Source organism: Amyelois transitella, chromosome Z (genome assembly GCF_032362555.1).
Source record: "Amyelois transitella isolate CPQ chromosome Z, ilAmyTran1.1, whole genome shotgun sequence".
NCBI lineage: Eukaryota > Metazoa > Arthropoda > Insecta > Lepidoptera > Pyralidae > Amyelois > Amyelois transitella.
The window spans coordinates 72,701-216,879 of NC_083535.1; the positions used below are offsets into that span (position 1 = coordinate 72,701).

At 37.5% G+C, this 144,179-nt stretch overlaps 2 protein-coding genes across 2 annotated transcripts; one reads left to right on the top strand and one right to left on the bottom strand.

Annotated features, from left to right (window-relative positions):
- Nucleotides 1-5,511: 5,511 nt before the first annotated feature.
- On the bottom strand, nucleotides 5,512-78,185 carry LOC106130509 (epithelial discoidin domain-containing receptor 1-like). Its single transcript, XM_060953707.1, has 17 exons — nucleotides 77,912-78,185; nucleotides 59,535-59,646; nucleotides 57,303-57,534; nucleotides 56,834-56,981; nucleotides 56,488-56,676; nucleotides 55,966-56,099; nucleotides 55,566-55,773; nucleotides 47,936-48,248; nucleotides 47,010-47,113; nucleotides 39,194-39,288; nucleotides 20,812-20,979; nucleotides 8,298-8,416; nucleotides 8,016-8,174; nucleotides 7,545-7,637; nucleotides 7,297-7,438; nucleotides 7,107-7,211; nucleotides 5,512-5,712 (listed from the first exon to the last, which is right to left on the bottom strand). Exons 1-17 carry the CDS (start codon nucleotides 78,183-78,185, stop codon nucleotides 5,512-5,514), a joined length of 2,796 nt encoding a protein of 931 aa, XP_060809690.1.
- On the top strand, nucleotides 19,765-20,468 carry LOC132904000 (uncharacterized). Its single transcript, XM_060953887.1, has 2 exons — nucleotides 19,765-19,861; nucleotides 20,161-20,468. The coding sequence occupies exons 1-2, from the start codon at nucleotides 19,792-19,794 to the stop codon at nucleotides 20,457-20,459; spliced, it is 369 nt and encodes a 122-aa protein (XP_060809870.1). The 5' UTR covers nucleotides 19,765-19,791; the 3' UTR covers nucleotides 20,460-20,468.
- Nucleotides 78,186-144,179: the final 65,994 nt, after the last annotated feature.

Consider the following 144,179-nt stretch of genomic DNA (forward strand, 5'->3'; position numbering starts at 1 on the left):
TACAGAATTGATTTCATTTATAGAGTGATTAGTGACAAAATACAATTAGTGCACAAAGTGTGAACATGCTATCATTCGGTGCCTGAAGCTCTTTGATTTCAGAGTCCGATTATTATTAGACGAACATACTCTTAGGGTGGAAAAAGTACCTATGTAGGTCGAGAGCAGAAAGATAGCATATTAAAACTTCATGGAGAAAAGACAGGCCAACTCTTGCGATATGTTCGAAATAGGCAAACGTTCATTTTTAATTCGATGCGTACAGAATGTGGAACAGCGACACTGCATGAAAACATGTGGACAAATAATCCGCGAGTAAACATATTCCTTGTGACTTCTTAAAGGCCTCGTGAGCAACATTGTTGTCCTGATTAGTCGGTGGTTCGCCTTCCTGCTCAAACTACTGAATATTGTCGAAGCGTCGCGGCCGCGCGATGACGCCACGACCGACGGCCAGCATTGTATTGGTCCCACCACCTTGGGAGGTCACTTCGCGACAACTTTACAAGCTTAGCTAAATGATCCTTGAACGTGTAATTTAGGATGTTGTCGGTTCGTGACCTCCTAACATTCCGCCAGTCAAATAAGTAGGAAATACAGATACAGCGATTAGTAAACAATTTCAACATGAAAAATATCATTGACACGAAATTTAGACAAGTATGTGTATGATAAGGACAGTTTACGATGATATGATGGTATGATACGAGGTCGCGGCCGCGCCGGGCTCCGGCGGAGACGGCCACGACCGGACATAAGCCTACATTAACAATATCTAAAAACAGGAAACACCATTTCGAAAGAATTAAATATCGAATTGCGATATAAATTTAAAACGTGTACATGCGTACATATTATAATACAATATTCCATTAGGAGCATGATATCAGTAACACATACATGAATGATTAAATGAACATCAAACATTTAGTACAACATCTCGACACAGCCCCGCCTCGCGTCCGCCGGGCGGCGGGGCGGGCAGAGCCGCGCCGGCCCAGCAGGACGCGGGCACGACACATAATGATTATAAAAATGTTTACATTCGTTGTACAACCCACAATAATCAATATTAAATACATTTAAACTCTATAAAATGAAATACATTTTTGCAGGGACTTACTTAATGTTAAGAGTTCCTTAGCTTACCTGTTTTCTTTTAATTTAATTAACATTAAATGTTACACGAGGGTCAGATGAGAGCTAGAGGTGACTGAGAGGTGCCTCGTTTGGTTATTGTCGGCTCAGCATTACATTGCGGACACGGGCTAGACGACATCGATGCATGCAGTATAGTAATATTGTAAGTCGTTACATAACACTCACTTAAAGTACCTTCAGGGCAGTGACGGCGCCGGCCAGGTGGACTCTCAGCTCGATACCATGCTGCGTCACTGCTAGACTTCTTTTACATCAAATTATATTTAACCTTATAATAAGCGGTAGATGTATATGTGTATTTATAATTACCGATACTTATATGCATTACAATTATAATATGATCATTCGGGTGGCATAAATAATCTTAAATCCTGAACCTCTGTGCGTCAAATTGTAACTCGTCAGAAATGCCAAGCGCCGACTCGATATTGATACCACCCTCTGGACCGCCGCTGTACAGGGTAAACGTAGCGACCAATACAGCAACAGTAATTTTGAATTGCAGGACCTCTCGTCAAACTGCAACCTTATCTACAAAGTCCAATTGGGAGTCGATATCTCGCGGGCCTTGCCGCGCGCCGAGCGACGCTGCCACGGCGCAGGCTGCGACATATCAAGCTCGGGGCTATCACCGCATTCATCACTACGTTTAAAACACATAATCTCTACTATATTCACAACTAATTGTCTGTATTGCTTTCTACGAGAATATCACGTATTGATCGTCTTTAAAAACTATAAACTTATATAAGTAATCAATTATAATTAACACATAAGTACATATAAAGCGATGTTTACAAAATGCTGGGATTTCCTATCTCGGGGTCGGCGAAGTGACCCCTGGTGACCAGCGCACCTCGTCGTCGCGCCGCTAGCTCGGGACGTCATTATCTGACCTCAGCGCAGCGAGCACCCGCTTCATCGACACTCCGCGCCGAACCAGCCCGGTACTCCGGAGCTATCATTCCGTGAAGTGCAAATATTCAATACCGTGATCTAGTGATATCTTACGAACGTGCTGTTATCGATGAAACCGGGTAGTGTTGGGGTCATGGATCTAAATTTATCGTGACGATATTACATTGTAATTTTAATACATCAATGGTTATGGTATATGTATCCTTAAAACTATAGTATATAATGTGGGCACAAGGCTAGATCAGAGACTAAGAGTTACACGAGTAATTCGGCTTCAGTCAACCTTGCGTCGAGAAGGTCGCACTGCGGCCGTCAACGTTGGTCGGTGGCGATAAATCATCTCTCGATTAATTGGCCCTTCGAACCCTAACTAAAATAATATTCTCTCTCGTAAAATTCGCTCAGCCACATCGACACTGGCGGCGGCAGTGCGCCCGCAACCTTATGAACCAGATCGAAGAAAACAAGAAGCACAGGGGGCAAATACTGCCCTTAGGCCTCTCTCACCTCTCGAAGTATACAACCTTAACATTTAAAACAGGTTTAAAAAAATAGGAGTTAGATTTTGGATATACTATAGGCGCAGGGCCGGCCAGACACTGCTCTACTGATGACGGATCCTCATTTAATTAGTAGATGATCTGTGTGTCATTACATACTGGATGTGTGGAGACGTGTAGTTGAACAGGAGATGTTCAACAACAACTGATTTCGAAACAAAATCAAGTAAAACAAAAATAAGTACGTAATGTTATCTTCATGTCGTCTAATCGGCCAATAATAAAGAATTGTTGCAATCTACTAATTCAATGGTATTAGTGACCTCAACGTCATCAATGACCGACCAGCCCTCCGCCTAGGACGTCACTACTCGAATATACAACGAAAATATATTTCTAATTCATAAGCCATTTTGAATTAGCGTTGCAAACGAAATGGCCGCTTCGTGTAAATAGCTATGTAGGATTTCGCTCGTGTATCGGAGTAGTGACCTAAAGTAGGGGTTTGCCGTAACGGCAGTGATAGTGGAAGATCGTGGGAGCGCGGGAAGGGCGCCGGGATAGCGTGAAGGAGTTCGCGCACCGGACGTCGGCCGACCTCGCCGCGGCTCCGGCGAGCGAGCGTCGGCCGACGTCTCAGCTCCGAAGTAGCTCTCTGGAAGCCGACTCGTTCATGCGCTAACTTCCTAAATGTATGTACACAACCGCCCGACAGTACCGACTGTCGACCCCCCAGAGAGCTACTTCTACATACACATTGCAATCAATATCCAATTAATAAATTTGTCTAAATCTACCTACCTAATCAATTAGTGTCGCGAAAAGTTTATACCGCTCAAGTGTTGTTGCAGAGATATGCAGCGATATGACATGTTTTCCGATGGTTTTCATTGATTATCTCGCCATAAACTTTCCGCCTCACTCATTTAATGAGATCAATAGCACTATCGTTTCAATCTTATAACTAGTCTTACATTAGACGGTTTCCAGGCGCTCGCCGTCTTCCGCCGGCCGGACGCCGACTAGGACCGGAGCCGGCGAGCGCCCGTCCGTGGCTCCCTGGGAGCACTACATACACTAACCTAATTGAAATGTCTTAGCTTAATAATACCAATATTAATACTGTAAATCGAATGCAGTCTGATCGATTTGTCCGAAGTGCGACTTCGGGCAAGTTGAAAAAACAGTCGATGTTATTTTTATCCTACCCTAGCCTAGCGAGCGATGACAAGCTCGCGGCGGGCGTGCCCAGCGCGCTGGCAGCACGCCCCGCTACAGTTCGCAGTCCGCTACCCCCGGCACGATCCGCAACCAACGCCTGTTTATTTCTTCTTGCGGGATGGAAACATTCAAATAATAGGTGTTATCCAACTATTGATAATATCTTATTTTGAATTGATAAATAATGCGAAATTAATTAAAATCACTTAATATTCAACAAACTATGTATATAATTACCTATACTTACTTAATGACACAAACAAAATACAATGTGTTTTAAAAAAGAACCAATTATGTGAATACCAAATTATCAAAAGAAAATAAAAATAATTTAATTATATATTTAAATCAAATTAGGAAATAATTAAAAGATGATAAAGGAGTTTAGTTTCCACCGCGGCAAGAAGAGCCCGCCCCCGCCCCGCCCCGCCCCGCCACAGCACCCCTGTAGCACGGAATAGCTGTGGCCCCGAAGTTTAACTAAATATGAATTAGGCCGTAAATTTCATTCAAGTATACAAGCGAAAGAGTTAAAGAAAGTAATTTCATTAGAACACATCTTTTATTACTAGAAATTTTCAATATTTTAACGACACGCTTGTATAAGTTTAACTGATCAGTAATAACACCCATTACCGATCAGTGAATCCCATGCAAACGCTGAAGTCGCGGGCGTCGGGCGGACCGGGCGGCCGGGCAGCGGGCTGGAACAGCATCGGAATGAAGACGCGCCGAAGGTCCCTATCAGGGTCTAATTTTCCTAATTTATAAAAACATGAACAAGTGTAACCTGTATTTATATGGTATACACTTCTTCGCAAAATCTGCGGCCTTAATTGATGACTTATTTAGATATGTTCAATGCTCAATACTTACAATACCTAGCTAACACAACAAGAATTTTGAGTGTGCGAATAAGTTTCATATCAACTGAAGTACTCACAATCGAAAGGACGCTGAGATTGTCACAAAAGTAGTGGCATTCACCTCCCGGAATGTATCCCGCGGCCGGACATTGGTGTTCCAGCTATACCTACTGTCTAAACCGTAAAAGGTCGCTCAGGATACACCTGTCAGCACCAGGTATACCCTCTCTTCCTTTTTCGTATTTCCGAGCAAGCTCTTGTTTTTTGATAACTTACATCTAACATAATTTACACATTTTCAGCATTTGACCATCGTCTATACATCTACCTCAATCTCAAATCCTTTCAATAATTATGAGAAATCAGTAGGTATACCTACTTCTTAATTTTAAAAGTTTAATAAAAGCGAAATACTACTCGCGACAAATATAACATAGCTACAAAAATTTAACTTAAAGGGGAAGATGAATATTGTCATCAAAAACAGGGTCCTAAAAATAGGCGATACAAAGCAATGAGAGTAACACTAACTATATATACATAAGTATCAATATAGGTAGTTCCAGCGTTAAACAAGAGTAATCAGTCAGAGACGCCAAGAATTGTAAAGTTAGTGAAATTCAAAATGGTTGTGTTACAGTCCGTCACTTTTGGTCATTATTTGGTAATTTATTTCGATTCGCAACTGGTTATTTTCTTTCTGGCGAACTGAAAATGACAAAAGTAAAAGTTCATTCAGAACTGGTCAAATTGCTAAAGAGACGGACTGTGCGACCCCTGCAATAAGCTTATCACAACAAAGTGAAATATTCAGAATAAATGGTCTCGCTTCGGTGGCGGGCCGCCTAGTGCTTGGGCGGCTTGTAGCCCTGCGTCATGCGGTCGAGGAAGCGGTGCAGGTCGTGGAAGCGCGGGCGCTGCGCGGGCTCGCGGCGCCAGCACTCGTGCATGAGGTCGTACAGCTCGCGGCGGCAGCGCGGCGGCGGCGCGGCCGGCACGCGCGCGCCGCGCCCGCCGCAGCGCCACTCGCTGGCGTTCGCCACCACCTGCACACAAGTTCGTTATACATACATGTTCGCCCTTGTCCCTGAAGGATAGTGGCGGAGGAAGGAACTCGGAACTTGCAAAGATGACTGACTATACATCACGTTTTCATCTTTTACATGACAGGGAGCAAAGAGTCTTGGATGGCTCAATGTCGTTGGGGTTAAAATAACAAATTTTTAGCCCATCACCTAAATTTCACTTGATACAAACATAAATACATATGACGTCTACATCCTACACGTCTATATCCCTTGTGCCGTAGACAGAGCCAATAGTCTTGAAAAGAATGGCCATTTATTACCCGATCTTATATAAAACGTCGACCCTAGTAAAACAGGCATTAAACCGAATGAAAATCATAATTTTCTTCTTGATAATGCTAGATTTATTTGAGTTAAGAAGTGAGAGACTTTAGTGTGGACTTCACCCTATACTAGACCTACTTTTTACTACAGTTTAATTTGAAGAGAATGAGCGGCCGTGTCACCAAACAAACAAACATTCCATTTTTACAAGCGTTAATTTTGTTCCTCCCGCTGCGAGGTATGCGGCGACCGGGCAAGTAATCAAATTTAACAAATTGAACGTGACCCAATTGTCGGTGGTCGATGTGTTTGTGTCGGGAGACAGGTGACAACGCTCATATCATTAAAACTTCTCTCATAAATAAACATATTTTTGTACATGATCAATGAAAAATGCTTGATTATATTCATTATGATGTAACATACAATGAATAATAAAGCATTTTTCAAGCAAGCTGAAGCAAACTTATAAAAGTTTCTAGTAAGAAATAAAATAAATAAAATCTGAATAACAAATTCGATATGTAGTAAACTAATGCATCGGATAAGCTGAAGTTTGTCGAGATCCGATAGTTTACTGTGTGGTATCTGATTCCTTAGGCAAATCTAGTTTATAGTTGATACCGGGCGAACTTCAGCCGTAGCCGGCGGGCGCGATCCGTCTTATATCGGCATCACGTGATGCTCTCAACATTACTCGCGTGTTGCGGGAAATATCGCGAGGAAGCGCTGGCGATGTATGGAGTAGTAGCTGTTTCTCTACAGTGCTTTCGAAAATCACAAGGTAAAGTACTGTAAGGAAACGAAACTAGTGAGAAATGCGTTGGTTTTACAGGTTCTGCATAGTAAAAGTGAATACTATCGAATATTAGTTCAATTACAAGATAATTTGGCAAGGGTGATGTGTGACTGTTAGCTCTGTCCACTTGGTAGGCAGTAAAGACGTGAAATGTGTGTTTCACGTAAAAGTAAAACGAGTACCACCGCAAAAAGTAAATAAATAAGTAATCGCCGATTGTTGCCTTTGATAAGAATGTAACTTGACATTAACATGAGAGGCAGCTAAAAAAGAAGAGAATAAATCCTACCTGATCATCGTTCATCTCGTCGAACGGGCGCGCCATGCAGTAGGTGAGGATCTCCCACACCGTCACCCCGAACGACCACACGTCGCTGGCCGGGGAGTACATGCCCTGAAACAAAATGTACAGCATATGAAATAGAGTGAATAATTGTAGTTTATTTTAATATAAAGACATTTGTAATGTATGTAGTTACCAGCAGGAGACTCTCCCAGGCCATCCAGCGCAGCGGCATGCGGCTGCCGTCGGCGAGCACGTGGTAGTCGCCCGCGAACTCCTCGCAGAACATCGCGTAGTCCGACACCTTAACGTGCAAATTCTCGCTTACTGTGATGTTTCTGCAAAACAATCATCAACATTACTTCGCGATTCGAACTTATGCGAATTTCCAAAACCTGGAATCCTGTAACCGTTGTGCAACTTTGAGGGTGGGTGTGTAGTTACCTTGCGGCGAGGTCTCTGTGCACTAGCTCGAAGGACTCCAGATACTTCATGCCGGCGGCGATCTGGCAGCATATGTGAATCAAACTCGAATAACTGCAACAAACAAGCAGCGTGATCACCCTGTGCACGAGCCTGATTACACGAACCGAGTATGCTGCTGTCTAGCTAAAATCAAAGTTACATTACATTGTGCGCTTTTGGTAACGTTGGACGCATGAAGTAAACGTAATATGTGTATTATTTTGCCTTTTGATAAATAACTACAGGCGGTGAAAAAAAAAAAAACACTAAAGCTATGTATGGAAGTGGACACAGGGATCTGGAAAGGAATTAAATACATAATAGTAGCGCATTCAGATGATGATGACAAGCAGAGACTGCATCTTTCTACTTGCCACGATCTCTGCATACTTCTTTCTTTTAGGTATCCACATTCATAACTCTCTTACAAAAATATTCAATAAAAGTCACCTCAATTTCCTGTCCAGTTTCAATATCGACGGCAGTGTAAGGCTTTCTCCGCGATCGAGAGCAGCGCACGGGGGCTCCAGGAGACTCAGGCCGAGTACCCTGGCGAGCTGAGGGTGTTTCAGTCCGGCGCCCCACGTGGCTTCGCGGGCAAACGCCGCCCTGCACACACACCAATATTTATGAACACCTGCACGCTGCTCAAGAGTGGCAACCCGTCGAAGCTAGTTTTCCAGTAGGTGGAAAGACATTTAAAGATGATGTGACACAGGGAGAGGTACTCACTTGACATCGCTATGGCAGCCACGCCATAGGGTCTTCACAACAACAAGGCGGCGTTGTTCCCCGCTGGGCGACTCTTCGTCGCTCAGCTCTTCGATTCCTTCCGTCTCGCAAATCTGGAGCTAGAACCAAAGACAAGACGATCTGTTAGTCTTCTCTCATTTGAGAGTGCGGTTGAATAAAAACTTTTTTCCGTTCTAAACTTTGTTTTCAAATTTCTAATGCCACCACAACTATAAAGTGACACGCCGTTTTCACGGATGGCTGCTGAGACTACATCTTTTCACTTGCCACGATCTCTGCATACTTCCTTCCTTTCATCCACTTTCAACTCTCTTCATACAATAATTAAGTTTTGTGTGGAAGAGCAGGCAAGAGTGGTACTGGGTGTTAACTAAAATAAATCGGTATTAGTAATAATGTTGCAGAGCCTTACGTTATGACTGGATAAGAAAAATACAAAAACGAAAAGCAGAGGACGTGAACAGGCTAAAAAAAGGTAAGGAGTATATGAGTTAAAATCATTTTATAATCCTGCTACTGCTATATAGAGGTTGTGACCCAGACGGTACACCTTTCACATTGTTAAAAGTAATGAGGCATAACCGAAAGTATAAAATAAACTTTAACGCTCAGCGCGACTCTCAGACAACAAATTTTCTCATAAGTTTTAAAGTCTGATTTACTGACAAAAATCGTGTCATCGACCTTAACAAAAATGTTGGTTCCATTTGCTTGATAGTGCAGAACATAGACAGAGACCCTGCGCGCCGACCGAGCGACGAGTGAGGGATACTGTGCAGGGTTACAGGGTATTAGCTCGCGGGTTAAACGAAAAATTACCAATGCCTTTTTATTGTTCATCAAGCAAGAAGTTAAAGTACATATAGGAAAAATAAAGGTCAAGTTATGTGTATGAACATTTAGTAAGTCAGCAAACATAATTAATCATCATTTATAAATAGAGTCAACCTTAACTTACGAAACAAAAGAACACAAAATCAATCAAATGATGAAAGTTTTATTTATGTTGTTTTTTGACATGACAACTTGTTTAAGAGATTTATATTAGTGCCAATAGAAATCATCCGCCGATCTAACACGCGGCGCTCCACTTTGACTCTACTTGGTATAAATTTAATAACGAATGGTATACCATTACTACATATAAGTACTATCCTTTTTATCTGTTTAAAATATGGTAAAAAGGTTATGGTCAGAATTTACATTTTTATTCTGCGGCACGTGGGAACTTTCCAAGGGAATAGTTGCTAAGCACGTCATATAGACAGAGGCGGGGAATGGCCGGTAACTCGCGGAAGCCCACTTCGGCCCAGTTGTGAGCTCCCGCGGGCACGGCTCACCGCCGGGGTTGCTGCAAGCAGTGTGCCAGCCTTCTTTACTCTTTATACGACCACCACCTCCTTTTGTTCACTGGGAGTAACTGTCTGTACAATCTGTACTTTACTGTGTTTTGTACTAAGAAGACACAGTTTGTTTACTGTTTCTTCATTATTTTGAAATACTTAAAAGCTAATGACTAATGAAAGTGTTTGTATCACTTTGGTCGCTGACATATATTTCTAAGATCCATAGAAAAGTAAGCTATAACGCTTTTTGCAGTCGCCGAAAATATAATATAGGTGATTTACAGTATACCTACCTACCTGAACTTTTAGAATGAGGCTTCATTCTATCGTTCGTTCTTCTATCGATCGTATATCGATCAGCAGCCGAGGTAACACCCGGGGTAAACTAACAAACTAAGATTTACCCGCTTGCAGTACAAGTTGCCAACGTATATGAAAGGAGCTGCGAGTCGATACCTCTGCCGCAGTAATGGCAACCGCGTAAGGCCGCGTCGAGCTGTAAGCGCAGGTGCTCTAAACTAAAAACGCCCAAACAAATGTTATTTTTTCATCAACACCGAAATAACTTGGTCGTTAAGGTAGTCGCGCCCGAGGAATTATAAACGTTTCTCGAGATTTTCCTTAAATTAAGGAAGAAACTTTGCGGTTGTGAAAAAATGGCGGTTGTTTTCACTCGTTGTTAATTCTGGTAACTTGATCTCCGGGAAGTAATTATATTTCAGCGACGACCTGGGGCTTGTTTCTCCTATCGCCTGTATTTTAGAAAACCCAGATGAATTGCGCTCGATGCTCTGCCTATTAGTGAACCCTGTATGAAGTTCCAAATGTGCGTCTGATTTCAGATTTCAGGGCCTACTGCAGTAACGAGATCCATTAGGAGGGCGGCGCCGGCGCCGGCGCTGGCCCGCCGCCGCGGTTTTGTCGTTTCAGATTACATGTAATCGTTAATTAAGTATACCTATGTATAGCAGCCACCAAATTGGGGTTTTAAGTTGTGATATAAATTAGATCCATAACATTGATCACGGTAACCGGCTCGCATGGGGCCGTCACACACTATATGACAATATTAAAACTCTTTCCATTAAATTCAGCAAGTGTTGCTCCTTTCTATTGTAAAGACGGGAGATGTACCCGTGACGGGATTAGACAATGTATCACATGTTTGACTTTATGATTGATTTGTTAAAACGTGGACTCTACACTTTAGTATTATTTAAGAAAATACCAGGCGTTCTTCTGATTATAATTACTATAACATTCGATTTTATATTTTTGATGATTTCTACGGGCGCTCTCTATTTGTCCCCGTTGAATGCACACATTCATAGCTCTCAGTTATTTTATGTGATTGGAGTGATAGATGGACGGATTGCGTGCAATCGATAGATCGACCAATGTTATTTGAATTGTGTTGAAAATTATGACATACGTAAAGCCTTATTTAATAAATTAAAACTGATAAAATAAGAATTGCAAACATAAGTTAGGTATGGTAACAGAGGAGCGCGTCGCCGCGGTCATAATATTTACGCCTGTAACTCGGTTACCGCTTTATTGCGCACGGCGTCGCCGGCCGCCGTGTGGGCCGACACGGCGCGCTCCTGCGGGACCTAACTCAATTAATACGGAAAATTAAACTAGCTACGTTTTACATCAGGTTAAAAAAATCTTGTTTGGTTACATTTTAAGACAGTTTTTGTATTTGTTTGTGAATCTGCTGTAAGTATTCCGATCAAAAAATAGGCACCTGTTGGTGACATACAATACAAGTACGTATTATATAAAGATGTAAAAGATTTAGTTTTGCTTAAAGTGAATACTTAATATATAGGTATTCCAGTGGAAATTTTCGGAAAATGCCCATTGCGAATAACTATGACGTCATACATCTCCGTATCAAATATCAGCAAGATCCATTTAGTGTTTATGACTGTGCATTAATTATAATCGTCTGAGTCGTGTTTCGCTTTACATGAAGCTTAAGATAAGAGGCAAAGATGACTGACGTTCGCTGTGCGGTTAGCTCTCATGTCCAAGTTAATTACTTCAGTTCCGTCTGCTGTGTATTTCGGTAGGTCCGGCCCAGTACGTTGCCGGCCAGCAGCCTGTACTGGCGCGGCCCGATGCCGCACATTCCGCATTACTCGTATGTGGCCGGTAACATTTCAAATGACCGCTGCATGTTTGAGGCGGCGGTGGCTGCATTTTTAACGAATTACCCGGAGCCGGGGACGCGCATAAAGCGGGTTGGGGCATGAAACATAAATATATTTCGTTACCAATAAATTAGTAACTGTATCTCCATAAAATTCATTACATAGTTGGGGATTCTGAAGACCGGACAATGTGGAGAGAGAAATGAGAGCACCCCAGACACCGGAGCGGAGCGATGGAGGGTGCAACCGGGAACAAGCAAACAGGAGGGACAAAAATGAGCGAGAGTTAAAGGAGATTTTGTAGTGCGCAGTTACTACATGATACAGGGAATAAGAGAGCAGCTGTGCATAACTCATATCATCAGTGTAAGTTTCTTGTTTCATTCAATAAAATCATATCGCCGTTTTTAAAACCGAAACTGAATCAACGAGAGAAACTAGGTGGTCAAAAGCTGGGATAAAAGCCAATTTTCCACCTGAGCGGATCAAAGTTTATATTTCCAAACAATTTTGAATGAAATCGAATTAAGGCCGTCGTGCAGCGAGGGAAGGAAAGAGAGGGAAAGTAGCGTCATAAATATAATAAAAATATGAAAAATAAACGGCCACGGCTATTAAGGAGTGTCGGCGGGGAGAGGGGAAGGGAGTGGGGGGTGGGGGCAGATTGCATTTCCTTGCTCCGGCCAGTAATCAATTTTTACGAGCATTTTTGTGGACCGATGCCTTAGAGTAGCTATTTACATTCATTAGAGCGCTCATAAAGCATGTGCTGTCCTGAAGTTATGTTTGACTTTTTGTCAGTAGTTGTTTGTTGGTTGGTCATTTATTTAAAATTGTGACATAAAATTTGGTAATTTCTACATAAAAAATTTTGCTTGAATCGTAGCGTTTTTTTTCAACTCAGGTTTCCGTGATTTAGTATTCTTTACTTTTTTTTTAATTTATCATACGTTTCTAACAATAAAGTATAAGAAAATTTCGAAATAACGATATTTACCATTACAAGAAATTAAAATGAAATTCTGTCCAAAATCTATCTGAAAATGGCAACCACCGCTTGTACATTGCGCGCTCTGCCGAAGGTCTGTTCCTCTCACAGCTCGCTCCTGGGCGCGCGGGTGGGTGGAAACTTTACAATTTCCCTCATTATGATAATACTGTGGATGTGTGACGGGAATATAATCTAATATTCTTTCAATATATCGAAGAGGGTGAAAAGTGTATACTTTAGAATGACGTCCGCCGACCAAGAAACAAAGTAGCGTGTGTATTATTATACTTACAATTATTTTATTAGTTGCGTCTACATTAACTCACCTCTGTATTATTTACGAATCCAAACGTATATTTAGACATTATTTGAACTCTCAAAGCTACCTACCTAATTGCAGAGGTAATGATCCAGCAGTCATTATGTTATCGCCCAACGCATCACCTTAAGCCTAATGTAGCCTTAAACAGCGAGCACAGCTTACGCGCTGCGCCGGACGCCGCCCGGGCAACAGCTCGGCTGTCGCAGGAGCACGCCCTCCCTCGGCTCGGCTGCACGATTCAATCAAGCCGTATAATTGACGTCACCGGCTTATCATCGCTGATAACGAAGCCATTGATAGGCTCAACGGAGATGCGAATGTCAAATGGCAGATATTGATCTGACGATAGGAATGGGATTCATGCAGGTCGCCACTCATAATTGATTGCACATTGTTCAAAATGTGATATAAAGCATTCATTTCACATTTTGATTAATTTTTAACATGTCTTAACGCTAGATTACTTTAAAAATATCTAATTGTTATTTTACAAAATGAGATTCTCAGATAATGTCTAATATATGAAATAAAACAAATAAGTCTATTATTTCATATTTCACGCAAGAAATAATATTGATTATCGATTTTTGAATCAGAATATAAAAGAATAACAGCGAGATAATGAGTTGTTTGAACATCAAAAATGAAGTAGTTCGTAACATCCCATGTCTCGGCAAATGGATATCAAATTGAAGAATTTTCACAGGTAAATATTTTCTTTTGATTGGATCCACATCAATCGCGAGTATAAATTATTTTCGGGGTTCGACATGTTCGGCGGAAGCGGTTATCGTTGAAAAATATTTCCTTTTGCCTTTCATGTCGGACAATGAGCACCCGGAGCGGGCCGCACTGAGGAGTGACGTCACGGGAGTGCACGAAAGGGCAAGATTGTCAGGATTTGCAGCTCGGAATATTGACATCGAATTCCATTTCACGTCGAAATGTATATTTACGTGAATTCACAACACCCGGCGCTAGCTCACGTGAATGCGGACTTTGCTTTGTAGACAGGTGCAATGTTAAACAAATTTGTCTCGATAAAGTTTAAGAGTAAATATATTTTATTTGAAGAAATTCTTGCTTCTTGATTTTAAAATTATTTTATACTAACTATACCTTAGTATAACTTGAATGCAGGCCAGCCTAAAATATACACACTCTAATACTTATTCACGTTAGTCGCAATTTGCTAGCAGTTTAATATGTATATGTATGCGTATATATTTGTATTATTAATTTAATTTAACGAAGAATTAAAATGATTTCATAAAACGTACACAATACTGCGAATAATACCTACACAGACCGACTGTTGTGACATGCCATACAGTCTCACCCGCGCAAACACTCGAAAAGCGAACAGCAAGTCATAAATACATATATTAATATTTGTCTGTATGTACGCTCATGTCTCTTAGCAAATGAATAATCTAGCAGCCACGACAATCACTTTCATCTCAGTGCATTATACATTAAACCCGCGGCTCACTGCTGTAGTACAGCCTTTGTATCGCGCACATCAAAAATGTATGAATTATGCTCAAGTCAGTGAAGCGGCCTTTCATTCGTCTCCATTCTCCAGCCATTTGACATCTTGATACGCCACGCTTTTTTGTCCTTCATTTGTTCTGTACACGCGTTTTTGAATATTGAATTTGAATATTTCTAAACTTTTTAACAGTTACTGTTTAGATGATATACTTAACATTTTAAACTTCAGGTGAGTATTTTAGTTCATAAATAGTTCAGTCACACTGATTCCAACAATTTGAAGACACATCTTCAAATTGTTGGAATCAGTGTCAATTTTATGTAGGAAAGTGAGATTGATTTTCCATGCTCTCACGGCGATGATGCCGATATTTTTGCAAAGTGAAATATAGACTTGGAAATTGAGCTATTCTTTGAACACATGAAAAATACCATTGTCTGAGTTTCTGAATATCGATTTGAATAATAAGTATTCCGCGGATAAATACTGCGATGTCGTGATCAATAGCAGTAGCCGTTGGGTCCGCAATACCGACTGCTGTGACATGCCATAAAAATGGTTTGCATTTAAATGGCAGTCGTGAGAAAATGTAATATTTCACCGGCAGCGGAGGCGATAATTTCAGCTTTAATGTTCCTCAGGGTTGCCCAGCCGTAGTAGCAATAGGCTGGGTGCCGGTGGAAGGAATACTGTTGGAAAATCACTCTACAGTTATTCACTTCGTAAAATCGTAAGTATGTAACATGTATAATTTTTTAGGGCTTTAAGTCATTTAAAAATGTGAGTGAGTGAGTATGCCAGGGCAGGTCTGACGCAGCCACGGGAACTAATAGAGAATTATTATTAGAGTCGGTAAAGTGCCTGGTTTAATTGCGTGATGCGCGTGAAAGGCTCAGGTTCAAGTCCCACATGTACCAATGACTATTTTTGAAGTTATGTACATAAGTTTGAAGAATAACCGATGTTCTTACGGTGAGGGAAAACGCCATAAGGAAACCTGCACATTCATGCAACTGGATGTGTAACCATGCTCGATCCAATACGGGTCAGGTTTACGGTAAGATGGTAGTTGCTTCGTGTAAAAAGCTGACTCAACTAATCCTGGGTCCAAGGTCAAAGGCATATCCCAGGCTCCTCCCCAGAGTGGTGAGGATACAACTGGGACTAAAGGCATGAGGAAGAAGAAGAATCATTATAACCATGAACAAAAGCGTCTCGGATTTGTCCTGGTGGTGGTTCACGATACATCTACGTGTGTAACGTTGGCCTGATATCCGCACAAGAAGATGATCCGTTATCATACTGAATACAAATCCCCTTGATTGGGCGTTCCCGTTCGTTCCCGCCGTAATTACCAGTCACGGTGAATTCAAAATAAAGGAAATTAAATCGGCCGTTGGAAAATCGCTTTCATTAAATCAAGTGGAGTTTGCGCGCCGGCCGGGCCCGCTACTGTTGGCTGTTGCGTTTTTACTACTTTTGATTTACTGGAACTATTAAGTATAAGTGTATAGGCTAAACGATTTTAAAATATTTTCTTTAAGTTTCTTAGCGTGCCTTATTTTTTCCACCACACTTCCCGCAACTCGTTTCTAAGGTTCTCTTGCCTTTTTAAGTTCGCATTATACAAAGGTTATAATAATTAAACATTATAAATGTTATAATTCTAATGTTAATGTAAATTTAGAAGAAGGTAAAGATCTCAAATGTCCGCGGCCCCGCCCGCTAAAATGAAAACTCTCGTTAATTCCGATTCAAGCGGAAATCTCTTTTTATTTTGCACCGCCAGACAGCATTAGAATGCCACCACCAAATCTCTCAACTCGGTTTGGGCTGTGTGCGTCATCAATCATCATCGTCGATCGTCAGTCAATCAGTCAGCCGGTGTCCTTTTTTATATATTTAAATAACACTTGCTGCAGTAAAAATTTGTATACTAAGTTACAGTACAGAATATGTTGCCTAAATGATAACAGATGTTAACATAGAAATAGGCTATATTGCGGACCTCGACGTGCCGCCGGTCAATTAGCTGCGGCCGCGCGGGTTAGCACGCAACCCGGGCTGTCCGCGGGTACAGGCGCGCACTCATTCTGCTTGGTCGTCCTGATGGAAACACAGCCGCTGTGTGCTCGCCTGTACTGACCGCGCCATATTTACAGAGATGGAACTTGTTGTGAACCAGGTAGGAACAGAGAGAATCTCTCAAAATATTTGATAATTTCTGCCAAACTAGGAATCTCTTCTCTATTTGTGTTTCTCCTCTTTATCATCAGCAGAGTAGAGACTGGCCAAAGCAATAGTTTTGTGACCAAGAAGAAAACATACGAGAAGAATATTTTTGCCGACCACCCGCGTGAGGTCGTGCGCCCGGTAGTGAATGTGTCACACTTCAATAATAATAAATTCCATGGAAGCGTTGCCACGGACCGCTACTCAATTATTCGTTGGAATGATGTTTACAGAAGCACGATAAAAACATTAAAAGCAAACATTGGAAGTTCATTTCTGAATCAACATATTTCGTGAAAGAGAATTACAAATAAAGCCGGCAAATAAATGATGGAATGAATAAAAACGGGGAATATTGGTTTGCAGCGAGCTCGCGGAAATGTGCAGAGCCGTGCCTTTCGATGCCTAAACTAGATGGCCGCAAAACAATTTCAACTCATTTATATGATCATGCGTTTTTCTCTGGAGGGGTAGGCAGTGACTACATCGTTCAATCGCAATCCCGGCATACTTCTTCCGTTCCCGTTGCATTTAATTTTTATATGGTTGCAAGTTTAAATTCTACATACAGAAATACTTCTTTAACCTCTTTCTAGACAGAGCCAATACAGTTTTGCTAAATGATCCAATTAATTATGAAATAGAGACTATGAAAAGAATCCCGAGTTCTTCTCTCGTGATTGATTTTTACATTCTGCGTTTTACAACACACGATTCTCCGATCGTAAAATGCAATGTTTCGGGTTAAAAAACATAAGGTTTATTCCCAATGCTACTCGTACCAGATATTATGTTTCGTTTTCACCAAGTCGGAATACCAACGTAGCTCTAAAACATGAAGCATTTCCACATATTGGTTGCGACTGAAAAATACAAATCGAAGTATCCGGGAGCCAGATCAAAGGTAACGCCCGCTGCGGCGGCGGCGCGCTCCGCCTATCACCGATATCAGGATGCATTCCTATCACCCATTAGCTAAACTGTTAACTCTCACTGAAGTTGGTTTCTAGAAGAGGATTTCCCGAAATTCCCGCGGGAACAGTAATTATGATAATTTTCGTTTTATGCGAGCGCAGTCGCGAGCGTCCTCTACTTTAAGTGTAAAAATTCTAATCGTTTGATTGAATCTGTAGCGTAGCCTGCTACGGCGTAGAACACGCTACGGCGTAGCACACGCTACGACGTGGCTTCAAATTTTCTCATAGATTTCAACTGTCTGACAATAAGTAACAATAACACAATTTTGGGATATTGTATTATATTTCGTAAGGAGTAAACCCATAAATTCAGTACCGATTTTTATGAAATTCAGCTCAGAGATAGACTAGATCTTTAGACGTGAAATAGGTTAACTTTATTACTGGATAAACTCTTAATGGACAATAATTAACGATATTTTTGAATGCGACGTCTATACAATCGATACCTGTTGTGTTGAGCTCATTTGTAAATGAGCCGCAGCTGTTCCCGGGATTAGGAGGGAATCGTTCGGCAATTATCGCCGGGACAGCGCGTGATTTATCATCATCATTGGATACACTGTTTTTATTAAAGTCAGGCTCGGTTTCCCGATATCAAGATTTGTAAAGAAGCAACATAAATTTGCGATCTGGTTTTTATGAGTAAACATTAAATAATACTAAAAAAAAAATAAGTTGTTATGAACCAATACGATAAAATCTTATTTTTCCACAATGTCATAAAAAAAACTATTATCTGAATCTGCTTTATCAGAATACATTAAAGATATTAGACCGGGCTCTCTCGAGAGAAGGAGCATTCACGAAGACTAATACAGGCAGTCATACTTCCACCAAGGTTTGCATGCGTAAGAGCATCTCATGCGCGGACAGTGTGCCTCCAGGAGGTGGGGCGCCGCGAGCGACATAAGGCTTCTTCAGCTCGACCTCCCGTTTGACTGCGTGTTTGATTACAAGGTGGAAATAGGTGACCACTGGGTTGATATCAATTAGGGGGGTCTAGGAAAGACAATGAAGAAGCCTCTACTCTGCTGTAATAAAGACTGTCGACCACCGCCTCGCCTGTATGAACGGCTGGGCGGAGAGCAACCAGCGAGTGCGGCGTCACAAGCGCCACAAGGAGGGCGGTCCGCTCGCTGCATGAGATCAACTTATCGTCTACTTGCGTTTTTTCTCATATATACCTACATGACATCACGTCTATATCCCTTGCGGGGTAGACAGAGCCCAAATCTTAAAAATACTGAAAGGCCACGTTCAGCTGTTTGGTTACAGATTGACTCAAATTAGCAAATTGAGTCAAAACCACAGGATTGTTATAAATGGTTTAAAATTAACAAGGACAATGAAGAACGCTATGAAAGACATACTTTCACCCAGGTTTTGTATACATAAATGACATTTAATGAGTGGGACAGAGTGCAACACAGGAGTGCAAGCGAGCGTCACAAGCGGCGTAATGAAGGCGAGTCTCGCTTCATCACGCCGCATTGTCGCTCGCGTGCGTTTCAATACGGCTCGCTGAAAGAATACCTCACTAATTGACCAATTAACTGACGCGTGTTTACTGGAGATACGCACGGGGGTTAGCGGGATTTAAAGATTTTGGTTTAGACAATTAAGGGAGAGTAGTTTTCGGTTAGTAAACATGTTTCAGATAATTCAGTCAGATGCTACGCCCGCAAACTATACTAAATCTAGGAGTTTGCTGTTAAGATAAATGGATTGATGAAGGCTTTTTTCAACAATTCAAAATCCGTTTTTATTTCTGCAATTTGTATTAAAAAAACAAAGAAAATAAACCTTCGACGTAAAAAGAAGTCTACATGTCTAAACTTCCAGTGTCAAGCGAAAAATAAAGAAAATCTAACGTCGACATGGCACTGACAGCTTGATAACACTGAAACCACTATTCGATCCTCAAAACCAAAATTGAAAGTAAATTGAAATGGATAGTTTTGTGAAGAACATTAAAAGTAAGATTTCTGGCAACAACCTGGTCGACATGATGAAAGAAGGTATGCGTCTCATTGACTCCTGTGCTTAGTAGAAGTACTGTCCATTGTTATGACTGCTTAATTAAAGTGTTCCATCTCTCGCAGTCTTCTGTAAATTTTGTGGTTAGTGCCTAATAGTAAAGATGTACGATCAACCAAACAATGAGATGAGTTCTACTTGCATGTCTTCATTAAGTAAATTAGCCAGAGCATATTCAATTGTTTTTTTTTAGACATCAGGACTCGATGATGATATATTAACAAAACTGATAATTTTTTATATTGCTCATAAGGATTCATTGATTTCCATGATTCAACAGCCAACGTCATCGACGAAGACAAAATCAAGGAGCAGCAGGTCCGGAAGGCGCTCTCCAACATAGACCCCAACCACGAGCTGAGCATCGAGGACATGGCGAGCCGGCTCAACGACCTGCCCGCCGCCAGGTCCAAGACCAAGAGCAAGACGCAGGAGGCGGTGGACGTCGCCAAGTCCAGCCTCAGCGTGCTGCAGAAGTTCACGGGGAATAAAGACGAGAAGAAGGAACGCAAGGAAGAGGAGCCGCACCCCTACCTGAAGGAGGACAACATTTTCAACCTGTACGACGACTTCCACTAGTCCAAGGCGGCGCCATTGATTCGCATTGATAGACACAACTATTTGTAATCGATTTAGATAATATACAAGTTTTACATAAAAGTAGATACTATAGGATAGTTTGCGACAGCCAGCTCTGCTGTAATACAATTTTTATTGGCACAATATTTACTTTTATTATCCCTAAAGTTATTCTTACCTATGATTTTATAATTATAAGCGTCATAGATCTGACGTTTATACAGACATAAATCAATTTGCTGATCTCCCTAGCTGAAAATTAAGAAATCTTACCTAAATACAACAGCTGGATCACCTAATAAGAAGGATGGTCAATTGTTATATTGAACATGAATAGTTAGAATATACTCACAGTGCCGTGTGGGCCCTCGCCAAGGAAAGTGAGTGGTCGCATGCGCCCCCGCGGGAAGTCCAGCAGGGGCGCCACTCCGTTTGGGGGCTCGGCTTCGGGCAGCTTGATGGACGTGAACAGGCCGGGCGCGGGGCGCTCGCGGCGGCACGGACGCTCGTCAGGGTACGTCTGCAACAGGGGGAGGGCTGTAGGTTGGTTATCCTTAAAAGTGTAGTTGTTTGTCCGTCTTTCACGTTGATACCTCACAGAACGATCGCCTTGACATTTTGCATAACTATACAGAGGGACTTTTAATTCAACTGCCTAAATTTAACTGTTAAGTGTACTCATCTAAAGGACATTTAAAAACGTTGAAAGAAAAATATCGGTTCATATTTCAGAAAGTACGAAAAAAAAATAAAAGTATCAAAATCCACGATCCTAAATACGTAATATCACCCCGGCCGGCGGAAAAGCAACGCGTAAGATTCATAGGTCAACGACACAATGCATTCAGCTGAGCGATCTCGACAACTCTGTACTTTACTTGATCTTAACACTTTACTAGAAAAATAATTTATTTTTCAGACATTTGTTTACATGTTTAGTTTTAATTTCTTTTTGTAGTATTGGTCTTTAATAAAGCGTGTGACGTAGTTTTTGAGGGTTTTTAAAATGTGAAAATGATGACGTTTAATTTAAATAAAAATAGGCTCAAACAGCTCAGAAGCATGGGTATAGTATATGTTTAAAAGGATGCAGTTGTTTTAAATGTCACCGTGTATTATTATGGAGCAAGGAGAAGAACTTATGGTACTTATCACGTGGGCGAAAGCTAATTTCTTATATTTACAAGAATCGTACCGATAAACATGGTGTTGTTGATTAATAAAATGATTAGATCCACTACGAGAAATAAAACTTAAAGGTACCTAATTTTAAATGTAGTACGTACTTAAATGTAGTTTTACAACCAGTCAAGCATTGAATCACTTGAAAACAATCAGTGTGTTCGGAAAATTTGACATGGTAGTATAGTTGAAAACTTTTCCCATTAGAAACCGCATGTTGATAGTTTCTTTCGACAGCCATCTTATTCTGGAGACTATCGATCAGGTTTGCGATATTACAGCGGTAATAATGTCCGATAGCACATATTTTATATGAGCTGGTAAATAGCCAGGTCCCGGCTTAATTGCTATTCCCCTCCAAGATGGCTGCTCGTATAATTTATACTATGCGATGAATTATAGCGCGTATAGTGAGGTGTGGAGCCGTGTGTGCGCAGTAATTATGAGGGAATAAATCTTGAACATTATCTATATATTATAAGGGTCATAATAATTATCTTCAATCATTATTGGTTTTTAGAATAACGTTAAAATAGATAAGTCACTCTAACTGATAATAAGGAGAAACGGATCAAATATTTACACAAATTCATAATACTGTATCAGCGTACGATGATACAAGGTGCGCCCTCCAACAGATTGCTCATAAAACAACAACAGAACAAATTTCAGTTTACAATTGAAAGTGTCGCGCACAGAGCCGGTAAGCCCCGCGGCACAGAGCCGGTAAGCCCGCAAAGCCGCAGTAAAACATTAACATAACCCGGCCGCGAGGCGTCCTCTTCTAATGCCGTCCTATACTCATTTATCATTTCCCAAACGGGCGCATAATACCCCTAATGAGTAAAATCCAGGCATACCTTGGGCAATACCATTAATATTACAGCCCCCCTGGCCGGCGGTACAACTTCGAAGGTTGTTTGACCGTGAGAGGTCGCCTCTTACTTCACTATTCGAATTCAAAGTCGTATTTGTAGAATAGAATATAATCGTAAATGTTATAATCGCAGAACATTCATGACTATGAGTCTGGCCAAACAGAATTAATATTTTAAGGTTAACCTTCAATAGATTTTTTTTTCTATAAACTTTTAGTAAAGGTTAATAATTAAGATACCAAATTTCTGTTTATCATACGATACATAAATTACAAATGCGAGAGTTATAAAACCCCCAAGGGATTTAAACCCCAGTAAAAGCCGAGAATTATTAAAAGTGCTAATGTAAAAGCTAGGCAGTTACATCTGGCCAGGTTTTTCGATTTCCCCAGCTCCATAAATCATTATCACTCAGGCCCGGGCATTCGAAACAGCCATTTTTCAATCTTAATTGCCGGTTAACTTAACGTATAAATTATATTATGACTAAATAGAATAAGCTAGCGGGCATGCAAAGCAATCCATTATTTAATTCAGCTCCGGTGTGACACGGGTGGGAGTGGGGGGACGTGTGACATATTCCCGTCGCCCGCCGGAGGAGGGGGGGGGGGGGGAGCTTACAACCCGCACGACACTAGTGTAGCCGAGACACGTTGCCGTGTGTAATGGAGTCCCCGCGGGGCGGGAGGCCGCTAAAATGATGCACAAAACAATATAAAACGAAGTGTATTTTTTATAGTTGTATAAAAGTTTTATTGGCCCCAAAAACCATGCGCCTTTCTAGGAGACAGCGCTCGGATTTATTGTGGACGTAAACCGAATAGATCTGCGTTTGGTCTTTTTCGATCTTAAAAAAAGGTCTCGTTCGAATGAGTTCATCAAATTAAAAACTTCGAGTTCTCTGGAATTTAAAATTACAAAAGTGAGTTCTCTCGGTGGAAATCCTCATTATCTAAGTTGGTATTTGCCTCAAAGGGTCTCATTTAGTGCACTCTCATTTCGCCCCAACAATGATTACTAAAGTATTTCATTTGAGACGCCGGCGCGGGCGCGCTCACGAACAAAAGTAAACTTAATATTGTAGCCACACAGTATTTAGCTTACCTTACAAATTGTGTTCACACAATACAGAATATCTTGAAGATATATAATAAACTAGAGCATAAATTTCGTATATGTTTAAATGGTAAAGTACAAATTTTGGTCATTTGGCATTTGTCTAAGATCACCAGATGCCAGGAATGAGTATTCCTCGCTATAAAAGTTATTTTACTTTTTAGGCTTGGGCTTGAAATGAGATTCGACCCATGCAAACCTGGGTCAAAACATTAGTAAAATGTGGAGCTGCTTCTGCTAACTTATGCATGGGCAGTCACCAGGCAGGCAGGGCCATCATAAATAGGCGTCCGTGCGAAGTTCCCGAGAAATAGTTCATAACATAAAGTGTGCCCTTCCTGAATATTTTACAACAAGATGGAGGGCGATAGCAGAATGACGGCTTGATTAAACGGACCGTGTGCGATGATTGTGTTGATAGAACTGAAGAGATTTGGTAAAACTGATTAACGCAAACATTTTTAAAGGAAATTTGAAGCTTTTAAAAAGTTTAAGATAATGCATACACAAATTTATCAGCACTGAGATGACACCTACAACTAAAGTATTCTGAATAATGAGGCGACTACAGAAATTCTCATTATTCGGATTCCGGATCCCAGCAGGAACTACAAGAAGTAAATCACTCAACTCTTAAAAATTAAAACATGATCAAGAGTATTAATCTTTTCGGAGGATGTATTTTGTAAAATACGTCTTCAAATTTCCAAAGATTAAATAATCAGAATCTACAGTCGGACTTTTGACTTTGTGCGAAACCCAGATAATGCTAAGTACTTAAAGCAATCACTGACTATAAAATGTTAACTATGTGATAGTCATCGTATAGTATGTTAGCAAATGGTTCAATTTCGTAGCGAGACATAATGGGCCATTGCAGGTGTTTTCATAGGAACATCAACGTGTTACAATAATGAAGGCCTGGAATCCTCGCGCGCTGTACTAATTAGCTCAGGTGCTCGCAGCCTTGCTAACCACATGTTACAGCAGGGCACACTGGTCGACTGCTGGTTTCAGAAATTTGAGTAAATTATGACTATCACCGCCATGTTCTCGCTAGCGCAGTTCCTTGTTCCTGCTTCAACATTTTAAATAGAAGATTGAAATTAAGAATTCTCCAAAAATACGGTTTTACTGATTAAGTATTGCAATTCAGGGTAATAATAATACATTCTTACTTCATGTGGCTAACAAAAGAAAGAGAAAATTTACTAATCAATTTTTAAGTATAAGTTTTATTTTCAAGATTATTATAACTAGATAATAAGTTCTTATTACTTAGAAAAAATTGAACATTATTTTAGCCAAGAAAAAAGTCTTTGAAACTTTGAATCTGTATACTGACATGGAGGCTGAAAACCCTTCACACAGCCCTTAAGAGATGGATTTTTTAAATATAGTATGAAAAAGTAACATTAACTTTTTATACTTCGTACATTGAATATTAATAGGCATGAGGCCGACTAAATCGGATAATTTTCTAGATGGTAGAACAACATTTCAGTGTAAAATGGCGAGTGTACTGGTTGTTATTACTCGCCCAATGTATATTTTGAGCGTCGCAACTAAACGCCCGCGTCGGCTCGGGTTCATTACCAGCTGATTCTTGTATTTGTTTTACGAAACACTGTAGTTATTAATTTAGTGTTAAATCAACATGAAGTGGAATAACAACGCAGTGGGAGAGACTGATTGTAATTTATTCATAGGTCCCTACCTGGTTTATTGCATTCTTATGACAACTGAAAATCTGTATTATTCATTCTTCTTTCTTTTATTTAAATTAACAGTCCGCTGTTCCCACATAGTTAGATGATAGATAGGAGATAGAGATTTTTATCAAATTCTTAATGTCAATAAAACTGCTCCATAAATACCATGTTAGGTGTAAAGGTGAATCTATTCATAATGTTACTCAGATTTACGATGATTTCTTTTAAAACACGGGCTAGACCGAGACTCGACCGAATGATCAAAAGCGCCCTGCCTATCCCGCCGAACAAGGTCGGATCCCCTCAATTCTGGCCACGTCCCTCCCATCACTACAACTGAAAATATTTTAGTAACAAAAGATGGGCTTAACCCCGAGAGGGCAACACACGTCGCGTGGCGCCCTGTCGTTATAAAACACGGGCCGCAGTGTGGATTCACTTTGAGAAATGGAGACCGGCTTCGGAGCACCTGGGTCCAGGGTTAGAGTGGCTTTGTGGGCGGGGAACGCGAGACAAGAGGTTTGTGTTTTTTCTTGCTGTATAATAATATTTATATCACAATATTGTTTTGCGAATTTGTAAATAAATGTATGTAAATATGATTTTTATATATTAAAGGAAATATTTCTTTTAAAATAAGATTTCTTCCTAAGATTGGCTTTAGTCCCGGTTGCATCCTTACCTGTCTGGAGAGGAGCCCAGAGCTTTGACCATGGATTCTAGATTGGGTTCTTGGGTTCTTTTTTAAATAAGACTATATACTTATAAATTTCCAAAGACTTGCAGTCATAACGTCATTAAGAAAGCTGCAAACAGCCTGAAGCTATATCTGTATCCCTAGCCACGCAGCGGTTCCATCAGCGCGCCCCGCCGGCCGCTGCTCACAGCGCGGGCCCGCGCCGCGGCGTGCTCTCTACGTAGCTATTGTACCCTCTTTTTCCGCCAACGCCGAGTCACTTCCATTATATTTATAACTTGAACGCTTGAAAATGTTTGCTGCACTCGCTTCCCAAATTTACTTTTATTTTATTCCAAGAGAGCATCTCATATAAAAGATGTTTGTTTAAACTGAACACTTTGGAAAACTTGAAACGTACTCGAGTCGTTTCATAGTAACGATACGTTTCGTTGATATTAAGTTTAAGTTGGAACGCGTCTCGGAGCAGGATGATTGTATTCGTTAAAAAGTTGAGGCGTAGTGCCGGAGTGTCTCGTGAATACGCAGTTCTCAGAGAAATAATGAAGTAAACTCATAAACTAAAAAGTTGTCGTATTTGTCAAAGTTAGGCGTAAATAATACTCATATTCTTGTGTAACATTTAAGTTAGCTTTTCTAGATTTCGGAGAAAGGGAATAACTACGAATTTATCAAGTTTCGAGCAAATTTGAGACGTTTCCAAACTTTATAGTATTTGATTATTTCAGAGTTACAATAAAATTAAACTATCATAAAACAACGAAAAACGTGGATGATACTCGTAAATGAGAGTATATATCGTCTTACAGAAAAAATATAAGTTCTTCACACAATTCATTTGATGCAATTAAATGATGAGTTTGTTTAAATGATTGAAAAAAAATACCAAAGACAACAGACTGCGTTATTGCCTCGGTTAGGGACTAGGACGCTTCGTGCCGTTTTACGTTAGTGCCTCGGTTAGGAACTAGGACGCGTTATGGGTTAAAGCCTTTAACAAATATGCCCCTACATTTATCTCGAAATTCCATAAGAACATCGCGGGCGAAATCTATGATTGATAAATGTTCTAAACTATATTCGTTGTATTTTAATTTCAAAAGTTGCACTAAACCTAATGATAACCTTGACCACGCACGAGGCTGTGGTATCGTATGTACGGGCGTGGGCGTGTGTCGCGACGGCAGCGCCAAAGGTTTTTCTGCTAAATAAAATATTTTGTTTTTCGGGGCTTCCAAAGCGATCCTAAAACATCGGCTGCCGGATATTCGGATCAGGTTTTGCAAACATTTATAGTTTCCGCTCTGAATATCTTGCTTTTTCTACCGTAGTTATGGGTGATCGCACTTTTCGAGTGTATTTTTTTGAGTTACATTGCAGCAGATGGAAATTGATAGCAGTTTCGAGTAACCGTAGCTTGTGAAAGTTTATTCCGTAATTTTTTCACTAAAATTTATTGTTCGGTTACATATAGATTCTAAAAAATAAATTGATTATTTTTTTCTAAAATGATATAAATAAATATATATATATATATAACTATACGGACCTTTTCCTCCCAGAAATTTGGTCTTAAAATATTTATCCCATTTGTACGTTAAGAAAGAAAAGTAAGCCTGGTTAACATTAAAAAGGGACTATAGGCGGAAAACATACTTCAGCTGAAACTCGGGGCGGTAACATTGAAAAGACAAAAACAATGAGAAAAAAGTAATTAGTGATGTTTTGAAAGGTAAGTAAGTATCACAGGTAGCAGCGGCCATTAACCCGGCGCCGGCCGCGGAGGTGTCGCCTGCACACGGCCCTCTAATTTTGTTTGCCGCAGGTGCGCTTCCGAACTCCGCCGCGGGAGAGTGCGCTTCCGAACTCCGCCGCGGGAGAGTGCGCTTCCGAGCTCCGCCGCGGGAGAGTGCGCTTCCGAGCGAACGTGTTCCAGCCTCGCTAGTTTGTCGATCCACTTTGCCCGGCGTCCGATTTGTAATCAATTAAAAGCGTTTACACAACCGGCTACTTTAACACTTTCGTTAATCTTATTATCGCTTTTAGAACTTCGCACAGACTTTTTAATCGACGCTTCTGAATACCCAGGTATTCTAGATTAATAAATTATACTTATAATGTAAGTGCTCATTAAAAAAATAAGTAAATTGCAAAGCGAAAAATACCTCCTAAATGATTAAGTTCTTACATTGCAAACTCGAGTAGCGACCAATAAGATTATTACAGATCTAATATTACTGTAATTCTTCTTGGTTGATAATGTAATATTAGTTCCCCGGGAGAATTTATGACGTCGTGACGCATTGGCTAGTGAACCGAGCTACGTCATGATGACGTCACCTCCGTCGCGTGCTGTCGCATCGCGTACTGTCATGTCGTGACACGATTTTAAAATGGCATCACGACAAGAGCCTTTTTTTTCTCTTAACACCAGTCAAATTTTCTGAGAAAGTATGGTCTACTAGCTGTCGCGGCAAACATTGTTTTGCCGTATAAATAATTTTTAGTTAAAAAATGTTAAGGGTGGGCAACCCTTATCATTAAGGGGTATGAAAAATATATGTTGGCTGATTCTCAAACCTATTCAATAAATCGGTCAAGATCATTCTAAGCAACTTTTCGAAGAAATCTGAAGTGAAAAATGGGATGTAAACCCCATAAAAAATTTTGCGATCAACTCATGTCATTTTGTCCGGAAAAACAGAATAAAGATTTTTTTTCAGAAGTCTTTGGAAACTACATAAGTACTGAAGTTATCTTGAAAAAACGGGTTAAATAGACTAACTTTATAAAGAAACTAGAGAGCGCCCGCAGCTTCGCCCACGTAAAACACAAAATTTGTCATTACCTCCCATTCCCGCGGGAGTATTCAAAAATTCTTTTAAGCCAATTATAGCTCGATCTGTCTAGTATTTTGGTGTGTGCGTTGACACATCAGTCGGTCAATCAACAATCGGACTAAAACTTAGGTTTCTTTTTGAAAAGCAGTTCAGTTAGTATTGTCCCTGCTGCAAGAAGTTCATTTAATGAGGACACATAAAATTGGAGAATTTTATAACCAGTAGGGGATGGCCTGCTGTCAACACTTTACACTTAAAGTTTGCTCCTGTTCCTACAGAGTGAAGCCATGGAGTTAAATAGTTTTTAACATGATAATAATTCCGACGTCGGGTGTACCTGGCGTGCCTTCAACTGCGTGCCATTACATCTAACTTTTGTTTCGTCAACTTTACCTCGACGACGGCACTCCGCTCATTTTATAATTCGGTTAAAATATGTGAAATACTGCGAGCAGTCGCGGCGGCTGAGTTACAAATTGATCATTATCATGCATGTCTATTTTTACCCAACTTCGTTTGCAAAATGTGCATGTTAAATTCTTCTGCCGATTTCAATGAAAGGAGAATATTCTGTTTTTTTGTAGATAAAATTGTAAGGAAGTCGGATAAAAACAACAGTATTTTCCGCTGAAATAGAGAAGGAAAAACTGCTGTTACGCGATGTAACATAGCAGATTTATTGTCAATTAAGGTTAACTCTGGTGAAGACAGCTGTTTACTCTGTAAGTTTTACGTGATGAAGTGTACCTATAATGCGAATTTATACATGTTTTACTCTAAAATGAAAATTACATATGTACTGTTAATATTACAATTAAACGCCTACAGAGTTGCAAAATAATAACCAAAATAATAACCCACATTGACATTTTAAGCTGCAACTTAAAATAATAAAATGCAACTAGCTCTGCAAACTTCTCGACCAAAACTAAATTCCCGGCCGCCATTCTCGTCACGTACGTAATGATATATGAAATCCGATATTCATTAGCCGAGGCACGTGTCGTTTCCCGCGCTAAATTAACACAATCCGAATCAAATGGTAATATCGTTTTATTGTCGCCGAGCTCGCCTCCGCCCCGGGCCCGCCCCGCACCCCCCGACATGTGCACATTTTTTACATCTTTTTGAATCCGGCGAGGAGAATAGCGTAATATGTTTCGATTACCGTTGCTTTGGCTTCGTATGGATTGAAAAATGCGTCTCTGTTTTGACACAGAACATCGAAGGTTAAGAGGTTAGGTTGTTTTAGTTGCAGGAAAATAGAAGGTGAATTAAAATATTTTACAACATATAAGTTTATAAGTATCGAGAATAACCAGAACCGAACACTGTACCAATAAATGTGGTTATTTAAAAAAGTGAATATTTTAGCCTGTAAAGAAAATCATTGTGTCAGCTAGTTCTCAAAGAAAATGCTTCTAAACTTGAAATTTTTCATTTAGGCAATGAACTAGAAGCCTCGGACTATTTTAATCTCGATTGCATCATTAGGCCATTTAACTAAATGTGGTCTTTGAGACTGTTGGAAGGAATACATTTAATTTAAATTTGCGTGCAAAGTTTAATTAATAATAGACACACAAATACAGGTTGACATTTAATTCAACTGCATAAATTTAACTGTTAAGTGTACTCATCTAATGGATTTTTAAAAACGTTAAAAGAAAAATATCGGTTCATATTTCAGAAAGTAAGAAAAAAATTAAAAGTATCAAAATCCACGATCCTAAATACGTCATATCCCCCCGGCAGGTGGAAAAGCGACGCGTAAGATTCAGAGGTCAACGACACAATTCATTCAGCTGAGCGATCTCGACAACTCTGTACTTAACATGATCTTGATAGTTGATACTAGAAAAATAATTTATTTTTCAGACATTTATTTACATGTTTAGTTTTAATTTCTTTTTGTAGTATTGGTCTTTAATAAAGCGTGTGACGTAGTTTTTGAGGGTTTTTTAAATGTGAAAATGATGACGTTTAATTTAAATGAAAATAGGCTCAAACAGCTCAGAAGCATGGGTATAGTCTATGTTTAAAAGGATGCAGTTGTTTTAAATGTCACCCTGTATGTAGAACGTTTACACGTTCTCGTGTCAACATTTGTTTCTGTACTGTCGATGTTCCGCGCTGCCCCCCGTGCTCAGGTTCCTTTTTGGCGGAGTTATAAAGCAGTTATACCTGGCCGACGCGGGCTCCTGAAAAATGATTCGCTTTGGCATTTGAATTTGCTTGTGGATACTATTGATTTTATGCAGCTTTCCCTGATGTGCCGTGCCATACACATTTTAAGCTTTTCATAGTGTTCTTTCTCTTAACGTGGATTTCTATCGGTCGACTGGGGGCAAAATTACATTTTATGTTTGCTTGTAATTATTTATAACGTATGTACGATCTGTCTACATAATTTTTAAGTTCGTGGACCATCGAAATCTGTTAAGTAGTTTTTGAGATATTGCAACGCGAGGTCTGTTTTGAGGCAACCAAAGAATAACTCTGTTGACATCAAATTATACCTACGAGTATTTTAGTTTAATATAAATAATTTAATAGTCTCTAATTTGGCAGGTAACATGTTAATTAAGCAATCTGGCGGGTTTGATTTGCATGTAGTGGTCTGTATTGAATCAGAAGTCGAGAGCCACTCGGGGTGCGGGGGTGCTCAGAGCGGTGGTTGGAGCGGCCGCCGGCACTGACACACAAATAGACTGCTCATAGATACGTGTATTGTATATATTGTTTACCGCGGCACAAAGCTGATACTTCATTACTACATATATGTTTAATACATATTGTTTGTTGAGGTACAAAGCTGACCGATAGTTCATTAACACATATATGATGTATACGACTAGTTTATCGAGGTCGAGCAAACAAATATGTGGTAGATGGAACAGAAACCTCCCACAACGACCACTTCCCGGCAAGAGCAGATATCCTACATCGAGTATTACGTACATACATCATGGCGTGATTACTTTAATGGGGTAAACAGAGCCGAAATTCTTGAATTGTTTTGAGGTGTCAATCACAAAACTTTGGTCATAAAAGCATACGTATTTGTTGAAATTTTTTTGGAAATTAATTTAACGATTTAAATTTGGAATATGTCGATGAACATCTCGAACCAACCCACCAATGGCCACTTACATTATCTATTAAAGTAGCTAGTCAGTGGCGTGTTCCGTCTACCTGCCGCCTTTCGTGCGCCGGGATCATGTTATTGGTCTGAACTAATTGCCCCGGGCGAAATGCCCCGCTGATTATTATGTATATTAATTTGGAAGACGAAGGATCAAATCAAATATATTAGGCTGGTTGGCTAATAAATACAATTACAGCGGCAGCAGGTGGGTCGCCTAATTGTTGTTAGATTAGATATTTCATTAAACCGTCGGAACGTGTGGTATTTGATTGGTTCGTGCGAGAGGAAAACGTTATTTTCCTTTGTTTACTGCTCTGTTTACAGTCTCAATGATTGCTTGTAACATTAACCCAGGGATTTCGACGGAATAATGAGAAATCTGTCCTTAACAAATTGATGCCGTATGAAGAGCATTCCAGCATCAAAGTATTTGATTCCGGATAATTTAATCACTCACACAGGCAGGTAAATGTATGACTATAATCCGAAATCAAGTGGTCAGAGAGGCCGGATAGCAGTTGCTTCGCATTACCTGACTCCAGCACACCTGGATTGCGGCCGCGGGCCGGCGCTAGAGAACACAACGAGCGGCACACCTGAGGGCCGCCTGAAGCCAGATTCTAGATTGAGTGTCAAGATTTTACTTTTAACTAGGTCCACCTGTTAGCAATCAAATTTAAAGATGACTCAAAAAAGAGACGGCTGCGACAGAATAAACCTGTGAATAGAATTTAAACTTCACCCCTTTCAGCCGGCGAGTTAACCGTTCATCCACCGGCGCTCAAACATCACAAAAACTTATATGTGTATATTTTAATTTCCATATCGTTCATGATTCCAATCACGCGTCAAGCATGTGAATGTGTACAAAAATTGTTTCGCCAACAATTTCATAACAGAATTACTCCGCTTGGAATGCAACTCCGACATTCCGTAGGCTAAAACAACAAAGATACGTTCGCTCGAATATATTAAAATAATGCAACGTCTAAAAATGGAGACTATGTTGATTTTGGATATGATATCACTTAACGGCGGTCGCGGCAAATACGAGGGAATGGACCGAATGTTTGCTCACTATTCGGTTTTACAATATTTACTTTGGGGTTGCCGGAGAGTATTGATAGTTTTGTGGTACTTACTTAAAAATGCTATTGAAATAAAGCATGTGTCAAAGAGGAAATTTGTAATTGCGATGAATCTATGGAGACTTCAAATTATTTTAATATTATGTACTAATATTATAAAGAAAGTGAGTTTGATTGTTCACCTCTTCACAGTGAAACCACTGAATCGGTCTACATGAAATTATTATACATATAGTGTGGAACATCTGAGTGGTACTTATCATGCATCGTCATCATCACGGGTAAAAGCTAATTGATTATACTTAAGCAATAATACATTATTATTATTGAACTTATACCAATGAGCCACTGAGTAAGTGATTGACAAACCACGTAGCTACAGCTTTTCTTCAGAAAATTAAAGACTTGGTAGCAGGACAAAGTAGACTTGCCATTCATCTTTCTATTTGATCATCTCAAACCCGGGACCGCGCCAGCCAGCCACCGCCGCGCCACAGCCGCCGTCAAGGTAACATGTACAATGTAATTAAATCTCATTTCGGCTGAAATATGCGTCGATCACGCGATGCGGTTTGTGTTATCGGAGAAATTCCTTTGTTATTAAATTAAAACCCGACCGAGGTGGCAAGTTACGAGATTCGAACCCGGTAATTACGGGAATGTTTTCGGCGCTTGCTCGCGAAACAACCACGTGAAATTAATTAACAAATGGACCGGCCGCTCGGCAGTAAGCGACGTGCCAGCAGCCCGCTCAAGTTTCTCCGTATGCACGGTGAAGGTGGATTCGTAGGAATAATGAGGTGTTTTGATATCCACTGAGTGGAAATTCATTTCAGATGTTTTGTTAACAATTCACGTTTTATTTAAAATGTGTTAAAACATTTTCTATGGAGCACCTCAGTCAGGGCAAATCAAATTGAGAATTATTATTATTTTATTTTTTTACTTATAAACTCATACATTCTTTATAAATCTAGACTTAATTTTTCTTACAATGATTGAGGTTTTGTCTATTATAAGTCAGCTCTCACATACAAATCAGAAATTAGTCAAAGAATTATTAATTTGTGCCGCGTTTGTGAGCGTAAAGCTGAAGCTTATCTGAGCGGCCTGCCTGCGCGCTCCGAGACACTGCTCAAGGTCCTTTGTTGTTTTTGACATGGCCTTTGATGTACATTTAGAGCTACTATTGTATGCAACTACTAAGTATAATAATTGTAAACGGGCGGCTCACCCCGCCGACTGCGGACAAATCAGGAAGACTCGCTCGGGGAGGGGCATCAAAGACGATAATAAACAAACCTTCTGTTTATTCATGTTTACGTGTAATGATTTAAATTGTTCTGATGTTTTTCTAATTAATTATTAGAGTTTGCCCGAGGATAAGCTATTTTAGGATTTTCAATGAATAAAGTAGCTTTGTTTTATGCGATGTTTGATCGATCAAGTGAACTTAAACTTGAGGGCCCCGACACAGACTCTTGTTGCTCGTGGAGGGGGCCGTCGGGGTCATACTTATGTGTCAATTCCAAAGGTCAATCTATCTCTATGCCAACTTTCATGTAAATCGAATCGGTTCCGTATAGTTTGATGATTCGTTGTAAACAAAAATACAAACATATTTTTCTTAATTTTGGATATCTGCTTCAAGTAAAATATTCTGACAATGGAAACTAAGTTAATTAAAATACGATAAGAACCCAAATTTTCTTTATGAAATGTGTTTACCAGATATGCATTTGTTTAAAAGGACCCTTGTATAATAAGCCGGTTGCTAAAGTTAAAAAGACGATCACCGCTTGCCACCTTCTCGGGCGACACCCACTAAGGGAACGTAACATGTTTAATCAAACGAGATAGCGTTAACTCTATTAGGCCCTAAAATAGTCAATTAGCTGAAACCGAGATTACCGCCGCTTGCCGGCGACTAAAATAGAAAACCGTTTCCGACAAGAAGTTCTAGTTCATGCGACGATAGTAACTAAGTAGTTATTTTTTATGGTTAATTAAGAAAGAATGAAGCTATTGTATTGTTTTATACAAGTTTTCAAACAGAGAGGGTTTTGATAGGCACGTATTATACTTGATGTATAATACTATGACGTATGATGAGCAAATTACTCATTCCCGGATATTTCGCGGACGGGTAGGCAGAAGTTATTTGCCGCGATCATAAGATCTTACTATTTAGATAGATATTACTTAGATAGCACTTTTTAGTATATGATCGTAATATCAATCTGTTTTATTTCAATGCCTACTTTCAATTACGTTATCATAACAAAAATGCTAGAGCTATTTAAAAACGTCTTTAAAACTGGCTGGATTACAGTAATCAATTCAGATGTGAGTCCATTACACGCCGTACACCGAAATGTTGGTTCTAAATTAACCAATGGTGACTGATGCTCGAGAACAATAAGTTTGATCACATCTGTGCGCCGGGCAGTGCTCTGTGCAGATTAAGTCCTCAGGTAACTATTTGCGTGAGTGATGGCCGCCAACATCGGTCTAATTGAAGTGTATTCAGGCCTCAGGTCGGGACAGGACAGCGCCCGGGTTTGTGCGGCCACCTCAATGGGCACCTTTGTTTTGTGCACTTCCTTTGCTCCGACGTATGTTTTGCCAGTTCGGGGCAGGTGTGAGTTATATGCTTTACACGTGATAACACTTACTTATAAAGGGAAAAACACAAACGATTTATGAAAATGCTTAGAAATACTCGTACATAACCACTCAAACTAAGCATCAAATTCAAAAAGGTTAGAAGTGGCCACCTTTAATAAATATTATGAAAAAAAGAGAAATTGACGCTAGTAAATACAAACATACATTTAGTCACGTCTATTACCCTTGCGGGCTTAACAAATCTCAGTGATGGGAAACTTGGGAATATAAAGTTATAAATATAAACGGAACTAATAAGACAGATCGATCTAGCTCTAAACAAAATTCAAAACAATATGTGCAAAAGTCAAGTATTTTATATGCAGTATTATGAAGTATGGCATTACATGGTAGTATGGATTTTTTAAAGTAACTTTATATATTTGTCACAGTTTTTCTAATATGAAATTATTAAATATTTGATCTGAAGAATGTTTATTACGAAAAGAGACATTTGCGAACAAAAACTAGTAAAATTCCGGCCAGTACGAGACAGCTACAAGATCCAACGCAGTTAGTCACAGGTTTGAATCAACTATTCCGAAATTTGAATAGTTTTCACTCGAATTCAATTAATTTTCTCTCGTAAATGGATCTTGACTCAGACTTTAAGGTTAAATTGTTATACTATTAAATTTATTTGTAATTAGTAATACAGCTAGGTTGCTAAGGCCTGTGGTCGAGCCGTGGTATTAGAGTTTCTAATGTCATATATTATTAAAAAATCGCGACAGTAGCTTTGTTCAAGTAATCTCAATTTTTTATGTAAGCGTTCCTGTAGCAACAGGTAAAAAAGCTATTATATTTATTTGCGTAAAATAGCTATAATACTCGGAGTAATTGTTCGGTTTTATTTTCATTATAACTCTGAGCCGGAGAATTGATCGGCGTCGGCGGGACCGCAACACCAGCTTACGAGCGCGCCGAGTCATTTAAATATTCTGATAAAATTATGAATTTTAAACAGCTGTTCTAAAAGTTGAACGAATCAGGACATTCGCGTGTTTTGAACAATTTCGAATTTCTTCAAAATGTACACTGTAAAGTGAAGTTATTGTCGCAGTTTTTATGGCTGAAAAGAACTTTTTTGACCGCCAAACATAGTTTAGGACTAGTGATGTTAGACACTTACTTAGCGATACCTAATTTTTAATAAATATTTAAGGTATAAATAAACATCAAGACCAAAACCAATCAGAAAAAATCACACACATTTGCCAAAAACCCGATAGCTTTGTCAGATGATAACTCAGGGTCCGCTGGACACTGGGGCAGTATGTAAATGTACATGTTAATTTAAGATGTAAAAAGATTTGCTCAAGTTTTAAGCGGTTGGATTACCTCACATGAACCCTTGTCTAAAAGGTATGACTCATTTGTGCAGAAGATAATTTATTCTGAACATAATGAACCAAATTAGAGGTAGGTATTACGTATTCCTATTTACTTGGCGAACTGACTTTCAACGTTAGAGTTTCAGATCACAAATAACTCCATTAAGTTTCTGGCAATACTAATTGTAAAATATTTTTGTTTAATCCAATTAATCAAAAGCGGTTGATGGCTTTAAATGAAATGATACGAGCTGCGTATCACCAGACATCACAAGTTAATTATTGACGTTGTAATTAAATTCGCTCAAACTGTAATATTTGCTTGTTAATGCAAAAATAAGCTCGCGCCGCGTCCGTAATATTAATGCTCATTACGCTTATTACGCTCATTACTCAAAGTATTCAGCGCTCAGTTTTAATTATATTGAAAGCTTTATTAAGTTGTAAATACTGATAAATATGTAGAAAGCTTTCGGGTAACTCTTCTCTTGGTGCTACCAACATAAATACTGGTATTCGAGTACCGAGCATCACGTGACCAGCTGAGCATTGTATCTCTAAATATAAAACTCTTCGGTTACTGACTGATTCCATTATTATTATAAATGGTTGACTGCGAGCGGAGCCACGACAATTAAAGTCTTAAACATTAAAAGAAAAAATAAGTGTTCAAAAAATAAAACAACACGGCATTCGCATTCTCGTCCGAAGAATACAACACACCCATAGCCTGGTATTTTGTATCGAGACCGCTTTACTACACAAAGGAAGGACTATTAAAGTCGGTCAAATCACAGCGTGACCCAAATGGGATCGAATGTCATGACGTTACAGCTATTTGTGAATTCAATTACAGATAGAATAAGGGGGGCTGCACTCATTATGAATTAACGAACAATCGGCGGTTCCCGGCGCCCTCGGGAAATCAGCCGGCACAGGGACCCAGTATGCTCCACATTACATCACCACCTTCCCGTTACACCGCCTTGTTTATCGAGAACTATTGAGATAGTAGCCGTTGTCTGCAGCGACACGTGTAATTTATTTTTCATAAAACTACCATTATTATGATAAGGCTGACCAATATTCTTAAAATTGTTTGCCTTCAGAAGTGAACACTATTATTGTTAGACCTGCCTGTCGCTCACACCGGACACCTTCGTGTTAATTAATTGACGCTTATATTCTTGATCTCGACACTTTTATTGTTAGTTGTCAATACTATTTTTCGTGTAATTCTTGGTACTTTAATAGCATCACTTAAACAAGATCTCCCTCATTGTTACAAAGTTAAAGTGGCATCATCATCAGTGGCAAATCAAATGACTCAATCACTTTCCCATCGATGTTCATATTATAAAGTGTATGTTTAAAAATATATATTTTTTTATACGTCAAATTACCTAAAATGCGGCCTGTACCCTGTTCTCTAAGCACGCCAAACAAACATATCAAATTAGGCGAATGTTATAGAATCGCAGACAGACAGATCAGCTTACGAAAATTGCATCCTGATTACACTGGAAATTGCAAATTCAATTTCAACCGTTAATGAATATTTGGTGTGACGTATATCAGCAATCTAATTAATGTATAGGTAATTAAATAATGTATATATGTAAATGTAGTTTATTTTCGCATTTGCGTATGAACATAATCATTGTTGTCGAGGGAGATAGAAGAAATATGTAAGAAGCACCCCGTGCTACAGACGAAAACAAAATCGCGCTTGCGTTCTATATACATATATTCTATTGACAACCGAAATATTATTTATTATAATTCACGGCTCGTCAAATTGCCAAGACTAGTGATTTTATGTTGAATCCCAATCGTGTTTATTTATTTATTTTCCTCTCTGTTTCACTGACTACCTAAATTAATAGCACTTGTGAACAAGAATATTGTTTATCCCCGTCCTGTCTTACAGGTATGCATTGTGATGCGATTGAAGAAATATAACCCAGAGATGATTCTTGCTGCAGGACTCCGCAACCGTTATGAACATCCTAGGAATATATTTAAAATAGAAATGGCGCAGAATACTATTGGCTACAACAAAAGGTACTCACATGGTGAATGATGTCAGTGGCAGCGTAGAAGCTCTCGTGCGGGTCGGGTCGCTTCATCATGTAGGGCCGCGGGAACTCCGGGTCTTCGCATATTTCTGAGAACAAATCGTGAGGGTTACCACAAGAGTCAGAAAAGAAACCGCTAGAGTGGTGTTGGGTTTAAATAGATCAAGATGTGTGAAATCGTTATTCTACCCATTCCAATGAAAATTCCGAAAATAAATCCTCCTCCGCTGGTAAGTCCCGGTTGGGTCTGACGAGGAGACCGGGGTGAGTCTATGGCCACGATTTCGGATTGACTCAGACCAGTTTTTACACGAAGCGACTTCTGTCTGACCTCCGCGGTAATTTCAAGCCTAACGTCTTTTCGGTTCGTGGTTACACATTCAGCTGCCTTGTGCGCGGGAAGGACATCGGTACGCCATAAAACTAATGTACATAACTCGGCTCTTGTTACTGGCAGCTGGTCGCGGTAAGATTTAAAATTTCCTAAAATGATGTATTAAAATAATAATGTTAGTTTATGCCAAGTAATATAAAATCGGTTTTCTTAAGATCTCCGTTGAAGACTCGCCACTAAAGTTTATCGCCAATACGGAAATAAGATGACGCAAGTGAATAATTTAAGGCGCTGTAAACCAGAGTTAGTGTGTATTTGCGGGTTTATTGCGTGTAATGTGAGTGCGCTTACTTAGATAACAACAACATCGCCCGCCATTAATCTCATTTTGTGACCTATTTATTTTATACATTATCGTAGATACATATTTTTGATATGTACATTTTCAAAACCTAGTAAGCTTCACTTTTTAGAACATTACCGAAAAATATGAAACAGTTTCAATTATTTTGCTACAGAGTATTCAGTTCAGCCTGTCCCATATTGTCCTGTATTATATATGTCCTATTGAGACATAAGTATCTGTTGTTGAACATTTTCCTAGAATATGATTGGTTTAATATCACGTTAAATCAGCTTATCTAGTTTGGAAAGCTAAGTTATTAGTCTTAGATTTATTTCTAGCATGAGGAGCAAACTTTTCAGTAAGTTCGCTTCCGACATGAACTTTGAAAGCACACCGCAAACTCGTTCAGGTGAAATTATAGTTTTCTTTATTTTTCGCCGACAAAGTATCAGCGGAAGTTGAGCGACTAACGACTTCTGCATTTTGGAAAGTGTTTGATTTTTAAACAAACTTGCCGAGATAACTTTGATTTATATTACTGTGCAGTTTTCTGTTGCAGTTTACGGCTACTTGAAAAGGAAATTATTTGCAAGTAAAAATAAAAATTTGTTACTTTGAAGAAGTGTAGAAGATGAGTGAAAGCAAGTTGTCTAAGCATATGTACAAGGAGACTAAGAATGAAAACCGTGAAATAAGAATAAGAAGCGAAAGCAGCCCGCAGGAATCGTGGCAAGCGGGCGGTTACGGCATAGGTGAGGTTTCATGCATGACTGTACGACCCTACTACACACTGCTGAATTTAAGTATTAGAAGGATCGCTTTGAAAGAATATATTCGCAATGTGGAAATATGTTAATGTGGTCTCCAGGTTAGATCCAGTCAAGTCATCATTGAATATGATACTTGTACAGACTGATGATAGGGCATGATGAGAAACGAACTTCTCTGATTAGCCTGAGTCTTGGATGTTTATCTAAGTATTTTTGTATAATAAAGTATTGTTGGGTTGGTATCTCGTAATACAAGTCTGGAACCTACTTGGGCGCTAACACAATCTGTGTAATCTGTCCCTAATATTAAACAATCTGCCTGGCTCTTGCAACCAAAGTTAGGCTTCTCTACACTAAAAGGGGCATGTATTTTTATTAAACTTTACAAAGTAGTTTCATCTGTCGAGATAAGATCGCGGATGAAGTTTTATCTACAAAGCAGTATGACACAACGGCTGTTCAGAGCTAAAACTATTTACCTATTAGATGTCATACAGGCAAGCAATGTCATTTTACATCAAAGCATATTTCTAATAATGTCTGTATCAAGCCTTGCTTTGTAGCGCGCGGCGCTGCAGCCCAGGCACTGCTGCTGAAGTGGCTCTGACCTAAATATTAACTTATTTATTGCTATTGCTATTTTTCATCTCGCAAATTGAAAAATAATCGAACTGACGGCGAAGCTATTTTGTAATTGCGTTTTTCCCCAACTGCACCAGAAGTTATGTCGAGAAATTAATGTGCGGACATTTAGTTGGCATTTGGAAATTAAATATCTCGGTGTACCAAAACTTGGAACTAACGTTATTTTTAATTACTTAAAGAAAAAAACATAGTTTGTCAAATAACATGTTACTAAGTAAAATGATGTTTCACACTAAGTATACGTGCCGTGTGGTTCCCGGCATTTTGGAATAGGACTACCACATCTCGTTTCCATGGATGTCGTAAAAGGCGACTAACGGATAGGCTCGATTGGGATTGTTCTGTTAGGCGAAGTGCTGGTAACCATTTTTTTTTAATAATGCTTAAGAATAGTTTTAATTAAATGACTTAAGAGGTGGGTGTTGTTCCATCTTGATGTTTTTAAATAAAATGTACTCTTAGGTACTCATTTAGCACATATTCATTCTTATTATAAAAAAATGTAATTCCTTTTAATATCACTAACGGTGTTAAATACTTGTTGACTTCAACGCCGCATTTTCTTGTAGTGTCGTGGCGAAGGAATATAATGAAAAGAAAAACGCAATCACACTCGCTTGCACCTTGCCCGCACTCTGCGGAGTCCCGAATGTTCCCGAATGCTGTCGCTCCAGGCGCAGTTTTAATGTACACGCCGACGGAATGCGGGCTTTAATACTACTATGTGTTACTATGTTACTCCGCCGGCACTCTTAATGCTGATCCCTAACTTTGACACTTATTAACTTATGCATTATAAAGTGCACGTTTATAAGTGTAATGGACAGATGCAGTGTAAGGAACCCGCCGATGAAACTTAGGATCTTTTTGTTTAATTGGGAATTTAATTAAAAATTTATCAAGAAAATGGAAAAATATTATTATGTTTTAAGACCTATTGTGTACCAAAAACTTTGTATAGAAAGAGAGTTATTATTCCGTTCTCTCGAAAACCAGAAGTCAAGATTCTTATTTACCTCAACACAAATACCTACTTATTTCTCAAATTAAGCATAAACAAACCGCATACTAGACTTAAGAACATCCTGAAAAGGAATGTAAGATGGCGGGCCTTACGTCCGGCATTGTTCCGCCATGTTTATTATGATATTTATATATTTCCACGAGAGATGAGCAGCGCCGCAGATAACAGGGCGGAGCAGCACCGCACAATATCTACTTATCGGATCTTCCTTCGCTTTGTATTCGCCTTAAATCTGTTCGCTTTTGTTCATCTGGATATTTGATTTACTCGTTTAAATTTTATACTAAATATAAAAGCAAATATTTGGTGTTAATATTTAAAGTTATTCTTTATCTCGTTGAAACGTAAAATAGATTAAGGTTGACTAACTAATTAACAGATCTAAAACCATTATTAAAATACTTTAAAACAATTAAGGACACGGAAATATAAAAGATTTAAAGAAAGAGATAGAGAAAGATAAAATAAAGAAAATTAGATGATAATAAATAATAATTATAGAACTGAATCTGTACTTTCTGAATCTTTAAAAGTCAGTAGGCATCTTACTCAAGAAAAAAAAAAGAAACGAAAATACAACAAGCAAAAAAAAAAAAGAAAATTCCTGCGCCATCCACCGCACTAGAGTTCACAAATTACCTGCTCCTATAAAACCTGGGCAGCATTTTAAAGGCACGCTCATTAGGGGATCATTAGGCGGCTCCCGGGGAGAGCTGGCAGTGAGGACCCGCGCCCGGGGCGCTGCTAGTGTCATAGCATCGTTACAGCGATTCTTAGGTCTTTGAAAACGAGGCAGGACACGCAACCCGCGTGTAAACCTTATTTTAACTAACATATTACTGAGTATTTTTCTATTTGCCTTCTAATTGCAGATGCCAAAAGTAAATAATGTTGAAATAATATAAAATAACATAACATACAATTTACATTCGGTAATTCCTGGCTACTGCAATGCAATGATACAGTTAAATGTATTAACTGGATTATAATGTCTAAAGCTTTGATAATTAGGCTCAGCTAAAATAGTTTGCTTTTAATCAAATTAATATTTCTGTAAAATACGTTTAGCTATTTTAGAAAAGCAACGCGGCCAGCATTTTGTGCATGATGGCTGACTTTGAAGATCTTTTGATCTAAACATTTTATGTTTATAAATGGGTCTAAGTATCTCTTAATTATACCTATTTTAAGTAGTTTTTTATTAAGATTAATTTAATATATATGAAAATAATTGAAGAAGTCCACAAAACAAAAGGCTAGCAACGCGCGCCGGCCGCCGCAGTGCCGCCGCGTGACCCACTCCTCACTGCGGCTCGCCAGCGAGGCTCAGTGCTCTTATCGGCTTTTACAGAATCCGCCCAGGTTGCATACTCTTGGTTTAAAACCCTCCAAAAGTAAAAGATAAAGTACTTAAAATTATTTCAGTTGCAAATTTTTGCGAATAATGTTGGTTTAAAAATTTCGAACTTGAAAATGAGCGCCAGATATTGTAGACTTTACAAAGTATTACCAACTTTTATAATAATATTATGGTTGTGAAAGTTGGTCTGGATGCGCTGTCATGGCAAATTCAGACCAGTATGTCTGAATTTGATCAAATTTTGTATGAATATTGTAAACAGTCCAAAGTTAGCCATAATATAAGTATTGTCTTTTTTTATAAGCATTTCACTTTAAAAAAAGCAAGATTTTTCGGGCATCAATATACGACATACTTCTGGCAATAGCTATTTGAGTATTATTTCGGTATTTCCAGAAAACTTGGTATCAGTCTTTGGACCAATAAAATAAAGGTTTCAAATTGTCGACACGAAGTCCCTCCTGGGCATTGAAACTAGAAGACCAGGTGGTCCAATGAATGCCAATGTAAGTCGTTACACCGCAGTCACTATCGCCGATTCTATAACTATGCAAATGCCGTCAAGATTGCACACAATAATCATCGACGCCCGGACGGACGGCACACGTCTGTTACATGTAGACATTGCATCAGCTCCCGCGTGAATATTGCTCTGTTAGCGGGCGACTGTGAGCGCTCGACACCTTCATCAAATAATCACTTTCCATAGGTCAATACTGATTGCAGGGCCTACAAAATTATGCTATTTATACCCACTTTCGAATCCGAGATTAATTTCTAATCTTTGTTATAATTCGTCCGGATATTCTCGTTTCTTACAGCAAATAAAAGTGGCGATTGTTTTTACATTTATTTAATAACCCAAACTTTACGCAAACATGTCAACCTTTCAGATTTATTAAACTGCGTATAGTCTCTTTTGATGGAGTCCATCAAAATCTCTTCTGTTGTACTGTTAAAGAGTCTGCAAAAGTGAGTACGCAAAATAGGTTAATTAACAGGAGTCAGATATATTACGTGTCTGGAGTGAGGAGCCGCGGAACTCATCGAACGAACCAAATTGGCTATCAAGGAACGTCCAAGTATAACAGGAAAACTACTAACGTAAGTAATTGAAAGACCCTACATTACTTATTAAGTAGTACAATGATTATACTCCGAGTATCTTATCTATTTCTTCCTTTTTTTCTTTACTCGAGTATCTTAGTAAAAATAATTCTTAAATACAAGCCAATTTGCTAGTTCCTTCGAAAGAAAGTGTACGCTTCAGATGTTCTGTCAACTATTCGTTCTTTGAAATTTCACGTTGAATACTCAATATATTGACAAATAACATATCGGCGTTTCCATATTTCCCTTAATGTTCTTAAGTCCCTGAATCCCGAGAGGGAAAATAAGCCTATCCTGGCCCTGATATTATAAATGCGAAAGTTTGTGAGGACGAAGAAAGCGGAATAATTTGTTTACCAATATTTCCTTACAATTTCACGAACCGATCGTAATATTTAGATCAAATTCGGTAAAAGGGAATTTACTTTATATATTTTTTGCTAAAATTTATATTATTTTTGGATGTTAAAACGCTAACAAATTTTGTCGCGTATGGTATAAATCTCACAGGTAGAACTTAACACTCTATTATAAACTTTTAGGAAGGTTAATTAAAAAAAATTAGGACGGCTTCCTTGGTAAAGATATATTTCTATTTAGTTTAGAAACAAAAGATAAAGCTGTTGTTGATGGGGACACGGTTGATGTAGCCCTCAGGCATCACAGCACACGAGGTAATGTATCCTGTAGCGCGCCGCCGCGGAGGGCGCGGGCCGCGGCGAGGGAGCGACCCCCGGGTACTATTATTACACGTACAGTTCTTATTAACATCTGTGTGGTAGAAATACGTGCTAAATTACCTACAGTTTTGAAAAGAGAAACAAATATTTTTCTCAATAATTGAATGTTTACAATGTAACTAAAACTACTTAGTTCTAATAAGATGAGCGTGATAGTTGGAGACTGAATCATGAATAATGCTCCATGTTTGTGTGATAGTTCTCCAAAGTGGGTTCTTTTTGTGTGTGTCAATCGCAATTACAACTTACACTTGAAATTAAATGAAGTTTATTGCACAATTTTGTAACATAATGCTACTTTCTTCAGCAATCGCGTAAGAAGAACTCGACGCGCTTATCTATAAGTGTGTTTTTAAATTAACTTAAGGACTGGAGTATCCTTTTATCGTAATCCCGTCGAGGATGGCATAATATTAAAGGCAAATAATTTGTGTACCGTCCGTCCGGGGCCGCCCCTGTTTAGACGGAGAGAGAAAAAACCCAGTAGTTTGTTCATTTGTAGTATGTTTACAATTAGGGCCAGACCCCACGGATTAAACATCCCTGACTTTATTACTGTTTTCTGTTTCATCTGCGGACATTGTTTCGTCTGCTGGAGTGCGGCGCGGTGTGTCGAGAGCTAATGAAAACTCGATGCGTTCCGGTGGCCTCGGAGCAAATATTGTCAACGCTTTTATGTTTTCCCCGACATTTTTATTTGATTTCGAAAATTTTACCTTAAAAGTTAAGTGCTGGAGGAAATTAAGATAGTATTTGGATGTGAATTTGTTGGTATGACCACAGGGTCATCGTAAAAGAAACAGTTCTTAAAAGAACACAATAATCCTGATTCTGAACTGACCAATCTTATCAATGTTAAGGTATCTATTTATTCACATTCATGAAATTATTACCTCATAAAATAAAATAAATAGGTAGAGTTCAATCGAGAAGTGATGACATAAAAGTGATCCTCCTTCATCGTGCAACATAACTTGTAGTCAGCCGTAAAAAATAAAGTGTAATTTTTCTATACCTAGAAACCCAAATCCTTCAGCGATACTTTTTTTGCCGAAATATCAGTGAACATTTGCAACGTTAATTAACTAGTTTGTAGTTTTAAAGGTGCTCTAATAGAACTGAATCTCTAATGAAACTGTATTATGAAAGATGTCTCTTACTAAAGTAACACTGCCATGAATCAGCATCAATTGATACACGCCAAGTAATGAACCTTTTTCTAAGCATTGTTTCAGAACATCGACACAAGGAAGAAGAAAGTGAAGTCTATAAAAGGAATAGCTGGAAACAGTGAGCTGCTTGACTTAAAGAAAGAAAGAAAGAAAAAATGTTAATTTGATACATAATAATATATCAACAACAGAAACCTTAATCTATAACAACTTTTGTACCAAAATGGCCCTCAGCATTTGTCGTGGTATATCCCACAACGCTGGTCTTCCGTGGGCACCAACGTGGACAATAAAATAAATTGGACTTACCGTTGTATTCGTTCTGGTCGTGCAGCTCCCGCTTGTCCCGGCGGCCCAGGGTCTCGCGCCAGATGTTGTAGGGCTCGCGGTAGTCTTCGTCGACCACCGCCGGCCTGGGACACACAGACACACATTTCAGTTCTCGAAGCCAAAAAGAAAAATGAAGGATTCATTTTTATTTATTTGCCCGTAAGTGTAGGTACCACCGGCCACGGAATATCAGAGGTTGGGGCTATTACTCACACATCATATTCTAATGACCACATGGTAACCTAATAACTATATTTCAGGAGTGGATAAAACTTGTCCTTGTATGAAGCGACTCTCATGTAATTCCATCCTCCGTAGTCAGGTTAACAGGAACTCGATCCAGTTTGGATTATAATAGTTGCAATCAACTTTAAATAAAAGTTCTGACTGAATATTGAAAACGAAACTATATAAATATTACTGTATCAATATTCGTTTTTGAGTGTACCAATATTTGCTTTTATGGATTAAAAATGTTTTATTCGGGATTTAGTAATGGAGTTCTTTTATAGCAACAGTATTTTAATCTCGCGGGATACATTATTTTGTAATGTTACTCTAAAAATCAATATGGATTAAATGTTGGGTTTACCAAAGCCCGTCCGTTTACGAGAAAATATTCCATTTCCAAAAATATTTTATTAAAGTGAATTTTATATCCATTAGTTAAAAATGTTTTTAAATCCCGTACACGAATAATAATGGAAAATATAATAAAATGTAGTAGTACATACTAAGTTTGTACGAGATGCAAAGGAAAATGAAAGAAGAAGAATATCTTAAAAATTTCGACTCGACTTAAAACATCCTTTACAATAACCAGACCATAAGCTACCCTAGTTCCACAGACCTGTCTAAAACCACATCATATAGAAATATAACGGTAAAGTTGAGTGTAAGCGCACCTTAACATGTGGATCGGAGGGCAATTGGCGAGCGCCAACGCCAGCCGCGGCGCGCGGCGGTTGTTGCGCGCGTGGCCGTGCCGCAGGGCCGGGCAGAACGGCTTCTTCAGCACGTTGGGGATGCGGCGGCGCGTGCGCTTGGCGATCAGCACGGCGGCGGCGGCGATGAAGGCCCCGCCCCCCACCAGCGCGCCGCACGCCAGCCCCACCGACACCCTCAGGGAGGAGTTCCGCTTCTTCCGAGACGACGGCGGGGTGTCGGTGCGGTAGTATTCTTCTAGGAATTCCGAGGATGCGTTTACGACTGTTGGCACTGTTGGTAAAGAAATTATTTTGTTAGCCACCACCATCACCATCCCCACCCACCTGGAGGGACCGCATGCATGATTATGGTTAATGTAGTAAATGTAAGGGCATTTCCACATATCTCAATCAGTTATGATATTAACTAGACGTTCGTCGCGGGAGCCGACACCAGGCCCCAAAGCACCACATGGTAAAATTCTTAGAATACGCGAATGTGAGAGATAAAATTATTAGTAGTCTGATACACGATACGCCACTTACACCAGTACACACGGTACTACAAAGCCAGTTTGAAATAAAATAAGCTTCGTTAGCTTTTACTTAAGATAGTGGGACAATATTTTTGAAGATCTGAAAGCAGCTTGATAGCGGAGTTATTGAAAAGGGGAACAGCGGCGGGAAGCGGGACAATGCAGCTAAATGAATAGGTGTCGGCGGCAGAACTAATTGTTGGGCCACAAAGGCACGCGAACTCGGCCGGGTGGCATGTTCCCGCGGGATACCTCTCTACTCATTGTGGTTATGCCGTATGCCATCTGCCATTTTTTGGATAAATATAAAGATATTTGATCCAATACTGATGACCGGTAAAAGTAGAGAATTCGGAAGCATGTCGGCGGAGGGGGCAACCAAGACCTCGCAAAGATGAGAGAGAGTAAATTTTTAGGAATCGGTTATCAAGTGGAATAAAGCTTTAATGAATCTAACCATCTCATCACATCTTACCATCATTGAATTATGTACTGATTGGGATTACAACAAGGGCTTCGATAATTTAACAGTGCCTATATCGAGCGGAATCTGTCCTTGAGAGAAGAATTTCCAAAAATCTTACAGAGCTTCAGGCAACACAGATATTCTTCAAATCTTAGTTTCAGGTTTCAGCAAACAATTAAAGTTTATAATTACAGCTCCGCCAGAACGCTGAACTTCCAAACAAATGTAAATTAAAAACAAGTTTGATCCAATAGTCATTTCCAGCGCTTGAGTTTTGAGTTCGAGCAATTGAGAGGATCAAAAGAGTTTTCAACAACTGATGTGACCTCAAAGTGTCCCGTAGGGGCAGGCAGAGTCTTTAGATTTCTACTTACAAAGGTCCCAACAAATCTTTCTTACTTTATGTACCCTCAACAATTATAAAAGCTCCTTAAAATAATATTCAGTCATAATTAAAATAAATACATAATTGCTTATGTCACACCTTAATGCCAGACGGCTTAAACAGAGCCGACAGTTTCGATCAGACTTCGCCATGTTTAGTTGGATACTAACAAGTTGGTGGGGATCGCGTAACAAAAGAGTACCAAGTTTATTGGATTTTTCCTTAATTGACTTTTACGATCTGCACGGGGAGAGAAGAAGCTGTATAATGCAATTATGAATCTAATCTGTCTGGAATATTTTCTTAAAATAGTTCTGGCTAGGCGCGATGCAAACAGTGAAAGTCAAATCGGAAATATGTGAATGTTTCCAACCTAGTTTGTAATGTTAGCAAAAGTACGCTCGCATTCACACAGCGGGCGCATGGCGGGCTGCCAGACTCGACTTCGCCAAGTCGGTTGTTCCTAATTTCTAATTTGAGAAGTGTCAGCTATCTCAGGTCAACAGGCGCCGGGATTATTGTTCATTTGCTCAATAACAAACGAACTTCCGAGCTCATCGCCTCCGACTTTCTAGATCTCCGTCATGTCGTTGTACTTATAAAGCCTAGAGCCGAGCGTTTACTTTGAAGTGTTTAGGTTGAAATCCATCTCTCAATAACGTAATGGCCTACATTCGTATTCAGAATCTGAATAGAGAGTACACAGGATGTTTTGTCGCTAAGAGCGTGGTGATAAAAACGGGAACACCTTTATATTATTTATAGCGACGACGTAGGTGGTACCGCCATTTGCAAAGCAAATTCCACTAAGAATTCCTTTCGATAAAATAGTGAAGGTAGAATATCATATTCTTAAGAAATACTTTCTTTATTATGCAATTCTATAGGTATGCAAGTCTAGATTAAAATAAATTCCCTCTAAAAGAATTAATCGGTAACTTTAATATAATATAAGCATAAGAACATTTATAAAATCACGCCTTTTACCCGGGGAGATAGGCAGATACTACACAATACCACAATCCCTGCATACTTCTTTCGTAATGTAAACCTCGATTTGGCAATCATGCCCAATTCCAGTTCCCAACACGGCCGGCGTCGCAGACATCAACACTGGCTTGCTGATTGCTAAATTTACGTAATAACCCAATCGAGTCACATATCAGCCGGCCTCCGTCGCGCAATTAATATATGATGGCGTCGGGAGAGGTAATAGAAATTGCAGCAGAAGTTACGACAGATTGCTAACCGCGTCAGTGCCGGGTGGCAAAGTTCCCGGGTTCTATTCCGGCCCGAACAATTAGTCTTGTGCGAGTTGCAGTCGCTCCAGCGATTGATACCCGCAGTGGATAGTTATTCATGATTGAATAAGTTTCACATTGATGCAAGTTCATCACCTAGAAACAAATTAAGGGATCCATTGCACGGACTTTTGTAAACCATGTGTTCTTGATGTAGATTGTTTATTTGATTTTACCTCAAATCACCAAAATCATAACAAAATTTTTATGGATCAAAATCAAGTTTTCAAATGAATGAAAGAAAATGAGGTTTATACTATAATTGTAACGGTGAAAGTAAAAATAAGTTGCGGTGGTTCCCGCCGGACATAGTTTTACCCGAGTGGATTTGTAAGCAAACCTTAATTAATTAGAACAAAGTGTACGAAAGTAACTTCGACATCCTGAAGTTAGTTCTTCAATGAAACGTAAACAAGTTGAAGACTCGTTAGATTCATTTCCTCTCGTGTAACACACGACGCGGATGTTTCAGTCGCTGAACTACAAGTCTGTGTTGAAGCTTTGAAAGTTGTTACGGGAAGAAAATCTGCCTTATTATAACGAGAGCGCCCACGCCGCCCGCGCCGCTTCACAGACTTTTCATTTTTAATGTGGAATTGATACATCCACTGCCTTTGATGCCGATGAAATTTCTTTAATATCCTTTATGTCACGACACACGCCTCGAGAAACCGTGCCGAGCCCCGCACAAACAGATTAATTATAATTATTTTCTTTGTGGTTGCGCCGTGTACCAGCTCCGAAGAGGAAATATTGGTTTTTAAAAGTAGGGCAGGTACCTCTTACCGCGTCAGACATAGCTGAGAGCTGTGTTTATGATATTAGAAGGAGTCAAAGTGGTTACGTTTTTGAAATTAATTTTACATGAAAATAGTGTAGTAAATAAATTTTAGTCATATATTTAGCCAAACTGATGCGACTCCTAAGACATACTAGAGGCTAATTATGAGTTAGAATAGCTGGGTGGAAATGTGACATTGCTAAAAGCTAAATTTTGAGCTAACCATCTGAAGATCCGACAAGTACCGAGCTTTTAAAATGATTGAATTCGCAAAACGCCCGTATCACCGAAACTGCAAAGCCTGTGCTAGACCAACTAGCAAATTAACAGTCCGAATGAATGTGCGATGGAATCTTTACCGGCTCGCCGTAGTGAGCACGCGGCTTTATAAACGTTCTCATTCGCAATCAGGCATCTCTATCAGGGAGTTCGGGCGTCCGTCGTCACAGGCTCGGGACACAGTAATGCACACTGCGCTTATTTGATAGTGACCGGCGTGTCGAATTGCGGGACGGCACGCAACAAGGAGTGGTCGCTTTGAAGCGAAAATCAAAGATTTGGGATATTCCCCGAAAATTATATCATCGTGTCATTATAGTGTTATGAAGTCGTGTCAAGCAACACTGATATTTTTGTTTGTAGTATCTATACCCTATATCTGTACTTTACAAGATCCGGTTCAGTAGTTCGGCTTTGGGAAACGGAGAGATAACAAACAAACACAGTTCTGCGTTCTTAATATAATAGTATGGGGAAATTGAATTTATTGTAGATAATTATTAATACGTGGACTTTGTTAATTGATTAAGAGCATTGAAGCGAACAGTTGGCAATTTGAGAGGAAACAAAACTCCTATTGAGGAAAACTTACATTGATCATGTTGCTAGCCCGTCGCCTATTTAAAAAGATAATCCCACGCCCACGCTCCCATCGGCTTTTACGATCAGCTCGGGAAAAAAGCAGCTGGCGAATATTTTATCAAAATTTCCGATGTCTGTCATACAAATGGAACTTGTTTATCAAAAAGTGAAATAGGAAAACTCAGCACAAAGTTGGTACATTCTATAGAAATTCCTCCGGAGAGCCCGCAAAAGGAAATTGGAAAAATGATGAATAATAAATAAATACATAAATGTGATCGCTGTATGATGTTTTTAATTTTTTTGTGTCAATACACCCTACAAAAGTTAACTGAAATGAAAACCTGTTAAAGTACTTTTCTATCTACGCAATAAGTCGAAGGTTTATGTAATGAACAATATAATAAAATAAAGTATAAAAAGAGGAAACTGATCGATTGTTCGGCTGACTCTCACAATAAAACCTCGCCCAAACCACTTGATCTCGAGATTCGACATATAGCATTGAGGTTCCTTGGTCGGGCGTACTCCAGCAGAATTATAAAACATTATGGAATTCATTCAAATAAATGTAAAGATTTTACAAGCAGTTTTCATTTTCCACATTATTTCGACAGCGTAAAACAGAGTTTTAAAAATGGAATAAGCGGGCATTATCCCCGCTAAGCGGTGTTTGACCCGCGTGCAGCGCTGGTCAAATTCTTTTGATGGCGCGCGTAAAGCGGCTGTCAGCGGTATTAGGGGATTTGGGTACGCGTGTCAGAGCCATATCAAATTGTGAGGGAACCGGCGACCGCTCGCCCTGCTTTCTGCCAAGGCCGGATTACACATCGGGCGGTGTTGGCTGTGGGGCCGCCGTTAAATATTTACATTTATCATTACTTTTTATCTGTTAAAAATATTTTTAAGAAGCCGTCAAGATGGTCAATTTGGCGGGTCACTTTTTTGATTTTGCGAACGTAACCTTTTACTACAGTTCCGATTATACAATATTGATTTTATTCAGAAAAATATGAAAATTGGAAAATTTGATAAATAGGTAAAAAATGAAAGAGATTCCTCAAATTGATATTTGTTGGCGGGAATATGGCAGAATTACATTTATGTCAGAATTGAAAAATCTATTTAGTGTAACCACGAAATGCGAACGTATCTTGATCAAATCGGGAACATTTTCGGGAGAGGTGAGGTTAAAAGTGAAATTGGAAAAGTCTAAGTAATAATAACGAGAGCTATCACAATGTAGAATCTAAATAATAATAGCTGTCTTTATGCAAATTATTAGATGAAGCGAAAGATGTAGGGATAGTGGCAAATGGAAAGTACATTATGTAGTCTCAGCCTACCCCTCTGGGAAAGTGGTGTGATTGCACATAAGGAATGCAACTATAAAAGATGTGGTTGCAATGAAACAGCTGACAAGATCTAGACACCGATGACCCGGGTAGTGGCCCTGATCCCGCGGGCGGCGTCCGTCAAAGGTGACGTCACAGGCCAAGTTGGGTGACCGCCGGTGGCACGCGGCCGGGTTGTGACGCCCTTCTGTTCGACGGCTACCGGAGTGGAAACCGTAGAACTGAATTGGAAGTCATGATATAAAAGTATAATAATGCATCTCATTCATCGAGCTTACATGTGGGCGAAGCTAAATGATTTTCCGAAATTTCTGCGGGAACGGAAGTTTTGTTTTACCACGGGCGTACTCTAGTTATAAATATTTCTTATTAGTTGACGAGAAAAGTCCATAAAAATTCTTGTGATTTTAAGAAGTATTGTTAGAGGAATAAATAAAAGTAAGTATAAATTGTCTTTTGTCGGAAGCAAAAAAGTACCATTTTGTTGTTCTTTGATGTAGGATTATGTGTTTGGTAATCAGACACCTCGCTAGGGGAAGGCTTCCTAATTGAGGGATTAGCAGGAGGCCGGCGTCCGGCTCATCGCGAGCGGGAATCTGTTCGCCAATCTTTCAATAATCAGGATAACAATGTCTTTAAAGAATATTTTTTTCGGTTACCCCTAGAGCTTAAAATACTATGTCGGTTATGCTTGGAGCCAATTTTAAGAATGGATGTTAATTTTTCATGTACTCACTAGATAAGATATATTTATTAAAATGAGTCAATTAAAATGCAGGCCAGCTGACCATTTCTCGAAATATATATGGGAAATGGAGAAAATCACCCATAGAATTGCGGGACACAAAGCATTAAGTATAAACGAGTACTTTTAAATAATAACCCGGGCCTCGAGCCGAGCCGGGTCCTCTCGGCGACCGCAGCGTCACCATCCTCCCCAAATATAATTGGGGGACCGAAATAATCCAGATCAAAGATTTTCTTTAATTACAAGTTCTTCATTTGGCGGGAGGCGATTTATCACTTAAGAGGCGATTTCCTCAAAAGAGCTGTGGATTAATTAGAGAAAGATAAAATTTGTGAAACGGCCTGAGGCTCGCGAGTGCTGGGAACAGATAAGCAGCCGGTGTGGAGTAATGGATCTATTAGCGGGCCCGGGAGACTCTTTTTGTTCGCGCGAAAAATCACCCAATCGTGCTTATGAATCTGTGCTCACTTTTTTGCGCCGAGTAATTTACTTCAATAATTTGTTTGTACAAAACATTTGATTCGATAAACTGTTCCGGATTCCGAACTGCGAGTCGCGGAATGTTTATTCCGAGAGTTGAGCGTTGATTGGGCCGTGGAAAATGAGTTGGGAATCAACTCCAAATAAATTATCTGACGGCCGTGTTGATTTATTTATATTTAAGTAGAGCCATTAAATCAGCCATCGGTATTGAAACGAGAATTTACATGCGATCATCGGTGATAAACAATATTGGCCCAAAGGGATGTATCGGCCCCTATTTTATTTATATTATTAAGCAGCCACTGCCCTCGTCACGAGCGTAACTGAAAAAGTAAATAGATATTCCGCATCAGTAGAGATGATCACGGCTGATAAACGATTTGTAATGAATACTTAGAAAATGAATGAGTTTAAGAGAGCGTCCACACAGTTTCTGATGATTTCAAGGCAAGCCCTAAAAAATTAACGCAGTCTTAAAAAGGACACAAAGAAAACATAAATTATCATTCAATTATTAGATTTGATAAAGTAGTGGTATATCTGATCCACTCTCAGTATATCTACTGGAAAACATCTGAAAACTCTTTTAACCTTAAGACATAATTAGCTTGCGTGTATTACCACAGATCTTATTATTCTTACCTTCAAGTAAAGTCAAATAAAAAATCACAAGTTATTTCCAAAATGACTCACCAGACTTGAAGGTGACTTCGCTGATGAGGATCCACTCGTGCTGGAACCGCAGTCGGATCAAGATGTGCCTGGCCGTGCGGTTCTGCAGGTCGATGTGGACTACCCTGGCGTGCTCAGAGACGCGGTCCTGCTTCGGCTCGTAGGACACGTAGTCTTCTTGCCAGCGCTCGCCTTCCAGCGAGAAGTAGACTTCTGCTTCTTTGAACAACTGCACAAAGAGAATGAATGGTGGTAACAAAAAAATTATTAAGGTCATTTGACTGGTTGTTATGAAAACGGACAGCTTTATCAGTACAAATCAAAGTACAAAATCACAGTGTCTAGGAATAACAGTGATATTTGCAACAGAATTCGTTTCGTGGTTTAAAAGTAAGTGACTAATTCCAGCAGCGAGACTGACCTGAACATCCTTAGTGAACATGTTGTTGGTGTGGATGTCCACGAACTGGAACAGGCGGGTGTCGGTGAAGTTGAAGCCCAGCTCCACCTCGTCATCGATCAGCATGGTCTTGTTCCAGCCCACCCAGCGAGTTCCTAAGGACATTAAGATGAGGTTATAAACAAAAAAATGCCATATAAATGTCAAGTTGATGAAATAATAGGAAGCAGTGGAGGAAATCCAAAAGATTGTCCGACATTCTTATTGAGAGAGATTGATTGTTATTGTGTTTCAAGACGGCGCTACCTAAGTGCAGGCTGCTTCGAACTGGTTCAGGTGGAATCTTCATGGATAGCTGTACCTAGGAGTCGATGTTGTAATGATGCAAATGAATAACAAGGTGTACATTAAACACATTTGATTAAAGTAAAGTAAGACGGTATTGCTATAATTACAAGTTGGTAAACAACACAGCGCAGCCTGAAATCATCGATGTCAGCAATTACTTACTTTGTCATAATATCAACATAGAAATCTATTCACCTCTAGTATCAGATGGATCTGGCAATTCAAAGTCATTCGGTCCGGTCAACGAGTCAGTGATCTGCCCGAGGCCGTCGAAGAGTTTCCCGTCGCGGAGTACTCCATCAAACGAGAGGTCTTCGAACCTGGCGCCGCCAGTCATCGCCTGCATGTCCCCGCCTTTAGGCGCCGAGTAGGCTACTAGCGCCTCTGTAGCAAAACATAGTAATTTAAATAAACCGCCAACGGGCGGCAACCAATCGCAGAGCAGAATTTACAATTCAAATTAAGAAGCATAAACATCAGTCGCAGGAGCGTTCGCCAGCAGAGGCCCCGGGACGTCGCGAGCACGAGATCGAGTACGTACGTTTCCAGCGGCAGCCGTACAGCTCCACGCGCATGCAGGCGGTGCGCGGGTGCGCCGCGAACGGGAAGAAGCGCACTTTGGACGCGATGAACGGCGCCTCCAGCACCGTCTTCCGCGGCGTGTACGTGTTCACGTTCCCCGGTATCAGCTGGAACCAAGGAGGCACTCTACATGCTCGTATGACGTTTTCGATCAAATACATTATCATATCGAATAGACGAGTAACAATTTAATTTGTTGCATAGATTAAAAATTCAAATAAAAATACTTATCACGCAGATGTTTCATCTGTGAAAATAATTTGCAGTTTGGCCTATTTCCGACAAGACGGTATAACATTTCTATTCCCTTTGAGACTAATTTCGTGTAACGAGAGTGTCGCATATACAGGACGAATTGGATTAAATAAAGATACCTAGCCCGCATAAAAACTAAGACACTAAAGAAATGAAACTATTAAATCACTTACCTTAGTCCCATTATAGTCTTTATATTTGACCCAGCGGTTGAGCGCGGCGCGCCAGTACTCCACCGAGTAGGACTCCACGAACTCGACCCCCACGGAGTTGGCGAAGCGGCCCTGGGACTCCGTGGCGGTGACCAGGTATTCGTCGTGCAGGTCCACCTGCAGGTACTGCCGGCTGTCCGGGAGGATCAGGCCGTTGGGACACCACGCCCCGCCCCGGATTTCTGTTCGAATCCTGAGGAAAATTTTACCATTAACAAAAACACTAAATTCATGTCAGGCTTGTTACTGGTATGTAAATACAACAGGTGTACTTGCTTAAAATATTAAATAACAGAAAAAGTTTATTTGTAACCTTTTCACAATTAAACCAACTTGGTACTAATTTGTATAACCTTGGTGACAAACATGTATAATTTTTTTGGTACTTGATTCCTACGGGAACGGAAAAGGCCGGCAGAGCTGCGGGAGAAAGCTAGTTATACATATATGTACATATGTTTTGAAGTCCCTTAAGATTTTACGGTTTGCGCGAATGGATCCACGAACTTGTATCACAGATATTGTTCCAGTAACCATTATACTCGTAATAAAAACCCAAGAAGCTTAAAAAGTAAATATTCACACAAATGATTGTCGAATTAATAATTATAAGACTCTCAAATACGGCGGGAGAAGGAAATCAAACATCGTTTTAATGGAGCAGTAAAAAGCTCGCCTTATAAAAATGACAACTTGGAAAAAAACAAATGTCGGGTAAAGCTTGATCCCGTGATCGCTGCTCACGGCGTGGTGCGTCTGTCATCTACGGCTGTCTTATCACATGCCACAGTGGTGACATTTTCAGTATAATTGCTTTTTACAAATACAAACGGTTTTGATTTGTAAGGAAATAGCATGATTACAAGAACGAAATGGTATTATTATATTTTAGCATTTTTTGTATGCCCATGTAATCGTATACACTATCTTAAAAAAAAAACAAAGAAATGCAGATTTGATTTTAAATATATTATAGAAAAGAAATTTCACGTAAGGAATCCTCCTGTGAAAATACTTGAACATTGTGTAGCCTCCATAATTGGTGCTACATATAATTAGGCTAATTAGTGCCCGTGTGAAATCAGGGCGCAGTCCCCGCTGCAATGCGGATATTGTTGGCTTTCACTCGCGCCCGATACAAAAAATAATGCGAATGTAAAAATTCAACACTAAATATTTAACTCGGGAGCCGCGTCCGACTCTTCGCCGTCATATATTCTATTTTCCTTGGGAAAGTTCGCTTTAGTTTAAATTTTATAAACGCCTCGAGTGCGCCGGTGCATAAGCAAATAGAATTAGCGTTACAGTGGCAGCAAATAGTCTCAAACGGTCCGGGTTTCGTTTGTCCACAGCCGGCGCCGTTTCATTAGACTATCAGCGCGGGATCTCATCGGCGCGCCGGGAACAAAGCGCGCTAAACGGTGAATTAACGCGGCCTCCCCGGCCTGCGACCCGGGCCCGCCAGATAAGGCGCGGCACATTCGTCCGTACTTACATCTTGTTATCTTTCGGAAGTCGGGCTCTGAAGGCTTTTGTAGGATCACGGCGGCTCCGAATTCATATGAAAATTTAATTTTCAGTTAGTGAGTTCTGTGAGTGGAGCCTCGCTATTGTCTCGCGCGGCCGTGCGGGCGGGCCGAACGTGGGCCCTGCTAATAGTTGGAGCTAATCACGAGCGTTTTGCGGCGACGTTGTTCTCGATTATTGTAACCGGCTGTATCGCCACTTACTCGTATTGTTGTAAACAATGGACGCCGTGTATTGATTTCACGGTTGTTTGTGGCGAATTTGTGGGTTTAATTATACAAAGTGCGGTATTGTGGGACTCCCGGAGGGTCTGTTAGTGAATTCGATTGGATCCTTTGATTGGAAGGTCAAAGCGAAGAGAGTTATCTCTTGTAGTGTGGTGTGCGTAGCGTAGTATGTATAGGCAGGGACGCGAGTTATTTATATTAAGTCGTTAATTAAATGACAAGATGGTGGCCGGTGGTAGTTTGAAAGTAAAACGATCTTTAAAAATAAGAAAGGTCTTTAAAAGTGGTGAAACCGTTAAGAAGCCGTGGTGACGCGTGATGCGCATGGAAACACAGTTTCAAATTCTACTTACCAATGACCCAGTCTGAGTTATGTACTACATAATGTACCCGGGGCTCATGCTAGGAGGTGTCAAGTGAGTCATTAAGTCATCATTACCTAGAGCTCAGAGGAGAGACGCTCTGGTCGTAGCTGGAGCTGGCCGACAGGGACTCGTTGGAGATCTTCCCATCCTCCATGCCCAGCGGAACCTCGCACGACCCCACATCCGCTGTTGACAACGAGAAATCATTATTAATTAACGCACCCTTACAAAAGAACATTTTTATTTTTAAGATAATTTTTAGGTGATAATAACAACATTCATATAATAAACAATCTAACATTATTTACAAAACTCCAAGGGAAGTAACTGCATAATTCGTAGCTCGTAGAACTTCGTAGCGACTACGTCGTAGCACACGCGGTAGCATCGTAGACTGGGCTACGAGATACCACTATCGATAAAATGTATTTTGAAACAATTTTGATGTTTGTTTAAAATATAATATTATATACATACATAGCCAACAGTCTTGAAAAGACTGAATGGCCACGTTCAGCTATTTGGCTTAATGATAGAACTGAGATTCAAATAGTGACAGGTTGCTAGCCCATCGCCTAAAAGAGGAATCCTAAGTTTATAAACCTATCCCTTAGTCGCCTTTTACGACATCCATGGGAAAGAGATGGAGTGGTCCTATTCTTTTTTGTAATGGTGCCGGGAACCACACGGCATAATATTATATTTACATACATTAAGCCTCTTTCTCGGAGGGAAAGACATAGTCTATTTCTTTTTAATTCCACAATCCCTGCCCACTCTTGCTTCATCATAAAAATGTAATGCTTTTGGAAAAGTTCTGCTAACTATGTTGCACCCGATGTAAACCACTGGAAAATTATTCATAAAGGTGTTTAAACTCCACGATATTATTACATTTTAATAAACGACGTAAAAGCCCTTTTAATATGCGGCGCCGGCTAAAAATTAATTTTTAAAACAATACCCGAGCAAACAATCAATCATGATTGTTCTTTAAAATGACGCCATATTTAAAGCCGGCCGAGGGCAGCGAAAATTACCTTTTTTATTTTATTCCCCGAACATGTATTTGCTCTCCAGGGCTCATTTACGACGAGGAAATGGGATCGAGGAAGTACATGTGTGTGTGTATGTTACCCTGCTTCACAATGAGGTACAAATATTACAAATATATGTATTTACTAAGGTAATTATATATGATATTGTGTTTATGACTAATAATATTTGAATAAAATTGTAGTCAAAATAGAAATTATTTTTTGTTTTGAAGGTTCTCCGAGGTGAAAGTTTCTCTACTGGTGCAAAACCTCAATTCCTTAGACTTAGTAAAAGTTCAACACACGTTATATGATTGCAAAAGTAAGCGTTCGTCTCGTGCTTTTCATTTGAAAAACAATTCAAAACAATTTTTTTTGTTCGTGCATTCTGAGAAATTCACAACAAATAAAGTTCGATCACACATCGTAATTAACAGGGAATGCACAAGCTGTGTATAAGCGATCAGAATGTTTCCGATCGTGAATTTGATTCGATTGCTCGAGAGGCGCCCCGGGCCAGGTGAGGGGGAGGAACCCCCAATTTTTGTTTATTTTCCTGCTTTTAATAAAACGAAAATATAATACACGTCGCCGGCGTACAAAGGGAGAAATTCAAATTCGGTTTTGTGCGCGGCATTATTTTAACAAACGTCATGTTTATTCTGTCGTTACCTTGCCTTCTTTGTGTAATCGCATTTCGAGATTGTTGTTGGTAAAAATGTTATTTATCTGTGTTATTTGCTCGGCGAGCATGCTCGGCTGAGCCCTCACAATCCCTCTTTGATGTTCCTCTTTAAGACTGTCTCTCGACGCAGAGGTTTCGCGTTTAAAAATGCTTTTGACATGGCCACAAGCGATATTGTTATTCAATTACGGAATTTTACTTTGATATTCAATATAACATTGTTTACCCTCGACAATATGATTCATCGAAGGACAGATAAACTCAAGGTATACAAAATATACCAATAAATAACACAGCGGCGAGCCGTCCCGGGCGCACCTTCAGGCGGGCCGCTTTCTGCAGCGGTTATTTAAAAATAGCTCTAGCTTAGTATAAGAATTTAGTTTAGGTATAACGTTGCACAGTGGTCATAGTTTTGTTCAGGTATTTTAGTTTAGGTATTTATGTTTCAGTGCGGTGGCCGGGCGGGTAGCTTGGTATTAATAAAATAAAATATGCGATTGTCTTATATTGTCACTAGCATTTTTATAGTTTCCGTAAAACGGTTTCTTTGTGACAACGGGAAAAACATACACATTGTAGACTGATTATTAACATGGCTAGAAATTTAACATAACATTTGAATTATGTGAATTCCCTGGCTCAGAAACAGTCGCGTGACGGCCTTAATCTTGCAACCAGAGAGTGAACGATGCTGTGCCTAATCCAGCCGCGACACGTGACAAATTACGTGAGGACGAATTACGTGGAAACACCAAGAGAAAAACAAACAATTTATTACGAAGACAAATTAGCGAGACCGTCGCAAGGTGATTTTAATTATAACATAATACCGACACAGTCGTTGGAAAGGGATCTAACGATTTTTGCAATGCATAGTTCTAACTCCCACAGAAATGTTGCATTTCAGTAATATTGATTGGTTATGAAAAAGAAAATGGTTTGCAATCATTTTCACGGGGTTTCACCCATGTATTTTTTTTAAGAAGAAAGTAGTAAGTACCTACAGATAATTTAAATACAGTCAATATAATCGAATGGAAAATTACTTCCTTTTTTGAAGTCGGTTGAAGTATAAAAAGTGGTTCAAAGTTTATGACGCGCTTTTACCGTAGCTACAACATAATGTATCATTTTCTGCTCTTGGAGAGGAGTCCTTGCAGATATAATGCGACGTAAGTATCAGCTTACAAAAGTTTCTTATTATTACGAGAAATGATCTCACGAGATTTAATACACGCCATAATTTGACTGGCAAACTCTCATCACTTTCATTAAATAAGGGAAATTTTCGTGAACCTTACGTGTTTTATAACACGATTAAAAGTTTTAATCATGTGTACTTACCATCAGAACCCTGTTACAAGGAAATTTAATTACAATGTACAGAAGGAGCTCGCGCACGACTTTTGTTAAAGCTCTACGTGAGACGTGTTTGTTTGTCGAAATCTTTGTCACATGAGAAATACATGATTCTTAAGTCCATTGCAAATGCGAATGATATACTTATTGCTATCTAGAAACTTCTAACTGGACATAGAATTTATTAGCAGATTCGCAAAGAGACGTGTACAAAGTAATGTAAATATGTACGCAGCTTCAACCAGCAACCGCAAGCAAGCCTAGTGGAGAATTACCTCCAATTTGCAGCCGCCCCTCGGGCTGCCTAAGCTTGATACCTCATTACATTAATTGCCAGTTGCAAAGGAGAATTACTATTAAAAATTCATTGTTTTCAGCCTTCCGCCGACTTCCTTCGAATAGCATTATTAATGTTTAATTCTGCTGAGACGCCGCGCCTAATGCCCTAATTTAAAATTCTTACGAAACTTAATATTTGAACGAGGCAGGCCCCCTAAGGATACTATGCCTACTGGAAACTTTCGAGCCGTGGCGGGTGTTCGCAGCTATTTTCGTTACAAAGCTGCGTGCACGGGCATTCCGTTGGCATCGAGTCGTATGCGGGCCGCAGTGTAGAGGGTGAAAGGCTGAATGTTTGTGCCGCCGCGCGGCGGGGCGCGGCGTCGCGGCAGGAGGCTAGACTTGCACGCTCAGTGGTACATAAATTTAGTGCGGGTACCGCAGCGGAGCCGCATAGTTACACCGACCCGCCGTACGTGTTGCTGCCAAATAAAATGTCGAACGAACCTTATGTTTAACATTTGCAGGCCTCTCGTCCGGGGACACTAAACGATATGATGGGCCTTCTATTATGGACATATATTGGATCATCGTAATCTCATTAAATTTTTCTTTATTTTGAATTATTTGCACGGAACATTTAAAAAAAAATGTTTGTGGAAGGTAAATGCCAAATAATTGCTCATTAGTTTGATTACGGATTCGGAAAATTTCTCGAAGGATATTCCCCGCGCCGACTGAAGTGTGATAAACAATAAACAAACAATTTAAAAAAAATACGTGATTTCTTTCCGTTGCTTAGTAACTTATGGTCTATACTTTAAAATATTTATATCTCTAGCCTGAGAGTTATTGATAGATAGAAAATAGATAGAGATAAAAAATTATTTTATAACAAAAACATCCTTCAGCAGACTGTAAATACTTATAGCTATATTTTTCAGTCAAAGTTGTCATGATTTCCAAATATTTAGAGCTAAATGTTCTGAAAGTTTAAATTGTCTATAGTAAAAGTTGCAGTTTTAATATTCGCTTGTAGGTAGAAAGTGTGACTGTTGGTTCTGGATAAATAATTCATCCGAGAATTAAAGAACTTAACGAAGTTGCTCGTAACGCGCGGCGAGATGGCGCTGTCTGCCGGACGGCATCAAGCGCGACACAGCCCTCACAACTTTCGGTGGATTTGAATTTTAAAACCGCTCTGGATGAGATCATTCTATATTTATGCTGTCATTTTAACAGTGTCATAATTAAATGGGTTGTTAGAACAGATTTCGCTGTATTTAATTTTGTTTTTATATAACAATTCTTACACCTTCAGTAACTGTATGGTTAAAAATTAAGATGAAAAACAAATCTATACACATTCATGAAAGTGAACCTTACATTTTAAATTTGAAGTTGATGTGTATCATGTACTTGAGGTATGTAAGCAATATCTTATTCACATTTTCAGTCTTTTATACTGTGTAAGTCTCGATTTTGTAAAAAAAAATAAGTAAAATGTATATCTTGTTACAAGTATACCTACGTGCTTTAATTCCCAATTCGCTTCAAATAACATTCCATTTTTTCAACTGTAATATTTCATTTGACCTTAGAAATAACACACAAAACGTTTTAAATCCCTGTCAGATTCGTAAGTAACAAGGAAATAAAAAGAATTCGGAATGTCTCGAGAAATGAGGAAAGAATCAACAAATTGTTTGTCCGGGAATATTCCAGGCTAATAATAAAAAATAAATTATGCGAGAGTGAGTCTGCCCTAATGGACGGACACTGAAAAACTCGTCTATTGAAGCGGAAAGTGCTCGAAACGCGATCAAATATTAACACCGGCTGTCTTTACACCTGACATGTTGGAAAAAACAGAAAACATACTTACTACATTAACTTTTTTATTTAAAGGTAAAATTGTTTTGTAAAGCTAATCTAAAATTAAACGCCTACTGGCAGACAGAGTTTAGCCTCGAGCGGTACATTGAGAGAGTATTTCCAGAAGTTCCTACGGGGACCAAAATTAACGGGATGTTTCTTTTCATTTCGGGAGCTGTGGGCGAACTCTGATCCTAACTAAAATTTATAAATGCGTAATTACGGTTATGTGTTTTCACGCGGTATCTACCAATGGTCATGAAATAAAAAAGTGAAAATCTGTATTCTTACAGATACGTTAAATACGCGTGGGCGAAGCTGGGGGTATAAACTAGTAGTTTAAAAGAAAAGAAAATTTCTTTCTCAGTACAGAAAGTTTATTTATCGCCTCTCCACATCATCTAAATTGTTCACTTCAAGTTATGTAATTGATACTATATGATCATTTTCACGGCCATCATGCATGTCTGCCTCGCACGAAATTATCTTGGGAATTTGTGATGTCAGTGCTTTTAGCTTTCCACTTATATATATATTTATAAGAAGAAATTATCTTACTGGTCTTATTTCACTAAGAGACATCAAAATTGCCTGCTAGGTTTGAAATAAACGGGACACCAAATAAATTTCTTTCTCGTAACTCTGATACGAATAACATCAATTTTCCCGAAATTCCCACCGGAATATGCCTTTTGTAAAATTGAGTTACACAGGTAGTGTAATGTAGATGTTGGTACTTTGAAAGTCCATTGGAATGTTATCAATCCATTAGGCCGATACTCCTTTGACGTTTGTATGCCACAGACATGTATATTTGTACAACAGACTGGCTTTTGTCCATGACTTAATACATTTTGAAATTTCCTTCATGCAGTATCGTAACTGGTCTCTTTGAGTTCACAGCAGATGTAACAGATATGTGTATACCTCTATAATTTGAATGTCACTAGTTTGATGAACGTGCCGTACAACTTTTTCTGATTCACAATTTTTTTACTACATCACAATTTCACTAAACACGACAAAACAAACAGGTGTTTCTTATTAACTTTTAAAACACAGTCAGTTATAAATATTTTTCAAATATGGTAACGCATCTTTAATATTTTTTTATAACTATTTTTCAATTGTATTATGACTCATTCAATGTATAATAAATCATTCATTCATTCATTCAATCTCTAACGTCGGTATATGGTTGGTACTCTTGATTTATTATTTCACTACGAAAACCAAATTTAATCAAACTACAATCATCATATAAAAAAGCTAATTTGTTACCTAACATGTCCAGTCTGCAAGCTCAAACATGTTTGTTGATTTTATCAGCAATCTCAGAGCATTCAGTTGGTTTGTGCATTTACTGGGCACGCACTCAACATATTGGCGTTCCATTACTACAGCGAATACCTTTCCCGCTTGCTCTGGAATATTCCACACCTTCCCAATGTACGAGATTTGTCGGGCCGCGGCTTGCAACCTGAATACAATAAAGAGTTCGCGTAATACGACTTTTGGTAATGTATTTTTCTTTTCATATGGATGTGTTGTATTGGTCAAATGGAAATGGGATTCTGATGTTCAGATATTTTATATTTCCTTAGCGTTTTCAAAACAAGCAATACACGTAGGTACGAAGCTACTTTTATCTGATAATATCTTCTCATTATTTGATCAATGCTTTGGTGTAATTGGACAACTTCACCGAGAGTAAGTAGAAGGTGAAAAAAAATCGTTATGCATGAACTTAGCTATTTAATATTATTTTAACTTTGCTATAAATATCTTTTTATTCGTTATACAAGATGTTACTTTAATAGAGCTTAGCTGATCCTTAAAGTCTCGTTATAATATTAGTATTATATAATCTCAACAAAGTTAACAGAAAGTAGTAGGTGGTCATGTTAGTAAGTAAGCTACACTTTTCATCCCGAAATGTATAATCTTTGTACCGGCTACTACGCTACTCTATGTCGGATGTCCGTTGGTCTCGATGACGGCTGTGGGCTCGTGACGTGGCACTCGAAAAAACAGACTTTGACACATACCTAGTTTGACTCGCAGCCGGCGCCGACGCTTCATTGATGTCGACGTAATCCTACATTTAAACAAGCTATGACTTTAACATTGCATTCTAATTGATACATCCATTTACGTCCATAACTATTTTGACTAATTTTAAAGATAAAGTTTTTGTGTTTTATGTGAAGAACGCGAGGTAAGTTTTGTGCCCGTGGTCCTGGTGTAGAGTAACTCAGGATTTGATACGGAGCGATTCGGCGGTTCTATTCGACCTCCGCAACCTTGGTAAGAGAACCTTAACCATATGGAATTATGAAAGGTAAAAGTTGCACTCAATGAATTTGTCGTCAGTCGTTTTTCAAGATATCTTTGGAAATAAGACAGAGGAGGCCTATTATAGTGTGCCAGGAACGAAACAGCATACGGCAATACAAAATTTTAAATCAAGCTTTTTTTAATGATTCAAATATTCTCACACGCATCAGGCCTCCTTAAACATGAAAATGTTTTTCTAAGTTATATCTTCGCGCAAAGTTTTTCCTCCGCCGGCCTCATAATTTCATTTCGCGGCAAAACATCAAGTTACGTTCATTAGAATTTATAATGATTAGAAGAACCGAAGTCTGCCACAAAATATGATACATACAGTACGGGGTCTTTATTACAGTGTATGTGAATGCAGAACGCGGTCGGCGGCGCGGCGTCGACGACATTACACTCAAATTAATGATGTGGCGCGGCGCTGCGACGGTGACAGACCTGCAGGAGGAAATGAACGTCTATCTGGCGCAACAGAGGGCGACACTGCGCCACCTATAGGAAATAGGGAACTACCCGCAATATTATTTTTTTGTGCAATGTGACATATGGAAAAATAAAACACAAAAGTGAATACAGAATTAAGTATTTTTCGACACCAATATATTTTTAAATTAAAATAATAAAATGACTACCTACTTTCATATCCTTAACCACGACATCGTTCTATTTTCACTAACTTTTCACATAAAATAAAAACGTGAAACGATGTTATTTGTCTCCGCATGTAGTTTGGAAATAGTGAGAAAGTGTGTGAATCCCAGGCGCGATCTCAGGTGCTCGGACCCACGTACTCGTGACACAGTGATAGTGATTCAATGTGTGTTTTTATCGCCGCTCCAGCCTTTGTATTGAGTGCCAATGATTGTTCAACAGACCGACGTGTTGCGAGTCAACCTTTTATGTGGCTATCTCAATCTTTTTAATACTGAAAGATATTTTTACCGATAAAATACCCTGATTGATCTAGTCCCAAACGATACTTACAAACATACATACATAAAATCACACCTCTTTCCACTTGCCACGATCTCTGCATACTTATTTATTCTAATTTGACAATAAATACATACATAGTTACGTGTATATCCCTTGTGGGGTAGACAGAGCCTACAATCTTGAAAAGACTGATAGGCCACGTTCAGCTTTTTAGCTGAACAATAAATAGATTCATTGTCAAAAATACAACACAGGTACAAGGTACTACTTGAAGACGTCCAACAAAACTCTTAAAGTTTCTAGCGCTTCCAAAGCACAAATATAGTAGAATAGAATAAGTAGCGACGGAACAAACTACACTACATAATACATATGACCTAGGTCAAACAGAAAAGCCTTGTTCATCATCATGACCAGGGACTGAACCCGAACCTCTAGATTAGAGACGAGCCTATATTCCACAAAGTCTAATAGAAAATTGCAAGGAAAACCTTATACTGAAATATTCACCTTGTTTACCTTTTAAGCTTTGATTTACCATTTGTAGTGGGTAAGCCGCGTGAGCTTTCCCCGAAAAGCTTATTGTGTAAATATAAAAGCCAAATCCACTCGCAGATTAATCGTGAAATCTTGAAAGGTGCTAAGTAGCGCCCGCCGGGAGACGGCTGCTATTCACTTGGCTTTGTAGGTACGTACCTACGTCATTATTTGGGATTGTTCGTAAAAGTACTGATGTATGTATTTATATTACCCCATGTTAGTTTCTTATGGGGGTAGATGGAACAACGAGTAACTGGACGGAATTATTAAAAAAAAATGCACAATTTTATAAAACAGTAATAATTTTGAAAAAATGATAATTTTGAAACTGATACTGATACTACGTTTTATAGACAATACTTGTTTCTAACGCTTGCAGGGCAGTATGACATAAATCTCAAGGTCACCAAGCAGGTTTTTGTACGCTTAATTTTTCATACCAATGCCGCTAACAGATGTGTGGGGTGGGTTAGTTACGAATATGTAAATAAAATCCCATAGGGTAAATCTTTGGCGAATAACCTTAAAAAAGTTTAAGTTATTTAGTATATATTTAACCTTACAGATAGGTTTTTACTGCCTTATCGAAAATAATATTTATCAACGATAATACAAAATTTTTCAAAAAATTCCCCTCAAAATCGGGCACCGATGATTTATTTCCCATTTTCCCGCTCCGATGTTTTTCCGTTATAATGAAAGCACACACAATTTGCAAAGCAAATACGTTTTTGTACAGGTATTTAGGTCTATCGATAACAACGTGTAAATATATAAATTTTGGAGAATTATCGCTGTGTTTTCCTTTTTGTCTTACGTCTATGAAATATAATAAGAAAAGATAAGAAAGTGTACTTCAACCAACCTTGGAGTTTACTCAATCTTTGTGTAATTACATATTTATCTTTATCGCTTACGAATTAGACAAAGCAAATAATTTTGCAAAGACTCTTAGGTAATGTTAAGATTCAAATGTTGACAGGTTGCGGGAGCCCATCCTCTTCAGGAAGTGTATCAAGTTAAGAAGTCTTCCTTTATAGACGTTTACAACCTACGTGTTGGAGCTGGTGGTGGACTGGTTGGTTTCCGCTGGTTCAGGCACCAGGCTTGTTGGTAGGGTCGATCATTAAAAATCAAGGCTTCAAGACGTATGCGTTTATTCGGGCAGCCGTACAGAGAAAGAGAGACAACGTAAAATCGACATTTCACAAAGTTACGAACACAAAAAAATATTATAAGTAAAAAAAATATATACATAATTTAGTGTTGTTAGTTGCAACACTGCGTGAAAAGAGAAGCAACTGAGACACACTGTTTTTTTAATTGTTACCAAACACTTATTCCCTCGTCGCCTTTTACAACATCCACAACAAGAGTAGAAGTAGTTCTATTTTACTGCACTCTATAATTAAACGAAATGGTTAGAAATCGTGACTTGTCTCGTATTTAGTTGTCTAGTTGTGATGCCGAGCCCTCGACTAGCGAACAAGCGCCATCAGCCATTGTCTCCGGGGCCCAGGGTGTTATCTCCTTCTGCGCAATTTACAAACAAGACTGCGTGTTTACTTAATTACTACACTTGTTTAATGTAATGGAGTGCTTGACAAGCGGTATTTAGCTAATTTAGCTAACGAAGATTCTAACATTCCGGTTTGGCGACTTACAGGTTCGGTGGTAAAAAGAAATTAACGGTGTATGATAATTTTGCTGTTGTTAAAAAATGCTTTGTCTATCCCGTATGGGATAAAGACGTGATTTTAAGTATGAATTTAAAGAAACAGTTTTCACACTTTTATTTTAATTCATTGTCATATATGTTATAGATGTAAAAAATGGACATCACAAATAATAACATGTCAATAACTGGCCGCGATGACAAGACATACTGTTGCCAGGCGACTTTTTCCGGACATATTTTAAAAGTCAATCAAAGTAAAATATATACAAACTTGGGAATCCCTTTTTACAGTGTGGGGCCATCAAAATGACCTCCGCCCAAACAAAACTGCGCTCAAGAGTTATCCCCAAACACCGGTCACCTAAGAGCAATTATATTTACCTATAGAAATGTCCCATCCCTAACGCTTAGCTAGACAGAGACGGCACCAGCAATTCCGGTGCAGTAGAGCGAGTCGGCAACAGTCACCTCTTGCGGCATTATTTGTCACTGTCCCCGCCAATTTCCGCTTGTAACTAGCTTTTTTATTTGCACCACGTAAATTTAATTCCATCTCAGTTGAACACGCCGAAGCACTGGACGGGGCTTTTTCGGACTTATTTTGTTGAGGTGCCGTTATTGCAAGTTGCTTTCAGTGCAATATGGAATTGTTCCGCATTTTAAAGTGGCAATGGAAAATGAAATACTTAATGTTGAACTCTGAAGCGCGCTGAAGCCTTTGAGTCACTTACATCTACGGCTTACATAGGGCATGTAAGCCGTAGATGTAAGTGACTCAAAGGCTCTTAAGTGTCTCAGTATATTGATACGAATGATACATCCATACACACACATCAAATTTTTAACCCTTACAGGGTAGACATAGCCAATAGTCTCAACTCCCAAAGGGCTTGTTAAGCTAGCTGCATGATTTAATTAATGATTTCATTTTTTAATTACTGCAAATGAAAATAAAAATGAACAAAACTAAATATTGGTACAACACCTTAATCTCGGACTATGATGTAAGTAAAAATCTGTGTGATTTTTCATTATTTATTTATTTTATTTGTTTACTTATGCTCGTGGATATAAAACAGCTGGAAAGTGGGTCAGGCCGTGAAAGGTTAAGCCCTTATTTCACGGCTCTTGCGCCTCGTGATATCCGCGCCCGTATGAAATCATACGAGATACCGAAATGCCATCAAAAACAAACCCAGCGTGGTTCGATTTTGGTATGGAAATAAATAAACTCACAAAAACGAGCTGTGACTCTCGGCTCCGCATGAGGTACCCATCAGTTTGAAGATATAAAAGTAGTAACTGATTTCGCCCCAACACTGGCAATGAGGTTCCATTCACCAAAAAAAAAAAATTGGGACCAATCCATCTCTTTCCCATTCGATTTGGTAAAATGCGACTAAGGGATAGGGTAAAAACTTGGGATTCTCAACAACCGAGAAATAATGAGAGAAAAATGTCTGAAACCATACTACAACTAAAGTTTTTCTTAATTTATTTCATTTATTATGATACGAGTATAATACGGGCGTGTGACCTTGGGTGTAGGAGAAACATATTCATAAGCTAAGCTTGAATCCTAGAAACGCATACGGATATCAGTAAGTGCAGAAACTTGCTTAAAGTAAGAGATTTCAGTAAAACGTATAGGACGTCGTCTATTATCATTTTATTTTATTCATTAAAATGTTTCATTTGTGCAGTTTTAATTCAAGATATAGCCGTCAAGTGGGAATTCTAGAAAATGACAGAAAGAAAAGTTATGTTTAATTTGTCTCAGTTGTATAATTAATTAACTACAGTGTCTCACAAACTTAAAAAGACAAAAACGAACAAGGAAGAAAGTGTGAAGAATGAAAATTAAGTGAATTCAGCATTCATAAGTTTAAGTGTATTGAAAATAACAGCAGTAAAACGTAATTAAAAGTTCAACTTAAGACTGACTCTCAGATAATTAGGTTTGTTGTTGTTTTGATTTTATAGAGTGACAAAAATCTGTTTGGTCGGAGAAGTAGAATATTTTTTGTATGTGAACTGCATGTGCTTAAGAATATAGCACTTGTACTTCATCATAATATAAAGCTTTAATTTATCAAGTATTACAAGTTTCTGTTCCAAAATCGATGCCAATTTTCTTAATAAAGTTTCTTACGTTGTTGAAGGAAGAAGTATCAGGGTAACACCAACTACTTTCATTCCTTTAACACTACAGTTCGTTTTAAAATTTTTAACCAGATTGTTTTTTAATTTCCATATAGGTAAGAGAATGCTTTTAGTATTCATCTGCAGCGTTAGGTTAAAACTAAATGAATAAACTAATAAAGTAAGAGTGGCATATTGTGAGTGTGGCGGCGCGGATACAAAATCAATCCATTGGGAACTTCCAGCCGGGACACCTCGCATTCGCGCGGGATTTCGCGGAAACTATTCCAACGAATGCTTAAACTTTCCGGGATAACTACAATTTGGTTAATGTTTTTGTTTAAATTAAATTTTTTACACTATCCGTATTGAAATTAAACGTGTAGTATGAAAACAAGAATAAGAGTGCTTTATATGAAATTTAATCTTTCTTGGATTAATTCTTTAAAAGAGTATTTATTACGCAACACATCGCAGCATTAGGAGCGGTGGTAATTAGCATTATAATGCAACCTATAATGAAATCTCAATCTTAATTAACACCATCTTAATATAAAACAATAGCCTTGTCAGATTTTAATTGCACAGTAAGAAACGGGTGCACGTTGGTACGACCAGAGATGTTGACCCTCGGAACTCTTGTGGTCACCTTGTGGGGGATAAGAAGTGAGGGCTCTATCTTGTCTGGCGCGGAGGGTAAGGCGGCGGAGGGGCGTCATTTCACGCCTTTTGAGCGCGTATCGAACCAATATTAGGTTTATTAGATAGATGAGCCGGCGCGAGAAACGATTTTTCATTTTTTTCTTGTTCATCCCGCGTCCTACGTAACAATAAACAATAATGTTCAGCAACTTTGGCGATGACGCTTTTCTACATTTTAGACTCGCAAAGATTCATCATTCAGGAACATTATTCAGGAAGCTTGTTTGTAGTTACATTTTTTCACGCGTATCAGTAAGTAATAGTCTAAAAGACAGTTCAAAAAAATCCTTAAATGAAGAAGAAAATGTAAATTTCTGGCAAAACAAAATAATTTTTTGGGACGTCTGTTATGATTTCTATATTATTCTGGACTTCTTGAAGGAAATCCGTCTGAGTGTATCATAATTTAAAAATTTGATGTAGGTATGTACTGAATTTGTTATATCCTTTTGACTTCTAGCCTGAACTCCATAGCATTAGGGAATAAACAAACATAGCCTCAGTGTTACAAATTATAATTATTTCAAACTAATGAGTCAAATTAAATCACAATCAGTGAAATAGTTATCAACCGCGCCCGGCCAGCCAGCGCTCAAACATTGAAATCCAACAAATCCCGGCATACTACTACAAATATTCAATATTCACGCGACGGACGCGTTTCAAATGTTTTGATTTAAAATTCAAAAAGGATATTTCAAAAATAAATTAATACAAACAGACAGGTGCACATAATCCTAATTATAGATTTAAAATGTCTAAAATGTAGACACATTCGAATACAGATTCAGCGCTTCAAACACATATTCCCAAAAAACTCAGTTCAAATATTTGTAAAGAAAAATATGGTCGAATTGAGAACCTTTTTAGAAGTCCGTTAACAAGGAAAAGCTTCTACTATTATCGAGTTACCAGTGCATTGATCTAACGCGGGCGCGGCTAGCGAAGGCGAACACAGCGCCAGCTGCTTCTCTCACGCGATTGTTAAACTCAATCAAGAGAAAGGCTTATAAGCTTGGGATTCTGCCCAGGCGATGCGGTAGTATATATACCTGTAATTCATCACTAAGCCAGTCTCGCTTCAACTGGAACTGTCTTCCTCGAAAACGACGAAAATTGGCATACATTATTATATATCCGCATTTAAAATTCAAAGGACCAGGTATTCAGTACAGCCGTTTCTTTAAAATATATTGATTTTTTTTATTATATAAGCGTACACTCGGGTGCGCAGCTTTAAAAACTAAATGTAATTGTATCATCATTATGGTTAATGGACGAATGTTAATAATGATCTTTGAGTTTACAAAGGCGCACTGTTTAGGTAATACTATTAAAAATAGTGATCAGGTAGCTCAGACGTCTGGAATAGCTTCAGAACAGATGAGCATCTCACGGATCTGCCGGATGTAATTTCTATTGGATTAAGTTTAACTTTTGTACCAGGTACACTCTTTGCATGATTTTGTGCACATAAATAAATAAATAAAAATGTATTTCCATGCGTGCCCGAGTATTCCCGACCTCCGTCACACGCGGTGTCGGGCCTTACGTCCATTGTCTTCCCGTTTCCAGGCACATAGTTTCTCAAGGGTTCCTCGAGGAATGCTCCCGACAGACGTGAGGGCGGCCAAATTGTTTGTCGCCAAGTAACGGACGGGCGTAATAGTTCCGATGGCGGAATGCTGACTCAGCCAGGAATGTGTACTGAGACATTTTATTCTAGCACCTTTTATTGTCTCGCTTATTTGAGCTTTAAAATAAATGTTATCGGAACATCGAAGCAAAATTGTAAAGACTTTTTCAAACGTGATTGAAAATTCATCAAAATGCTTCTTATCATAAATGTTTGTAAAGATGTGTCTGTTTATTACACTTTCACGCAAAAACTTCACAAGGCATTTTCAAGAAATGGTGCAGTAATTGGAATAACATAATTTATAGAGATTTTATTTTAAATTTGACCAATGACTCAGTCTAAGACATCGGGTACAACTAGTCTTTTAATATTTTGTTATCTTTAATCTCATAATATCGAATAAAACCGCCGCCCTATTGCAACTTCGATCGAAACGGAATGAACTGTACGATTTGAGCGATAGTGTCCGTCCGCTCTGAGCGCACAATTTGTTACGAGCGCCTGCTTGTCAAACTGCGCTCAGTTCGACTCCCGGGAGACGTCACTCGCTCCCATTCAGACATTTATATCCCGGGGTTCGGTTCACCTGCAGAAATGGAAATTATCTTTGAAGTTGTAGTTTGAGTTAGTGGCTTTATGTTTGGTGGTTGTATGTTCTTGTTTTTTTTAAATAATCTATACTAATATTATAAAGCTGAAGAGTTTGTTTTGTTTGTTTGTTTGTTTGTTTAAACGCGCTAATCTCAGAAACTACTGAACCGATTTGAATAATTCTTTCACTGTTAGATAGTCTATTTATCGAGGAAGGCTATAGGCTACATTTTATCCCGGATTTCCTACGGGAAACGTCAACAATGCAGGTGAAAGTTGAATGAGTCGGCCATCTGCGAGCTTTCCGCGCGAACGCTGCGCAAACCAACAAAGATATAGTAAAACAATGTACTAAAGATGTGAAGTACTCATTTTTTGCCACAAAAAAGTCCGCGAGAGCATATATCTATCTCTTAAGGTTTACTTACAATAACCACTTTTATGTTCATTTTTTGAGATTATTTTTTCATTATAAACATAAGTTATTTTGAAACCAATTTTCTTTAATTCAGTATTAATCCTTATCCAAATAAATATGTTTATTACTTTCGGCTTTTCATGTAGACTAAAATTGCCATTTACAGTATATAAATCAGACGAATAGGTTTTGAGATATAGTCGTTATAAGCAATTTGCAGCGAAACATTTAATACGGCGAACCAGCGTTCTTTCTAATACGCGTGACCGTTGATAAAGCCGAGGAGGATGAGGACGGGCACAGCTAGTTTACTTATGAACGTAGTATAATTTTAATAAATTTAAGATGCATAAAGCTGTATGAAAATTTAGGCTGCATTCATGTTAAATTTAACTTACAGTAAAGTGACCGAATGCGTCGTAAACTACTTTATTTCACTTTATTTCTTCCTTACTAAGAAATATGAGTAAATACTTGTTTTAAGCTAATTAATTTGAACATTTTTATGTGAAGTGAATAGTTAAGCAAAGCTAATATCACCATCAGCTTAACTCCGAATGAAATAAGATAAAAAAGAGCCTAGCAAAGCCTACAAAGATTTTCTTTGACCTCCCATTTTAATGGAAAATAAATATATTTTTCATTATAAAGTTAATGAAGGCGACACGTGCGTCTTAACGAGCGTTTAATTACACCATCGCTTTACGAGTAACGCAGGTACTGCCAAGGTGGAAACATTTTTGTAATATCATAATGTAAGATAAAAAACATTCTTTTTTCACAAGTAGGTGGTCCGTTGGCAGCATTCCTGAATAATGAAATAAGCGTTCTTTTTTCGTGTTCAAAGTACGTCAAAAATGTAATAAAGTAAGTGAGTAGTTCAAGAGCGATTTCTCTACTATTCCATTTTTTCCCCAAATTTCCGTGTATTAAAAATGTATTTAAAAATTAACTGACAGATAGAAAATGTTCTAAGCGCAAAGGCTTAGTTCTGCAGCATACGCTATTCGTCGTATTAGGCATTTGACGGATGTGGCAACTGCTAAGCTAGTATATTTTAGTTATTTTCATAGTTTAATGTCATATGGTCTACTGCTTTGGGGATCAGCAGCAGACATACAAACTATTTTCATTTTACAAAAAAGGGCAATTCGATATATCTACGGTCTTAAACAAAGAGATTCCCTTAGAGATTTTTTCAAAAACCTAAATATTTTAACTTTGCCCTCCCAATACATATTCGATAACATCATGCATGTTAGGAAAAACTTAGACTCTTTCAAAAAAGTAGGTGAATGTACTAGTAGATCACTGCGGAACAATTACAAGTTGTCGATCCCAGCACATCGGCTGGCTAAGGTAGGGAAATCATTTCTTATTAATTGTATAAGATTTTATAATAAATTACCAAAAAGTGTTCTTGAAATGAATGATAGAAAATTCAAACAGTATATTAAAGTTGAGCTTTGTAGGAAAGCCTATTACAGCACGGATGATTATATTAATGATAAACATGTGTGGCCCGAGCTGGACATAATGGCCTCTTAAATGCTTGTGTATTTTTGACATGATCTGGACATAATTTGTACAGTATGTACATATTTTATTTTATATTTATTTTATTTGACGAAATATTCGTATTGACATAATCAGTTCTACATTCATACATGTTTTTTAATGTAGACAATGTGCATTCGTCCACGATTTAGATTTAAGAGATCTATATTTGTAAATTGACGTCCTATGAAAATGCTGCAGTGTAGTTTGTTCCGCCGCTTCTTCTACACATGCGCTTTGGAAGCGGTAGTAGTTATAATTAGATTTAAGTTATGTGACGTCAATAAGTGATACCTTGTATCCAATTTTGAAAATAAATCTATTCTATTCTATTCTATTCTATTCTATTCTATTCTATTCTATTCTATTCTATTCTATTCTATTCTATTCTATTCTATTCTATTCTATTCTATTCTATTCTATTCTATTCTATTCTATTCTATTCTATTCTATTCTATTCTATTCTATTCTATTCTATTCTATTCTATTCTATTCTATTCTATTCTATTCTATTCTATTCTATTCTATTCTATTCTATTCTATTCTATTCTATTCTATTCTATTCTATTCTATTCTATTCTATTCTATTCTACTGCGCACAGACTCATCATTAATTTCCTACAAACGAAAATAATCTGAAAACAATTTAAACCAAAGTATCACTTACTGTGGTCATAAGTCCTAGGATCGATGGTGGTGGTTGTAGGGGGTGTCGTGTAGTCCATGTCGTCTTCGTCCTCGGGGTCCATCGTGGTGGTGGTGGTGGTGGTGCGGCGCCGGTTCCTCGGGCGCTTCTCCGAGCGGCGCGGCGCGAGGGTGGTGGGCCTGGCGGGGCCGGCCGCGCGCGCCGCCAGCGTGCTGCCGCCCCCCTGGGGGCCGGCGAGGACTGCCACCAGTGATACGGCAGCGAGCCATATCACCAGTGGCCCTGCTCGCCACATTGTGCCTGCTGGATGAGAAGTATTTGTTAGTTAACTTGTAATTAAATCTGATAATTAGGTTCTAGTGTCGGACCAATAAATCACGCCTCTTTCCCGGAGGGGTAGGCAGAGACTACCTCTATCCACTTGCCACGATTTCTGCATATTTCCTTCGCTACATCCACATTCATAACTCTCTTCATGCAAGCTCGGCGGTTTCGGGTACTTTTGACCGATATGTTATACCTGAAGGTTTTGTTAAAATCTTTAAATTTGTCAAAATAGTTACGCGGCGTCTTCAAAGCCCTGCTTCTAACTCATTAACTCTTATTCATTCGGAATGGAAGAGTGACTATCTTCCATTACGAATTTATCGATTGTAAAGACAGATCATGATCCCATATGTAACTCATATGGGATCATGATCTATCTTTTTTGTAAAGATTGCGGATAGGAAAGTAGGTCGTTAAAATTTAACTTATTCAATCAGACTTTTTGGTCAAAATAAGAATCTTACACTCATCTTCGGAGAGGTGAGTATGTTACTGGGACTAACGCCAGGAAGGAAAAAAGAACATATTGTAAAGACAATGATGATAATATGACGTTTTTCCAATTACCAGTCTTAAGATATACCTACATTCCTAAACATCTTAGAATACTCTGTGACTGTGTTTGTCGCCAGTGTACCACATCCATATTCATTTGTTAGTTCCCGACGACAGTACGTAAACGATTGACCTGCCGGGAATCAAAGTTCCAGGACTTGTCCCGGCGAGACCGCGATGATGGATTCACAACTCTTGACTTGATTGATAAGTCTGGCTTGCTGTCTCTTTACTGGGAGTTAGTAAGGAGAGCTTTATGACATTAATATTATAAAAGTGAAAATGAATTTGTCGTTTGTCGAACAAAAATTGTGAGAGTGTAGGCGGCTTGTTGATGCAGGCTTTTTGTTCCAGAATTAGAGTTTTACTATCAAGAGCGTCTGTGTTCGGCTTCGACTAAAAAGCATGACTTATGCTATCATAGTTAAGATATTTTTCTTCTGTGATACATCCTTTTATTGTGCGCAAAATTTCTTGGGTGCACATCCTTTGTCAGATATAAAAACTAGATAGCCAGGTATCTATAGAACTTTTTCTATTTTTTATTATTATTATCAAATCAAATTTATTATAATCTATAGTATGGATCACATACTCATTCATTAGTACGACGGATCTCGTAACATTGTGACAACTGAGACCGCCCGGCGGAGCGGGGTCTCCCCGGCTACCAGCACGTAGCGATGAGGACCGGAAGTATTGACGAGTTCCCGTAGTGATTCCAATCAAAGCAAGGAGGGCGTCACCAACGTTACTATACCTTCAGCAGATAATTACTCAGTTTACTTGCAAATTGATTTTCGGCGAAAGAGGAACCATAATTAATGTTTTGTTTTGTTACGCGATTGCTGAAAGGATGTGTTGTGTTTTTACGATTGGTATATTACGATACGAGTATTGATCGAGCGAGCCTCGGGCTCGAACAATAGTCGTATAGAGCGGCGCTGTATCATGCGAACTTCAAAGAGTTTATCGACTAAACAGGCATCTAGTTAGAAGTGGTATACGATTTCAAAGTCATCAACATATAAATGCCTTTTTGCAATCGACGTGCATATTCCTTATATCATTTATACTATAAATGTCTTATCGTTAAAAAAAATTGCAGAAACTAATCATCACACATCGAGGACATAATAATAAATTCGACACTATAATTTTTTTACTCAACAAAGAACACAATCTGACCATCATGTATCAAAGTAGGCATTCGTTCCAAACCCTCAAACCACCGGCGGAGTACAGTCGACACATCGAGCAACCCTGCACGGACAACTACGGCGTTGTAACAGCGGCGAATTCTCAGTGAATTCGGGACCTCGATCGCCTGGCCCTCGGAGTGGGCACAAAAGGCTTGTATCAGAACCTGATTGTTACGCGGCGGCCCCCGTTATTACCCCGTTTATGACCACGAGGTAAAGGGGAACGATTCCTGATTCCCGGTTACCTTTCTCCGCGAGAATAAACTACTTTACCGAGAAGAAAGCTTTTGTTCGCGGGACATCGTGAAATACTGATATGGCGGTTGTGTTATTTTTTTTTGAACTATGAGAAACTGGATAGCGTGCGTTCGGGTTTAGAAATGAAACGTTGTTTCTTACAGATGACAGACATTTAATAACTTTATGAGTCCGGATACGGTATACGATTGTATTTTTAGGTATTTATAGGTTATGTGTTTCTTGAAATGAATAAAATAATAAAATTGTTTCAATTGCAGCAGATAAATATCCACACGCTCTGCTTACCCTTGTAGGGAACAGTGTGTATAATGTATATTGTAAATGTTAAAATAATTTCACCTCTTGCTATTTTCTCTCGTGGAGATTTGTTTGAATTTGACCTCAATCTGCGCGAGGGTAAGAAGGTAGCTAGCGAGATGTGGGTATGGTGTAACACACAACCTAAGATTATGTGCTCCTGTCTTGAAAATTCCTAAGTAGTAGATCTATTAAGGAATATACCGAGGTACTTTTTGGTTTGATCGGTCACTACCAAATATATATGAAAGTAAAATTATGAATAATATATACACCATATAAGGAGCACTAACAAAAGCAAGCGAAAACATTACGATCGAAAAACTTTACGCCATTAAACAGTGGTATTTACCGCACACAGCCAGAACCGGCCGCAAACCTACGGGATATCCCCGAAAATATTGGCTCACATATATTTTTATTAGTTTGCGTACAAAGAGTTGAATCAAACTTTGTCAAATCGCGAATAAAGGCTGAGTTTGAACGACTTTTGGCATTCGCCGCGAGTTGCTTCACATCGGTTTCCTTCGGTGTATTTATTTAGGTACTCCAATAAACTCGTATTTATTTATTGCTTTTTTCTATAAAACCATAGAAATAGCTTTTCTAATTTTAAAATTTTTATTTGCCCTGTCTAAGTAGACAAAACTATAAATCTTAAAAATAATTGGTCAATTATAACCAAAAAAGTGTTTAAAAAAGGATTCTGTTTAATATTTAATGCGTATTTAGTTGTATAATTAAACCACATAATGTGTACTCAATTAAAATGAACAACGATCATTTGTTAAACAGCCAAATGAAACCAATTAAAAGTAAATATAAAATGAAATATTTCATTTGTATTAAACAGTTCTGAAATTTACGCGAAAGGCAAATAACTACATTCAGTTAACAAATAACGTATTTGTTTTTCTCAAATTACTGAATATTTTCAGCCAAAATCCATTTCAATTTCTTTTTACATGTCACTAGTTCGGCTTTCTTTGGAAGTACGTCGATCCATCGAAATCTGTCAGTCATTTACCGGAACGACACCTCGAGCCTGGAGGAAGTCCCGCCAAATCCCCCGGGAACCCCCTGAGAGCCTCCGTAGTTCCGAACCACTCCGATAATATAAAGTCCCTGTTCGTATCATTCTTCTCTCTGAGAGTCCGACCCTTATCCGGATTGGAGCATATTTTCAGAGATTCAGAGTATTAAATCCTATTTACTTGAAGGGGTCTGCGTAACGTACTTCCACGTGAAAAGGAATAAGGTAGCGGAGAAAAATACGAGTATGCATCAACAAATCGAACACACGAGAAGCTTATTATTTCTGAGTAATCTCTACTTAAAATAAAATCAAGTCGCTCCCGGCGTCTGCTTGTGTTCGTATGCGAGGGTTTAGCAGTTCACTCGTGCGGTTTTCACCACCAGTTATATAAATAACTTCAGACGCAAAGTTTATATTGCACTTGATGGAGAAGCTAGATAGGATTCCTAGTCTAACTATATGTAATGAAAATTCTCTATCTAACGAAATTGGAATGCTTTGAAGTGAGTTAAAAATACTTTTCGAAATGAAAGTAGACAACAGAGCGGACCTGCGAGCGGCTATATGTATAGACGTCGCCGCTAGGAAGGTTTGGTGCGCAGGGAAATTAGTTTCCAACTTTCCTTCGCTAAGCAGTTGAAATAAATGGCGCACAACTTTTGTTCACACCACTGATACTCTAGCGCTGAGTGTTCGTTGAATTATGAAACGAATACAAACATTGCATATTTCAATTGTCTGCTACAGTTAAGAGTCCATTAGACTAAATGAAATAAGCACATTTGGATTTCAATTTACAATGATATGTGTTTTTGATTGTAATAAATGTATGAAATTAAAATAAAGTAGAATTTTCTCATGCTACTTTTTTCCTGAAAGTAAAAAATAAGATAAAGAAAATTATCAAACATTATTATGATTTTTACTTTATTTTATATTATTACCAACGGTTATGAATAAAACCTAGATTATAGTATCCATTCGTACTTACTACAAAAATATAAGAAAAAAGTATAAATCCGAGTTCGCGAAGCTGTAAAATTCTAGTACAATTTGAGACCGTGAATGAACCGTCATAGCTCAAAAACATTTTTATTACAAAACTTGTTCAATTAGCGATTTGGCCGCCGATTGGGTTCCATTCGTAAGATCCGCGCCCGCGCCGGCCGAACTTTAATTGAATTCATTTTGTCATTGTATAAACTGGGCGGGGCCGGCGGTGATGGCGGCAATCCGCGGTAGGTACATGTTTAATAGTTTTATTGGTGCTTTTGAAACTGTATTAGTCATGAAGAAGGGAGTTATAAATGTGGGAAAAAAGACATAATAATAATCTTTTTATTTATTTTTAATTATTTATACAAAAATTACGGATACATACATACATACATATGGTCACGTCTATATCCCTTGCGGGGTAGACAGAGCCAACAGTCTTAAAAAGACTGAATGGCCACGTTCAGCTATTTGGTTTAATGATAGAATTTAAATTCAAATAGTGACAAATTCCTAGCCCATCGCCTAATAAAGAATCCCAAGATTGTAAGCCTATTCCTTAGTGACCTTTTACGACATCCATGGGAAAGAGATGGAGTGGTCCTATTCTTTAATAACGGATTCATAACAGTTTTAACCTTTTTTTGCCATGATATCGTATCGGTCTTATACATAAAAATATGCATAAAATTAAGAAAAATATGATGATTCTATTAAAAGAAATCTGCATGAGATATGAATATTAGGCTTAATGAATCAGCTCTTCCCCGCTACAGTTTCAGTCCGCGGCCGTGGGAGGGCGCCACAGCGAGACGTAGTAATAACTTTGACAGTTATAACCTCCGCGAAGCTCAGTCCGCCAGCAAGTTGGCGGTTTGCTAAACTTTGACACTTCGCAGTCTGTTCGCGATATATCGTTCACTCATAGTCTATTTGTGGTTACTTACCGAGCTTTAGGCTACAAACTTTTGTGCTGTAAATGCTCCACGTACCATTACAGTGATACATTTCTCAGATAATGAATACTGGCGTGGTGAGGGTCATTCGTTTTGAACGCTGTTTAACTACGAGTATAAATAGTGTGCTCACATTGGAATAGAATAGAATAGATTTATTTTCAAAATTGGATACAAGGTATCACTTATTGACGTCACATCACCATAGCCATTAAATATTCTTTAAATTAATTTACTTACAAGATATACAAACAAACAAAAAAGATCGATAAGCAAGTGATTTAGCTACAGAAAAATATTCCTACATTATAAATAATTGTAATTATATGAAACCAATAAAAATTTTGACATAATTCTATAAAAAAAATCATTTACAGAAAATGTTGAATTACAGTCAAAATATTATAATATTATAGGTACTCTTCAACTGTGAATACAATTAGTCGATTGAGTCATTGTAAATGCGTCACCGTATAACAATTCAGATTTCTGTAAACATCGACATATTCTTCTATTAATAACTGCTATCGCACTATTGAAACCGCTCGTGTCCTGTTACATTTTGATAGATGCCCCGGCACTAATTGATAGCGGCAGTCGGCCCCCACTAGTGTGCTGGACCTCGGCGCGGACATCCATACAGCTTCTATTGCAGTAACTGATCGCTGTTTGGAAGCCTCACGATGACAGCTCGCCTTTAAGACTAATGAGATCTGAGGCCTATGTGTAATATAGTAGTGAATTGGCTGAGGCAGGGTTGGTGTAACAGTATCTAGAATCTAACATAACATCGTTAAAACTTAATTGATGTGCGGTTAAAATGCTGCAGTGTAGTTTGATCCGTCGCTTATTCTACACTTACGCCTTAGAGGCTAAGTAGATTGTGTTGAGGTCATTGAAGGATACCTTTTATCCTGTTTTTTAAAATAAATGTATTCCTATAGCCTAAGCTTGTTTTTATTAAAACATCGTATAGCAATTTGAGAAGTATATTATTTCTTAATCTCCATTACTATGTAGGTATGTCAGCCCAGGAATTGGTCGTAAGTTTTTATCTCATCATTTTTTCTTTTTTTTAAACGAAGTCCCGGACAGCATCTACTACATCATAAAGTGAAGAACGTGTCGCTGTAAATTCCAACTAGCAAAATAAAATTTATGGGCACTTAGTGTAACAAGCAGCAGCATCTTGCCCGCGCTGCGTCACATCTCTCACGGCATTTATATGACATTTTAATAAATTAGATGCGATATTTTCAATATAAATCATTTTTATAATGCTCATTTGAATGTTCACATTTATCATAGGGCGGACAAAACTTCTAGTATTGAGCCCGAAATAGCTTTTTAGAAATAAATCAAGGAATTTTTTAAACATTACGTCAAAAGATAGAGATTTTTTTCAAGTGATCTCCACATTTATAAAAAAAGGGAAAACAATCTTCGTGCGGGTGAAAGCTTGTTATAATAAAAATAGATTATGTCCTTCTCCGTACTCCACACGATAGTGTGTGATAAATTTCATGGAGATCGGTTCAGAAGTTTTGGACGTTGACGTGACGTGACGGACAAACTAACACACTTTTATGTACCTTCATAATATTAAAAGGAACGCTTGAGTTTTTTTACGTTTTCCTGAATCACTATCTACTGCGAATGTAAATTTAATCTCAATTTTACTGGGTATCCCCACTGACACACCGAGGTACCAGCCGACGTCTCGCAGAGTGTGCGAGTTAACTTTATTCTAAACATTTGTTTCCCCTGGCCAGGATCACGAGCAGCCACTCCGACACTCGATTTCGTTACAACACTAAATTCGAGGGCGAGATCCATTGTATCGAAAGTCGGTTGACGGAGCGGCGGCGCAGGTGGTCGATAGAGCTCAGCTCCGTCCGCCGCGGAAAATTGATTTCTATTCAGAAGAAGAAAATCGCGTTCCCTTTGTACACCGAGACCTATTTAGCTCTAAGTCTGTTATCGACTGATTAAAATTTCTCAAAGTATTTTTGAAGCCGTTTCTTTTATGCTCGATTTCTCTGAGAGGATTCGGTGAAATTATAACTCGGTTCAAAGGTGCTCGGATTTCGATTCGAACTAAAATATAATTTTAGTAGTAATATAACATACAATGGTTGCCAATTATACTAAAAGCACATGTATGTAATTAAATGTAAATTTTGACATTTTACATGAGTTTTTTTTTGAGCATTCACGAGATTTTCAATAATATTTCAAACTAATCAAAGTTAATATTAATCTCAGAAAAAAATCACTGATAACAACCAAACTTGGCACGAATGTTCGCGTGGAATTTTCTCGAAACTTTGTTTGGTAAAGTATGTAGGTTCACGCGAAAAATGTTTCGGCAAATTTTCTGATACTCGCTTGTCACGGCACATTTCTTGTGAAACAATGAATCAATTCTTGTCTTGACGTGAGTCACGACATGCCGGTTACGAATTGCAGCCAATTTTAGCTTCATTTCCATATTCCGGCCCTAATTTAGTATAGTTTAGTGCCTTCAAAGTTTTTCGTATTAGCGGCAACTACTTCCGAGGTCAAATTCATGATGATGTGTTTTTGTACATAATGAGAGCTTTCACCAGTCTAAGCTAGACTTGTCGCGGAGACAAGACAGTTGTCATTTTATGTAATTATCTTTTCATTAATAAATCACTTCTAAATCATCGTTGAACCCTTTTAAGCTAAGAAGGGAAGCAGGGAACAAACACCAAGAAGATGATGACATCATTTTCATACATTGTATGAAAATATCTGTAGAATATACTGTAGTAAGAAAACCACCTAAATCTGTTCATTAGTCGACGGAAAATTTTACCTCCTATTCATAGAACTTTATATAGTTAACAATGTTGTAGCTTTTGTTTTGTATGCAAATCAGCACGCCCTCGCGAACGGTTACAGATGGGTGCACATTGCACAATATGCACTTGTCAATACGGCAGCGCCACCTGAGTACGCCCGTCACATCGGAAACATTTCGCACGCTCCGTGATATCGGACGATAACGGACAAATCGCGCTGTTTTGGAATTTACAATGTTCAAAATGCCGAACACTTTTCATATTTACATTCAATTGAAACAAGTTTTATACCGAGTTTACTCTTTGTTAAATTAGTTTCATTCATTAAGGATCTATCTCAGTAACTCTTTATCTTTTTAGACAAAAGAGCCTATCAAACAAATCAAATCACAATCATTCGGTGCGATAAGGGATTTCTATCTGATTTGTTGAAAATTCTACTAAATGACAAAGCACGCCAGATAAAAAAATTGAGAAAAGCAGATCCCAAGCCCCGCAGCGTACAAGCGGAGGGTGTAACTGGGAACACCCTAAGTTTTAAGGCATGGGAGAGACTGGCTGTTGAGGTAATATCATTGAACCGCGCACAGCAATGGATTCGTACCTTAGAAAATATGATAAGGTGAGCTCAAAGTTCGCGAGAGTATCCGTGCCAGCCCGCCAACCATACCCCTTCCTCGATTTATGGCATTACCATGCATTTGAATAAGTTTGCCATAAAAATAGGCGTTCTGCGGCCAGAAACTTCGGCAATAAAATGCAAATGGTGACATTGGCGTTGCTTCTAGATTACAAGGCGCCGGTTATTAGATCTAGCCTCGGAGAATTATTGTCCATTGTCTATTCATGTTTTTGAAATTAGTACTTCAGAAATTCTAGAATTAAAGTCTTTTGTAATGAAAATACCTCCTTAGTTGATTATTGCTTTTCACCTTCATGAAACTACTTTATTAGTCGAATTTGAAGAAAGACTAGTCAGAATTTTTATAACGATATCTCATTCCGGTAAGCGCAGCCTTTTAAGTTGTTTTTGGTATTAATTTTCACAATTATGTAACCTTAAATTTTGTGTTTGGCAGACTCCATTATTTGTAATAAAAACAACAGTAAATGTAATATGTAATTGTTATTAAGTATTTGTGTTTTTCTAAAAATTATAATACATAACATTATTCCGTCCTTAATTTCCAAATAAATAAGAGATTCAATTAGCGACCGACGTTATTACTTTGATCACGGCTCAGACGCCGAAAACAACATATAAATTAATACACCATTTAGGGAACGAAATTGATATTAGATTTCGGTACCGAATACCCATTCAGAATTAGAAATTGTACGAGCATTTTATTTAATAAGTGTACATTTTTATTATAGCATTGGTGTATAAAACATATTAAGTTTCAGCCAAATTATGTAATTAAAAAAAAGATGAACTCTTTAAATGGCTTCACATAAAGTTGCACGATGTAATTTCGATGGTATCATAAAACAATGCAACAAGAAATTTAAATTTAAAATTTCGAAATATGGGCCGTAAAAATATAATAGTGATTGCACAAAAAATAGTATTTTGAAATAAAATATCAAGCAAAGAAATAAAACAAGTCATAAAAACAACAGAATTTAATTCAATAGCATAGTCAATTCGACATCTCTTTTGTAACTCACATCTTTGCCGTGACTTTTATCTGAATCATCTTGAGTTTGTGTTCAATCATATGTCTTCAAGAGTCTTTATCGCACTGTTCATTCTGCAGATCTTTGGTGACACATCGACTCTCGTAGAACTTCCTCAAGTCGAAAAGAATAATATTTTAGAGACAGATATATCTGTACGTGAAACAACGAACAAATTATTTTTACTTCTCAAATTTAAAGTATACGAGCGACCTATTCTGAAACAATATGCGCTAATTCATAACCACCTGGTGTCTAACAGTTTGCACGATTATTACAACTTAATAGAAATCGCCAGACTCACTAGAGTCGATAAAATAAAATTAAACAATCAAATTCAACATTTTATGGCAATACTGAACGACATATTGGATGAAGATGTAAAACATGATGCAGAAACAGAAGACGAATATGTTATAAAACATATCGAAGGGTTTCTCAAGAACCTCGATGTATATACTGAAAGTTACAAATATGATGAAAACAGTATGGAAGCCGTTCTTGTTGAAATTTTAAGGCTTTTAGAAAATAAGAATAATCTACAAGGAAGCAGATTTCAAAAAAATGGCACCTTGGGTGAAAATAAGATTATTAAAAAGAATGACCTATTAAGAAAAAATGAATTTTGGGGTACTATTCAACTTTTTCACATTTGTTTTATTCTACTTAAAATTTCAAATCGATAATTTTATTTGTTTTTATAGTACCCAGTGGTCGCCGCATCTACCTTGGGCAAAAAACGAAGATCAGAGATTTCCCGTTCATGGCCAGCATCCAGATCTTCAACCACTTCCAGTGTGCCGGTTCTATCATCAAGTCTGACCTCATTATAACGGCTGCATCTTGTTTACAATTGTAATGTATTTTAATTACTTCATCTATTTATAATTAGCCTATATTTCATCCTGGTGCATGCTGAAATAATACAAAGTTTATCAAAATTTAATTAAAAAACCTTTCCAGTAATACGTCTATGAAAGACTCATACAATTTTGACAATTTTTTTAAGTGTATGCTCATTCAAATTCTAATGTTTTAGCACCAGTGGTGTCATTTGACTCACAAAGCCGGTTCATTGTCGCGGCTCTTGTTCAGATTGGTTAAGGGTTTTGCGTAGTAGGCGATTAAAGAGCAGTTTGCAGTTAGGCTATAAATAATTAATTATATCGCGTCTAGAGTGCTCTTTTGTTACTACCTGCTTTACGATATCACTTTGAACGTTAAAAGCTTAAGTTAACGGCAGTATATAGTTTATACATTAGTTTTAGATATTGATTTCTATAACATTAAAATATTTTACACTTCGCCCGCGTGAAACAAAATTTTTAAAAAATTACAAAATACAAGCCAAACAAAGCTTTTTAATCATTAGCGAAATCACAACGGTTTACTCTACGTGATATGTCTTTATCAGTCAGTCAGTGCCCTCTTTAATATACAGATTTTATAGTCGGTAATTTCCCATTCATTACTTTTAAACGATTGTTAAAAGATTAATCTTTAATGTGATAGGGCTTACAACAACCGTTTCTTCCGAGAAAACCCAGCCTTCCTGTCGGTGCGCGTGGGCAGCACCCACTTCAATGGCGGCGGGGAGGTCATCCCGGTTCTGGAGGTCTACTTCCATCCAGCTTATGATCCTCACAGTTTGAAGAACAATTTATGCCTGCTGCGACTTTATAGGTAACATTCGTAATCTTAAAAACATACTGCCCACGCAGATTGTTAAAGTCTATCAAAGGAAAGGTTTCTAAACTTGGTAATCTTATTTAAGGCGATGGGCTAGAAACTTTTACTATGTCTGAATCACTATTCCATAACTAATTTTGACCTAAGCGTTACCATCGAGAATGTTAGCCCCCCCTAAGAGTTAGACGTGATGTATTCATAATTTTACAATGTTTAAGGTTATTGAAATTTACGAAAAAATCCCGTAAACTGAAGAAAATAGACATAGACAGAAGAGCTAGCAGGCTGGCCGTCAACACCGACCGCATCACGATCGTGGGGTGGGGCGCGCGCCAGGTGAGCTGCTCACGGGAAGCCTACATAATGTCACCAAACTTATACCCGAGACCTATTGCCTTTGAATTTTGTTTTTATTTAATCGAAATTTGAAAAATTAATTTTGGATCGTAAACAGAAAAATTACATTAATCGACTTCTCTTACTCCCTGGTTCTTATATCTCCTTATAACCCTCAGTACAAGCTATGATAATTGTTTATCTTCTTTCAGACTGGCAACATTATAAAAAATAGTTACCTTTCGTTTGCTTTACTCGATATCTATCTACTGCAAGACTGTCAAGATGTTTATTCAAAGTAAGCAACATTTAAATTTTATATTCATATATATTTTTTCATATAAACCTTAATAATAAGTTACCGTTACATATAACTTTACTGATTTCGAATTAAAAACACACTTAAACTACCTTTATTATATCTCGGACGTTTCGGATCACGCTACAAAGATAATGGTCACCGAGTGACTGAGAACCAGCGGGCTACTGCTCCGTCTGCGGGCAGAATGTTCTTCTACCGTCAAGTTGTTAACACGCCAACTACCGTCATGTGCAACAGAGTCAGTATGGTATAGTCAGTATTTCGAAACGCAGTCGTATAACGGTGGATATTTAGCAGACTTCACGGAACGAGGTTGCGGTTTTACGTCACGTACGCGTTTAATACTTGTATTATTTATAAATTTTACATATTATTTTTATGTTATCATGATTTAATTTTTTCCAGAAAATATGTGACGCACCGACATTTCTGCGCGGGGTTTTATTCAAAGGGCGGAGGAGCTTGCAATGTAATATTAATTTTTATGTCAAATAAATTAATTCACACGCATCAGCTTAATGAGCTGCTAGTGTGTATAAAGTATATAATAATAATAATACATGCACACATATTACGTCTTTATCCGTCACAGTATAGATATAGTTATTAGATTCAATAGCCACAACAGGGTTCAGGCTGAAAATCAGTGCTGAACGTGTTCAACGTATTTCCGACCCAGGACTTGTTATGACATTTACATTATTAGGTTAAGTAATTCTTTTGTGTATTCTATACTGATGTGATTGTCATAATAATGAGAAGAAGGAACGGCGGAATAAATTAACCTGAAGTATTTTCAATAAAGACATTAATTTTCAAATATTAAATCTTTGAATAGTTGCACTACATTAAAATTTGGTTTTCTTTAGCGTGACGTCGGAGGTCCTGGGATAGTGGGCGGCATTCTCACCGGAGTGGTAAGCTTCGGGTCACCAGTGTGCGGGAACCCTGACGCCCCGACTGTCTTTACTAAGCTAGGGTTCTACAAGGACTGGATCGATGCTATAATGAGCCAAGTAAGTGACTAAATAGGGGAGAGTGGGGGAATTGGAGCTATGTAAGGAAAAGTAAAAAAAAAAAACAGTTTATGTTATAATCATAGATATTTATAGACACTAATCAGTCTTTAAGTTATTCGTCTTTCAATAATTGCCAAGTAACATTTGAAAAATATATCCTTAGATATGTAAAATCACCTTTTTTATAAATCTTACTTTCGCTCCCATTACCCCACGCATCGGGTAACGAGAGCCAAAAAGCCTTCATATGTGAAATGAGAGCCATGAAATAATTCTTAACAAAATTTAAACCATTTTTTACCCATTTAACAAGAATTAAACAATCCAAAGCTTAAAAGTAATCACAAACTATAAACTAAAACAAACATATTCAATAAAAAAAATGCAAAAGGTATTTTAAGGATCTAAACAAAAATTGCAAATATAATCCTCAGGGTGATCGTAACCTGAACACTCAGAATGGGCCCATTTGCCACAAGCTCTACAACGATACCATAATTCTTCATTTTTACCTGGTTGGTCGTTACATATCATGCATACATTTTCCTCCTCAGAGTATTCAGAATCATCATCACAAATATTTTTTTCATTCATTGATGATTCATCAGTAGTGCTGTCTTGGAACAAATTTCTAGTTACTCTGTGTATATTTTTTTGAGATAATTTATTCTTAAACTGTATCTTATTCTTAGATTTACTTATTTGTATTTTCTTTGGTTTATTTATTTTCTTCTCTCTTTTATTCTTTTTCTCCTTCTTCTCCTCAAAAACTTCTTTCATAGGAGTGCTAGTCAAAACTTCTGAATGTTGCTTGTTTCTACTACTTTTTCTTGGTTTTGTTAACATATTTGGAGGAGGACTTACAATATTTAAGATATGGGCAAAACTTGTAGAAGGTTGTGGAGAATCTCTTCTCTGTACATCATGTTGTGATGATTGGTCCCTGTAATGTCGTTGAGGGGAGGTGGACACCTGCAGCGCCTTCTGAGCGGAAGTCGCTGTTTGGGAAGTAACTGTAGCAATTGTTTGCGAAAGTCTACTGGGATTTACTACGTTAGTTGTGATGTCATTATTTTCATTCTGATCAAGAGGAAAAAAATCTTCACCAGAAAATACAGATGGGTCCATAGGAAATATTCCAGTAGTTTTAAAGCCAGATATTCCTTTGTCTAGAGATGCTATCTTTGAGTAAGCTTTATTGAATAAGCCAGCTATTTCGTATGGAGTTATTTTAATCATGTTTCTAAATTTCATGTACATATCGCATTCCCTTCTGTAAGCTGCTTTTAGTGGACCAAAAAACGTCACATCTAAAGCTTGTAGACGATGTGACGAATGTGGAGGAATACTTAACATAGTTATATAATTATTTTTGGCCATTTCATAGGCTTCTAATGTAGCATGACTATTATGATTGTCCATAATGAGCAAAATCCGTTTTTCTTCAGTAGGAACTTGATGAAATGTTCAAGCCATGTTATGAATATTTGCTCATTAGTCCACCCATTTTTTGGACAAGTATATACAGCTCCTGGTGGCCCATCGCGTTCTAGCTGTGCAGAGTGCCTTTGCCGTGGAAAAATGAATAAAGGAGGCACATAAATGCCTGTAGCACTCATTGCACAAATTGTTGTAACATTTTTGCCTCTCTCCCATGAAGTCGCTGCACCAACACGCTTACGTCCTTTAAGAGCAATTATATTGTCTGGCTCATGGACTGTAGAAAATCCTGTTTCGTCCATATTGAATATGTTTTGCGCCTCAAAATTAAATTTTGTCATTACAGATTCCAAATTGCTAAAAAAACGAGTGACTTCAGTCTTATTAAAGCCCAAAATTCTATTAATACTGGTCGCTTCTGGCTTTCTTATACTAAGTTCTGGATGTCGATTCATGAATCCGTACAACCAATCTTTCCCAGCACTTTTTTTTTCAGCCATATTGTAGCATATTTTTCGCAGTTGAATGCTTGTTAAACCGTAAAATATGTTAGACATATCGAGTATATGCTTAACAAGTATCTGTTCCTGTTCACTAGTGAACACAGGTTTCCTACCGAGCGTCGGAGAACGACTGTAAGAACTGTCATCAGTAATTGCTAACCTGTACCGTTTCTTCAGTGTGCTGTAAGGTATTTGATATTGTTGTGCCGCTTTATTAACCGATATTCCTTCATTTCTTATAGTGTTTATTGCAGACTCCAACGTAACCGATGTCCAACTAGCCTTTGATGTCGTCCGCTTTCTACTTCTTGGCATCTAAAAAAATAAATAAACAATATTATTACATTTGAATTTTGCCACTTGTAAGGGGTAATAAGAGCCATGGCGGGGTAATGGGAGCGAGCCTAGCTCCCAATACCCGGAGGTTGACCATCTCAAAATAACGTAAATAATCTAAAAAACTTACCTAAATAAATTTAACCTTTAATCTTATCATAAAATTGATTAAATAATGCATAATATAGATGTAAAATACGACAGAATAATTGAAGTTTAGGTACTCACTTCGTTTGAGAGATTTCGCTGTTTTTTGTAACGAGATCACTCCAAACACACTTCCTCTTGCCACCGCTATGCGCGTGCTACTGAGCAGGCCGGCGGCGATCACGTGATATGACCGAACGTTCTCGAAGCCATTCCTGTCAATTTCGCGCGACTTCCACGTTCCTGTCTGTGTAAATTTTAGTGGCTCTCACTACCCGCTAGCTCCCATTCCCCCACTCTCCCCTACATGCTTAAATCGTGCCTCTATCCTTGAGATAGCTCTCAAGGAAAGAGGCATAAACCTTTAGATGATTAACATCATATAGATGTTTCTACTTGTCAGGTTCCTACACACTTACTTGCTTCATCTACTTTCATTACTCTCTTCATGAATGCAAGTGACTAAATACAGAAATAAAACTGCTCAGTGTGAGTTTAACTCATGCTGTATCTTAATAATACACGCCACTTTAGTTTTATTGTTCAGATTTTTAGAAGAAAGTCCCGTGACTTTATATTTGCTTTATTTGTGTGTCAGTGGTTGTTTGTCCAAGTGCTGGCAGTCATTATGAACATAATCTCCTTTATCAGCGACGTACAGTTTCTTTACATTTTCGACTAGAAAAGGACTTCGGCTCCACACATAAAACGATTAATTACGTTAATTTCTTTTCGCGCGGGAATTTAGAAATATTTAGATTATCTATGGTGGGCGGGTAAATCATCAATCACTTTTGACGTTCTTTCTATATACTTAATAAACTTTGGTTTTCAGGATGTCCCCAAAGCTAAACGGCACACCACATTATTACCACTAAGAATAATTACCATGCCTACTGCACCTACTCAATTCAAAACGACATTTAAAATAAAACCTGTTATTTATACCAAAAAGCCTACGTTTTTAAGAGACATGGATGATGTTGAATCTTTAAGAATATTAAATAATCAAGGCTTACTGGAAGAATTTTTAGGTTCTCTTATTGGGAGCAAAGTAGGCGCTGAAATGCTTCGAGAACCTAAGAAAAATAAAAAAATTACAAAGACCAAAGAACGACCGCTTCAAGAAAATCAACTGATTGTACGAACGCCTAAACGTAAAGTTTCGTACTCGCCCATCACGACCTTCGGTCCACCTGATGAAGAAACTACTGTCCCTGAAATAGATAGTACTGTCATGAATGTAGATGAACCAGACGAGCTTAGCTTACATAAATCATTTAACAGAAAACAGAAGAAAAAACAAAAAAAAGACAAACCTTCGCCTCGATATGGAAAAAAAGCAAATGAACTGAATATGAAACTTGAACACGATATTATCAAAATACTTGAAGAAATTGATTTACTGGAATACGTTAAAAATGAAAATAAGACAGAAACCACATTGAGATCCACAAACGATACGAATCTTAAAAATATGTATAGACTTTTTTATCTTTCAGATAATAATGGAAAAGAAATATCTCATGAAAAAACTGAAGAGACATATAGTAAGGAACGTGGGATGAGCATTATAGATATTAACAAGGATGTCCCTAATGTTCACAACAAGACAGAAGCGTTGTTTGATTCTGACAATATTTTAATGCAACTTGTTTTTGAAGCTCTAACCGAGGAACTTGACAACAGAACTATTGAAGGGGATCTTCTGAATGTAGCTCACATCGAGAACCTGCCACCATGTGAAAATGGAGATGAAAGTTGTTTGAAGTTTCGCCAACAAAATATACCAAGGAGCAAATCTGTTCATTATGAATACGGGAATCAAAATTAATAAAATGGTATTTTGTATTTCGCTTGTTTTTGTTTAAAAATAAAATATTTGGAGCCTTTGTGGGTCAGCGTTAGTACGCACTGTCTGTGACACTGGAGGTCCCGGGTTCAAATCCCGGCCAGGGCATGAGGAGAAAAGAACTTTTACTGATTGGCCTGGGTCTTGGATGTTTATATATAAGTATTTATTATAAAATATAGTATCATTGAGTTAGTATCTCGTAACACAAGTCTCGAACTTATTTCGAGGCTAACTCAATCTGTGTAATTTGTCCCGTATATATATATTATATATACATATATATATTTGTGACCTTTGTGACATGTAGAGAGAACTGTTTCTCTTCAAAAGAGTGTTCTTTTCTGTAAAATATTTTTCATTTCTTAGAAGATGGCCGAAAGAAGAACATTAAAAAAAGTTTACATCTTGTGGTGAGAAAGAAACGAATTTGTTATTGGAAATACATACAGAAACTGTTTAATTAGAAGAAAGGTTACATACAAACTTAAAGATAAAGACTTAGAGAGGCTTTAAAATTATCTAATTAATGAGACACCCAAGTTAACCTAAGCCTTGTTTACATTTCACCAGTATAACATCGACGTGTTTATCAACCCGCACATTATGTCATCAAATCTGATTGCCATATTAATTAGTTACAGTCTTTTATCATCGTGATGACCCGTTGCTGACTTATTGTGTGGTGTGGCTAGATTGGATGCCTTCAATTGCACTTCATGGGCCAGTAACTCCAGATTGAATTAATGAAATCAATCATCAATAATAATTGGATTTGTAACAGGAAGGTGTGAATGGGAACAGATAGGTATTGGGAAGTCCTAGATCTCAGCACCTCCGGGTCAAGAGTTATCGAAACCGACGGGCTTGCATGAAGAGAATTATGAATGTGGATAAAGCGAAAGAACTATATATTCGAGGCAAGTGAAAAGAGTCACTGCCTACCCCACCAGGAAAAAGGCATGATTTTATGTATGTATGTCTTTGTTCATCAATCTTTTCATTAAATAAAATTCAACATTCAATAGAGTTAGTATCCCATATCATTTTGAACTGACTTGAGGCAATCTTAATCTGTGTGATTTGTCCGAAATATTTATTTATATTTATGAAAATGTGGAATGCAATCACTTGCGAAGACAACGCAATATTGATCAAAGAGGATCATCAATCATACTTTTTGAGTAATTCATTTGATATTTCCGAATATTACACGGTAGCAAGTAGCAAAAACAATCTTCTAACCATCCCAGTGTTTAGACGCAAATGATAGAGGGACTAGAAGCATAATTCATGTCAATGTCATTAGAAGTGTGGTGTGGAGGGAATGTGGCAGGTGGATTCACAATCTCTGTGTATTGAAATATTGTATTATATTTATTTATTTAAAACTTTATTGCACAAAAAAAAAATGTACAAAAGGCGGACTTACTGCCATTTGGCATTCTCTGCCAGTCTACCGGCTGACCCAACAGAAAAACTTTAAGTTGATGGTGCGATAAAGTGCACATGCATACTGCAAAATACATACATAATTATGTATCATATAGACGATCTCTAAAATGCCTTGTTTAATCTACTAGTTTGATATCACGTGTACATTTTGTGAGATTGTATTTTGTACATGTCTTTTAAGTCAGTGTTACATGTATATTTTGTGTATGCCTTCTTCAGTTCTATACATATAAAATGATATTTTTCATTTGTTTTTCGAAAAAACTAAACAAACTAGCTTTTGATAAATAAGTCTCTTTTCTGTACATTCCATATTGTAGACTGTAGTATCGGGAGCCCATGATTGATGTCTGTTCTCAGGCGGTAATAGGCTATCCGGAGAGGACAATTGTTTTCCCGACAATATGCGGCCCGGTATGTAATTACATATGTTTGTGTTTCAAATTTATTTGTTACACGCATATAGAATATAAACTTTCGCGTGTCATTGGTTTGTTTGTTATATCTTTATTGCATAGAAATTTACACAGTAACAAGAAAATAATACATAGTTATAAAATAAATAAATCACTTGCAATGGCAGACTTATCCCAAGAAGGGATCTCTGTTATTCATACATTTGTTATGTATGTAGTAGGTACACTGTAATTGTATTATGTTCGAAATAAGCTTTTGTAGAGTCGAAAGCAGATAACCACAGTTTGTTATAAATTCAAGTTGATTCAATTCTACACACACATCAATATAACTTGATTCCACTCACGTGACCGCATCTGAAGTGGGGATCAGTCATTACACACTGAGTATGCACAAAAGTCTATTGTAGTTGTAGTACATGCAATTATCAGTTCTGTGTCTGCAGAAAGGAGCTTATGTCTCAAAATTATAAGCTTCAGAACTCAGTGCAACTGTCTCTAATTGACAAGGCTTCATTAGGTGCGGTCCTGCTCTGTTTAACAAGAGTCTTATTCAAGAAATATAGTTAATTGTTAAAGAGGATTATAAGGTCTATACTGAATACCTCTCGGTGTGTTATTTTAACAGAAAACAACCTTGTTTTAATTTATGTATTAAAGTCATTCTTAATTATAAAAAAAATAATGATTAATTTGTATTTTAATTTATTTAAAAAGAAGGGTGTGTAAAGTTAAATGTGAATGGTAAAAAATTCTATAGGTACATTTATTTTAAAAAAAACATGAATCAGTCTATATATTGACGTCAATCAATGTTGTAATACTAAAAGTTTTGTCAATTATTAAGCGATATGAAGTATCCTATAATAATGAATAAAAAAAATTAATTTGAATTATTATATTATATACATATATTAGTTGGAAAGAATGAAAAAAAGTGGAAAACCATGTTTGATGGGAAAAAAGTGCTGGAGACATCAAAACATAAATGTACGAGATCAAATTTCATTAAAACAGTACCTATTTATATCCTTAAAAGGCAGATCAATAGATGAAAACTTAATTTAGGTCAACACAAACCATTAAACTACATCTAGCCTGAATATTCAATTCCTAAAAGCAATCTGAGCGTAAGTGCGAGTTAATAACCGCATTTGAATTATACCGTTTTGTTGTTTAAGGTATCGTTCGTGATAAACTTGTTCTGGAATGTTCGGGCGTGTTCCAGCGTCGACCGAGTTTCATACAAAATGTATGGAAAGCGAATGTTTCGCCGGCGGCGCTTCGTCGGCCGCTCGTGAACTAGTTTTACATTTACAGCATATTTAAGTGAACCTCTGTAACGTAACTTAATCTGCTGTTCATTATTGTTAATTAACAAACGAGAGGAATGTTTTATTTTTAGAGCGTGCTTTGATTTAAAATCATAAAATACGCCTAGTTCCCAAAAGGGTAGTCAGAGACTTCATCAGTCTTTCGACTAACCATGATTCCTGAATACTTATTTTAATTTATCCACATTCATAGTTCTCTTGGTGCGAGCTCGTCGATGTAGGGTACTTTTAACCTGACCTTTTGCCAAGATTTAGCCGTTGATAAAGGCCGTTTGTATCTTAAAAACATTTTTTATATCGAAAGTAGAAAGATATTGTGTGGTTAGCGCTTTAGAATAGAATTACCCGCATATCTTTCCCATAGATGTCGTTAAAGACGACTAAGGGATAGGCTTAAAACTTGGGATTCCTTTTGTAGGCGATGGGTTAAGCAACCTGTCACTATGAGAATTTGAACTCGATTTCATTCTAAAGCTATATATGTAGTTGAAGTTTTATATATATGTAGACTCTGTTTATCCCACAAGGGAAATAGACGTGACGTGTGATATGTTTGTATGACCGGTTGCGAACCCATCGCCTAGAGAGAAGAATCACAAGTTTATAACCCGGTTCCTTAATTGACATGAGCAATCTGCGCATGCAGAGAACACCTGAGAATAATGTTTTTTGCTACCAAATATGGAAGCACTTACTCGTATAGTCTTACTTAATTGCAGCGCTCTAGTGAACAAAACGAAGCTATACTAATTCTATGGTAAATAATTAATTCGGTTAGAAATGGGAGGTATATTTTGGCCCATCTTCGTGTTGGCGCGCTGTTTGGTGAGTCCTGCGGGTTTCTGCTGAATTAATATTAAATGCGATGCTCTCTCACGCTCAATTTATAGTTAATACGTAAGTGAAATACTTTTTCTGGCGTATTATCTTTGTGTTTAGGGAAAGTGCCATGATGTATAATGTTATACCAGTAACTTAGTAATACGGCTCACGTTTAACAGTTTATTTAAAAAGTTGTTCTTTGAAGATTCATCGTTAAATGTAGTTTAATGGTGCATAGGTTCAATCTTACTAATTCTTTAATGAATAAATCACAATGTATGCGTTTCCCAGACTTATCAAAAACTGTATTTTTATTAACGTTTCCTAACTTATTAAAATTTTAAGTCACATCTAGATATAGTAATAACAAAATATACATATCTTATAACTGGAACATTACGTATTTATTATTATGTATCATCAAGCCTCGAGGGAGGGTGAAAGCGGATACGAGCGAGACTAATAGGGGTACGGAACCCTCTCGCGGCCAAATAACGGACGCAGGGTTGTTTTTCGTTACTCATTGTACTACTACGGCTGAGAACTTCCCTTTAGCGCCGGAGATAAAAACGTTTACTTTAAATAGAATCGTTTTTTAGTAAATATTACTTTTGTGAAGATTTTGAGATAACATGGGTTAAGGGAAATTGGTAAAATAAAGCAGTGATGAGAAGAAGAAGAATTAGACAAGTACTTACTAAGTTTTTGTATGAGAATTATGAGTGCGAATTATGAGACTTGCCATTTTCTAGATAATAAACAAATTGAGCATTTTCTAATTTATCTTATAAAAAAAACATTCTTCGAAATAGATTAAAGAAGAAAGAAAATGAAGCACAGAACAGAAGAAACAGAGTGGAATTCCTATTTCTTAGACTTGTTGGAATTTCAGGAGTCGCAGTCAATGGAAAATTTTATTTTTATTATTCAAGAATACAAGATTTTTGTTTAAAAAAATATACAAGAACAAAACACCATTACATCAATGCCGTATCCAGATTTCCGAAGTCTATGGTTAAAGCACACAGTGCGGTTACCACACTCTTGAGCGGGAGTGTGTATGTTTGCATTGTTTGTGCTCGGGAACACCTCGTTCTTGAAAGAGCACAGTTTATTTATGAGGAGTAGTACTTAAATAAATTCCTGGAATAAATACATGTCGTTTTCAGAAAAGTGAACAGGATTTCTCGATATTTTACGTTTTACTCCTTGGCGTAGTGATTGTGTTCTTGTCTCTCTGAATTACAGCTTCCTGGTTCGATCCCAGATCGGGTCATAAAGGTAAATATTTTTATAACACAAGTCTCGGCTAGATCATACCGCATAATTTGACCATGATAAACAATATGATCACGCATCTTTCCCGGAAGGGTAGGCAAGGACTATATCTTCCCAAGTACCCACTACGATCACTGCATACTTCTATCGCTTCATCATTTATCTACATTGAATAATCTTTCACCCAAAATTATCAGTTTAAGATACCCGTCCCCGATTTGAAAAAGGTACGTTTTTGAAAACTTATACGAAAAACAATTATAGTATAACATAAAAAAGAAGACAAGCATTGCAAATGAGATATAAGTATTTTCTAAATACCGAGTCTCGTAATATTTCTCTGTTTAATCTGAAATATGAATGTTTGATCGTGTCGGCGTAAACTCCTTATCTCAGCGCCACGGGCCGCACGCCCTAAACCAATATTATATGATCACAAAGCATTTTTACAAACACCAATTATATTTATTTCTTTCATAATACGCTACAGTTATTGTTTTTTGCTTAGTTTTGAATTCATATTATTATAAGTTACCATGCCATAAACTGGATTTGCTATAATATATGTATATTTTTTAATTTATGGTTTCCTTTTATGTATTGATTGAAAAAGGCGAAACTCGGGTCATGCTAGATGATAAGTAATTAGTTGGTGTAATGTTTATCCTAATTAATAAGTATAAGCAATAAGGCTATGTTTCATTTATGATTAATTGAAATCCATAATTCGAGTAAAATATCACAAATTTAAAAATATTAATACATAAATTGAACTAGGTCAAAAGTACCCGAAACCGCCGAGCTTGCATGAAGAGAGTTATGAATGTGGATGAAGCGAAGGAAGTATGCAGAGATCGTGGCAAGTGGAAAGAGGTAGTCTCTGCCTATCCCTCTGGGAAAGAGGCGTGATTTTATGTATGTATGTATGTTTGTAAATTGAATGATGATTAAAAAGCGCAAAAAAGTTCTACCATTGTAAAATAAATAGAATGATCTATATCTACATTTCCTTTATTTTATGCACAGGTAACACTGGGCACGAGCCCAGATCAATACTTCTCAGCCCTGATCCCCAGGGACTGTGGTCTCAGCACAGGGAACATAGTCAGTTAGTTCTAAAAGTCAAAAGGAAAGCATATAAAGAGTTGGCCGGAGACTGAAAGGTTCGGAACTAACATACTGAAAGAACGATACAGTAGCGATGAAGTAACAATAAAAATAAGTAATTACCTAGTTTTATTTGAATAAGTTTAAGTTATCACGGCACAAGTCTCGAATTTAATTCGAAGCCAACTCGAAGTATGTATATATTTATTTATGTATTGTTATCATCATCATCCTGGCGTCAGTCCCTCTAGAACGGGACTCGGGTCCGCTTTTTGCAGGGAGACCAAATTAGAATCAACCAATGACGCTTCACCAAAGTAATATGCAGCATTCCACATAATATGGTAATTTGTTTTTTTTTTAATAAAATGTTAATATTGTACATTGCCGTGTGGTTTCCGACACCATAGAATAGGACCACTTCATATCTTTTCCACGGATGACGTAAACGGCGACTAAAAGGAAAGTCTTATAAGCTGGAGGTTTATCTTGTAGGCGATGAGCTAACAACCTGTCACTATTTTAATCGCAATCCTATCATTTAGTCATACAGCTGAACTTAGCCTTTCAGTCTCCTCAAGGCTCTGTATACCCCGTAATGGACATACACCTGATTGTATGTACATATATATAAGAATTAAAATTCCCAAATAACAGGACGATATATATCTGTGTTCCCTTTATTTGTGCACAGGTAGCGCCCCACCAGATCAATACCCCTCTTGCCAGGTCCCTCGGGCCCGGGGTCCACAAAAATGCTCAAACAAAGCACAAACGCGATTACAAATAGAAACTTTTGAGGCTTTCTCTCTAAATATGAAAACGCAGACTTAATTAACAATGTTTTAATAATTAAACGCTGTAACTGGTTTTTAAATGAACGCCAAAGTGGCTGCAAATGTCTAATTAAAGAATTTACGAAAACGCCTAAGCTTTGTGAATTTCTGAGAGATTTCCGTTTGTTTTATACAGATTTTATACATATTTTTTGTATATTAATGTGGTTATTATATGTTGTAGGGAAGAAATGGTATCTAGTTAATTTTTTAAGTCATATTAAAGCCGTATGCTATATATTTAAAAAAAAAAAAACAATGCATCTTTGTGTTAACTATTTTTATCTTAAAGAGTAATTTTAATACTTATTTATAATTTATACTTTTTATTCTAATATTAAAGTATGTGATGTAAGTTTTTGAGCAATTCCAACAGGTAAATAATTGCCACAAAATAATTACTCAGTATCACAGATACTATATAAAATTAAAATGATGCTAATTTAAATACAATATGTACAAAAAGGGCAAAGCTTTTCCTTGTCGGCGGTCACAAACTTTGGGAAGGTCTGGAAGACCGAAAAAGGGTGAAGGGCCGATGAGTCAACTTTGCTATAATGTGGGCATAAAAGTAAGTATAACTGAGTACGCTCCAACTCTATGTGGTTGTTTAAAATTAACGAATAAATAGTACAATTAAGGTAAATGCGTTAGTCCGTTGTTAAAAAAAAGATGTTATTTAGTTCTGTAAAACATTCAGACTATGAATACGAACATCGTAACAGACTGATGACGCTTTAAAAAAATGAATATTTTTTGTACAGGCGAATCCGCGGGTAACAATGTGTTGTAAATTGCATGGAATAATATGCGTATCTACTACGGCGTAGCGGTCTACGGCGTAGCAGTATCTACGATGTCTACGACACAGTAGAGGGGGCGACGATATCTACATACCTTGGAAAGTTGTAAGTCTAAACTTACACATTAATTTCTTAAAAGAATTGTTTTGTGTTTTTGTACGTAAATAATATATAATACTTAAACTGAAAATCACTATGCAAAGTTTTTACGAGATTTATCACAATAATAGACCAGACCCACAGATCTTACACAGATTTTATTAACTTCTTGGATAATTTTTTTTTTTAATAGTAATCTAGCTAACTTTGTAATTTTATATTTCCTACATCAATTGCCAATTGATTACAAATATCCAGTTTCCAATTTACCGCTGTTTGTGTTTGATAATGAAAAGCGAAACCTTTAGAAGTTCAATTAAGCGTTTGAGAGAGACCACCTGGCTGGAGCTTCACAAACAACCTGAAAGTTGTGGAGCCTGGAAGTTCTCAGAGAGCTTTAGGGCCTACGCAGGCTCGGCACTTGCTCAACAAAAACTTAATAAGCTTGTAATTAGTATAATGTCAAATTAAATCATCTCTTTTATATACGTTTTTTATTTCTATGTACCGTACTCAAAGGGTAAAAACGAGACACTTCTTGAGACTTCGCTGTCACTCGAGATGGGAAGGAAAAACATAATGAGAGGAAATAACAGATGTCAAAATAATTACTTTTGCTATTAGCCATAGTTTATTTTTGAAATAATTTTATTTCAATAAAAGACATTTCAAGATTGTTTATTTTTTTTTTCAGTACCTTAAAGCAGACTAACGTAGTGTGTATTGGATAGAACATCAAATTCTTTTGTGAAAAATATTATCGTACGTCGAACGTTTTCCGTAAAAAGTTAGCTTCAGAGTCTAACGTTACCACTGAGGTTAAAGGCTGTCAATGTTTTCCTACAAATATGAAATGCACTGATCAAAAATTTATAAATGTAATACAGGAAAATAAAATCTATATATATTATACTATTTCCTATTATATTATAATATTTCTTCGTGGGTGGGCAGAGAACATCTTTCCACTTGCCACGATCCCTATAAATATCATTTTCCATGTTAACCTGTTCAAAGAACAAACCCAATTCAGTTCAATTTGGTTCATAAAACCTCTGCGCCGAGCGGCTGTCAGTCGTACAATCCTGCGAATATGAAATGCACCAATCACATTTCAGGATAAAAATGGAGGCGCATGCAGCGAGCGCGGGAACGCGGTGCGCGCGCCGTCTTGCTCGATCTCACGTCAATCGCGCGTCGAATTCCAAGAATTACCCTCCGAATTGAAAAGGGATTGCGGAATATCCACGGGCAATCCAGCTAACCTAATTCTCTGGTGCCGTCTCCCGTGGTGCCGGGAAGCGATTAGATTCGCCGGATAGAAAATTCGTTGTTTCTATAACCGGCAATCTGCGATCATTCGATAAGGGGACGTGAGCCGCCAGCCCCGCATTGTTCCGATATCCTCATCATTGCGTTAATAAATTGATTTAGCTTGCTCATGTTTTCTTATAACGGGATATATCTCTCGTTCTTAAGTTTCAAATCGCGAAAGCTGGAAATTATTTTTGCGGAAAATTCATCGTATTAATAATAAATACATACAATTTATACTTCTTATTAAGGCTAAATTTAATCATTTTAGACAATGATACCTTAAAAATTATGGGCTATCAACCTGTCAGTATTTGAATCTCAATACTGCTAAACGTGGCCTTTCAGTTACAGACAGTTTATAGATATGTATAAACAAGTGAAATATAAATTGATTTCACTTTCAAGTATTTATATCGTACACGTGAAAACGCCATCTTGTCGTATCACCTCATGCAACTCGACATTCAGTAAAGCACTCAGTTCTTCAGAATAAGGGCCAATGCAGCGAGAATCTGATACAACACGCCATCCGTGACGCGACACAATAAGCACTAATATATTTGGCAATTTTTAGGCTTCCTCAGAGAGGAACACTTGCATTAGCGCCATCCGACTGAGCACAAAAGATTGACAGTGCATTTAAAAATGTCCCCGCTTTATAACAGGCGCTCAGAGAATGCAGCCTGGAGGTGAGTGCCATTGAGGTAATATCGATGGAGATTGACAAATAATGCTTCTCTTGTATTCGAGTGTATTGCTCATAGACAAGCTTTTGTGTAGTGCTTTCTAATTCCGTAAGAGTTCTCGTTTTTGGAATAAATACGCGATTGTGATTTATTTTCGAAATGCTTTATTTGTCTGAGAGCAAATATGAAGTAAAAGAAAGTGTGAGTGAGAGGGAATGTTTGCAATGACATTCTGGCGATAGGTCAAGAATGCCGTAAATTGGCGAGTTTGTATGAAGCGGAAGCGAAAGGAGTATGCGAGGATTATAGCAAGTGGAATTATGTAGTCTCTACCTAACCTTCCAAGTAATGAACAGAAAGTACGACGAACGAAAGCGCCTATATACATATGTACGGCTTTGTAAATGGCATCTAATGCAACACAAATGAACCCGTATCAAAATTTCTGCTTCCATTCTTATGTAGAAACTAATAAATGCTTTTAAGTCTTAGTTTCATAATTTACTGAATGGATTTCCTCTGGAATAAATTATTCCGAACGAATTATTCATCGCCACGATTTGTCCACTCCAATTTCAAATTCAATGTTCGGAGATCGGTTTTTAAACGTGCACTGTAAGTGAGGTGTGCTCGCGATAGCGCTCGTCGGAGCACATGCGCCCGTGTTGCAGGCTTCCCTTATTCCCGCTCTCCCCATTTTTCCCAGGCGTCCGCGGACGGAAGTAACACGATTTTTAACTTAGCCGTATTATACTGCGCAGGTGGAGCGTGCTGCTTCACATGTTAAGAATTATTTATGGCGTTCAAGAAGCAGAAAAAACAATTTGAAAAACGAATTTCCCCGGGAGAAATTTCAAGGAGCACGGTGAGCATTTTTTTTAAAGAATTCTTCCAAATTTATAACTATTTTTTGAAGCAAGAATTTATTCGATGTTACATCGAATATTACATTCGCACATTTAACAAACGATTGACAATTAAAAGTAGAAAGACATAAGTCGGAAGGCGGATCCCAATCCCCGAATTATTTCGTTGGAGCGATAAGGCAAAGAAAAAAGGAAAAAAATCAAGGAGACACTGTTGCAAGATTAACTAGGCAATAAAAATTAAGCAATAAATCATTATAGAACTGATTAACTTGCTCCTAGCTATCAGGAGATAAGTGTAATGCGCCTTAATTACCAGGCCGCGTTTACACCGTTACTACTTAGAATAAATTTACTTTTGTTTCTTTTATACTATAGCAAATAAATAATGAAAGATCAATTTATTATTTTAGGAAAGAAACCGGAAATAATTTATTGTACTTTAAATTTTTTACCCAGTTATTATTTACATAACACGTTAGTGCTTCACCGCTGTATACACGACATGTATTTTAATATTATTTACATTTTTTTTAAATATCTCCTTTTCAAGAAAAGGGTTCTCTATTCACACAGGCCAATAGCCAAAGCATGAAAGAAACAATAATAAGTGAATGGTGTTAAAGGCATATGAGACTGATGAGGTGGTAAAATTTACTGGTGAGACGGCATGTATATAAAATAACGGCTTTTCGCAAAGTATGAAGTATGTTTTTGTCGCGGTTTAACATAGTTAGACTTTGGTGCAGACTCATTGGTATGACTCCAGTTGCAGAGATTACAATTGGGACTATATACATATATCGTGGCTTCTCGCCATTAACGGTTTCGTTCAATTGCAAGATCTTAATATTTCGTAAGCTTTTGTGTTATGGTGGATTGGATGTTATGAGTATTTGGTATAGCTTTGTCCATTAAGTAAGCCGTTCTGTTGATTTTGTTATGGATGGTGATGTCTGGTATATTGAAGTGAATTGTTTTTCTTTTATTATAGATCTTGTTCGTTATACAAAAAAAAAAAGGAATATACAACTTACCTTGGAACTGATGAAATATTGTAAACAGACCATTGATTTACTTTGTAATCGAAGAAAATGTGCCCAGCTTAAGCCTTTAAATGTTGTGCTAAAATTACCTGTAACGAAAATAATTATACTTTAATAACCAAAGATTTAGGTTAAAATCATACAATGACAACAAACAATCACACACATTCATAAAATGATCATTGCCATATCGAACATGTTAGCGACTGTCTAAATGAGGACAAAGACGCAAATGAAAGGGGAAGATAACTTTAATTGCTATTGCAAGGAACTTGTACAGATAAAAAAATAGATTTTTTTTAAATTGTTTTTTTTAATACAAGAACAAGTGTAAAACTACTGGATAATTAAGATATTCGGACATATGTTGTGACACACAAAATTAAATAAATATTATAGTAAAAACATTGATTAAATATATTTTCGATACCCAGATCGATCAGAAAATATTAATTTTAGCCTGTTAATTCTGTGGAAAAATACTATTATTTACGCTGATTGTCGCTTGTTATTTGATGCGTTACGTACATTGAAACCCAAATAAAATGCAGAATCGTCAAACTGTTTTTTGTTCCCTCGGACATCCCCAAAAAGAAGGTTGTTCTAGAAGGTCAAGTGATCGAAATCAGCTTTTAAACTAATATATTACAAATGAAAATTCCAATTCCTCTCTTCATAATTATAAAGTATGTCTATAGACATAGAGGTTGTTAAGGCGTTATTGTTTCTACTTTAAACTTTCTCTGTAAATCTAGCCTAATTATTTTACAGCAGAAACAACCAGCGTCCAATCCATCCAAAGAAGTAATTGCAGAATTATGCATTCCCAAAGTAGTTTTATTAAAGCAAAGGCGAACTAACTGACTTACTCGTTCTGTGCGATATCGCACCCTAAGTGCAACTTAGCGACAATTTGTTTAAGTGTCCAGGCTCTGTAGTGCCCGTAATTCTATTAAGCAATTTTAAAACAGAGAATTGAGCCCCGGCCGCTTTCCCCTGGAAATATGACATCTCTTAATTTTGCTAACCTTAGGGCGACTTCATACATGGCGATTTATTTTTATTGCACAAAGCAAATTAATTTTTTATAGCTAGAAAAATACTTGAGTTATTATCGGTAGCATAAAACACATTTTGTGAAATAATTATATGTTGTCGCCACTAATATTGCCTTGTCCGGGCTGTCATAAATTGAACTAGTTTTGCTTATATTTAAAAATTTCTGAGTGGGCTACAACGTATGTAAAAGAAAAAAAAAGCAGCCGGGACCAAACTCAATAAAAAGCAATCACTTCCACTTCCTTCACACTTTTAATTTCATTATCATATATAAGTAACGATTATTTATATATTTTTTCTGTTAAACTTTTTCGAAAATTTTACGAAATTGTACCTAATCGTATAGTGTGTGTAGACCCTAATTCGTAAAATTTCAGCCGGATGCTTTTGTGTGCGGAGTGCATAAAAAGCATTCGCTGATTCGCGGGGAAGAGAAGTGCTCTCCTTAATGCAGTTATACAATATATTTCGGTACCTATTGCACGCCGTGTTTTATGGAGACTTTGCTACAAGAGATAGATATGTTGTATACAAAAGTTGAAAAATTTCATGATAAAACGTTCTTGTGAGATATTTTTAACTAGTAATCAGCATAACATAAAAAAAGATTTATTCATAAAAATGTATCAATTGAAGGACATCCTGGTAAAGGGTCAGGTCAAAAGTACCCGAAACCGCCGAGCTTGCATGAAGAGGGTTATAAATGTGGATGAAGCGAAGGAAGTATGCAGAGATCGTGGCAAGTAGAAAGAGGTAGTCTCTGCCTACCCCTCCGGGAAAGAGTCGTGATTTTATGTATGTATCAATTTGTATCAATAAATTATTATTTCGTTTAAGACACCATTTTCTTCTTGAGACTGGTTCACCTCTTGCTGAGTATAATTTGCCATGGCACTTCTATTTTACCTGATTCTTCACTATGTTTTAATACTTATAAGTTAATAAAATAACATTCCTCATTACAACTTCTCCAACTTAAACAAATCTGCATCTTTCTTTGTTGTTCCATCTGTTTCTTCCACTTCACTCATCTTCTACGGCATCCAACGGAATAAAATGAAGCGTGTAAATACCAGGCATTCCTTCCACTGCGAAAATGTGAGGTACCTACTCATAAAATGGCTGGCGTTTATCACGGGCCGCCCGCCGCGCGCCGGACACTTAGTACTTACTTCGAGAGGGTTTAACATAGGAATTCAATTTGATTATGTTCGGTAACATAGATTTAAGAATCTGTTTTAGGATTGCGTACTTTTAAAGAATAAAATAGAACAGGCAGAGAATCACCTCGTAATTTATATGCAAATTTTGATCACATTATGAATTCACGACAGATTAATAGGTACATAGTTACGCATAAGTGGTTAATTAAAATCTATACTAATATTATAAAGATGAAGTGTTTGTTTGTTTGAACGCACTAATCTCAGGAACTACTGGTTCGAATTGAAAAATTATTTTTGTGTTTAATAGACCATTTATCGAGGAAGGTTTTAGGATATATAACATCACGCTGCAACTTTTTAGAGCGAGTAAATAATGGAAAATGTGAAAAAAACGGGGAAATTTATTCATCCTTGAGGGCTTTAATTATGCCCAAAATAACTATTCCACGCGGACGAAGTCGCGGGCACAACTAGTATATGATAAAAGTTAATTAATAAAATATTACGTTTTTATCTCTAATGAGATAAACTGAGCCAATAGTCTCGAAAAGATAAGACCATGTTCAGATAAAATGCAGCAGAAATAAAATGGTTTAATTGAGAGCTAATTTCAAAATTACTTTTTCTTATTTTTGTCTACACGGAAATATACGACGGCCCGACAGTGGCCGATTAAAGATAGAGCACAACTGAAAAATAACATTGAACTGTACAAAAGAAATACTTTTTGTATAAGTTTTTTCACAACTTAGGTCGTTGGCCTTTTTGGAGCCGTCTAAGTGTTAAGCTGTATCTTTTTTAATATGTTTATTTCAGATAGTTTATTTTCGTTTAAATGTTCGTTACACATGATTGTTTTATTTATTAGTAACAGTATTGGATATCCTTATTATTATTATTTGTCCATCTCTCTCTCTCTCAGTGCCGTGTGGTTCCCGGCACCAATACAAAAAAGAAAAGGACCACTACCTACATCTCTTTCCCATGGATGTCGTAAAAGGCGCCTAAGGGATAGGCTTACAAACTTGGGATTCTTTTTTAGGCGATGGGCTAGCAACCTGTCACTATTTGAATCTCAATTCTATCACTAAGCCAAACAGCTGAACGTGGCCATTTGGCTCTGTCTACCCCGCAAGGGATACAGTCGTGACCATATGTATGTATGTCCATCTCTCTCTCACCTTCGCGTGTTCCCAGTTGCACCCTCCGCACCAATGCTTCGTGTCCTGGGGTCAAAACCTTACGACACTTTTGTTTCCACTTTGTCCATTTCACGGCGTCTTCAGTTTTAAGATCATTGGAACACGTCATGTTTTGCAACGTCAAGCAAGGATTACTTCCGCCTGCCCCTGCTTGCTGGAGCAGGCGGTCCAGGTTAAAGTGAAGGGATTGTGTAAAACTAAATATATCATTACACTAGCTGTGCCCGCGACTTCGTCCGCGTGGAATAGTTATTATGGGCATCATTGAAGCCCTCAAGGATGGATAATTTTCCCCGTTTTTTTCATATTTTCCATTATTTCTTTGCTCCTTATAGTTGCGTGATGTTATATAGCCTTAAGCTTTCCTTGAGAAATGGTCTATTCGACGCAAAATAATTTTTCAATTTGAACCAGTAGTTCCTGAGATTAGCACGTTAAAACAAACAAACTCTTCAGCTTTATAATATTAGTATAGATATCTAATAAAATCTATAAAAATACGGCTTTATTTACGAAGTGCACTCCTACTTATATATCACTTTCCGTCTCTTCCATATTTTGCGTTGCCCTTTCATTAATTCCCTTAATGAGCTAAGCGTATAATGGCTTTGTTTCGGCGCTATTGTGGCACGAACAAGCCGACTTTGGCGAGCTGTTGCTCTTTGGCTGCTATTATATGGCTTGCTATTCATTGCCATTGAGCGGGGCATGGGCCCGACGAAACTTGGGTCAAAGGACTTCATATACGTATATACATACATATCGCCTCGCCTGTTTATACATATTGCCCACAGGGGTAGGCAGATATCCAAAAATTGCCCGAAGAAAGTGGCTTCTTGTATCCCTACCCCAACTGCACCTTTAGAAATAGAAAGATTATTTAATCCAGAATGTGAATTGTACAATTAAAAACTACTAAACAAAGTATGCTTCTCGCGGGATCTAAACCCATAAGCTCCGGGTCATTAAGCAAACGCTTTTAACCACTAGACCTCGGAGGCGGTAAGTTCAAGAACTTTGTTAGAAGTAGCGCTATAAGTAAGTGTAAAATGTGTGAAAGGTTTTCCTTGAGTGGAAACTTTCAAACAATTTTCTCGGACCGAAAATCAATTATTAAATCAATTTGATAGTTGAATCTAAAAGGTGGGATTTTAATAACGTAAGTGAGCGAGGGAACCGTCTCCTCGCGTCGGGAGCGCGACTTATTGAATGATAGGGACGTGACGCAGCGCGGCCCGCTCGCGACTCGGCCCGCTCGCGGACGCGCGCGGCCAACTTTAATCGATTCCCGAACGACTCCTGTCGCGCCCCGCCAGCCGTGCGTGCTCGGCCCACAATTTATTGTTTGTTTTCCTCCAATCTAATAAAACAAAAGAAGCCACTAAATTACCTCCACCGACGTCGGGAATGAAACACTCTAAAAAAATGAATAATCTGAAGAAATTTAATTTCACGATGGCCCTCCTATTCAGGAATGAGACACAATAAGTGAAAGGGTTTCTTTTCAGGCACCTCGTTTCTAAAAAATTGAGGTAATGGAACGTGAATAACAATTCGGCCCTCGGGGGGAGGGGGCCGGCAGGAATCGGAAGGCGGGGGGATAGATTGATGGTGCCCGTTCGCAGCATCTGTCGTTTAAGTGAGCATCGATTATAGTACACACCTCCGTGTTTCTTTGTCTGCAGCGCCGTCTGCCCATCAGTCACGCGCCTGGCGGATTAATTTCGCAATATAAACAAATGACAAGCTGATATTTCCACCCCTCTGGTGAGAGAGGCCCATTACAGCTATCGAGAGGTTCGTCTTTGCTTTTATCATTTGTAAATGGTTTTCTGAATATTTGATAGATGTTATGACTTGAGTGATGCGAGGCGGAGGGGACTCGGGGAACAGATTTTTCTGCCATTACTTGCATCGGAGTGGCGCGAGCGCCGGTCATGTCACATACAAAATTGACTTCGCTTTTTAACTTGATAGTCCTTTTGTGTCTTCAATCCGTGGTTTAAAAATGTAAAGTTTAACTTCAAATATTTGATAATGAGGAATTCTGTTAACGAACTAAAGACTTAGACAAATTAAATATGAAATAATTACCAATAAATGTGAAAATATTGTAAAGGACTTTTTGTCCTCATAAACATATGTAAGTCTGCACTTTGAGTCATAAAAATATATTAATAAAGTGGAAAAGCCACATAAGTGTCTTTCTGTGTTTATCAAAGAAATGGAAGGCAAAGTGAGTGATTTAGCACAAAGAGATGTTCGATTCCCGGGATTTCCCCGGGGTGCTGTCAGCTGGTGGCGCTCTGCTTGGCGAACGGCGTTTATCAGAAATAATACGAGGAGTATGAAAATATATAAATAATATAGTGACATATAATAGGTTTGTATTATTTTTGTTTCATATATTTATAAGGTATAGTCGTATTTTTTTTGAATAAAGCTAATAAACCTGACCCAGACATATATATCGACTTCACCCCTTGCGGGGTTTACAGAGCCACATTTACCTGGATGGCATAAAATGCTAGAACAAGGATCTTGTGACAGCTAGCACATCGATCAAAGGTAGCTTAGTTTTTTACAATGGAGAAGCAACTAATTATGTCACCATAGCTAACTAGAATGCCATACGAACATTTCATAATATACACTTTTGAGTTAAAAGTTGACCACTTGTAATAATCGCAATATTATTAAAGAAACACAAAAATGGACATATAAAAGCGATTCTGTAAAAATAAATCCTTGCCTTTAATAAGTACCTATGTATATTTACAACGTAATAAAATAAACATTGTAATATTTAACATTCCGACCGACTCGTAAATCGCGGTTCTTTGCGGAGTGAATACGCCGCTCCTGTAATCCCGTGATCCTTATTTACTGGGCTCAGCGATCGGTGTGTTCCCGCTTCATCTTTATTCACATCCACACTACTCATAAAGAAAAAAACATTTGAATAAACTCAAATCCTCTTGGACGGATTTTCACAAAATTTGGCACAGATATAGAATAGATCTTCGGAAGTGACATAGGCAATTTCCACGGAGTTCAATATAAATATGAGGCTTGTAATCTCCACTAAGATTATATACATAAATAGGTTATTCAAATCAGTTATGCTGAAGATGCTCCAGAATTAAACCGAACTTGGTCAATTCATTACAAGATGAGTGTGACTGTGTGTGAAACCGATTCAGTGAGATATTCTCTCACTAAATAGATAACTATCATTCGAATTTAATAACAGCTTAAAAGTTATTTTGTTTTTTTTTATATTTAATTTCTTTGATTATAAATTTTATTTCTATAATTATACAAAACTAATATTTATCAGATTTAAATACTTTATTTAAGGAAACATTATTTTTTCTCATGCGGTCAAAACGAATCGGGAATTAAATAAAGAATCGGGTGTATTCTCAAGGGGCCAGGGGGACCGCGCCAAGTCCCGACGAGCGAACACTATTGTCTTGTTACACTACTTCGCTGAGAACACATCGGCCCTGCATTTGCATTATGTTCTTATTTCTACTATATTCGTACATAATACAATGCAGCTATTCTTTTGTAGGTATTCTGTGACTTTGTAATAAGAACTGAACGGTTTTTAGTTTGAGAGTTCATACAATTTTTTTAGATAACTGAAAATGTTTGGTGCTCATAACATCATAATATTTTTGTTTAAGATTATTTGTTTAATTTTTTTACTTCTTTTATTATTAACTAGCTTTCCCCCGCGACTCCGTCCGCGCGGATGTCGGTCTTCGCGTAGATGGTTTATTTCTCCATTTTATTTTCAGTCCGGTCAATTTAGACCAAAAAATAGGAAAGAAGCTACATTAATTCCCATCAAGCTGAAAATGAGTATAATTGTTTAAAACACAATCAAAAGCATTATTTCAAAATTCCCCATGATTCCGGTTTAAGGAAAAAAATTACCCAAGGTCAAAGGTAAGAAAATGGGATTTTCACGATTTTCTTCAAAACGTTTTATAGGAAAATTACCTCAGACATAGATTGTAGATCATAAAGATATCTATAAAAAGGAATCAATATTTTTTTTCAATAAAGCTACCGTTTCTGAGATGAAAATGAAGATGATGATGATTACGATGCAAAAAGTTGCAAGCGTCATAATATGCATAAGCACGTCTCGTATATACTCTATGTAGCAGTAATATAAGTAAAAATATTGTTCTGTCAGTAATTTTAACTTGAATTCAAAATATAAAATATACATAAGTATAAAAATATAAAATATACATAAGTAAGCCGTGTGGTTCCCGGCACCAATTCAAAAAAGAATAGGACCACTCCATCTCTTTCCCATGGATGTCGTAAAAGGCGACTAAGGGATAGGCTTACAAACTTGAGATTCTTTTTTTAGGCGATAGGCTAGCAACTTGTCACTATTCGAATCTCAATTCTATCTTAAAGCCAAATAGCTGAACGTGGCCTATCAGTCCGCTCAGGACTGTTGGCTCTGTCTACCCCGCAAGGGATATAGACGTGATTATATGTATGTATGTATGCATAAGTATAATGAAACCCAGTCCAATGCTCAACACATGAAATACCGTTAGTCTTTGATAATAGTTGTCCTTGCGGGGATACCGTTGTCGGCTATGGACACCACGGCCTCTCATGCCCTAGGAGTGCCGGCCATTTAGGGCGCCATGCCGCCCTAAATGATATAATCCTCCATGCTCTTGCCACCATCCATGTTCCAGCCATTCTAGAACCAAACGGTCTGGCTCAGGATGATGCCAAGAGACCGGATGGTATGACTTTGGTACCCTGGAGATTGGGGCGGCCTTTGGTGTGGGATGCTACTTGTGTCGACACACTTGCGCCGTCTCATCTTCAGGTTACTAAATCTAAGGCCGTTCTGCTTCAAATGAGGCAAAAAACCTCAAAAGGCGCAAATATGTAGTTATCGGTAATATCTATACTTTTGAACCTTTTGGGGTAGAAACTCTGGGACCGGGGGGCCTATCTGCCCATCAGCTTTTCCAACAATTGTCGAAAAAGCTAATTGAGGTATCTCTTGACCGGAGGGCTGGAAATTATCTGGCTCAGAGAATCAGCATTGCCATTCGAATTGGCAATGATGCCAGCCTTCTGGGCACATTCCCACATGTTGATGCTCTGCAAGGACTGTACAATTTATAAATTAAATTTTAGTTTGTAGTCATCTTTTTTCTTTCTTTTTATAAGTAGTTTTAGTTTTAATTTGATTATTGCATTGAATTTGATAATTGTAATCTCTATTATTGTCCTAAAATGATTTTCTTCACTTAGGGTTATTCTATTTTTTTTTAAAAAATAAATGCGAAATTTAGTCTTGAGTGCCACTGCGTAGTGAAAACACGTGTTTATTCTAACCTATTTCAGACTTTTTCAAGTTTAATAATAAAAATGTAAAAAAAAAACGCGCTAATTGTACACTACCTCAGAGGTGGCAAGGAAACGGATGCATATTATGACGCTTGCAACTTTTTGCATCGTTATATCACAGAAACGGTAGCTTTGTTGAAAAAAAATATTGATACCTTTTTTATAGATAACTTTATGATCTACAATTTATGTCTGATATAATTTTCCGATTTGAAAAACTTACCGTTTTAAAGAAAATTGCGATACACCCATTTTTTACCTTTGACCGTGAGTAAATTTTTTTCCTTAAACCGGAATCATGGGGAATTTTGAAATAATGCTTTTGATTGTGTTTTAAATAATTATACTCATTTTCAGCTTGATGGGAATTAATGTAGCTATGTAGTATTTTTTTCATAGTAATTAGTAGCGGCCCGCTTGTGCAGCAAACGGTTCAAGCCAAAGCCGACTTTAGGCGCTACAGGTTACGGCGCTAAATCCACTGCGGGTAACGCAACGTGTGTTCGCGGTTCTACTGAACAACGTCTATGGATAAACTGAAAAATTAAGATTTTTTTTTCTTCGTATTTTTTCGGAATAAAAAGTATCCTATTTTACGCCCAGGATAATAAGGTATAATTATACCAAGTTTCATCAAAATCGAACCGTTAGTTTTCACGTGATGCCTGAACATACAGACAGACAGACAAAAATTTTTTTAATCACATTTTTGTATTTGGTATCGATCCAGTAACACCCCCTGCTATTTATTTTTTCAATATTTTCAATGTACAGAATTGACCTTTCTACAGATTTATTATATGTATAGATATAGATAATATAACACCAAATTCCACATTTCTCCAAATTCCACCACTTTAGCAAATATAGTCTCTGAGTAAACGCCCCTAAGACACCGCTGGTGAAACTATGGTGAATATATAATGGTTCCTTGATTACTACGAAAACCTAAGAATATGATCTGATACGTAGCCAAGCTTCTCACTCTGATAGAAGCTTTAGGATTAACAAATTCAACACCAGAATAAACAAGCGACTTCGCCCGCGCAGGAAACATTCCGAAATTTTACGTAGACACGGAAATTTCTAGTAATTCTCTCAGTGCATCCTACTTACATGCCGAGTTTCAAATCTCTAAACCTAACGGTTTGTCCTGTGTATTGGTATTTCAGTCAGTCAGTGGCCTTATTTATATTAGACGTGGCATTATTTCGAGTTTAAACAATGAGGTACAGATTTTCAACGTACACACATTCGTCTTTGCGGACATCAACACGTTAGGTACAGGAGATGTGTAGAGTAAATCCCGTTACATGACAAGAGCCGGTAAGCAGATTATGGTGGGAGCGGTACGCACGGGAGGAAAAACATGCCGGGTACACTCGGCGGCGCAAGTGTTTGTGGTGCAGTGAAATAATAACATACATACATATGGTCACGTCTATATCCCTTGTGGGGTAGACAGAGCCAACAGTCTTAAAAAGACTGATAGGCCACGCTCAGCTATTTGATTAATATCAGCTATTGAAATAATTAAAAGCCTATCTATGTTTTATCTTTTTTTCGCATTACTTCGGATGTACCATTGTTTAATATTAATGTGTCTGAATGTGCTGTGCAGGTCTTCCCAAAATTGTTCCTTAGCATAGATAGACAAAAATATGACTCACATTAAAACCGTCAAAAAATAAGAAAAGTGATAGCATTAACCCTCTTCACGTCTCTTTTCAGGAGGGTTAGGTAGAGACTACATTTTTTACCAGCTACAATCCCTGTACTTCTTTGGCCTCATCTGAAAAAACTACATTGATCAATCTTTTCGTGCAAACTCCTCCGTATATAACTTTACTCTTGAAATTGTTTATCTAATAAACGACTATTTTCAGTCATATACTGGATTCCATTAACACATAAGAAATTTTCATTAAACAATTACACTAATATGTGTTTTAATTAGCACAAAATGTAATAGTACATTTTAAAGCAAGTCGGCGAGTGCAGCGTGCCTTGAATTCTTAATAACGTTCGCTGAGCATCCATTTATTACATGAAACTTGGCTCTTAATGGAAAAGTCTCAAACATTCGTTACCTACGGCTGAATTCTTAGTTGTTTCCACTAAACTAATGTGTTTTGCTTAATTATGTATGTGGCCTTTTGGGGGCATGGTGCTGGCGTTTCTTCTTCTTTCATAACTTTTTCATTTTTAACAGTCAGAAACTCTTCCCGGATACACGTTATCACATCCTGCTTGCCACAAACGCTGGGTTTTGTTCAAGATAAAACGTATCACCTCTAAGTAACTGTTTTTGCCTCTAAGTAATTTATTTTCATTATTGATTTTCAAACATACTTTCACTCCCCATTTCAGTATTTTGGGACTAGTATCCTAGAACGCGGGTTTTTAACTTTACGTATTCCAAATTTCATTCAAATCGGTCCAGCGGTTTAGCTGCGAAAGCGGAACAGACAGACAGACTTTCGAATTTATAACAGTAGTTAGGATCTAATAGTACAGCATGTTGAGGAAACCTTTCCTGTGTATGTTATTCAGATATCTGTTATCAATCAAACTAATGTACGTAACAGTGTACATATTTACAAATTACAGTCATTTCTATACCTTCTTCTATCTACCTTGGATACTTTAACCATAATATTCACTGGCGCAGTTTTAAGTTTGTTTCTTCAAATACGAGTATTTTTCTAAAATAATGATAGCGTTTAGCACGCGAGCGTACATAAAACTGTTACCTGCGGTTATATGCAACTTGTATTTTAATAATATAACCCGGGGGACGCGAAATAAGCTTTACAAGATTACGAGAGGTGAGACGTGAGCAGCGGGGCATCGAGGGCGGGGATTATATTGGCTAGTCTGGATTCAACCATCACATCACATTCACATATAATCACGTCTATATCCCTGATGGGGTAGACAGAGCCAACAGTCTTGAAAAGACTGATAGGCCACGTTCAGCTGTTTGGGTTAATGATAGAATTTAGGTTCAAATAGTGACAGGTTGCTATCCCATCGCCTAAAAGAAGAATCCCGAGTTTATAAGCCTACCCCTTAGTCGCCTTTTACGACATCCATGGGAGAGAGATGGAGTGGTCCTATTATTTTTTCTGTTGGTGCCGGGAACCACACGGCACTGCTGCACACGGCACCACTGGATTTAAATTACGAATTAAAACCTTAGAATAGAATAGAATAGATTTATTTTTCAAAATTGGATACAAGGTATCACTTATTGACGTCACATCACTTAAATCTCATTATAACTACTAATGAAAAAAGAAAATATCTCTTACTATAATAATTTTCGTCATAAAGTGGTTAAAAACATTAAAGTTCATAACACAATAGCTTATTTAACTTTAAAGTTTTACAAAGTTTCTTTATCTCTGGTATTTATATTTTTCTAAGTTTACAAAGTATTTAAATTTTCAATCTTACTAGGACTGGGTAGACAGAGCCAACATTCAGTCTCGCAAAGACTGAAAAGTTTTTCAGCTATGTGGCTTAACGAAAGAATTGAGATCCAAATAGCGACTCATAAGAGCCTTTGTTTATTAAACTATCCCGTAGTCACCTTTTGTGATATCCATGGGAAAGAGATGGAGTGGTCTTATTCTTTTTTTTTCTTTCGGTGCCGGGAAACATACAACACAAATTTTAATATTCACAAAATTGTATACTCTGATTAAATTGGCCTGTTGTATAAAATATGATGTTTGTTTCAAAATGTTACCATCCAATTTAGTTTATTTCTATAAATACACATTTTGCACTCGAGTCTGCGGTTCGCGCATGTGCGGGATTTATAAAGTAAACCTTATTCGCCCGGCTTTGCGCGAGAGCTAAACAAACAAGGTGAGTATAGAATGTATTACGAAGAAACATGAGTAAAGAGCTTTACATACTGTTTACAGTAAACAATTCTTAAGAAAACACAAGATTTTTCTCAACAACTTTTTCTCCCTTGAAGATACATACAAACAAGAAGATTTTCGCGAATTCTTATCTGAGGAGATGTATCTAGTCTTGATCTTGATATAAGTAGCAAGTACTTGTCCGAAAATGAAACACAGAAATGGTCAGGTTACTTTTTCTCAGCTATATTCTTTTCAATTTACTTTCTGAAAGAAATCCTTATCTGAAAGCGCTCTTTTTCTTCAATGATTTACGAAGGCTCTCATTCGCGAAAATAACATGTAATTTTCGTACCTTGTCCTGGTCGTATTCATTCAGTATCGGTTAACTACTCTCAGAATAACATGTCATTTAAGGTGTCGTTATACATATTTTGGTTCATATCTTATTTAGTTATACATTGATTGTGACTATGAGAAAATATATTTAGCAGAACTTTCTAACCGTTAAGGTGAACGAAAAGATATATTTAAATTATAGATGTGATTTATGTAAGTATTTAAATTAAAAGTCAGGCCACGTGTATGCTAAAACGATGAATAAATAAGGAGAGATATAAATGTGCATGAAACGGAAGAACCATGAACCATGGTCAGTGGAAACATGAAGGTCTACGTCCAAGTTCATTGCTTTATGACTGCTATACAGTCAAACGACTGGATTGATCTCTGTAAAATAAAATTTATGTATACATAACTATAGTGTGCAGTATAGTGACTAGGATACATGGTTATTCTAGCGCAAAAGGAATCGCGAGTGAAAGCTTGTATTGTTTAAAAACTTAAGCAGTAAATGATTTATTTTTTTAATAAAAAAGCACATTGTAAACATAAAACAGTAAACAAACACGGGCTTATTCCTTAGTGGGATCTCTTCTAGCCAACCCGTAATTTTGAGGATTTCAAACAAAATTGAGGTGAGGGTGAAATTTAGTACCTAGTAATGTTGCTTTCCCAAAATCGATACGGCAAGAAAACAAACTGAATTAGAGGCAGACTAGTCAGGGTAGACCGTAAATTATCGGGCGTGTCTGACCGAAGCTCGCCACCTCAATGGTCAGCTCCCCACAACCTAATCTTCATAGTATTGGAACCCTAGTTGCAAAACAACGAGCGTACAGAACCTACACCTACCTAGGGGACAGTAGAAGGCTTAGAGTGTAATTGGCAAAAAAGAGTGTATATCTATCTATCTGTAATCACATTATTTTGTTATGGTCTCTAATCATTAGATCTACCTGAAGGTAGATAGCAGGCACCGCCACACAAAACTTAAGGCAGTGATTATGATAAGACTTTCACAGAGTAACCTACATACGGTCAATAAAGATAAAACAAGAGTGATATGTGTGGGTAAAAATTTGTCCTTAATCGTGACAAAAATTCTCATATAATGATGATAAAATTCACAAACAATCAAAAGAATTTGCCTCAATAGAAAAACTTTTAGAATCAAGATCAGAAATCTGGATTGAAAGACAGTAGAGTGACATCATTAATTAGTTATCTAATCCAGTCCGAAGTTATTTTTCCGCAAGAATACTTTTTGATAGGATCCTCGCCGATCCTGGCCCGTCGCCTACAATTTAAATCTAGACTGATACCCTCGGCTGGGGATAATTTAAAATTGACCTAGGCAGGACCTAATTAGTCGTAATATCGAACGAAAATTGCTGTTAAATGACTATAAGCTACTAGCTTTTTGGCCATCAAACTCATTACGATATTAATGAGATTGGATTTATACGTATAAATACAGGCCTCGTAACGGGAAATATATTGTGTGTCAGCTGTTTCTTTTCGGAAATTTAAGAAAAATCTTAAAAATGTTGAATTATTTTTTAAGCGAAGAGTTAGACGTTTGTCCCCTGAACTCCATAATTAAGTGTCCCAGCTTAATGTGAATTATTGTAATAATAGTAAACTTTATCTTACCGTGACAGTAATCTCAGTCCTATATACATGTATAAATAAAACTGATTTTTGCAAAATTCACGAATTTTTGCAGGAGGAAGAGAGATTACGCGTTCTCCAATTAATTTATAGTACACGTGCATAAGCTCCTGTTCAATAAAGGTCCCGCCTGCGGTATTTTCCATAAAACCTTTGTTTTCACCTCTTTCCCAGACGATTTTGAAATGATGTATGCGCATAGAAATCGGAATAATTTGTTTATTCCATTTCTACATTTACAGATGCATACGATATGATGAAATTGGTTTTGGTATTTAATAAATCTTTTAAATAAAAGTTATATTACTTTTAAAAAATGTAAGCGTCTATCATTAAATTTTCATTACATAGGTACTTAATTTATTATATAAAACAGCGTTGTTATGTGTAAGAAGATATAGTGACAAGAATAGAAAAGGGAATGCTTAGATGGTTCTTTCATATTATGAAGATGACTGAAAGCAGGTTGACTAAGCAACTGGGAATTGTGGAAGGGGAAGACCATTTCGTAATTAACTACCGTGCATCCTACTCCTTGATCTTTAATTATACAAATGACTTCACAACTAAGGAAATACTTACTCATTCATAATAACGATTCCCTTTATTCAAAATGAGGGAGGGGATGATGGAAAAACAACCAATCGCAAGATTGCTGCCGAGGTGAGTTAAGTGGCAAAGAATCCCATTTGGAAAATGAGAGGTTATCTTTTATTAAGAGAATTCTATTATCTTCTGCGCCACAGAGCAAAGGGATAACGCGGGCGTCAAGCTCTGTGGTCAGCGTATCCATTTGTAAATTACCTGAAACAAACAATAAACTGGTTAGTCGCCTGTTTTATGAAGCATTCAGAAGAGTGGACGTATTAATAAAAGATTGGAGTTAGTATGAGGACTCGGTTTTATGAGAGGTGTCATATCTTACTTTATTGTATTGTTATGCTTGTTACCTGCTCACTCTACGAGATTGTCTGTGGTTGACAATGCAACATTTATGCAACTTCTATATTAGTATTGTACTTAAAGACACTTCTGTCTTGTCAAAGTTTGACAAGACTTTGACGGCCTCTGTGGCGCAGCGGTAGTACGCTTGTCTGTGACACCGGAGGTTCCGGGTTCGAATCCCGGCATCAGAGCATGATGAGGAAAGAACTGATTTTGATTGACCTGGGTCTTGAATGTTTATTTATAAAAGTATTTATTATAAAAAGGTCAGTATCTGGGTAGTAAGGGAGTATCTTTGTATAAAAACCTGACTTACCCAATACAGTACAGACAATTATATAATTATCATGGGGTAAAGGCTTCCACGTGTTTTTCTTCAGAGAAGTGAGGATACAACGGGACCAACGTCAAAACAAAGATAAGGAAACTTTGAACTACTTATTTATTTATTATTATTATATGTAAGAACAACATTGAAAACCTTTGGAGCTCAGCACAGCTAATTAAAGTAGCTAGTCAGGCCGCGTCGCCCGCGGCGTACATCGCTCGCTCGCGGGACTGTTATCAATTACACCGCCCGCAGGACCGCAGGGCAAGACCTTACCTTGTTTAGTTAATATAAAGAGAACAGGGGGACGTTTACCTTACCATATTTATCATAATACATTTACTACATTATAATGTATAAAATAAAACTGATAGTTGTGTTTATCATTGTCCGGAATGGATGATTTCTCTGAATTTGAAAATGATTAGCTAAGAAAAATAAGTTTAGAAGTAACGTCCTGGGCAAATGTTTGGTTAATTAGCGTCAAATGTGTAAAATTTTAAGTAAAAAAACAAATCAGAAATAAGTATACATAGTTTATAAGCAAACAACGCTGAAAATTCAGTCTAGAATCCGCTATGAGTGTGACGATTTAAGAAAAGCCAATACACAATAGTCGCAATAACAATAACTCATTGTTAACACTACATTTTTACGAGATCGTCCCATATTTTGAGCGGAATTTGCGATCTGAAATATCGCCACGTGATCGCTGTTATTGGCTCGAACGCGGATTATTTCCGTAAAGTGCTTGCAAATTGAGTGCTTCTCACGCCTCGTCCATTTTTCTCTTATTAATTCAGTTATTCAGAGTTTATTAGCCGAGCATTTTGGCCGTTCAGCGTTAATAGCATTGCTTCTCATATAAAGCTGTAAATAAATTCAACGGCAGCAAAATCTGAAATTATTGCTAAAGCAAATTTTCGTAATTGAAAATATGAACGCCTCTAAAACGCAGCTCTAATTATGACTTGATTGCACTCTTTAATAGCTCGAATAATTTGCGAAATATAAAATCGGTAAGAGAAATTAATTTCAAGCTCGGCCGCGTATTTGCAAACGCCACGTCAGCCGTTCCCGGCAGTAATAGCTTTATGAGTTTCTCTCGACGTTTTTTCCCCGAATAATTCCTTCGTGTAACGAACGAAATTAAATTATTGTGTCCTCCACGGTATCTGGCACAGGTAGCTGAGAACACGAATGGTTGCCTTGCCATTTTATTAAACTTTTATTTTCATAAAAACATTTCTAACTCTGAATATGTAAGCAATCATAATTCAAGAATAGAACGTAACTTATTATAACTCGGTTGGGTAGGTTTTATCAGGCTTAAGAAAATTAAGAATTAGTTGATTGTTTCTGCCTCTTTATTGACGTTTGCCGTAAGAAAACCTTATTAATGAATTAATTCCATTACAGATTGATTCAATTAATTTAGCGTGTGTAACTATCTCGTAAGAAGGTACCTAAGTTGTCGAAGCAGATGTTTACTTTGTTTATTTTATAATGATAACTGTATATACTGATATATATAATATATATGTAATCACAACTGTTTTCCTGTGAGGTAGAGACTACTTACATCTTTCCACTTGCCACGAAATGAGTAAATAAAAATTTTTAGATTTTACTTAAGGGACTGTACAATTTCCGCAGTTGAGCGTAAACTCTATCACAACTTGAATACTATTATTCAGATTTCTGTTCACCAAAAAAAAAAACGGCTCATCTTTATAGTAAAGGTACAGACAGATAATGTCATTGGAATCTTTTGATCCCTTCATACGACCACGTGCTCAAGGTACTCAAAGGGCCGCAAAGGTAGGCAATGACGCAATTCCACCTCACAATAAACCAAAAACAATTCATTCCTGAGCCGGCTCCCCGAAGAACCCCGGCAAGTTAGCCGAGGCGTAAAAAGCAATTCTTCCCGGGCCGTTTGTCTTTTGCACCGTAACTTTAATGTAAATCAAAGTTATTGTAAACCTGCGATTTTAGAAGGTACATTTCTGTGATTTTATTAAAAAAAGGATTCAAAAATTTCTTCATTTTATCACTATTATTTATTTATATACTCACGGCATTAGTTGCACTTATTTATTTCATCGCAGTTACAATTATATCTATCAAATTGATTTGATTTTTTTGAGGAATCTGAGCCAGCAATCTTATAAGTATGTTTTGTTTGGTTTACAGGTAACATAAAGACTTACAAAACAGATAAAAATTCGTTGCAAGGTTCAATTACTCTTAACCTGCTAACCGATTCATTTACGGTAATGTAAAACAGCATAATCATACAACTGGATGTCTCACCATCCATTATGAGTCAGATTTCTCTGCAAATATTTCTGGTTAAAGGATAATGTAAGAACCAAACTTGGGTGAGTCCAAGATCCAGGATCATGTTCTACGTATTCTAAGATTTACCAACCCTCACTTAGATTACGTATTTTTCGACGAACACTAGTTAATTGTTTTCTTAATAAAATGTAACGCTACATCCTGTTATCATATGAATTATGCCGTTAAGCATATTTTCACTATGCTATAATATTCCCGAATTCCTCTTTACAATGTTAGTATAAGTAGGAAGCGTTCTCCTGTGGAGCATTACGAGAAGCATAATATTGCATCACAGAATATGCAACGTAATATAATGTTCTCGGAGACTTATAACATAAGCCTGTTATGTGTGAACTTCGTTAAAGGAAAGCTCTTCTGTAGGTACTCATGTTATCATATTTTAACTAATATTTAAAACATTAGTTAATTTTACATAAACTTTTGTACGTCCCGTAAATCATAAGAATAAAATATTGATAAAGCGAAGAAGTATGCAGAATCAAGTCTATGCCTACCACTCCGAAAAAAAGCGTGTTTCTATTATGTATGTATATTGTAGTGCCCAAAATATTTTTTTTCCATTTTGTTTATGTATATATAATTTTAGAAGAATTATGGATGCAATAAATAAAAGTACTAAGTTGGACAGAAGCTTGGATCACGGCTACGCGGTCAGTTCACAAAAATTTTGCAGATTTTCTTGCAATGTTTCCCCACACACGAAGATCTGTGAGTATACAACTACTGCACATAACCTAATAAGTACTGGTTTTTCGGTTAAATAATTTATTTTAAAAATTTTCGCCAAAATTTATAAGTATTACAATGTTAATAATAAAAAATGTGGGTTGACTTAGGAACTGTCTACCTCTTGACGTAAAAATACATGAAAATAATGTAACAATGTATGTTTTGATCCAATAAATGGCAAAGCGTTCCCCATTCTCCCTGTTCATCCTGCCGAGTGTAAAGCAACATAGAAATAAAACGATGCTCTGAATAATATGTTTACAGCTAGCCTCTTTCTTTTGTTAGTCAATGAACGCGCAAATTTATACGAGAAAAATTTATTGAATAGGATAACACTTGTCTGAGTTAGTTGAAAGGGTTTGCGATTTAAATCTCCATTCTTTTCAAAGGGAAAATGATGAGAAGGAGATAAAACAATAGGGAGGAGCGGATGGCGGGCGGACAAGTGGACGTCAAACAAGCGACAAGAAAATTAAATCCAACAAAATTAAACTCGATGGTTGACTTGTAAATAATGATTTTAATATAAAGCCCGCCGTTGTGTTAACAAATTGTGTATTTTGGAATAAAGATGAAATAGACTTACATTTACTTAAAGGTTCGTTTCCCGTAGTATTAGGCAAAGATATAGCCACTGACAACGATAGTTACTGAATGACTTTTTCTTGCTGTGAAAAAAATAACTTATTGCGACTTACCTTGAAGAGACCACGTGGGTACTTTGTGAAAAGAACGTTCAAATGGTAGTATGCAATTCAACAATACAATGACTATAATTAGCGGGCGGGAGCTAACTGCTGCGGGTGCATCTAAGAAAAAGTGAGGATGGAATAAAGAACATATAACTAAAGAAATAAATTTAAGCTTATTTTAGTAAAACATTTCAATCAACTGATCATAACATGGTTTTTCTCCGAAACATGTCTAACTTGAAATAATAATAATGATATTGGAATAATATCGGTGGGTCCCGAGGCACTTGTTTCTCGACATACTTACAGACTTATCTTTTTTTTTATTATTGTAATGAAGGAGAACCACCCTCATAGTCTAGGCCGACATTTTCCTTATAACTAGAAGGACGTAGGTTCGTAAATGTAGGTTTTAGTTGAAAGCAGTTCGTGGAAGTTGTGGTAAGTTCTCGCGTCTCTCACTTCTATTTTCAGCTGCCTTGTTTTAACTATAAGTTGTCTGTCGATCACTCAGTAACGTAAGAGTCTGTTCGTAAAATAATAAAAGCTCTTAATTACGTAAATTTAACGTAACTTCAAACGATTCTAACGCTGGCTGCATCGTAATTTTTATTATATTTAATCATCCACCACTCGAGAGTACTTAAGTCAAATGAGGTAAAGGGAGTCACGAGTGGAAAAACAGCTGGGGCGGCCATTAGCGGGACATGTGGCGTTCTGGTACAGTCGCCCGCATGTCAAGTTATCCAGCAAGAAATTCTCACCTGTTTCTGACGAAGAGTCTTTATTGTAATTTACTGTGCCAATAGAATTTTAGTGAAATAGATATTGATATACGGTAGTAAATACCATAGTAATTGAAAACAAAATAGCAAGACCCCGTCCATTCATAAGTAGTAGGTACATTCATATTTTACAGATCGTTGATAGATAAGTCAAAATCTTACGTCCAGTGATTCCCATCTGACCTCGGCATTCTTTACAGGGGTACCTAACCGAGCACAGTACCGCTGTGCCACAGAGGCTGCCGAGGTCAAAATCACGCTTCATTCCCGAAGAAGTAGGCAGAGACTACAAATTTCCACTTCCCGCGACAATAAAGAGTTACTTTATAATTCATTCGCTTCATCCGCACCCATAACTTTCATGCACGTTCATCGGTCAAGAGTATGTATAATGGGTAGGTTGTCACGCTGACTACTGTACCTAGCTGATGTTACGGCGACCGTCATATCGCCAAAACACGCGACCATAAACATTCCAGAGGTTTGGTTATTACTATATAACAAGATATTATTACAATATTGTAATATATATGTCTATATAGACATGATTACTTATAATAACGACTCAAGTTTAATGTTCAATCAAAATATCACAGAGAGATGCTAAAATGTTTAAATTGATTTATGAAGTTTCTCAATAAAACTTTATTAATACCATTTTGATTTTTTGATCCAGATGAATTAATAAAATATGTTAGTTCGAACAGTACAAAAACCAAAATAACCCAATTAAAGGCTAATACATCAATTAAGGTAACAATTATTAAAATGCTTAAAATGATTACCTCAAATCAGCGGACTGTCTACGCCACTTTCATCTTCAATCTGTATTGTAAAATTTGGCGCCTCTATCTAGATTTATATTCCCGTGACGTCATCTGTCACCTCTCGACACACGTCCGTGGCACGTATATAAATTGATTTAATTCCTTTTTTCGCAAGAAACGTGTCACAATGCGGCGGCGGACCCGCGCGGAATTTTAACCACTCGACCACTGGGGTCTGGCCGGGGTAGTCATTGTTACTGATGGATGGCTGGGTGAAATGTGAGCGTCATGTTTGTTTTTACCGACTTCTGCCTCTTTGGTCCAGTAAGTGAGGCGTTTGCTTTGTTCAAATAAAAAGTTAGTTAGTTTGTTTCCATTAAACTAAATTATTATGAACTAGAGGTCGCCCGCGACTTCGTCTGCATGAAAACCCTATCACTCCGGGATAATAGTAGCCTATATGTTATTATGGGTCTTCAGCTACCTACATACCAAATTTCATCGTAATCGGTTCAGTAGTTTTTGCGTGACAGAGTAACAAATATCCATACTGACATTCTGACATACTCACAAACTTTCGCATTTATAATATTAGTAGGACTAAAATTATGGTTACACACCCAGTTATCCAAATGTGCAGGATTCCACACGATGTTTTCACTCACCCTCCATAACGTTGGTATTCAAATAAAATATTTAAATTTCCCAGCAAAATAGTTTGAAGACAACGCCTGGCCCGTCTCGTGTGACGTACAATAAATAGTTGGCGAACAATAATGAACTACCAGCGTTTCCACATGCCATGTAGCAAGGAGATAGTGTTGTCGAACTATCGATAGTTTGTATATCGATTGCTGTCCTCGAAAATAATCTGTTATCGATACTTGTTATTAAAATATTGGATGTACTTATGTTACTTTTGATTTTAAAATTATGTTTTCTCTTGAGAAATTAATTTCAGTTAAAATGAGATATGAGGCAATAAGTTAAGACATGTTAAAATGAGCTTGTATGAGGAAAGCAATGCGAGTACATACATACATAAAATCACGCCTCTTTCCCGGAGGGGTAGGCAGAGACTACCTCTTTCCACTTGCCACGATCTCTGCATACTTCCTTCGCTTAATGCGAGTATATTAAGTGCCAAAGACGTACACAGGGATCGTGGTAAGTGTAAAGGTTGTAATCTCTGCCTAACCCGCCAAAAAACGCGTGATAACATATTATGTATACCATGTATGACAAAGTAAAATTTATTTTAATGTATTCTAATGGACTAATGAACCGATAGTATCGATCGACTTCATAATGTTTCAATAAAATAATATCGATAGTATTGCAACTAAAGAAAAAAAAATATTTTTCACAAATTATCGATAGCTGACTATCGAGCGACAACACTACTCGGAGAGAACATAACTATTTGCATCTTGCGAACTAGTGTTATTATTATAGTCGCCATTTATCTAACGTATATGTTGCTATTTCTACTTGACTTCACGTTAGTACAAATTCAGGATAATTTATTGATATAGTGTTTGTAGTAATTACTTTAGGTATGTTCACGTACATTAACCCCCGCAGGGTAGGCAGAGCAACCATTCCAAAGTAACGTTCCATATTTTCGTATATATATTTGGTTTTATATTAATTTTTATTCATTCATATAATGACGTCTATATCCCTTACGGGGCAGACAGAGCCTGCAGTCTTGAAAGACTGATAGGCCACGTTCAGCTGTTATGCTTAATGATAGAATTGAGATTCAAATAGTGAAGTTAGAGAGGTTGCTAGCTAAGAATCTCAAGTTCCTTAGCATTTCCCTTAATCGACTTTTACAAAATGCATACGAGAGAAGCAGCCGGCACACGCTATGTATTTTTCTTTGCTAGCAGTCCAGATTGGAACCTTGCACGAGGCGATTGCTCATATTCCCATAGTAGCTTTCAACGAAATCTATGGAAAAGAGGTGCAGTGGTCCTATTCTAAACCACACGGCACTCAACAACATGTTATTATAAGTAGTCTATTCTCTACCAAGCCTGATAACGTGATAACGGATTATATCATGTATATTTAATTTTGCGGCCTCGAGCTTTGAAGGTAAATCCTGTATATTTCTAGCGGAATTGATTTTTTATTCATGAGTTACTTATAGTACGAGTAACTTTAATATCTGTTACACGTGTACGTAATAATATTACGACTTACAGCAATATCCGGGGAATTAAGAGTTATTTTCGTTAGTGATATGAGTTGGCAACACCTTGGAATGAACATAATTCTGTTTTCTATATTGTAAAAAGTGATATATGATAATCTTTATAAGTTTCCGTGATATTAAGTAATACAACGCCAGTTTATCAGTTATGCATCAAAAATTCGCCAGCCATAAAAATATTTCAAACCTTTCCCCGATACATTCTTTAGCTAAGATGCCGGAGACATTCTATCTTCAATGGACCCCGAGCTATGAAATCTACTGGGGAAACATACATACATTAAATCACGCCTCTTTCCCGGAGGGGTAGGCAGGGACTACATCTTGGAAAACTGAAGTCAGCTGGGGAAACCATGACGATTTTATGCTTTTATTCTTTAAAATATTTCGTAACCTGTCAAAAATAACAATTTATAATTACAGTATGCAATCGAATGGACTTAAAACCGAGTATGTTGAACATAAATAAACCTATATGAGACTCAAATCGTAACTACTCAAATAAAAGTTCCTTTTTAGTTTTAGTCTGTACCGTGTGGTTTCTGGCACTTTAGAGTAGTACCACTCCTTAACTTTCCTATGGATGCCTTAAAAGGCGACCATAATAAATGTAGGAATTGGCTTATAAACTTGGGAACCTGTCATTATTTTGAATCTCAACTCCATAATGAAGCCATTTCGAGACTATTGTCTCTGTCTAACTCGCAAGGGATATATACGTAACTATGTAAATAAAGTTCGTTTTTAATTATCTGACCGGGATTCAGTTCCAAAGTGGAGCACACAACTCTGCGCCAACAATGAATAAAATATACAACGCTATATGTTTCGTCCACGCGATCATTAGGCAACGCTTAGGACGGAGTAGTTAAAAGGTATTTGCGACCGCAGCACACATTATTGTTGATATACGCGGCCGTGGCGCCCTAATGCCCGTGTTGTGCACAATAAAAATATTTCACATCCATTTGGAAGCGTGTGCTGTGTCACGTAGCGCCTGTTGCTTCTTCTATTATGTATTATGACGCACGCGGCTTCCCTCGGCAGTGTCAACTTGAGACTCTCCATCAACGAGAAGCGAGAATTTTAGTCACATCATTTTGTTTGGGAAAGTCTAGAAAACATGGTGTGCCTTTGACCTGCCATGCCCGAGACTATTTGTAAGTCAAGAAGCAATTGCTTTTTCACATTCTCTTTACGCTTTAATCTAATTATGTTTCTTTTTTGAGGAAGAAGATTTAGATGTCCTAATAAAAGGTCAAGAGTATCTTAAACTGACTTGTTATTAGGAGAAAAATTATGGCTGTGGATGAAGCGAAAGAAATGTGCAGGGATCATGGAAAATGGAAAGATCAAGTCTCTATAAGATTCGTAAGTCGATATAAGATTAGATTGTGGCTTCACTTGCGCAAATTATATATATATATAAATAATATTTTAGTTTCTTCATGATATTTATTATACTAGCATTAATACAAATTATACATAACTGAAAATGAATGTTATGTTTAACTGTACATCCAAAAACGGAACACACGAAGATCCCTCGCAAATCGGTTTTAATCGTGCCGAATGTGATATTTGCATATTCATGATACGAGATCCACCCCTTTTAATGACAGCCGCGGAATGATCGTTAAATTCAACCGAAATGGCGGTGTCATGGTTGTTTTACTTTTTTTTTTGACCGTACATTTTATTTTTGCAGCCTGTCGCGCCTTTGTCTTGGGCATGACAGTGGGTATCCTTATTCAGGAACGTGTAAAATCCTTTATGTTTGAAGAATTTATTCGCCTGTTATACATATATATGTAAAGTCCAAGAGTTTGTTTCGTCCAGTAGATGGCAAATAAAACTGGTTGGAGCACAGATTTCTTTTGCAAATCGCGATGTTTAATTTACGATATATGGCAGATTTAAATCATTTTGTGTTATAAAGGCGAAGGCTAGATTTCAAATGATGCTTATGAATTAAAAGTCATCCTACCTGTGTATATACACATTACTATTCACATAGATTTGTCAATTCGTTTGTGAGGTATAAACTTTAGCATTTTTATGATATTTGGCTTAAATAAAGACAACACATTCATCTCTTTTCTGAACATCCCATGGGAGCGATGTTCCGCGTAGTAAAAGCTATTTATACAGTATTTGTATGGTTTGCATGAATTCAGGGTCATGTCACTCTACAGCCGACTGTACATAAGTTGACCTCTGTTCATGAAACCATGATAGTAAATCACGAAGGTAAACATGGTAAGGCCATGTGTTGCCAGCTCCTGCTCCGAAATACCGCGACAGCGCCCGAAAATGATTAATGTGTGACCTTATCCCGGAGTGTGACGTCACTCTCAAACCGGGTTTTTCATAATTTGCACCCGAAACTTTTGCTTATAATGACTTTTGAATTTGTTTACGTTTTGGTAGGTATTTATTTACTTAAAAAAAAATATTAAGTTACATTTATAATACCTCTTCGTTATCAATGTGTGTAGATTTTATGAAAATTATCTTCTTTTACAATAGTAACAAAATAATATTAATGATATGAATGTGGGTGAAGCCAAAAATTATTTAATAAGTGGAAAGATGTAGTCTCTGTCTACTCCTCCGGGAAATAGGCCTGATATTACAATGTACACCTTAAAAAAATATTTCTTGGTCGTGATTATAATATTAATACGAACAGTGTATAATCCCAAACGATACCTGTGCGTCGACATACATGTAGACAAACATACAAAAGTCAACATACTGATTGGGTATTTGCGAACATAGTGAGCTTCACGTAACCGCCTCACGTAGTGTTAACTTTGCAAAACCAAAGCCATACTATATCACGTCTTTATCCCGTATGGGGTTGACAGAACCGACAGTATCAAAACTATTATTATATTCAGCGATTTTTGTCCTAGCATATAATTTTTTTTAAAATTTGAAAATATTACCTTCTAGATTAGTCTTAGATCATAAAATTAAACCCCATCTGTTTATCCACAAAAAAAAAATAAAGTATGTAATAAGGCACTGGAATACGGCTGGAACAAGGCAATAGAACGGATAAAGGGATATAGACGTGATTATATGTATGTATGTAAATCTTAGTTAGTCAGAAACACAAGTTAGTAAGTCTAAGCACATGTTGGGGCTAAGCAAACATTTCAAGCAACCGAGCATAACGCAGTGAATGAACAACACTACGCAACAGTTATCATGCCACAGAGCGGGGTGGATTGCGGGCTTCCCAGCTCTGTGGCTCAAACACTATAGTTATCATTCCACAGAGCACGGTGGGTGCGGTCTGCACAGCTCTGCGTCGCCGTGTGTTACAGCTGGTTCTATGAGGGCAATGTTTGTGTAATGAATTGTACTACACTGCTCCAGGTTCTGAGTTGGTTGGACAAGCTGAGAGAAGACGAATTGATAGTTTTCAGACTACATACACTGAATTTCAAGCAAGCATTAAGTTCAAATTACAGTGAAAGTTAAGAATCTAAAGTCTGTTTGTTATTTGTTTCACACAAAAATGATCCCGTATTTCAGCAGTGCAATTAACAGCAATAAAGATATTACAAACAAACAAACAAGTTTTGCATTCATTTTTAAAGAATATTATAGATTTTGATAAATTTTTGTCACAACAATGACAACCTTTAAATGTAAATATTAAGCATTTACTACTCCTCTGAAGTTTTGCGAAAGTAGTTAATTTCATGAATATCTAATGTATCATTTGCAAACTTAAACTTTAGTGGTTGACTCCTAAAATATGTTCAATAAATACATTGTATATATTCTCTTACGTTGAGGGAAAACATAGTGAGGGAAATCTCGACATTCAGGCAAATGGATGTGTAACCATGGATCCAATACAGGTTAGGTTAGGTTAACTGCAAAGGTTGCGGAGGTCAGATGAGTCGCTTTATGTTTAAAACCTGACTCACCCAATCCAGGATCCATAGTCAAAGGCATACCCCGGTTTACTCTCCAGAGAGATAGGAATGCAACAGGGACTAAGCCTGGAGAAAGGAAGGAAATATTTTATATGTGTCGTTGAGTATTTAAATAAAATGATAAGTGTAAAGCTAAAGACTGCCAAAAGACTATCAAGATTTAATCTATTAGAATTAGCCTTAATCTTAATTCCAACATAAAGCTGATCAGCTAAACATTTCCTTCAATTTTTAATACTATCGCTTCTGTCTACCCCTTAAGGGAGAAAGACGTGATACGTATTTATTTGTGTCCTACAGTAAGTCATACTGGAAACAGGTGTCTTACAAGTCCGATAACTTAGAATTACTGAAGACTTAAGTTAGTAGTAAATTCGTTTAATCTAATACTCGTACTGAATCCTACAGGACAACAGCTTTTGTTTACGTCTTATTATAAAGACAGACATACATCTTGTTAGTTCGCGTGTCTTTTGTGTGTACAGTTCCTTAGCGTGCCTCGGAGGAATTATATTCATTTATCCGCTATGGCTAAAGATGGCGTGCCAAGGTAGGTTAGCGTCAGGTTGAGAGTGTAAAAAATTGCCGTATTACAGGAACTTACAAGATCCCTATCTTTCCCATGGATGTCGTAAAAAGCCAGTAAGAGAAGGCTATTAAACTTGGGATTATTCTTGTGGAGGATTTGCTAACAACCAGTCACAATTTGAATCTCGATTCTATGATTAATTAATACAGCGAAACATGACCTCACAGTTTGTGGGACTGTTAGATCTATGTTAGTATGACTTACAAACATATATATAAATTTTGACTTTCGAGCTAATATTTTATGAGATGAAATCAGGAGAATGACATAATGAGCAAAATATATATTTACATAATATGACAACCTATTTGATAGTAGCAATTTCAATCAGCAAAATATTGTTGAATGTTAGCACAACCAGAATCGCACAGTTAACACAAACATTGTTCCAGTAGAAATAACATTTTCGATGTTGTTCCAATATTATTTTCATCGTGTACTGGCGCGGCCGCAGTTTATTTAAGACTACTATTATCATAATATAAAACGCAATTATAAATAATACAAGAGAATAAAGGTAAATGAATTCCATGATTTCCAACAAAAGATCTGTTACGCTGAAGGGCTTTCTGGCCCAAAGGGCTGGCCCTCCAGCGAAGTCTAATAATTAAAATATACAAAGTACAATGATATGCCTCTCAATGTTTATAGACGGGTACGGAACTGCCAATTTCAATTTGCAAGGCCCTAAAAGCTCCCTTTGAGGGAGAGAGACGAATACAAAGGACGAAAAGGGACAGGAAAGTTACGTTAATGTTGTTACTACTTTAGCACTTCACTATTTGTGGGGTGCAGTTCTTTATGAAATTTCATGTCTAAATTAATTAATTGCATATTTTTGTACCTCGAAAAAGTGGACTTAGGTATTCGAGTATCGATCTCAAAAAGATTAGCGAAGCATTTTTATAAAAGTATAAAAATAGATCTATCCGATCTTTAATGTAGTTTTCATTAGATAAAACTTATTATTATTTTTCCCTCCATATTTTAGCTTAATACGAGTAACCTATTACAAATATTTCGTCTTTACAATATTACGCCAAACTTGTCATTACACAAAAATCTTTTTCAGAGCTCAAAGTAATCTTTTCTAAGTTTCATCGATAAAAGCTGAGATAAATGCACCTCCAGGTGGCGTTCGGCAAACAATGACAAAGGATGTCTCCTGTGTCACAATCCAATTGATTTAAATAACCCGTGCAGAGTATCCAGTGGAAAAATGTTGTTTCCATCCGCCCCTTTACCTTCACCTTATCTGGAGCTACGTTGTTTTAGGATAACTTCTTTGCATTCGATATTTTTCCCTCAATTTTCAAAGGACTTTAGATTACACTATGCTATCAGCTCTATAATATAATGATGATACGTAATGCTGTATCACCCGAAAACAACAAGCTTGCTTGAAGAGAGTTATAAATTTGAGTGAAGCGAAAGAAGTATGCAGTGATGGTGGCAAGTGGAAAAATTTTGCCTCTGCCTACCCCACCGGGAAAGAGATGTGATTTATGTGTATATGTATTTAATACAGTATGAGGTTTCCGGTTTCAGGACAAATGTTTTTTAAGTTTAATTAATTAATTATTAAGTTTCTTAATATGGGGCATCATTCACATTACGGTGAAATTTTCACTTCATAAGTGCTATCACTTATGAAGTGAAAATTTCACCTATCTATATTATATTCAATACAGTATAACTAACTTCTTGAAGGTACTTACCCATTTATAAAGTGGCAGATAAGCAGCAGATAAAATAAATAAACTTCATTTTGGTTGTGTTGTGAAACACATTTATCCAACGTTAACGTTTATAATATCAGTACCAAGTTAATATTAGTTGCAACTATGTATTTTCAGTGATAGAACTAATACACAGCTCGCTAAAGCATGGTCTGAATATCTGAGCTGTTATTTATTTTGGAAATTCGAGCTAATTCGTGGTGCCACGAAATCTCCAACGTTTCACATTTAAACAAACACAGTCATTCCATCATCTCGTTTGGGATTAACTACGAATTAACGTAATATTTGCGCTGCCAAACAACATTAGTTCGCAAACATCTGCAAAAACCTACAGTATTTGGTGTATGTAGCCGAGCAAACAGACAAACAAACAAACAAACAGACCGTTTTGAGTTAATTAAACAACGCTCGGTTTTGCAGGATCCTATGGAGAGTTCAGATTGATCCTTTGACGGAGATACCTTTGACGGCAGGTTTGAAGGAAGGAAATGCCAGTTTAAATGTAATGCTAGCATTTTTGGCTTCAATTTTAGCAAAAGATGAGTTTATAATGGACGTTGTAAAAGACGACTAACGCTCATAAACTTGGGATTCTATTTTTATGGGTTAGCAAACTATCACTTTTTGAATCTCAAACGTAAACGTAGCCTTTCAGTCTTTGCGAGACTGGACTTACACCGGAAAGGGTAAAGACGTAATAAATATATGTAAAAGATAAGTTATAATCGATCAAAAATATACAGCTAAAGAAAACTAATACAACAATTGAATATAAAAGAAGTATTTAAAGCATGAACTTAAAGCCATATCAACTTGTCTTTTTCGGGAATACTTTTATTCTGCCTCTTGCTTTTCAGGTCGTGCTTTTCCTTGGCATAATATTTATTGCTTTTTTATAATTTCCAAAAAGCATACACGATTCCGACTTCTAAGCTTTACAGAACTAGACGTTGCGTGCGATAATATTCCTTACAAAGCTTCATTGTTATGACAAAATCAATATCCTTTCTTTAATATTAATTAGACTTGAAACCTTGACAGGTTTCAACCACATGATAACATCAAGAGGAACCGGGAGAGGTGTCGGGCGTGTGTGAGTCACAGGTAACAATAATTTAAATTCCTGGCATAGGGAGAGGGTCCCAGTTTCGTTCCCCGATGTCCCCCGGGAGTGAGAAATGGCAGCTGAAAGTTTTCGTTATTGGGATAAATTATACAAATCCTGAGAGGGGCCGTCTTAGTAGTTTCACTCAAAGTTTTATCACAATTATACTTCAGTTGGGTTGTTACTCTCATTTATATTTTATTACCAGGTTTAAGTCGCTTACTAGAAAGGCTTTGTATTGGTAAACTTACAATGTGGTGAAGTACATGCACATATAAAACGTGCCTCTTTCCCGAATGAGTACCTACGTACTAACTATTTGTCACTATTCCCACAAAATTCTTTCGTTCCCTCGCACATCCATAACTCTGCTCATGTAAGTTGCTCACCGCTCAATCAACGACGGACTAACTAATACCTACCTATGAAAAATTGTAAGGTTCTATTTGCTGGTTTTAAAATCATTGTAACAAGAATCCTGGAATAATCCCCCGACAGGGAATCTAATAAGGTTTTATCAAAATTACAACCTGCCCTCATGTAGTCGTAAAGGTGTCCAACATTCTCTTCACTGTTACAAATAAAATTAACATAGAAGAATAACCTTTCGTCCTCAGTGGCTTACCAGTTGCCACTGCATTTAGAATACTTTAGCTTCCATTCCATTTCCCATGCAATTTTTGTATCATTTGATTACCATTTCTGTCTAAAAATCAGATCCCATGTTTATTTATTATCTAGAAATGAAAAACACACACACACACAGTATTGTATCATGTTGTATAAGTAATATAATATTTAATTTAAAATATTAAGAATTAGTTTTGTAATCACGTAATTGTAATTAAAATATAATTGTATTGTTTGTCTAATATGATGTTTATTCAACAAAGAAAACTTGTTTCTATAGAAGGATCTAATACAATAATGTAATAACCTTATTGTTAGCAACACCACTGCGGAAATTCTCAACAATATTGCAACACAAACTGTAGCGCGCGTCGTAAATCACGCAAGTTGCATTGCGATTCTTGTTTGCAAATCCATTCTAATATTATAAATGCGAAGTTGGTTTGTTTGTTCGTAACACTTTCACAGCGGTTGTGTTTTGATAACTTTCGAGGTAACGACATCGGAATCAGTTTTGTAAATTGATATTGAATGGTTTTGCTAGAAATACCATTAGTTTGCTATAGAAATCACCAGATGGCGACTTAGTCAGCAATATAGGTTTCCTTAATTACCTAACAAACAGTTCTGTAACATATTACTAATATTAAAACTAGTTTTCATCCACGGCTTCGCCTGTGTGTGAGTACCCTGTGCCCTTTTCCGTACTACACACTATGTAGGTACACAACACAAAAAGAATATTAATTCCGTGGTTTAACTATAAATTTTAACATAAGTATATCGATTAGTATCGAATCACGAGTGAAGTTATAAATTGTATTTGATACATACAATTTATAAATTCACTCGTGATTCGAAACCATCTTTATGTGTGAAGGCCATCAGCCGTTACAATTCTGTTCTAACTATATTTTACTCTGCCCTCCTTTCAGTTAGGACGCAAATCACATAAGTAAGCATTGCGATTCCTGTTCATAAATAAATAAATGTAAACGATGAAGCTCAGGGCCCTCTCATTTGAATTTCATAAAGGTGCTGTATTAAACGAACGCGCGGGGATTCCAACATAGATCGGATTCCTTTGTCTGGGACCTACTGCTCATAGACTACGTATATTTATGCTATATATGGACAAAATTCGCTAGTTTCTTCCTGATTTTAGTGTGAATAAGCTAACAAAGCAACCAGAGAAGCGTTGTGGATATGAGTGGTTAAGGTATTGAACTAGTTAGCGATAGGTAATCGAGTTTGTCACTAACCGTTGTAGAAATAGAGGAAAAAACATGTTTTTTTTTATCATTTGTTCGATATGGTAAGACACCGTGGAAACCTCGCAGAGTTTACCTATGTCCTATGAGTCGCAGTAAATAAAATATTTTTTTTTACTTTAATTTATACTTTTTAATATCTTTTGTATGCAACTCCTGAAATTCTGAAGGAAGTTTATTTTCAATATGTGTGAAATGTTTTTTTCTTTTTACATTAATTCATATGATCAAGTCTATATCGATACTTGAAAGACTGACAGGGTTATTCCTCATGAAAATCATTGAACATTATCACACAATCCAAAAATGAGGTTAATTAGACGATTTTTATACATATACATACAAATATATAGAATGTGTTGACGTTGAAAACTTTTTATTCACGTTTTGCTAATGTTACTTTTCTGAGTTACGTATAATATTATTGTAAAATATAAAGGTACAAGGCATACCCTCAATTAATATCTCCTTTTTACACGACTAATCATAGATCAACTCACGCGCCTGGAACTTGAAATAAACAGCAATCATATTAAGTATTTTACGTGGTAACAGATCTATACCAAAATCCAAATCCATATCCGAAATTCCAAACTTACAACACTGCTAATTTCGCACGGGGTTCAGACATTTGAGAAGTTGCCTGTTGTGCCCGGGCGACTCCGGATATTACCGCCCGGATTACATCGCCGGGTAAGTTCGCGTTCAAGATATTTACCAATATCGGGTATTGCTGCAACACTGCTGCGTACATTGTTCATTTATTGCTTTGTGTGTGGGTTATAGCAGCTAGAGCAGCTGTTGTGTTCTGCTGGATCTCCGGTGAGTAGTCTACTTTGATGATGGGATACTACGTAACGTAGTGTTTCGTCTTTCTTAGCGTCAGCGTTTGATAGAATTTAGAATGAAAAGTTTGAGGTGGTCTCCTAAATACATTATGTTTCAGGAATAATAAAGATGTGCACCAACTGCAATGAAATCTGAAAAAGTTTATTTTCTATCTTGAAATCACTAGTTTTACCTAAGGTAATGACTGAATGATTCGGCACAAGACGGGAAAAGATAATTGATTTTTTTATCTTTTACATACATACTTATAGTCACGTCCATATCCCTTGCGGTATAGGCAGAGCCATTAGTCTTGTAATGATAGAATTGAGATTCAAATAGTGACAGATTGCTAGTTCATCGCCTAAATAAAGAACCCCAAGTTTCCCTTAGTCGCCTTTATCTTTTACCTCATAATTTATGTCCATTCAACCTATATAGTTAAAACACATACTAACACATATCATAGGGGTTCTAAAACACAATAGAGTACACGGAAAAAATACTTACATATGTTTCCAAGTAAAGACTTATTTACTCCGTGTAATATCCAAAGGCACAAGTAAACGTTAGTTGTCAATAATGCGAATTCGCGCCCATCAAAGGCAATTGACGGGTGATTCTCGGAGCCCCGGCGCGGCTGCCAATGCAAAAGCACTTCGCGTCAAAACCGCGTCAAGTGGTTCCAATTGCCCCCGTCTCGTGTGATAAATGGTGGGAAAATTGAAATCAAGTTGCGTTTCCCGCGGGAATCCGACGGTGACTCGTGCCGTGGGAATGCCGTGTCGACTGCGAGCGAACACGAATGAGATGATGGATTGAAAATTGATATGAATAGGGATACATTTAGCTTCTCTCTTTGGTCAGTCTTTTCGTTTTATTTAATAGTGTTTTGAAAGGCTTTTGTGTTATGATTTACACACTTGTGTTTTCAGATAGCAATCGGACATATAAAATAGTTGAAAGTGCGTGTAAGAGAAGGGAAACTAAGTAATTTCATTTTACTCAACTCCATTGGAAGACGGCATTTTTTAATTATGAAATAAGTCGCCAAAGAAATTAAAATATCTTTTTTGCATAGTAACCTCAGTTCAGTAGATGGCATATTTGAGAAAAGTCTTTCTTTTATTCACCTTCCGCTAGAATTTTTTCAGGAAAACTTAAAGAGAGAATTTAAAATTTTGAATCTGCTCTTTATTTTAATGTTATTTTGGACCGTTTACACTTTCTTTTGTAGTTTGAAGCCATAGAACCATGTGAGATCTTTCATTTAAAAAATTGTTTAGATAAGATATTTTAAGACAATCACAATAAGAAATCGGTTTATTGACGAAACAAAATTATAAACTCCATTCGTAGTACAATATGAAATGTTTGCCGTGATGGAACCACCCTTACCTTACATATACTGACACCTTGTTGAAAAAAAGTTATATTATAAGTATGTAATACATTTGCCGGGTAGATCCCCACTGAAAGTCCTTAAAATCGTTTCGTTTTACAACTGAACAATTACACAGAAAACGAGAGGGCCGGGTAACAGAAGTTTAAACTTAACGCAGTAAGGAAACATTACCGGTTATAAAACAAGTTCGCGTCGGCGGGGAGCCCCGTGCGGGAGCGAGACAAACAGTTTAATAAAGTTCTAAATACATTTGTTAGGGAATTATTGAGAGCGCTGTTAAACTCGGCAAGTTTAGGGTCCAAATTCCGCTGCGCGCCCCGGCGGGCCCTGTCGAACCTTTGTCATTTTAATCACGCTTCCGATCTTTCAAAATAATGTTATTGAAATATGTTCAATTTCCTTCGCTCTGTAGATTTGTTATTTTCTATAAGCGCTTGGGCGTGGAATTGCTCGATATATTATTGAAGCTACATTAATGTGTTTTGCGTAAATTATTACTTCATAAATTAATTCTCTTCTATAACAAAGGAAAAGTTATATGTATATATTTATTTATATTTATTTATTTATTAAACTGTAAAACAAATTCGTAATATAAAAGGCAAAGTGAGTGACTGTATCCATCTACGGCCAACAAAAACCAATAAACTGGTTTTACTAAAAGGCATTCAAACAGTTTTAATAACACTAGCATCCGCTTTTAGGGGCAGAGTTTTGAAAATACGTGAGCCTAGTGAAGGTATAAGTTGATAACAGATAATTCGTTTATAGGCCACTTTTACAGGTGGCTTTTAGTTTTCCCTAACACCGGATTTCCCCTGAATCAAGCGGAGCGTGCGTCGCCCGGGCAACAACTAGTTACGATAACAAATCAATCTGATAATTGTTTACAATGAATGCTGAATTTAAGCAATATCCGTGTAGTGAGTTCGGTTGGAACTTTCAATGTCATTCAATCATCTATGTCTAGTATTTTCAAACTAAGTAAGTGTTAATTATAGAAACAGATAATAATACTGATTGCAAGAATTCTAAAGAAAAAGTAATCATCCTAACCTACACACAGAAAATATCGTTCCTCTTCCCCTGAAGGGTAGGCAGAGATCATCCACATTTCATTACTATCTCCAAGCAAACTCGCACGTCCATATCGCGAGGACTTCCCTTCTACCCGTCTTATTTCTACTTCCAGGTATAAAAAAAACATATTTAAAGATTTATAATAGTAAATTCATGAATAACAGAGCCCTTAAAAAGTTTTTGGCATGGAGAATTGGGATATTGCTCATGCGGAGAGGCAATAAAAATACCTCGCGTCAAATCTGCGCCACAATTATTCATTCGGAATGCCATCGGACCATTTT

Excerpts from the sequence above, each read along its gene's own strand:
- LOC132904000 (XM_060953887.1), top strand. The coding sequence starts at position 19,792 with ATGGATAGTTTTGTGAAGAACATTAAAAGTAAGATTTCTGGCAACAAC. Across the intron at positions 19,862-20,160 it reads GGTCGACATGATGAAAGAAG|CCAACGTCATCGACGAAGAC; the intron begins GTATGCGTCTCA and ends ATGATTCAACAG.
- LOC106130509 (XM_060953707.1), bottom strand. The coding sequence starts at position 78,185 with ATGTGGCGAGCAGGGCCACTGGTGATATGGCTCGCTGCCGTATCACTG. Across the intron at positions 56,100-56,487 it reads AGATCCATCTGATACTAGAG|GAACTCGCTGGGTGGGCTGG; the intron begins GTGAATAGATTT and ends TAATGTCCTTAG. Across the intron at positions 8,417-20,811 it reads GCGAGGGCCCACACGGCACT|CTCCAGATTTGCGAGACGGA; the intron begins GTGAGTATATTC and ends CTTTGGTTCTAG.